The sequence below is a fragment of the Vicugna pacos genome, chromosome 13 (genome assembly GCF_048564905.1).
Source record: "Vicugna pacos chromosome 13, VicPac4, whole genome shotgun sequence".
In the NCBI taxonomy this organism is placed as follows: Eukaryota; Metazoa; Chordata; class Mammalia; order Artiodactyla; family Camelidae; genus Vicugna; species Vicugna pacos.
In genome coordinates this window covers 40,832,971-40,976,739 of record NC_132999.1, presented here as the reverse complement: position 1 = coordinate 40,976,739, position 143,769 = coordinate 40,832,971, and the positions used below count along the sequence as shown (strand labels likewise).

Below are 143,769 nucleotides of genomic sequence, written 5' to 3'. Positions count from 1 at the left end.
GGGAACTCCAGCTCTCTGATAAGTGAGACCTTGAAAGTCACAGTGAGAGGGTTGGATTTCAGGCTAAGCAGAGTGGGAAAATACCAAGAATGAGATTGATAGAATCTCCCGTGGACCCTTTACCTCCACCCACGGCGAGGTGATGGGACGAGCTCTGCTCTTGACGGCCTGGACCAAACACCTCCCAGAAGCACTTTGTGGCAGTGGCTGGGAGGCAGGAGGAAGTGAAGGTTGTGTCCTGGGAACTAAGCCCCCCGGGGCAGGCCTGTGGTAACAAGCAGCTCAAGACCCCAGGGACCTCCAGCCTGCAGGGCACAAACCCCCGTGCTCACCACACTGACCATTCCACATATGATGGAATGGGGCTTCCCTCAAACAGGTAGGCAGCCCTAAGAAGCCAGAAAATGCCCAAAGTTTTCCTTGAGAAGAACTGCCGAGGAGGACCTAAAGGCGGAGGCAGAAGTACCCTCCTCAAGACCCACCTTGCCAGCCTGAGAAACTGGAGGGACGATTTTGAAAGCCTGCCCACAATTTCTTGCTCCAACCATCATGAGGTTTCATCCTGCCTCAGGGATGCGGGAGGAAGAAGGGAGTACCACTTTCATATACTCTGTCTGAGGAGTGATCACATACAGGACAGGGGATGAACTATACACCGGATGACCCCCACAGGTCCTCTGGGAGTTTGGAGTTTACGATCCTAAGATTCTACAACCTTCTGGAAGGATCTGGGAACTAAATTTTCTATAGCCTCTATGTTAGGGTCATGAAAATCCCCAGTCTTGGACTCAGAAACCCAGAGTTCGAGTCATCACCTTCATGTAACAGGTGCACAGAAACCTTGATTTAAAGCAAGAGTCAAAAACTTGATGACTAAGATCATAGCCCATGGGTTCTCATCCTACCCATACATGAGCCACGCACTGGCTCTGCACATGTCCCTTTTGTCCTTTTGCACGTCTTCTCACTCAAGAGTCTGAGCCAGGTATTAACATACTCATTTAACAGAGGAAGAAACTGAGGCTCTGAGAAGCTAAGTCCCTCGCCGCCAGCCCTGCAGCTGGTCAGTAGCACAGCCAGGAGGCAGGCCCAGGACTCTGGTGGGAAAAGCCTGGGGACTCCACCACCAGCCCTCCCATCTACAAGGAGAAGGATGCAGCCCCACAGCCTGGGCTCCCTCCGCGGATGCTGGCGTCTAGAGAGATCTCAGCCCGATGCTCCCGTTCCCAGCCTCGCTAGGCGGAGGCTGGATCCTGCCTGATTCATTCTTTTAATCAGGGACAGAGTGGTGGCATCAGCTTCCTGAAGGACTCTTCAGACTCTTATTAAAATTAAGTCATTGCTTTAATAACCACAGGGCGGAGGCAGCTGCAGCTGGGGGCCTGTGAGCTCGGCAGTCCCCGTGGGTCCTGAGGAGCAGCACGTTGCCAAACGGCATGGGGCACGCCTATCCCTCCGTTCACATTTTATGCCTTTCTCTCTCCTCTCTCCCAAGGCCACAGTGAGGGGAGCTGTCCTGGCAGGTGCCTCTCTGACAATTACCCAGGTAAGCAAACCCTGGGGGCACTTCTAAAAGTTATGCCCCAGATGAGTTCTGGCTCCAGCCCCAGAGATAGGGTCAAGCTAAGACTGAAAAAAATATGACTCAGAGAGGTCGCATCATTTGTCCAAAGTCACACAGCCAGCTACAGGAAGCACAGGGGCTTGAATCTAAAATCCACATTCTCTTTCCACTCCATCACACAGCCTCAGTGTGTCTTGCATGGGCCGTGAAAAAAGCACCTCTTCCTGGGACAGGTGTAACGTCACCTGGACAGACACACCTAGCAGCGTTAACTCACTAGCTCTATGATTTGGGGCCAATTGCCTCACTTGTCTATTCCTCAAATTCTTCATCTGTCATGTGGGGTAGCAGGTCATTGTGGACTTTGAATGAGATAAAAATGCAAAATTGCACTGTACCCTGTAAAGTGTGCGCACCTTGAGGATGTGTGAACCTTGAGCCGGGGGGGAAAGGCAGATCCCAGAAGATGTTAGTGCAGGGCTTGGGGAGCAGCAGGGAAGAGCAGAGGGGAGGGGATGAGGGCTGGGAAAGGATGTCAGAGTCCCAGCAGATTCCAGGGCAGAGGCACACACAGAGACTCCTGTGAGGTAGGAGCCGGAGTCAGGCACAGAGAGGCAGGGGGCATCCTGGTTGGACCACACAGGGCTGGACTGGGGTAGAAGGGATCCTGGAGAGTTAAAAGCAAGGAACCAGGAGACCATGCTTCTCCAGGACAGAGCAGGAAATGACCAGATCAGGCCAGCTGTGGCTGGGCTGTGCATGGCAATGCTGCATCTCCAGCCTCTGAGCCTCAGTTTCCCCTCTGAACAGTAGGGAAACATGTCCCCTTTTCAGGGATGTTGTGAAGATTGGCATGTATGTAAAGTGCCTGACATATAGTAGCTGTTCAATTAACAATTTCCATTCTGATAATGATAGGATTACTTAAAAATTACTTAAGATCTCTGAGTCTGTTTTCTAGGCTGTGGAGTATAAGCAATCAGATCTATGTCATAGTGTCCTTGTCCTCGTCTTTCCAACCCAGTGGGCAGATCCATATATGGACAAGGTTTGGTTCCTTCCAAGAGCTCTCAGCTCCCTGTGAAAGGTAGTGAGCTCCCCATCCCTGGAGACATCCGAGGAGTTAGATGACCTTGTGTCAGTGGGGCAGGGTGATAAACTTCAGGCAAGGGGCTGGACTCAAGGCCAAAAGACCTTCCAGCTTGGAGATGCACGAGTCTATGACTCAGCCAGCTCTCACGCAATCACACTGCCCAGCCTGGCCAGTAGTACACATGACCTTAGACCTGCAGTCAGAAGGCTATGGGCTGAATCCCAGTTCAGCTTCTTCCTTTTTCTCAGAAGCTGCCTGTTACTGAGGAGCAAGCAAGTTGCCTCTGGATGGCTCCACACCTACAGCTCCCCCTGTCCCCTGACCCCTGACCCCTGTCCCCGGCATGCCAAGGCCCAGGCCCAGGCCCAGGCCCAGACCCAGCAGGTGTGTTTGGAGAAGTACATCCCACGCCTTACCCTGTACATGTTCCCCAGCTCAATTACAGGCTCAATTTTCTTTTCTGTTTAATCCCCAAATCAATATGTGTTCATACATATTTAATCGGCAGGCTGTTTTTATTAGAGTGGGGATTAGTTTTACATCTTTCTCCTCACTGCTTAGAAGGCATCTACCACGCACGAGGAAGACGAGTGGATGAGTGAGGGAAAGGCCTAAGCACGGGCTGGGCCTGGTACCCCAGCCAAGTCAGAGAAACAGGCAGCAGACAGCATCACTCCCGGGCCTGCGGTCCCTGCTGCACGGGGCTGGGGTCCTGCTGCTTCTCAGCTTCTTCTCTCCCGGGCCATCTGCAGCTCAGCCCTCAGCCCCAACTCCCACTAGAGGTCCTGCCCAGGGATGCTCCCTGGGCTCCTTCCAGGCCTGCTCTCCACCTTCCCCCAGCTAAGGAACCAGAAGAACAAGGGCCGGCTGCCTGTTGGAGGTCAGAGAGTGGAGGTCACCCTCAGCCTTGCCTTCCAGAAGTAATAGATTTCTCCTTCCAACTCCGAGTCAAAGCTGAACAGAATAAATTATCACCCTTTCACAGCGTAATCACTGTCACACTCAGCCCCAGCTGCCATCTGCTTCTTCCCCAGAATCCCCACCTAGCCAAGCTGGAAGGAAGGAGAGGACACGTGGGCCTGGAGGTCACCGTGCAGGCCAGAGAAGGACAAAAGCAGGAGCACTCTGGGGCCTGGAGCAGGAAATGGATGGCCTGGACAAGTTTTCTCAGCCCCCTGTTAAATCAGGGCTGTCACAGTCTTAAGTGGGTGGCAACATGTCAACCCCCAGCTACATGGCATCCATTTCACGTCATCGCACCTCTAAGAGACAGAGCCTACTCTTACCATGCAAGTTTTACAGGGGAGGAAACTGAGTCCCAGCACTCTCAAGAACAGGAGGTGGCAGGCGCTGGACTGGGGCCAGGACGCGTGGCTGCAGCGTCTGCTCTTAGCGGTTTGGCTGCTCCTCCCTCCACTGCACAATCAGTAGTCCTCGCCCCCTCAACACAGGCTGGGGGCCATTTGAGGTGACATCTAGATATAAGAGCATTTGGGGAGCACCAGTTATTGACAGAAAATTGCCAGCTACAGAAGAACCTGGGGACTTTGGGCAGGGTCAGCCCCTCGGCTCATGGCCACCACCTCCGCCTTCCACCCCTTCATGGATCATGCTTAATATACCTGTGAACGCTTCCACCTGCTCTGTGCCCGGGGCGGCTGCATGGATGAAGAAATCCAGGCACGGTCCTTCCCTCACACAGTGACCATCTTATGGGCAAGACTGACATCAGTCAAACAGTGACACTCAGGGGTGGGGGGTGTAGCTCAGTGGTAGAGTGCGTGCTTAGCATGCACAAAGCCCTGGGTTCAATCCCCCAGTACCTCCATTCAAAAACATTTTAAAAACATTTGTTTTATTAAAATAAATAAATAAACCTGATCACCATCCCTGCACCAAAAAAGAAAAAGAGAAAAAGATACCAACAGAGGTGTGTCTGCAAATGGAGCAGAGAGTCCTGGGACAATGCGTCTCTCTACCTGGCTTTCCTCTTTCCATCCCCGAGCCCCTCTGTCTGTCACCTAGCCTCCTGCAGCTCGTCCTTCAGCCCGGGGACCCCGCCACGCAGTCCGGGGCTGCCCTGCGCCTCCCTTCCCGAGGACTCGCCCCATCCGCCATGACTTGACTGCAGAGACCGGGTCTGTCTTAGTCACATCGGATCTTATTCATCACTGGAGGAGAGAACAAAATAGAGGGAGGAAGGAGGTCAGGGAGGGAGGGAGAATTGACAGGAGACGGAAAGGAAGAGAGAGATGGAGAGAAAGAGAGATTGGAGGAGAAAGAAAGAATAAGGAAAGAAGCAGGGAGAGAGAGAAGAGACTTGGGTCCTTGTCGAAAGACTAGGTGCACCCCCCACCCCCCCACCCTCCGCCGAAGGCCCGCTGCTTTCCTTTCATTCTGGGCTGAAGTTTGACCTGGTTCCTGGCAACTTGCTGAAATGGTAGCAGCAGGAGACGGGGCAGTAGGAAAGGGTTAAGCGCTCCCAAGATTTCCCAAGAAGATGACTGTCAGCCGAAATAACCCCTTCGCAGAGGTCAGGGGGTTTTGCCTCTCTTCCCAAAGCTGCCAGGAGCAGAGGGAAGGGTGCTTCCAGTCATTGATTTTATATCTAATGACCTCGTGAACTTGACAAAAGATCGGGGCGGAACAAACCCGGAGCGTTCTCCTGGCCAAGGAGCCTGTGGCCAGTGCTCAGGGACACGCAGAGTCTCTCCAGAAGCTTGAGTCTCCCAGAGGCCGCCTTTCCCAGGCCGGTCCTCAGGACCGCCAGCCGGAGGGGCCCCACCGACACCGGGCCGCCCGGGGCCGGCACAGCCAGTCTGCTCCCGCTAACTGCTCGGCAGTCTGTGTTTGACGACGAGATTAATTCCTGAACAAAACAGATAACGTAGGCAGTGTGATTCCTCATTTAGCTGTCAGGTCGGGATAAAAAATGTGTGAGAGAGAAAACCCAAGGGAAAAAAAAATTGGATAATGATAAATTGTGACTGAACGCTCCAAAGAAACACAAGCCGTCTCCCTCCTCGTGTTGTGCCGCTGTCACTTAATTTGAAAATATTCTAAGTGTGCAGGGCTTTCTCCTTGGCACTTTCCAGCTTTTCCTGAGAAAAGCCGAGTCCCCTTTGGTCCACAGTCTTGGCTCCTCTGCAAACACAGCAATGCATCAAAGACCCTTACTTCTCCCCATCACACAGCCCGCTCACTCAGAGACAGCCCCCCTCGCTGCCAGTCCCTGGAGGAGAGGCCTTTGCACTGCAGACTTTGCCGGATCCTTACCACACACCCTCGGAAGAGAGAGAGAGAGAGGAAAGAGAAAAATATATATTTTTGCATTAATAAGTGTCAACTCTATACTGTATAGCACAGGGAAATATATACAAGATCTTATGGTAGCTCACAGAGAAAAAAATATGACAATGAATATATGTATGTTCATGTATAACTGAAAAATTGTGCTCTACACTGGAATTTGACACAACATTGTAAAATGATTATAAATCAATAAAAAAATGTTAAAAAAAATAAGTGTCAACTTTGCCTGTGTCTTAAGAGGACTGTTGTTTTGCAAAATGGAACGTTATCCCAATGTACGGAAGCCAAACACTGAAACAAGCAGGTTTCCCAGATCAGAAGTTGTTCGGCTGCCCCCGGGTGTGGGGACGGGGGATGGAGGGGAGAGGGGAAGGAATCAGAGTAAAATCTCTTCTCTGGGTCAGTTGAAAAACTAGCAGCCCTTGGCGCCTCCTCGGGGCCTGGCCAGTGTCCTTTCCCCGAGGAGAGCCTGGAACCTCCTGTCTTGGACAAGGAAGCTCGTCCCCCTGATAATCGCTAAGACTAGGAAGTGGCCGCCTGAGCAGAGATACTTTGGGTCTGAAGTCAGGGGCTGGGGCACGGTGAGCTGCAGGGAGTCAGCCTGCCTGAGGATATGGCTATGGCCTCTTGGACGCCAGCAAGGTTAGATGACAGGTCCTCTCCTTTCTGAGTGCCTGTTTGCCCATTTTAGGACAAGAGGCTGGCCTGGAGGACCTCAGGGGCTAAAAACAGCAGGCTTCCGGGACTGGCACCACAGGGCAGGGATTGCCTGGGGTGTAGGTTAAGGAACACTCACCTGGAGGTGGATCCACCGAAAACCTCCCAGAAAAGAGCAGATGGAGAGATGACTCGTCCAGCTGGGGAGGAAAAATAGACACATCCTTGCCTAAGGGAACCCCAGGAGTGTCCAGAAATTGAGACTGAGTCAAATGACCTCAGCGCAATCCTAGGAAGCAGAAACTGTCATCCTCATTTTAGTTAGGGAGAAACAGAGGATGAGAGAGCTAGAATAACTTGCCCAGAATTCTCACCCCAGTGTCTAGTCCTATCACAAAGCTTTGAGTCTCCAGGCTCAGCCCACATCCCTCCATCTCAACCACCACCCTAATCCAAGCCACCACCATCCTTCCTGGAACTGCTACAACAGCCTCCTGGCTGGCCTTCCTGCCTCCAGTCTAGTCTCCCCATCATCATCCAGAGATTGCCTTATAAAATGCAACATTGTATTACTCCTGCCTAAACCCTTTAGTGGTTCCCCACAGCTGTCGGGGTGAAACCCAGCTCCTTAACAGGGTCCTCCAGGGTTTTTCCCGTCTCTGCCCACATCTGTACATCCTCATCTCTTACCACTTTATTTTTACACTCCAGCCCCAGCCCTCAGAACCAGTCTTCGTTTTCCCCAAGGGATAAATTCTCTTTGTTTCTGGCCCTTTGCACATGCTGTTCCCTCTGCCTGGTACACCCTTCCCTCTCCCTTTCATTTGGTTCTATCACCCTTCGGGGCTCCTCTGAGGTGTCACCTCCTTTAGGAGCCTTCTGTGACCCCCCAGCTCAAGTTACTTTCCCACCCCCTCTGTTCTCCGAGTCCCTGTACTTCCTGCATCAAATCTACTGAAAGTGCCATCTCGAATCCCCACTGGCCCTTAATTCAGGAATTGAGGGCTATATCTCTCTTCTTCATCGTTGTATTCTGAGTACCCAGGACCATTCCTGGCACACAGTAGGCACACGAGAACTATTTGCTGGGCCAGTGATTGAATGAATGAATAAATGAATGAGAGAATGAACGATGAGGCCAGAGTGAGCGCTCCTTCTCCGTATATCCAAATGTATAAAAAGCCCAGGCAAGTCCATCAATAAGCCAAGCACTGGGTCCCCGCAGCCTGTCCTTGGCTGGGAGTTGGGTGATGGATTTCCGGAGGTGAGGCATGGGAGCGTGAGAAGGGCGGAGTGGATGCATGGAAGAATAGAATATAGATTTCTATAGATTAATCATTTATCATTCCTGCCACTCGGCACGCTCGTGCACACACTCCCTCCCTCCCTGGACCTCCTCCCTCCCCTGCAGAAGCACAACTCATCCTGCCCTTGGACCATGCAACAGGGGCACACACACAACACACACACACACACACACACACAGCAACACAAACACATTCAGAGAGACACTTCATGCAAGTTTACACATCAGGAAAACCCTCAGACACACAACTTTAGACACATACTCTGCACTGAATCTTAATTCACAGCTTCTCTACCATCTAGGATACACACACACACACACACACACAGAAGTGCGCACTTACCCTGACATACACACTTACTCACAAATCTCTTCTCGTTGCCTTTCCTGTTTTCCCCTTATTCCCAAACTCCTGTCTGTCTTCCTTACAGAGTCCCTCCAGGACTGAGGCACTGAGCCCTCTCTCCTTCCTCTCTAGGGGAGAACCCAGACCCACAGACGGCACCTCCCGAGCACCCCCATGCCGAGGCCCAGCTCTGCCACTTCTTGAGCTCCCCCTCCCCAGGGGCCCCCTTCCACCCTAGTGAGCCCAGCACTGCCCTGTATCCTTGTGTCACATCCCCCACATCACAGGTGAAGGGCAGAAGGGAAGGCAGGTAGACTCGAGGTGAAGCCTTTGGTTACCTCCACTCTGTGCCAGTTACACGTTCCTCGCGAGGTGCTTCCTGTCTGATGCAGAGTTGCTGAGGAAGCAATTGGAAAGGGACAGACTCTCTTTCATCCCAGAGGAAGGAGGGAAAGCCCCAGCCCCAGGCTCTCCCTGACCAGCCACTCTACTTAGTGCCGGAAGACAAGGGTCAAAGGACACGGCTCCCCTCAGCATCCCATAGTCCCCTCACCTGCCCTCCCAGAGGCCTGAGTACCTCTTCCCCCTCAGGGCCACATCCTCTGCTCTCACCTCTCCCAAAGACCACCCCAAAATGCCTCCTGGGGTCACAGACCCAGAGTCTCTAGGCATCTCTCCAAACTGTAGAGCAGTTATCACACACACACACACTCCTCCAAGCTCCATAACCCACCAGTCATGTGAGTGCTCTGTGTTTTCTGAAGCCTGTGGGGTCATCTTGGGCTCCCTCTGCCTCAACAGCACTGGAAGACTCTCAGCCATGTCCTGTCACTCTCTGAGGCCCTCCTAGTGCTCAGGTTCCCCTACACCCTCTATCCTGGTTGTCTGCATGAACACTGAGGTTTTAGCTTGTGCTGCCAGGAACTTGGTCCTTCACCCTCCTCCAAGCTACCATCCTGACTTCTGGCTATTAGAAACTAGACCCCTTAAATGCTCCACCCTCCGCAAAGCCCAGGGACCCAGGCACCCAGGTCCCTGCCTGCTCCCAGCAGGAGCTACTTCTTCATTGCACTGGTTACAGCCCAATAAGAATGTCAGTTACTGGAGGGTGGGGCATAGCTCCACGGGAGAGTGAGTGCTTAGCACGCACAGGGTTCTTGGTTCAATCCCCAGTACTTCTATTAAAAGTAATAATAGTAAAATACTGACGTTGCTGTTACTAAATATTTTTTAAATAATTTTTAAAAATTAAAAGAGAAAAGAGAGTGTCAGTTACCTTGTCCATTCACTTATTCACTCATTTGTTTACTAAGCAAACACTTACCACTGCTCGTCCTGCACTCTGCCCAAAAGGATGGGCAGTACCTCTACCAAGGGCCTGGCCCAGGGCGCTTGCCATCCAGGAGACCCAGACTCTCACAGAGCAACCAAACCCAAGGGCAGGGAGATAGCTCAAAGCAAGAGCAGGACACTGCTGGCTGCAAGTCAGCAAACCATAAACTCTGCCCAGATGCAGGGTTCCCATCCAGGCTTATGAAGAAGCGCTTCTCACCAGAATACGGCCAGCTGGTCCCTGCCCCTGCTCCCAAGCATGGCGGACAGCAAACCCGCCGGGCAAAGGGGGCAATCTCCAGCTATTAAGGAAGAACAGAGATGCGACAGGAAGAACCAGCCCTTCTTGACCTTGTCTGTTGGTTCCCCACTTGTACTCTGTATACTAACTGACACACCAACTTCTTAACTTTCTGAAGAACTAGATGAGAACCAAGAGCAGACGCAGACCCACACAGAGGGCTCCAATGAGGCTCAGAGAGGTTATTTCCTCCTGGGAGTCCCTGATCATTGCTGGGGGTGGTTTCAGGGGCCTCAGAATGCAGGGACCCTGAGCTCCTCAGACCTTCGTCTCCCAGAGGGCCTGAGCTAGGCTGAGCTGCAAGGAAGGGGATTCTGGTGCCCCTTCTAATGGACTCATTTTCCTGGAAACTGTTTCCTCCCTAGAGAGCCCTTCCATTCCAGCATCTCTGTGGATACTGAGGCTCAGATTGGGGAGAGGGGGGGACATAGCACCACATTCCGTTGCCTTTGATCTCAGTCACACTCAAGTTGCTCCAGCATCCAGCTTGCTCTCTCTCTTCCCATCTCCCTTTGAAGTCGTTAAGTAAAGATGGCTGTAGATTATAGCCATTTCAGCTGCCTGGAGCGGGACCTTCTCAGGCTGCCTTCCCTTTGCTTTTAACTTCTTTTCTCTGTCCGGGGGCCCTGTAGTCCCTGTTCCAGGCTGGCCAAAACCAGTGCTTCTCCCTCCTACAAGTACTGGGCATTCGTGCAGGAATCACCTGGTATTTCTTTATTTTCCATGCTCCCAAGAGACTCTGCAATGACTTTACTGGCCTTGCAAACACTGAACTGAGCATCCCTGGAGATACCATCAAAGCCCCCAACATGGGGTCCCAAGAATGGCTTCAGGAATTCTCCGTGATGCTGAAGTCAGGTTCCACGCCTCTATTATCTGAGAGTTTAAAATCAGCCTCCCAAATTATGGTCTGCTCAGCACTGCACTGAATGGGAAGATGGCCAGCATCTCACCTCCCTTGCTAATACAACTCTGACTTCCTTTGGGCAAACTGCCTCTCCTCTATCCTCCCCAAGTTTCTGTCTTCCATCCTGCACTCTCTATTGGCCCCCCCACCCTTCTCTGCAGCTCAGACCTCCCAGTGCTACCTCTGTCACCGGCAGCAGAGCAAACTTTGCAGAGCACAAGTCGTGTAATCTCACTGCTGTAAAACACTCAGTGGCTTCCCTTTGCTTCTAAAGTAAAGATTAAACTCCTAAATTTCTTGACATATGAGGCCCTGTATGCAGTGGTCCCAGCCCACGGCCCCAACCTCACCCCCCTGATTTTTGCTGCCCTACTACTGCCCTTGTCCCCTCCCTGCGGCAGGCCTCTGTCCACACCCTCCCCTCCCCTTCATTGTCTAACACAGTCGCCCTACAGAGCGTGGCTCACATGTTGCATCTTCCAGGAAGTCAGTTTTCTCTGGCCCCACCATCCAGGCCAGGTCCTCCTAAGATTGCTTTCTTAGAATTGTTCAGCTTTCCTTCTAAGCACTTGCCTTGGTTTTCATGTATCACTCATTTTTGTGACTACTTAACTAATATCTGCCCCCACATTCCCGTCAGATTGTAAGTTCCATGAGAATAACATCGCCAAGACCCTAACACAAGGTCTTGACCATCATGGGCACTCAGTACATATTTATTGATTGAATGAAGAGATGGTTGAGTAGGGGCTACTAGCTGTGGGTCTGAGGGAGCAGACAGACTCCATCCAGGCCAACCCAATCCTCAGATCTTGCCATTGTATTAGACTAAATGCGAGGGTGGCCCCCAGGAAAAGAAATAAGAAATAGGCCCTTGTTCTCAATGCCCACTTGGGTTGCTCAGTGCCATAGAATGCTGACAGCAGGGACTCCAGCCTTTCCTGAGAAATCCACACTTTATGACACGAAATGCAGTGATGGCAAAAGGGCTGGAGCTAGTAACCCTAGATCTTCACTGCCCAGCCCTCCTCCTGGTAGGCTAGCTTCAGGTTCAGAACCAAGGCCAGAGAAATAGGAAGACCAGGAAATTCTGAAAGTCACAGAGGTGTGATGCTACAAGGGGCCAGAACCTGGAAATCCAGACCCATGACTTCAAACTTGATGTTCACTGTCTCAGAACGTGGCCCGGGCTGTCTTCTCACACCCTCGTTCCTGTCCCCGAGCCAGGCCCCCATAGACGGCCTTCCTTCCGCAGAGCACGGCACTGAGGCTTCTGGCTACTACCCCCACAACTTTGAGGGGCAGCAGTGGCCAACAGCTCATTCTTAGGTCCCCACCCACACCCCTAACACACACCCCACCCCATCCAGCCCCAGATTGCTCTGGAGAAACCACAATCTGCGATTCTGCTGGAAATTAAGATGCACTTTCCTTGGTTAGTCACCCCTGCGTCACTAAATCCAGAGAAAGAGCCTGCTCCTTGCCTTCCAACCGTCTCCTCCCAGTGCCTTTGCAAAGAGAAAGGGAAAAACCACACAGCGACACCCCCTTGCCGCTCCAGGCGTTTTAATGAATTCCAGCCTTCAGGGAGAAGGACGGCTGTGTTAACGGTGCCTGTGAAAAATGAGGGGAGGAACAGTGAAGCAAATTTCTTTTTATTGACTTTTAGTGAGCTATTTAATCCAAACAGCTCATTATCTGCAATATAAATATACTATATAATGGATTTTGCAATAAGAACAATTAGTTTTGCAATTAGCATGAGAATAAGCTCTCCCCAACTGCAGAGAAGGCAAGGCCCAGACGCTGAGGGCTGGGGGGAGCTGGGGGAGGTGGGGAGAGGTGGGAGGGAGGGAAGAAAGCAGCCTTCCAGGTAGAGAGGGCGGGGTTGTCCCCAGCCCCAACCCCACGGCCCAGTGTGGCCCCAGATCTGCAGGGACGTTGCTCGTAGACGAGAGAGCAGAGCCACGTAGGTACTTGTGAAAAGCACGAGCTGCCAGCAGATCTGGGCTCAGGGCTCAGCTCCATCACTTACCAGCTGTGCAACCTCAGGCAAGTCCCTTAAGCTCTCTGAGCCTTGGCTTTCTCACTTGAAAACACAGGCATCACTCCCGTACCTCTTCATGGAGTTGTTAGGAGGATGACAAGAGGGGCTGAGTACGTCCTCGACAAGCACTCCCGAGGTCCTGAGCTGGGATTTCTGTGCATCTCCTGGGTTCGCCTCCAAGAAGGGAGTAATCACGTCTGTCTAGCTCACCTCTGCAACCAGCATCTGGCCAGTACCTAGTGGGCACTTAAGAAATATTGTTAAATAAATGTTGCTAAGCGCATGGAACTCTGTGGCTGCTTGGCCGAGTGCCTGATACACAGTAGGCACTTAATAAATATCCCTTGAATAAGTATTGCTAAGTAAGTGAATCTCAGTGGCTGCTTCCCTCCTAACACATGGCAGCAGCCTTATCTCAAGGAGCCTTGCAGACAAGCATTATGGCAGAGACCAGCCTTTCAAAGAGCACATTGACAGCCCCATTTCTTGACTTCCTCAACCAAGTTCTCTCTGCTGTCTCCTCAGCCAGCTTCTCAGAGGCAGGGTCTCCTAGCCACTTCGCCTCCTCTCAGTGGCCTCAGAGGCTTCCTGAACATCACTTGAATTCAGATCTTGTCCCTGTGGCTGCCCGCAGTCCCCTACCCCTGCCCTGAACGGGACTATTGAGCCCACCGGTGCTCAGAGCCAGTGGGGAAGTGTTCACATTGTATTCCAAAGGCAAAGAGGGGTCTTTCCAAATGTCCCAAACACGGTAGAGGGCAGCAGTAAGGCATGGACTCAGCCAGACGGCCTGAGTTTGCATCCAGGAGCTCCGTTTTCTAGCTCTGTGCCACTGACCAGACCTCTAACCTCATTTGCCTCATCTGTAAAACGGGAACAATGATAGATGGCTTATGGCTTAGAGTTTAGGGAGGCTTAAATGGGAAATTAATGAGGACTGCTCACTGAATCCTCCGCACTAGTGCCCGTCACACAGGAAGATCTCAGCAAACGTCAACTACCATCGTCATCACCATCCATTTGTGGATTATCAGGACCACACAGACCACACTCATGGGACCCAGCGCAGCCACCACCTGGCATCCCTCCAGGGGAGCTTTGCTGAAGGTATTTCACTTCCCAGCCAGCCCCAGCCAGGCAGCAGGCTCGCTTTCAGTACTTCACACATGGGAAGTCCGTGAATCCCCACATCTCTATGAGGTAGGCTCAAGCGTTGTACAGGTGAGCAAACTGAGGTGCAGGGAGATGGGGCGCCTTGTCCAGGGTCGTGCTGCTGGCAAGTTATGGGACCAGGACTCAACCCCAAATCTTCCTGAGCTCCAACCTCTTCCTTGGGCGCTAAATGTGATCCTCAAGACATAATAAGTGAAGGCAGGGAAGGAAGGGCCCTTTTATCCTCCGACTAGAGTCCCTAGATGTTTCATCCTGGACTCTGCCAAGTAACCGTCCCAGGGGCGCAGGCACAGCGCTGTGAAGGAGAGTGGGTGATGCCCTGGGATCCCGAGACATCCCCCAGAGTCAGCCCCGGGGACACAGGGTCTGGGCAGAAGCAAAGACAGGCTTCCTGCGCTCACCGGGGAGCTCCTGACCTTGGGTTGTAGCTGAAGTGAGCTTCAGGCCCCCACAACGGCTGGCTGTGGGGGGAAGGTGAACGTCTGACACACACAGCCTTGAGGCAGGAATCAGAGATTTCTCTGGCACGTGGACACATGAACTCAGAAGACTCAGCTTTCTCCCTGCTTAGGAAGGAGGATGGAGCCAGGACCCCCAAAGGCACGAGGCCACCAAAGGCAGATGGAAGGCTCTCTGGACACAATGGGCAAGATACTGGGTTTCAGAGGCTCACAGACCTAAGATCCAGCCCCTTAGCGACCTGTCATTTACTTGCTTTGAGTCTTTGGGATAGTCTGAGCCTCAGTTTCCTCATCTGTAAAGTGGGACAATGATAATATCTTACCTCCCAGGGCTGGAACAAGATAAGGTGTGGAAAGTGCCAAACACAGATCTTGGTGCCTCCCAGATGGAAGCTCCTGCTGTCGTTAACGTTCTGATCTAAAGCCTGCGGCTCTGTGAAAAGGCATGGAGTTAAACAAGGTCAAGACAGGGGCCGTGTGAGGTGTCCTTTCCTGTCTCAGTGTCCCCACCCGTCTGAGCTGGCGGGGGCCAGTGGTCTCGGCGCCCCCCTCCCCTCCCTGCCCTTGCCCTCGCTCCTGGCTCTTCTCTGTCCCGGCCACGCCCAGTGGCCCTTCGGCAGAAGAGCAGAACTGAGAGCAGACCGGAGTGCTGTTAGTCACACGGTGGAGAGGTGCAATTCATCGGGGAGGCCAGCGGGACGCGGAGAGGTCATCTCCATTACAAACTGGCTGTGATTAAGCCATTACTTACCGTAATGGGATCCTTTCAGTCGGAGGTGATGCCTGCCACAGCCGATAAGCCAGCGACGGCCACCGCAGCCCGGCAGGCTGCAATAACACAGGCTCTCCCTTCTGTGACAGGTTCAAGCTCTCACGCTCATCGAAAAGTCCATTTTCCAGCACAACTGGGTACACTTCCCCGTGACAAATGCCTGTTCGCCTTTAATCTGTAACAAGCCGAAGAGGCCCAAAGGAAGCACTCCATCACCAGAAGAATGTTTTTATAAGCATGCTCTTGGAGGGCCCTGGGTGAGGGGCCGCGCGGCCGTGCGTGCCTGGGATGTCTGCACGCTGATGCAGGCTCGGCTGGTCCAGAGCTGAGTTTAGGAAGAGGGGTGTGCTGAGGTGGGTGGGTCTGGGGTGAGTGGGCGGTGATCACACAGACACATAGGGACATATTTTCACACATCTGTGCTTGGGAAGGATGTGGGGGGAGATGCATGGGAGGACTCAGCCCTTGTGGGTGCATGTGTGTGACTGCAAATCCTTGTCCACAAGTGAGGGCAGGAGAGGTGTGGTATCTGCAGTGTGTAAGGGAAGATAAGTGCCTGGGGGGTTGTATTCACAAATGTGCATCGGACCTGGAGCATCCACCAGTGTGCAGCAGTAGCCCTGCTTGTGGGCGTGCCTGGGTGGGGACCATGTGTGCATGCTTGAATTCCTACGGACGTGATGGAGAGCGTATGTGAGTGTAAGCATGTGAATACCCGAAGAGGGATGCAGTGGGATTTAATGGCATAACCAGCTACCCCCAGGCCTCCTGGGAAGATGGAGGACACTGACCACAAACCCTTAGGTCCTCAGAGTTCATGACAAGATTGTCCCAACTCCTGGAAGCTGCCTGGGAGGCTGGGGATTCACCTAGAGCCAGGGCTTGAGGATGAGGTCAGAGGTGTCAGAGGCCAGGGGTGTCCTCCTGGACCCTAGGTTCTGGGTGCAGAGTCAAAGCCTCAGGGGTGCTCAGGATGGGGACTGTCTGAGAAGGGGTGCTCGGTTCCAGGTTGAAGCCAGAGACTACAAGAGTTTGTCCATCTGAGGACGGCCATGGGCTGGGAGGTGCAAGGAGGCTTTGCAGACAGCCCGGAGAGGTCACCAGCAGTTCTGGGGCTGCACGTTAGCCCAGACCCAGGGGTAGGAGGAGCCAGAGAGGAGGGAGCTCAGATGCTGGAGAGGAGGGCAGCTTCATCTCAGGAGTTACTAAAAGGGACCCTGCAGCCGGGGGCTCCCCAGTTTACTGATCTGAGAAACACGCCCCTGATGCTGGAGGGCGATGTCGGAAGGAAACAGGAAGTGAACGTCGTTTGACACATGCCTGATCCCGCGCCAGCCACTGCATCGTCAGTATCAACAACTACTACACACTCAGGCCCTGAGATACTGGCTTATAATCAGAATCCCCCAGGACTTTCTGAAAATCTTTACTGAGGACCAACTTTGTACTGCCCCCCTCAAGCACGTTGTGTGCATTATTCATGGTGACTTTGAGCTGGATTAGTATAAATAGTTACTCTGTGTCAGGCGCACACATGTGCTTCACACCCAAGATTTTATTTGTAAATTACAATTCCTAGTGATACCAATGGCGCCCTGAGTGCCTGATGGGAGCTTCCCGCCGGCCAGGCGCAAGACCTGTATCAACAGTCACATTTAGACCTGGCTGAGGGGTGAGGGGCAGGGCGGGGCAGCCAAGTGCCCCAGGTCCCACAACCAACAAGCAAAGGACGCAGCATGGAGCTCTGGACCACTGCCAGGGGCCTCCTGGAGGGAAGTTTCCAGCAGGAACGTCTCCTGTTCCTACCTTCACTCTGGAGCCTCGTGTGGGCCAAGCAGAAGCTGAAGCAATCGGATTGGTGGAAACGACTCACATCCTCCACTTCAACAGAAAAAATATATATATAGGCAAACATCAAGGCAAAACTCCTAATTTAAAACATTCCACACAATACAAACAGTGGCATTCGTGAAGTGCTTCACTTCCATATGCATTATCCTGTCCGAGGTCACACAGCATGCAGATGTCAGAGACGGGGTGAAGCTGAACATCCTTCCACCACCTCCTCTCCCAGAGACCCCAGGCTGGGGACGAGCGTGGACTTAGCTTTTTCTGTTCTGAAGAAGATATACTGGAAAATGTACAGTTGTGGCTTCTGTTGAACGTGCATTTTGTTTTCTAAAGATTTGTGTGCAAAAAGAGCAGTCAGGACCGGATCCCCGTGAGGCACAGGGTGGAGAGGATATGTTGGCATCTTGGTGTCCCTTTGACCTTGAGGACATCCCTTTGACCTTGGGGGCGTCCCTTTGACCTTGAGGACTTGCAGGTAGAGGGACAAACTCTGGATTGGTGAATGTGAGGACAGCAGAAGTCAGGAATTTCTGGCCAGCAGTCGTACCACTGAGAAGGGGAGGAGAGCAGAACTCAAACGTACAGACCAGTAGCTGTGGGCCAGGCCCTGGGCGAGGCCTTTATACTGATCCCGTGTCATCACCACGCTCCGTAACCCAGAACATAAAATATCCATCCTACAAATGAGGATGCTGAGGTTCAGAGAATTTAAGCTATTTGCCCAAGATGGCACAGCTTACTGGTGGGAATGCTGCCAGACCTGGTGACTTCTTTCCCCACACAGCAAATTCGGGGGAACTGTGTACCCTACTTCTGAGCCTTCCTCCTGTGACTATGGTGCTGCACATCCTTTCCCTTCGTGTCTTCAGCTTTCCACTCCACCATGAGAACCACTCTTTGTTCTGGGGCCCCAAAGACAGGACCTGGAATCTCCATGCCCAGGGAGCCAGGGACCTGTTCCTCCATCTCTGCCCTGTCCTCCTTCCCAAAATGCTGGCCAAACCTCCAGATGGACAAGGCCCCCCCCACTCCCTGTCCTTCTTACCCAAGCCTGCTTCACTCATCTCCACTACCTGCCTGGACACTGTGGGCATTTGGGTTTGTGATCTCCTGCTCTGTTTCCATAACCCTGCCCTCCCCTTCTCTTTGAAGGAGCTGTTTGCTCCTCCTGACTCCCTCCCAGGTCTCTCCTCTCACAGCATGTGCCCCAGGTCAGAGCAGGAGAAACCTCCTTCCTCCTTCTGTCCAGCACATTCCATGGGAGGAAAAGGATCCAACATTGACCATCTGGGAATCCTGCCTAAGAAATCGTTCTTTCTCTAGGTCATGACCCTGGCTGAGCTAGACCCTCACTAATGGGTGTTTAGTTTACCTCTGGAAGAAGAAGGCCCTGGCCTGGTCAATGGATAAGATAAACCCCTAACAATCCTTCAGATCTCAGACCAAACACCACCTCCTCAGGGAAGCCCTCTCTGACCCATCCTCGGACTCTGCCTGCATAGCACACCTGCCCCTCAGATAACTCAACACAGTTGACAACCACAGCATAAACAGCGTGAAGCAGTGGTGGATATCCATGCCCCTTCTCAGGTTGTGTGTTCCATGAAGGGGGAGCTGCACTTACCGTGAATCCCCAGCATTCAGCACAGAACTCTTGCACACGCTAGGAAGGTGCTCAGTGTTTGCTGGAGGAATGAATGAATGCATGGTCAGGGCAGAGCTAGCGCTCCTGCCTCTGGATCCCCTCAGTTCTCTGGACACAGCTGCCTCACCGTCATATCACCCTGTGCCCCTACCTCTCTGTCACAGTCTCAAACTCACAGCCCAAGAGCCAAATCTGGCCCAGTAACAGATTTCAAGTGATTTTCTATTTTAAAAATCAATACATTAATTTATCTGGAAGAATGAGACGATCTGGCAACAATCCAGTGGAGCCGAGTGGTAGCTGCCCTCTTTAGATGAGCCCCAGGTCTCTAGATACCCAAGCCCCACCCCCAGCTTTCTATTCTTCTCACCCAGACCTGCTTCACTCACCTCCACTACTGCCTGGACACAGTGGGCATTTGGACTTGTGATGTCCTGCTCTTGTTTCCATAACCGCGCTCTCCCTCCCAAGACCGTGAGCTTCCTGGGGTCAGAGCATCCCTTGTGGGGCCCCGCACAGAGCAGAGGGATGGTAGTGTCGGCTGGATGAGTGCATATAAGGAAGAACAGGGGGAAGCTCCGGGGAGCGGCAAGAGCAGGTGGGGCCAACCTGGGCATTAGGAGAAGAGAAAGCCTTCCCTAGAGGAATGGGAGCACCAGATTATACACTCTTTAAGGATTAGTTAAGAAAAGATAATTGAGTGCACCAAACACTTTGTATTTTTTCTCATTAGCTTGCCATGCTTAAAGTTAGGGGTGGTGAGTAGGTTAATCTCACTGAACTGCTTTAATAAATAGAAATCCACTTTTAAATGTCTCTCAAGGATGGAAATCCTCTTTGCTGTGTGCTGGCTTCCAAAAGCGGTCTGGGACTCTACTTCCACCTGGTGGTCATAAGTACATATTGCAGGAAGAGTTTTCCAAAAAGGAAACCCCAGCCAGAAGCAGCACAGAAATGTTCAAGCACTTGGATCCCCCTCCCAGGCAGAATCAACCTTGACAAAGGGAAGGTGCAAAATAAGGCAGAAATGACTGATTTAAAAGAGAAATTAAGTTCAAACCACAATTGCTATTTGAGGTACTTGAGTTGGACAAAATCCGCTCCAAACCTCTGGGAACTCTTAACTGTAATCAAGACAGATATAAATAACTAATTCCAATGCAATGCAGGCTGCAGCCCAAATCCAGAACTGTCACATCCTCTGAGTGTGGGTGTTGCAGCTCAGCTCAAACTAACCACAGGAGCCAGTAATATAGGGCTGGCATCAAGCAAAGTGCTTTCTCTTTCTTTTCTTCAGCAAAACTTTACAACAATCTTTTGAAGTAAGTCCAATTAGCATCCCATTCTGCAGAGGAGGAAACTGAGGCTCCAAGAGGTGAAGCCTTTTGCCCAAAGAGCTACTGAGTGGCAGAGAAAGGATTCAGATCCAGCTTAGACCTGGCTGACTCCAGACTCCTCACCATTTCTTTACAGTCTCCTACTTGCTCTAGACCCAAAGTGGCGTTTTTGAGATTTCAGGACCCACTCAAAATAAGCATCTCCCCTCCTTATAATCTCAGCAGGTCTCTCAGCCAAGAAAAGTGGTAAAAGTACCCATCTCATACCTTGGTTCTACCCCACCCTTCTCACCCGCCCCCTCCTCAGCCTCTATTCCACAAGACCCTCACCCTCAGAAGGTTCTCCCGGGTCTGCCTGCCCCAGGGGAGACGGGTTTCCTGTCCCAAGCCAGGAGCCCTGGCTCCCTGTCATCTCTATGCCAAGTCCACAGCCCATCTGGGCAGCATGGAGCCTTGTCTGCTGATTGGCAAGTTCACGGTATGGGCCTGCGCTCCCCAGAGAGAAATACAAAACCATAATTGTCTCCAGATTGGCTTGTGCTCTTCGTAGAAAGAAACAATACCCAGCCTTTGTGTTTCAAAAAAAAAAAATTACTGAAACAAAAAATTTCCAGTTCACACTCTTTTGAATTGAGAGAAATAAGTAAACACTATTTCCCAAATCTATGTTCACTGGGAAGCCTCCTTTTATTATATTTATGCAAAAACATGAGCCAAATCTCATCCTACGCCACTATAAAACACATTCGATAATAAAATGCAAACGCTGTTTGCAAAGAATTACAGAGGATCAAGTTCTGGCCGATTGTGAGTAGTTTAAAATTAAGAGTTTTAAGCTTCATGTATCCCAATTTTATTTTGCAATAATCTATGCCTTTAACTTACCCTGTTTATATTTGCTCCGAATAATGTAGCCAAAAATCCACTGAACATTGATTGTGAAAAGGGTAACTCATTATCTGCTTTTGCCCAAAAATAACAGAGGAAGAAAGGAAGGTGTTTGCTTGTGCTCCCACAATTCTTTGGAAATATTTGCTTTCAGACATTTTGTAATATTGTGCCATGTGCACATTTCTGCATGGGAGCTTTGCAATTTTGCAAAGATACCAAAAGGAGCAGAAAAACAGACAAAAGAAGCTTTGCATCTTGTTTAGCCCAGGGTGCAGTGGAGCCTAATCTGCATACCCACTTGAGGAATTCTGGGATAGGGCCATGGCTCTCCTGGGAACATTCACGTGAAGGGACTGCAAGGACGATTTTGGATGGTTGCTGGAGGGATTTCACCCACTTGTCATGAAAGGACTATGGAGCACCAACCCCTAGTGCTGAAGAAGACATTCTGGGGAGGACGGCAGTTGCAGGAAAGCCACCCTAAGCCAAAGGAGGGGATGAATATATGGCTCACTGTGATACTGAAGAGCCAGCAACCTCCCGAGAAGCATCAAGACTGCTGAGCCCCCAACTGTAGAGGAAACAGGAGAATGCAATGGTGCCAGGGTGGAGTCCAGCCCCTGTGCCTACTGATTGGCCCCTAGGAGCTGGGCTCCCACCCACCCCAGTCTTCACACAAGCTCTCTGGGGCTGACATAGACCACAGAGGCTTAGAGATCTTCTCTCAGGTCCTCTAAATTGAGGTCGGGAGAAAAGAGGTGCCCCCCAGGAGGACAGGTAAGGTCTAGGATCCAGATGGAGCCCCGCCATCTGGGGTCTGCATTCACAGCCTGACTGCCACCCTGCCCCATCCATCTCTGCATACCCTTCTTTTTCTTCCTTCATCCATCTTGCTCTCTCTTCCTCTTCCCATGACTGCCAACAATCACATTAAAACTCTAACCTTTATGTAGCCATTTTTTTTTTTTTGCTCTCTCCAGACCACTCTTCTCACACAAATGCTTCTTAAACTGGGGTGCACACACTCCTGGGGGCACCAATCCAGGGGCCAGGGAGTTTGCAGAGCCACATGACACATGGCCCATCTTGCTGGCATTAAAATTACCCAATGGTAAATAACTTCAAGCACTGTCTTTGTGTTAAGAGAAACAACATGGGTATATGATGGAGCAGAATGCAAAACGTACACCAATTTTTAAGCTACAGTGAGACTTCAAATAAATTGCGAGCTTGTAACAGGCTGCATGAAGCTGCACGCTCAACACCCCAGAGTACCTTTTTCCTCTTTTGCCATTACGTTTCACCTTGGTGGAAAAGTTTGAAAATCCTCACAACAGCCCTTTAAAAGGAAGGCAGTTTTAGAGATGGTAGAATGGATGCTCAGAGAGGCTGATTAACTAACCTCCAAGTCGCCCAGCGAGCAGGTATCAGAGTGCCTAAACATGGTCCAGGTATTCTAACTCCAGGCCTGGTACTGCTTCCACTTCAAGGTACTGCCAGGCACATTGAACCACTGGGGGCAAAAGGCCCTAGAGGTAGGTGGTGGTGGGCGCATGGCTAGGGAGGATGATTTGCAAATCTGTAAAGACCTGCCCCACCATCCACGGCTTCAAAATTCATAGGCAAGCAGATGCTTCCAGCCTGGGGAGCTTAGACTCAAGTGGCTGCAATTCTGACGTCACCAGATAAGCCACCGTCAACTCTGCAGGGCCAGTGTCAGAAGCTGAGGGCAGGGAGATTGGGAGGTGACCCCAGTTCTTTCTGGTAAGACTCAGAAGGCATGGGGAAGACACATGGGGACCTAGGTGGCCCTGTCCTCTCCCTCAATGCCCAGTGCTGTCAGGGCAGGTGCTCAGCTCCCAGGCCACTGGGCCCAGCAGGACACTGGGCTGGAGGCAGGATTTCAACCCAGGCCAGGCTGACTCCTGATCCCATGCCCTTCCCACATGGCCACGCCACCTGAAGGTATGAAAGGAGCCCCGTCTGGAGGGGAGCCTGAGTTCTAGGCCAGTGTCTCCCAAAGGGGCTGCACAACTTGGGCCAGCAACCTCCCCCCTCCAGTCCTGGTGCTGCAGGGACCACACTGGCATCCGGGGGGCCTGGAGCCAGAGCCACCTGAGTGCAAATCTCAGTTTTTCCACTTACTAGCTGTGTGATCTCAAGCAAGCTATTGTCCATGCCCGGGCCTCAGTTTCCTCATCTGGAAGTGGGGACGTGATTTGTGCCCAGCTCACAGGATTGCTGTGAAGATTCAATGAGTTCATTCACGCAAGGCACTCGGAAAAGAACCTGGTACAGAGCCATGCTCAATAAAGTGAGATGTTATTATATAAAAATGAGAGTGAAGATAGATGATAAATGCCGGAGAGCATGTGGAGAAAAGGGAACCCTTCTATACTGATGGTGTAGATATAAATTGGTGCAGTCATTATGGAAAACAGTATGGAGATTCCTTAAAAAACTAAAAATAGACTTATCCTATGATCCAGCCATCCCACTCCTGGGCAAATATCCAAATGAAACTTTAACTCAAAAAGATACATGCACCCCAGTGTTCTTAGCAGAACTATTTACAATGGCCAAGACATGGAAGCAACCTAAATGTCCATTGACAGATGGCTGGAATAAAGAAGTTGTGGTATATATATATATTTTATACACATACACACACGCACGCGCACGCGCACACACACACACACAATGGAATACTACTCAGCCATAAAGGAATGAAATAATGCCATTTGCAGCAACATGGATAGACCTACAGATTATCATACTAAGTGAAGTAAGTCAGAATGAGAAAGACAAATACCATATGATACCACTTATATGTGGAATCAAGAAAAAGACACAGATGAACTTATTTACAAAACAAGAACAGACTCAGACATAGAAAATAAATGTATGTTTACTAAAAGGGAAAGAGTTTAGGGAGGGATAAATTAGGAATTTTGGATTAGCAGATACAAACTACTGTACATAAAACAGATAAACAACAAGGTCTTACTGTATAGTACAAGGAAGTATATTCAATATCTTGTCATAACCTATAATGAAAAAGAATATATACGTGTATGTGTGTGTGTGTATATAAATATATGTATAACTGAATCACTATGCTATACACCGGAAACTAACAACACTGTAAATCAAGTGTACTTCAATTAAAAAAAAGAGGATGAAGAGTGGGGACCCTGAGGACCCCCACCCCTGCAGCAGTGCATCTGACTGGTGGGAGGGATGGGAGCCACACAGTCCACTCTTGGCCACTATGTAGGAAAATAAACCGGGAGGAGGGGATCGCATTGCGGGGCGGGGCAGAGGGGGTGGGTTTAGATAAGCGGTTTGGGGAACGCCTCTCTGAAAAAGAAACAAAGAATTATTTATCATTTATAAATAATATCTAGCCACTCTCAGCTTCAGAGTTCAGTGGTTTTCCCAGAAGACTGTGAGGGAGATGACAAGGGCTTAAGCATTTCAGAAGGGGATGCCCTGATAGTGGTGGATCAGCACATTTTGGGAAAGGTGCTAGGGGTTTTGTCCACAAGTACACCAGGTTGAGGACAAAAACCTGCGACTGGGAGATTGGGTCCAGAATACTGAATGGGACACAGTGCAAAGCCAAATACAAGGTCCCATCTCCAAGGTGCACCATCTGCAGGAATGCTTGAGACCAGAGGAAGTCCCAGATCACACACTGACAGAGCAAACTTCAACAGTAAGAAGGTCATCTTAAAGTTGGACTGCGCAGCTTGCCACATTGTGAAACAATGGCCTGAATTTCAATTTTCCAAGATAAATCTCAGTGGTTTTGTTTTTTACTGTTAACAGAGATAGAACTATTCTGTGTTCAATATTAGAATTTATCAGTTAGTTATTTTAGTATCAGGTATGTGAATATTACTGTATATCACATGTATGGATGGAAGGATTACACCAACAGACAATTCTAATTGCTAAAAATACCCTAGAACCTTAAAAATAATACTTACAATATTGAAATATTATAAACAATATTTATGAAGAAATAAAAACGCAAGAAGAAGTAAGACTATAGAGTGAAGAACATTCCTGGTAGAGGAAACAGCATGTGCAAAGGCCCTGAGGAAGGAACAAGCCAAGAACTTTGGCTTCTATTCTCAATATAAGAAGGTAGAGCAGACAAAATGGTAGATGTCAATCACACCTATTGAATTCAAACATGCTAATCCCCAATTCCAGAGAGCTGATCCCCCTTATCCAAGCTTACCCATCCAAAAATCCCTTCCTATTGAGACAGAAAAAAAAAAAAAGTAGACTATGTAGCAGCCCAAAGCATATTTAAAGCCTTGTTTTCATGAACAGAAAGAGGGGGAAAAAATGAATGAACACAGCCTCCTCCTCACGCTGAGTCGTATTTAATGTACAGATCACAGAGGCAGGTAACTCGTACACACTAAGCAGCAAATGGAAAAATCAAAGCAAAGCAAGTTAAAAAGACACAGCAAAGAGAACATGCCTCCTAAATCCATCTTTTGGAACTGCTGCGGAGCACCCTGGAGGGTCCTGTGAAGCCAGGCTCAAACTTGCCAGTATTTCTGCTGCAGGTGTGGCCCCTCCCAGGGCATCCACAGGATGTCAGCTGCCTCCTGGGAATTCAGATGATAGCTATCTAGAAACCACTGAGATGATGTGAAGCACATGTCACGGGCTGGGCATCCTGCTAGATACTTCACCTGCCTTGTCTCCTTTAATCCCCCAAGACCTCCTGGGAGGTAGGGAGGGTTTTCCCCATTTTACAGATAAGAACACTGAGTCCCAGAGAAGTTAAGAACATCCTGAACATATGGGATTTATGTTCATTTGAATGTTGGACAATACAGGAAATGTGTTAAGATCTTGTTTCTGAGTGAAAAGATTGGCCTGGAGATGGGAGATTAGAAATGATGGGGCCAAGCTCTGGAGAGAGAACGGGGTCGGGAAGCAATGTTTGCTGAAGCACAAGACAAGGCATCTTTCTCCTGAGTCTCATTCAGTCTGTGTGACGACTCTGTGTGACAAGGACTGCTGGTCCTACATTCAAGATGAGGAAACTGAAGCTCAGAGGAACTGATGGACCTGCCCAAGGATGCTGGCCCAGATTCCAAGCCAGGTGTGCCTGGCTCCACTGCCCATAGCTGCTTCTGCACCCAGTGATGGCACCTGATCTGTTGGCACTAGCCTGTCCTGGGATGCACTGCAACTGGGATGTGGCCTCAGCTTTTCCAGGGACTTATTTTGTGACCTTGGGCCCATTGCTCCCCTCTCTGGGTCTCAAGTTTCCTCTTCCATAAAATGTGGAGGTCAGTGGGGTGATCTCCAAGGCCCCATTGATGGTAAGCTTCTGAGTCTGAGAATCAAAAAGCAAAACACAGACCAAGACTGATAATTTGCTGACTCCTCCTGCCCTGGGCAGCACACAAGAGAGAGGACAGCAAAACCCCCGTGGCTGTGTCTGCATCCCAGTCTCACCCAGACCCTCCCGCCACCCCAGCGCTCTCTGTCTGAGCTCCTGGAGCCTCTCACCCTGGACAGTCAGAGATCTGCTCTCATCCTGCTTCCTCCCTCTCCCTCTCCCCACTTCTTACATCTTCTCCAAACCAAATCCAGCCCCTCTATCTCATTAGCTCCTCCTACAGATGGTCTCCACCCCCAAGACATGTGGGGGTCTTGATCCATCCCCATCTCTCCCGCAGGCCATGCAGAGCCCTCTGCTGGCCCCCTGGCCCCAGTTTCTTCCGGGGAGTGGCCAGAGGGAGCTTGGTCGAATCACATCTTGTACATGCTTCAAATCCTTCAACGGCACCCAAAAGACTACAGGATAAATCCCTTACCGTACACTTGACATTCAGAACCCTTCAAGACCTGGTCCTAATCAGTCTTAATCATTTCACTTCCTTCCACCACTCTCCTCCTCCTCTTTCCCACCTACATGTCCGTCTTGTGTTCTGCTTCTCACCTAACTGCCAGGATACGCCACTCTTCCAGTTAGAATTTCCAGCCATCCCCTCCTCTCCACTCCCCACCCTGACCTGGTTCAAATACCTTCCTCCCAAATGCCCCAGAGAGGTCACAGTCCTTCCCTTCTCTCCATCCATGAATCTTCTCACAGCCATGATTTATTTGGTTCCGTATCTCCAGTGCCTGGCACCAAGCCTGACATATGGAATGGATGTGGATGAATATTTGATGGATGAATGGAAGCTTGACATCTCAGTCTCTCAAGAGCCAGGAATTTGTCTTCGTCTAGAATGTCAGGTTACCCAAGAAAGCTCTGTCCATCACCCAGACCACTGCTGCCCGCATAAGTAATTTCTCCCAATGTCCCCTTCACCCACGCCCAGGAGTCCTGCCAGCTCGGTACCCAAATGCTCCCGCTCTCTCTCTCTCTCTCTCTTTCTCTCTCCCATCGTCCCCCTCCCCTGGTCTGTGAGGACACTGAGCCTCTCCCTCCTCTCCTTTGTCCACCTTGAACCCTAGGGTCCTTAGTCCAGGGGCAGGTCAGAGAGGGACACGGTGAAATACGGGTAGTAGACAAATGTGAGAAGTTGTCGTAACTAGTTCCTTGGGACACACACATCCGTATTTTAGGAAAGACATACAACCCAATAAGATCCAAACAAGTGATGATCTACCCCAAAATGAAAGCCCATCCAGCACACAGAACGACAGGGCAGGTCTGTAGAAATTGCTGACAGGTGGCTGTAGTCTCCTGCTGTACAGTGAGATGTTCAGATGAACCCAGTTTGTATAATCTGATTCCATTCCAGCAAAAATGGAAAAGCGTGGGGTCCATTTCTGGGTGGGGGGACATGAGTTGTTTTTACATTTGTCTTCACACTTTTATACTGTCTGACTGTTTTACAAAGAACGTGAATTTTTATGTTCAGAAAAACAGTAAGGCTATTTTCATATTGAAGGAAGAGGATGAGGAAGAGGACAGAGCGAAGGAGGAAAAGCTAAATTAGAAACAGATGAAGACAAAGACAACTGCCCTCTAAAGACCCTCTGAGCTTCTCCTTCCAACCCACCTGGGGCACCCACTGCCAGGAAAGGCCACCTGATCGTGACTGCAGCCTTCCCCCTAGACACTAGCCTCCTGCCTCCAGCCCACTGCTCCAGAGACCGGGCTCCTTACAGCATCTGACACTCAGCTCCAGATTACAACCCTGTGCTGCCTTCTGGCTGAGGGTTAAAGAGCTCATCAAGACTGTTGGCTCAGACCATCCTCTTTTGTTCATCTTCCTCTGGATGAAACTCCAGGACAGGAAGCCATCCCCTTTCCTCTGTGCCCATGAGGAGAGACTCATGCAGAAACTCTGTACCAATGGCCAGCTTGGCAACATCTGAAGTTGCATTCCTTTAAGGCACGTAATGGGAACCCACAATGGAAGGTTTGAGTTGGTTAAAGCCTGGATGTGAATCTGCAGGGTGCTGGGCGTGCATACAGAGGCTGCAGCTCCTAGCGCCTCTCCCTAGTGTCAGGATTGCGTTGACCTGTTTGTTTCAATTCCCAGAGCCTGTTTCCTCACCCGTAAAGTGTAGATAATGATAATGCAAGCAGACCTCAGAGATACTGCAGGTTCAGCTCCAGACCTCCACAATAAGCCAATATCTCAATAAAGCATGTCATACAAATTTTTTGGCTACCTGGTGCATATATTTACACCATATTATAGTCTATTAAGTGTGCAATATAGCGTTATGTCCAAAAAATGTACATACCTTACTTTTGAAATACTTCATTGCTAGAAAATGTTTAACCATCATCTGAGCCTTCAGGAAGTTGTCATCTTTTTGCAATAGTATCTTCCAAGATCACTGATCACAGATCATCATAACAAATAATATAATAATGAAGAGTTTAAGAGACTTTTTTTTAAACAAGGACACTGGGGATTGAATCCAGGACCTCATGCTTGCTAAGCATCCACTCTACCACTGAGCTATACCCTCCGCACAAGAGATTTTACTTTTTAAAGCAGTTTTGAGTTCACAGCAAAGTTGGGCAGAAGGTACAGAGATTTCCCATATACCCCTGCCTCCCCCACTATCCACATCCCCCACCAGAGTGGCACATCTGTTACAACTGATGATCCTACATTGACACATCCTTGTTATCCAGAGTCCCTAGTTTACATCAGGGTTCACCCTTGGTGTTATACGTTCTATAGGTTTGGACAATTTTTAAAAATTTTTTATTGAAGTTGATTTACAATGTTAGTTTCAGGTGTACAGCAAAATGATTCAGTTATACATATACATACATGTATTTTTTCTTTTCAGATTCTTTTCCATTAGATGCTATTACAAGAAATTGAATAGAGCTCTCTGTGCTATACAGTAGGTCCTTGTTGTTTATCTATTTTGTGTATAGTAATATGTGAGGTTTGGACAAATTGATAATGGCATGTATCCGCTATTTTAGTATTACCCAGAGTGGTTTCACTGCCCTGTCATTTTTTGTTTTAGGAGTCAGTTAGCTAACATTTTATTTGAGATGCTTACATTTCTTTAAGTTGAAGTATAGTTGGTGGGATATTGCGAGAATTACCAAAATGTGACACAGAGACACGAAGTGAGCAAGTGCTGTTGGAAAAATGGCACCACAGACTCGTTCATCACAGAGTTGCCATAAACCTTCCACCTGTAAAAACCACAACATCTGTGAAGCACTATTAAACAAGGTCTGCCCGTACAGATGTCACAGGACTAGAGAGGGCTGAACCCAATGACATACATAAAGCACTTAACACAGTGCCTGGCACATAGGAGACTCTTAATGGATGACAGCTTTTATTATTGTTGGCAGAATTGTTCTAAGCCTGCCGTGGGCGGGTTATGGACACGACGGGGCCATTAGCAGTCCCTCTAACAACAGGAGGCCAGCGCATCCCCATCGGCTACCGTTAGGAGGCTGGCAATGCCTGAGGGATTCTGATGGAGGGAAAATCAATTGGGGTTCACGCACGAGGGAAAGAACTACATTTATCAGGGGAGGGTGGTTGCACAAGAGAAATATGAAGAGCTCTTTTCAGCTCATTCTCTTTCCTCCTTAAGAACATCTAGTCTTATTAAAGATATAATAGGAGCATGGTTCCTCTCCAACATGGCTAGTTGGAAAGCAGAAGAAGGAAGGAAGCCATCTGTCTGTTGGGGCTGACGCCTCAGGGCGTCTCTAAGGAGCAGGATGGAGGGAAGCCGTGCACGTGAGTGGCGAGAGCAAGAGCGCTCCAGCCGGGAGTCAGTTGCAGGGAACCCATGTGGGTCCTGGACACGTGGGAGGCTTTCGTGGTCCTGACTCATCTTTTAATATCAGCATCTCCCCTTGCTTCCTGAATCCCACCTGTCCCAGCCAAGGTTCTCAGCTCAAAGCGACACTGATATTTTCAGTCCACATTGATCAGTCTTATCTGTGGTTCTGGACCCATTTTTTTTTCATTCAGTCCACAAATCTGTGTGGATGCCTGCTGTGAGCTGGGAGAGACACAGAGATGCAACTAATACAGACCCTCAGAAGGCATGTCCTCTAGTCAGTGAGACGTAGCAGGTAAATAAACCAACTGGGTCAATCCATCACATCACTCTTCTGCTGAAAAAGCTTTGGGGGCTCCTGAGTGCCTGCATGATGGTGTCCAAATGTATGAGGTCAGCCTCTGAATTGTCACAATCAGCCACAGCTGACCTGCTCCTGCTCCTTCCTAGCTCCAGCCCCACTCTTCCTCCCCTTCTATGACTCTGCCTCCTCTATTCCAGCCTGCTGAACCCCAGCTTGTTCATGCCGCTGGGTCTTTGTCTATGCTGTACTCTCCTCCATTGGACAAACTCCTACACCTCCTTCAATACCCTGTTCAAATGCCCACTTCTCCACCTATCTTCTCAAGCAACCCTAGGAAATTCTGATGTCTTTTACTTCCAGAATATTGGGTGTAAATATTTATTTCAGCACTTATTGTGCTATTATACATATGTATATATGTTCATCTTCCCCACTGACCTGTGAGCCCTTTGAAGGCAAAGCGCAAGTTCTATTAATGTCTTAATAATATAACAGTACCTGGCACACAGTAGGGGTTCAACAAATATCTGCCCAATAAAATACAGATGGGCAATAAATGTAAGAAAAAAATGCTCAACCTCCCTAGTAGTAAAGGAAACACAAATGATAACAAAAAGAAGGTGTCATTTTCACCCGTAAGAATAGCAAAAGTTGTAAACGATTGATAATATTCGGTTCTGATTAATACACGAGGCAGGGGCTGGAGGGGATGGAATTGCTACAATCTTTTGGAAAAAATATAGCTCCATCTGCTAACAGTTAGAATGTATAGACCTGCTGCCTCTTCACTATCACTATTATGAATTTATCTTATAGAAATAAAAGCACGGGCACATAAGGGAAGTTAGTTTTATCTACTGCCGCATAACAAATTGCCCCAACACTTAGCAGCTTTGAACAACACATACGCACTATCTCACAGTTTCCTTGGATCAGGAATCCAGGCACTTCTGAGCTGGGTCCTCTGGCTCAGAGTATCTCATGAGGCTACAATCAAAGTGTCCACCAGGGCTGCAGTCATCTGAAGGTTTGACTGTGGAAGGATCTGTTTAAGCTCATTAATGAGGCTTATGGCAGGATTCAGCTTCTCCAGAGCTTTTGGGCGGAGGTCATCAGTTCTTCACTGGTGGTTGGCCAGAAGTCACACTCCCTTTTATTCCAGGTCGTCTTCTCTATCAGGACCAGCTCATAAGAAGAGCCAGAGAGAGAATACTGGGATAGCAGGAGTTGCAGTCTTTTGTAACTAATCCCAGAAATGACATCCTATCAGTTATGCCATATTCTATTCACTGGAAACAGGTCACTAGGTTGAGCTCACACTCAAGGAGAGGAGAGCACACAAGGGCATGAATACAGGAGGTGAGGGTCATTGGGAGTCACTTCAGAAGCTGTCTACACAGTGTGTGTGTGTGTGTGTGTGTGTGTGTGTGTGTGTGTGTCTAAGCATGAATCACAAAGAAACTGTCCAAACTTAATGAGGATTACTGGGGAGAGGAGGAGGACTGGAGAGAGAAGAAAAGTACAAGGAGCAAATTCTTGATTTTTTAAAAATAAATCCTCCTTTTCTCTTACTTTCAAAATAAGTAGGCATTACTTTTATAGCTTAAAAAATTAAATAAATTATAATACAGGGTACTTCATGCCTCGAGTGTTCTGGGAATTGAAGAAGGGAAAATCCATGCTAGCTTGGAGAGAGGGGGGATAATCAGGGAAGGCTTCACGGAGAAGATAGTGTTTGAAGTGGGTCTGAAATATGAGCTGGGTTGGGATGTGCAGAAATGGCAGGAACGGCACAGGAAGGAAAGAAGGTCCCAGAGCCAAAGAGTGGTCAGGGTGACACAGGGAGACAGAGCACAGGCTCTCAGCTGAAACACCCAGGCCAATGAGGCATGCATCTACCTGGCTTTCTCCATCTCCAAGTCAGAGGGGCTACAGAAAGCTCTGCAGAAGATTCGGCTGCCACTCAACTGCCCAGGTCTCTGGCAGAAGGTTCTAAACCTTTGTACCTGCTCTTACTGCTTCCAAACTGCAGTCACAAGCACCAGTCCCATTCTAAGAGGTCTGTGGGCAAAGGCCCTTAGGAGCCTGAAACTTGTCCAACTGAGCCTCCCTAGTGGGACACAGTAGGGAGGAGAAATGCCAACATTGTCTTCCTCTCTCCGTGGTTCCACTTAAGGGAGCCTCCATTTGTCTCCAAGATGGAGTCCATGCTCCGGATATTCCATGGAGCAAACCCCTCCCTGGCCATTAACTTCATTAAATTTACTCACCTTATCTCCAGGGAGAATCAGACCCATAGGGCTGGGCTGGCTCTCACTCAGTGGTCCCTGGGACCAAAGGGAAATTAGAACCATAAGGCTAGATCCAGGAAAGGGTTTTGGTTAACATGTAAACGTAAACCCCAAGAAAATTAGTCTTTCAAAGACACCCCAATCACATACTCTGGGACAGCCCCCACGCTGGGCCCTGGGGGAGGAGAGAGGGTGAGACCCAGCTCCTTGGCCTGATGCAGCCCTTGGCCATGAGAGGGTCAAGAGACCTGTATCAGACCATTCCAGAGCAGGATGGTGTGGTGGATAAAGGAGGTGGGGAATTAAGGATGGTTTCGTAAAGAGGAAGAGACACACGGACTGGGTTTTGAAGAGTGAGTAGGAGTTTGATGAGAACGAAGGGAGGACAGGCATTTCATGCAGAGGAAACAGCGTAGACAAAGACATGGCATCTGGACTAGCAGTTAAGTGAGTGTGGAACAGGAAAGAGGAGAGGGGGAGGGGAGGGGCAGGACTGGTGGGAGGTAAAAGAGGAAATATAGGCCAGGGCCAGCCAGCGAGAGAGTTTATAAAGCAAAGTGTGACAAGGTTTATTGACTGTAACCTAGGGGCTGTGGCTCATTATAGAGGAGTTTAAGACATATAACCTCTGGGGAGAGAGATGGAGGGGAGTGGGAAAGGAAAGACAAGACAGGGAAGGGAATTTTACTTACATCCTTCAGGTGTTTTAATAGCAAGTCTATTACTATTACATTTTTTAGAATTTTAAACTTTCTCTTTTGGCTAGGATCACAAATAATGGACAATAGGTGTCATTTACTGAGAACTTTCTCCAAGAGCTTTCCACACATTATCTTGCTTAATCCTCACACTAGCCCTCTGAAAAAGGTACTATTAGTCCCATTTTCCAGATGGGAAACTGAAGGCCTGGGAGATCAGATAACACTGAAGGTCACATATCCAGAAGGTCTCACATACACACAAAGAGGTGAATGAACCAGAATTTGAAGATGTGAAGTCCTGGACTTGGGAAAAAACCCTGCTCAAGGATACGTGGGAAAGGTGTGTCCTGCCCAGGACTTGGGCACCCTGCTGATCCCAGAGGCTGCTCCTACCTGCCCAGCTGCCTGGCCCTAGGAAGCCCTCATCCCATTGGAGGCAGGGGCAGCTGGTTGACAGGGGATGAGCTCTGGGGTGACTTTAGCCCATAGCCTCTGGGGACTGCTGGTCCCCCTGTCTCTTCTGTCACTATCATCATCCCCACTAGTGTCCCCTCTGGTCGCCCTGATGAGCTGAAGTCCAGCCCCTAAACCACCCTAACCGAGAGACAAGGTTGAGACAAGGCTGGGGCTCTTGGGGAGGTGGAAGTCCCACTGCGTGACTTCAGGGAATTGCCCTAGGTCAGGGGTTTTTAAGGGGTTTTTTAAGCTGCAGATGCTTCTTTTCAGTTAAATCTTACCTAGAGCCCAGTAAGTGAACTGAGTGAGGTAGGAGTGTCTCTTGTTGAAACCAGGTGGGGGCTAGACTCCCGGATGATCTGCCAGGGGTCCCTGAGAGGTCTAGAAGGGGTCAGTTGAACACAGTGTGTTCGGATTCAATAAAAACTCATGTATGAAAAAAATGAATACCTCTTTGCCGTGCTCCATACACTTTGATCAACACTCATTTAGTCTTCCTGATAGTCTATGACATAGGTACTACTGTTGTCCCATTTTTCAGATGAGGAAATTGAGGCACAGAGAGGCCAAGCCAGGATGAAGTTCCCGTTTTTTGACTTCTCAACAGCCCCCTCTCCCCAAACGTACTGCCTCTACCTTCCATGGACACTTGTCCTCACCGAGGCGGGTACTATCTCCCCAGCCCAAGCCCGTCACCTGGGAGCCTGGTTGATGAAGGCTCACAACAGCCCTGTGAGGGAGGCTCCAAGGTCACCCAGACTCCCTGTGCAGTGCTCCTTCCTCTGCAGAGCACTCGCTAAGAATACATCAGTCCCAGTGCCCCTGCACCGCCCCCCCACGCACACACACAACCCTCAGACAGGCCGTGGATTTCAAGGGGACACAAGCCGCTTCAGCATTCACGCGAGCTTGCTTTGCTCACCAAGAACTGAGGGTCATTTGGGGACATTTTTTTTCCTGGAGATTGTCAAGATCTCCTTCAAAATGCAGAACCACACCTGCCCATTAGCACAAGGCATCACTTTGACCGCTCTCCATCACCCCTGGAGGGGGACTGAAGGAATGTATCAAATTCTTAATTTAAGGGAAAAATCCCTGGTGCCTGAATGTGGCGAAAGAGCTATTTTGTATGTTGGAGACATTAGAGAGAAAGTGCTGCCTGAAAAATGCTGATGGGATCGCAGTGCCTGGGATGCTGGGCCTCCCTGTGAAAGAAATAGGACCCAACCCAGCTTTGGTGTTTAAAGGACATAAACACAGTCTAGGGGCAGCATGATGTCTAACTGTCAGGGCTGTGGACCATCCATTACCTTAGGACAGGGGGAGATGATTCGAAACCTACCAAGTTTGATTAAATGTGTTAACTCCATTCCACAGTAAGTGGTGGGAACAGCCCGGCAGCCCAGCGAGCAGCCTCAAAAGCTGTCAAAGCCTCAGGAACAAGAGGCCCTGTCTGAAAGGGCCTATCAAGGCTCTGGGATTAGAGAGACTCCACCTGGCTGTGTGATCCTGGGCACATTACCTAACATCTCTGAGCCGTCATTTCCTCCTCTGAAAAAGACTGACAAAGAAGTGTAGGATTCAATGAGCTAATGCAGGTAAAGTACAGAGCACGTGGAAACATTCAATAATCATTCATGATTTTGTGATGATGGTGATGATTCCTTGAGAGCCAGCTGGATTCTTACCAATGATCTCACCCAATTCCCTCCTCATCCAGATGCAAAATGAAGGCCCAGAGAGGAAAAGGAGCTTGCTCAAGATCACACAGCAAGTTGGAAGATCTGGGACTAGAACTCACGTCTCTGTTTCTCAGACCAAGGCGCTCTCCACTGCACATCCTGGACTAGGATGCTCTATTCCACCAGCCAGTGTGGAGTTCCCGTTCAGCTGCCCTCAGGGCTGGCTCCGCCTTGGCCCCTCTGCAGAAGGAAAGCGTTGATAGAAATTGAGGGGTGTGGTAGGGAATCGTTTCTGTTTTGTGTCATTCCCCCCATTCCTGGAGAAGCCAGCAAGAGGAGGGCCGGGCGTGTCATCAGCTCTTCAACCCAACCCCATTCAGCAAATCAGACAGTCACCATTTTCTTAAACTCTGCCCCAAAAGAGCCCTTTCCTACTCAGGTCCCCCAGGAGGCACCTCTAGTTTTCAGGACTAAAGCAAGCATTGCAGGTGTTCTGCATAGACACTGGGAGGCCACGGCCGCAAGCCTGCCAGGGGCCTTGCCTGCAGGGGTGACATCACTCCTTCATCACTACATCATGTCCCCTTCCATGCCCTGGAAGGGGGCCTGCCTGACCCTACTGCGCACCTATCTTGAGAGCCCCAGCATGCCAAGCTGGGAGCAGGAAAGGGCTGAGATCCAGGCCTGCGTCCTGGGTGGGTCTGGTGGGGATTGGAGAGCATGATTGGCCTTTGTTCGTTTACTGACTATATCCGTCACTATCAGCCCCCCAGTGCTCCCACTGAGTGGGACGAGCTACGTTCTGACTCACGGGACCCCATCACCACCTGGTACAGCTAATTGTTGAGAAGGAAACACCTGACCCAAAGGCAGCCCATTTATTGGCTGGGCAGCCGTCCTATGAGCTGGCCACAGTCATGTATGGGGGAATTTGAACTAAGAGATTTAAAAGGGTATCTAGAGGGGGGCAATGGAACCAAAGGCTACGTGGCTGGAGGACGAGTGATGGGGAGGCAGGGCAGTCATGTGCTGTCAGACAGCTGAAAGACAGAGTATTTGCAGCAGTGATGGAGCGGGGGTGCTGATGCGGGTGAAGATGGAAGGATCCCAGGAAGACCTCTGGAGAGCGTGAGGCAGGGACGCAGGCCAGGTGCTCAGATTAATGGGAGGCAGAACTCGTTTGTGTTCCTGTCCCCTGGGATGGTGAGAAGACTATCGAAAAAGTCCAGAAAGAGACTCCAGAAAAGGAAGCAACGAGGCCCCAGTGGTATCCAAGAGCAATGAAAGTGAAGGATATTCACGAAGGAGGGCGGGCAATACTCCCTAGGAAAGGAAGTTCCCTCCGGGCACCAGGTATAAGAGGAGCAGGTCCCTGAGACTGACAATCAGTGGAAACAAGAGACATTCTCTCGAACCCTGGACCAGAGCTCACCCACGGGCTCGATATCCCTTCCTCATTACCTGTGGCAGCTGCTTTCAAGCACCTGAGTGGGTATTGTTTTCCTGAAGTAAACAGCAGAGACTTGAAAGTCACTTAGGAAAACGCATCAAAAGTCAGGAGAAACACTTCCACATCCTTCCTGTGTTTAAAACGAAGGCTGGCAGAATTGTTTAGGCTAGAGCGAGGGAGAGCAGAGGCTTTATACAATGAAAAGCTGCTGCGGCTGGTCAGGCGGCACCGAAGGCGAGAGGGACCCCCTGAATTCTTGCTGCTAATGAGGTTATTGGGGAGGAGGGTGGGAAGGAAGTGGCGCGACAGCTTGGAGAAAAGATACCCAGCTGCAGAGTCAGTGCTGAAGGTCTGGTCTGCAGCACCCATGGCTCCTGGGATTGAAAATAGCCCAGCCCATTCCCAAAAGTTAACTCACAGGGTCTAAACAAAGTAGGATTAAATACCTGCAGACCATCCCCCGTCCCTCAAATTCCACAGTCAATATAGAGAAAGTGAGGAAGTATCCCATGAGCCACTGATGCAAAATCTGCTCCTATGGGCAGCCTGGGTACTCTTACCCCAGGCTTGGTGGAGCCCTGAGAATATTGGGAACTCAGCACAGAAGGGAGGCTGTGCTCTACGTGGCCAGTAAGGCAGGACATGTGAACATAATGATGTGATCCAAACACCTGCTCCTCCTCCCTCTGTAAGGGGGTCTGGAGCAGGAGATGGGAGCTGGGGAAAAGGTGGACCTTGCTGCTGACAGCTGATAGGGTCCATTGAGCGCAGGGAGGGACAGGATCAGCCCCTGCAGAGTTCACGAGCTTCCAGGACAGGCTGGACTTGGGTATTCCCCTCATTTCCAAACAGTAGGTGTCACACTCTATAGAAGGTCACCCTGGGGGTGGGCAGAGGGGAGGACAACCCTCTGCTCTATTCCTTCTTCCTGTGACTCATCTAGAAAATTCCATAGCCTGAATCTAATCATCTCCAATGCCAGGTCTCCCCAAGCAGAGCAGCTGTGAGCTCGACCAGGTGGCCAGGGCTGGAACCACATGTTTTCTTTACATGAGTGGGTCTCACGGTACAGCTGAGCAAAGCACCTACTTGGAGAGGGCCTGGGGAATTCCATCAGTAGAGATCAGGGACCAGCAGGAGCAGATTAAGAAGCGCTGAGGAGTATGATTATCCCTAACTCTCCTTGTCCATTCACCGCCACTCCTGCTGTGATCGTGGAAAAGCGACCTGGAGATGCATAGAAAGGCCCAAACGGTGAGGGCTGCTGCACACGTGGTCTGCGGAGCAGGGCGACAGGGCAGGTGCCTGGGTCCACTCCCTGCAGTCACCATAGGTCACCCCAACACCTTGAGGACATCCCCAATGTGTGGTCAGATTCCCATTCTCAGCCACCGCCCAGTGGTTCAGTCTGCATTCCCTCCTCATGCTTCAGGCTTTGGGTTCACAGGCGACTTGGCTCTGAACTTTCTGACAAGCATCCTCTTAAGCCCAAGAAGTGTCATGTGACATCACTTCCACCAGAGTTCAGCCAGGGAAGCAGAATCTCCAGTGCCTTGAGATAAGGCATTTATTATAGGAATCAGACCTTACACCATTACGAGAGGAGCTGAGAAAGCGAAGGTCTGGAGGAAGAGTTGGAGGACCATAGAAAGAACCACTGACATGTCCCTTGGAGAAGTTAAGTGGGACCACGAAGCAGGTAGATGGTGGAGAGTTCTATGCAGAGCTGGTGTCTCTGAGTGGCTTCTAACACCATGGGTCTGCAGCCAAGTGCCTGGTCGTGGGCCTGAGCTACGGTTGGTCAACAGAGCAGGCAGTCAGAGAGAAGAGCTGGACACAGAAAGGGGAGAGCCAGGACAAGCTGAAACCTGCTAGGTACCTCTGCATCTGTCGCACCTTCTAACTATGATGATCTTCCAAGAGTAATGGCTGCTGTGTTCCCTCCACCTTCCAATCTCATGCAGCTGCCTCTTTGCTCAGCTCTAACCATGGTCCACACAGGGAAGAGGATTCCCAGTTTCACCAAGTAGACTTGGTGCAAATCACCACAACCAGTGAACTTATGGAGATCACTGGGCAAAAGATTTCCAATCAGGGCTATCCTGACAACTCTGGGAGGCGTGCTCTCCAGACATGGCGGGGGACCTCTATCCTGCAGGCAGTCTTGTTTAAAGTAGCTGCAAGAAAGAAGACCTTAGGAAGACAGTGTGGGGCCTTTGATCCCAGCTCCTCAACTTAACTGCTGTGTGAGTTTGGATAAGTTGCTTGAGTTCTCTGAACTTCAATTTCTCCATCTTTAAAATACGGGACACCAACCCCAGCTTCATGGAGCTACACCTGGTGTGGTGTCTGACACCAAAGTTGGTACTCGTTACATTCAATTTCCCTTTCCCCCAATTCCATTGAGTGGATGTTTCTAACATAGAGACAGGCCAGGTGCATAATGGAGGAGCATGATAAATACCTGTGCAAGTTCTAGGGAGGCAGATTTTGGATGAGGGCTAGCACCATAACCATCCAGTCCTGGCAAGGGCTCCCTTTAGGGTAGGGAGTTTCCCACCACAAGAAATGTGAGCTCATTGGGAAATCAGGTGGTCTAGGTGAATTCTAAGGGCTCCTGTTGCTCCAATAAATTATGGTTTCACAAAAAGCTCAATGAGTTTATGGAGAAGCGTTTATCTCATCAATTTCAGATATATAACATGTTGCTCATGAAGTGCCCACCCCTGTCCACTGTTGATGGGATTTATAAACTGATGCAAACGTTCTGACGGGCTATTTGGCACAATGTATCAGGATCTTTTAAAATATCCACATCATTTGACCCCGTGGGAATTTGTCCTGAGGAAGTCATATGGAATGCGCCCAGAGACACAAATACAAGAATGTGGCTTGTTATTTATAATATCAAAAAAGTAATTGAATTGTCCAACAATAGAGGAAAGATTAAATAAAGTAGGGCACAGCCAAAAGATGGAAAACCATGTTTCCATTAATCTTGTTTAAAAAAAAAATCACATAAAAAAATCACATGTCCAAATACAACATGAGGAATTTTCCCACAATTACCCTTTAGAAAACAGAAAACCTCTTGAAATTCAAGTTCTTACAAAAGAGTCTCCTATTAAATGCACTCTTTCTTAGTTACTTTATTTTAAACAACAAAGCACTGTTTGGAGAAATCACATTAGCCCTCCATGACCTCAATCAATGCTAGTTTGGGATGTTTAAAGAGGTCATCTACCGGAACTGGGGGAAAAGGAGACAAAGAAATTTAACAGGGACTTAGTAATTATTCTTGGGGTTACGACCTCACAATTACAAGTGTTGGCTGTCATTGTAAACAAGCCTTTAAAGATCACTTTTAAAAGCAATACAGTAAGTGGTTATGTTGTAGAGATCACTAATGCACACTTCTGGGACAAATAAAAAGATTCTCTTAATGTTATGGAAATAGGTACTTGTGGCTTCAAATACAATTTCCAGAGACAATACCGTACGCAGATTTTAAAAGTCTTGTACCTCAATCTCAAACAACTTAGACAACTATAAGCTACTATACACCAATAAAATGGACAACCTAGAAGAAAAGGACAATTCCTTTTTCTTTTAACATTTTTTATTGAGTTATAGTCATTTTACAATGTTGTGTCAAATTCCAGTGTAGAGCACAATTTTTCAGTTATACATGAACATACATATATTCATTGTCATATTTTTTTTGCTGGGAGCTACCACAAGATCTTATATATATTTCCCTGTGTTATATAGTATAATCTTTTTTATTTATTCTATATATGCCTGTCTGTATCTACAAATTTTAAACTCCCAGTGTATCCCTTCCCACCCCCCCACCCTTGGCAACCACCAGTTTGTATTCTATGTCTATGAGTCTGTTTCTGTTTTGTATTTATGATCTTTTTTTTTTAGATTCCACATATGAGTGATCTCATATGGTATATTTCTTTCTCTTTCTGGCTTAGTTCACTTAAAATGACATTCTCCAAGAACATCCATGTTGCTGCAAATGGCGTTCTGTTGTCATTTTATGGCTGAATAGTATTCCATTGTATAAATATACCACATCTTCTTTATCCAGTTATCTGTCGATGGACATTTAGTCTGAGAAATGGACAATTATTAGAAAGGTACAATCTCCCAAGACTGAACTAGGAAGAAATAGAGAAAAGGAACAGAACAATTACTAACACTGAAATTGAATCAGTAATTTTAAAATTCCTAAAAAACAAAAGTCCAGGATCAGATGGCTTCACAAGTGAATTCTACCAATCATTTAGAGATGAGTTAACGCCTGTCCTTCTGAAACTATTCCCAAAAATTGCAGAGGAAGGAACACTTCTGAACTCATTCTATGAGGCCACCGTCACCCTGATACTAAAACCAGAGAGGTATCACACACACACACAAAAAAAGGCTAACATCACTGATGAACATAGATGCAAAAATACTCAATAAAAAGCTAGAAAATTGATTCCAACAATACATTAAAAGGATCATAGACTATGATCAAGTGGGATTTATTCCAGGGATGCAAGGATCTTTCAACATCCACAAATCAATGTGATACACCACATTAACAAATTTGAAGAATAAAACCATATGATCATCTCAATAGATGCAGAAAAAGCTTTTGATAAAAATTCAACATCCACTTATGATAAAAACTCTCCAGAAAGTGGGCATAGAGGGACCTTACCTCAACATAATAAAGGCCATGTATGACAAACACACAGCTAACTCATACTCAATGGTGAAAAGCTGAAAGTATTTCCTCTAAGATTAGGAACAAGACAAGGATGCCCATGGCCACCATTGCCACTCTTATTCAACACAGTTTTGGAAGTCTTAGCCACAGCAATCAGAGAAGGAAAAGAAGAGGAATCCAAATTCGAAACATAAAAGTAAAACTGTCACTGTTTGCAAATGGCATGATACTATACATAGAAAATCCTAAGGACACCCCTAGAAAACTGCTAGAGCTCATCAATGAATCTGGTAGAGTTGCAGGATATAAAATTAATATACAGAAATCTGTTGCATTTAAATACATTAACAACAAAATATCAGAAAAAGAAATTAAGGAAACAATCCCATTTACCATTGCATCAGAAAGAATAAAATACCTAGGAATAAGCCTACCTAAGGAAGCAAAAATCCTGTACTCCGAAAACTTGAAAACTCTGATGAAGGAAAGCGAAGGCAACACAAATAGATGGAAACATAAACCATGTTCTTGGATTGGAAGAATCAGCATTGTTAAAAATGACCATCCTACCCAAGGCAATACACAGATTCAATGCAATCCCTATCAAATTACCAATGGCATTTTTTCACAGAGCTGAAACAAAAAAATTTTTAATTTATATGGAAACACAAAAGACCCTAAATAGCCAAAACAATCTTGAGAAAGAAGAACAGAGCTGGAGGAACAGAGCTGAAATCACACTCCCTGACTTCAGACTATAGTACAAAGCTACAGTAATCAAAACAGTATGGTACTGGCACCAAAAACAGATACATAGATCAATGCAAAAGGATAGAAAGCCCAGAAACAAACCCACGCACTTATGGTCAATTAATCTATGACAAAGGAGGCAAGAACACACAATGGAGAAAAGATAGTCCCTTCAATAAGTGGTGCTGGGAAAACTGGACAGCTGCATGTCAAAGAATGAAATTAGAACATTCTCTAACACCACATACAAAAATAAACTCAAAATGGATTAAAGATCTAAATGTAAGACCAGATACTCGAAAATTCCTAGAGGAAAACAGGCAGAACACTCTTTGACATAAAATGCAACAATATTTTCCTGGATCTGTCTCCTAGAGCAATGGAAATAAAAGCAAAAATAAACAAATGGGACCTAGTTAAACTTAAAGGCTTTTGCACAGCAAAGGAAACCATAAACAAAATGAAAAGACAACCTACTGAATGGGAGAAAATATTTGCAAATGATGCAACCGACAAGGGATTAATTTCCAAAATATAGAAACAGCTCATACAGCTGAATATCAAAAAAGACAAACAACCCAATCAAAAATGAGCAGAAGATCTAAATAGATATTTCTCCAAAGAAGACATACAGATGGCCAACAGGCACATGAAAAGGTGCTCCACATTGCTAATTATTAGAGAAATGCAAATTAAAACTACAATGAGGTATCACCTCACAACAGTCAGAATGGCCGTCATTAAAAAGCCTGCAAGTAATTAATGCTGGAGACGGTGTGAAGAAAAAGGAACTCTCCTACACTGTTGGTGGGAATAAAATTTGTTGCTGCCCGTATGGAGAAACCCTAGAAAACTAAAAATACAGTTACCATATGATCCAGCAATCCCACTCTTGAGCATATAGTGGGAGAAAACATTCCCTCAGAAAGATACATGTTCATAGCAGCACTATTTATAATAGCCAAGACATGGAAGCAGCCTATGGACATCAACAGATGAATAGATAAAGAAGACGTGGGGTGTGTGTGTGTGTGTGTGTATACTCAGCCTTAAAAAACAATGAAATAATGCCATTTGCAGCAACACAGATGGACCTAGAGATTATCATGTTAAGTAAAGTAAGTTAGACAGAGAAAAACAAATATCATATGATATCATTTATATATGGACTCTAAAAAAAAATGATACAAATGAACTTATTTACAAACCAGAAATAAACTCACAGACGTCAAACACAAACTATGTTTACCAAAGGGGAAAGTGTTGGGGCAGGGATAAATTAGGACTTTGGGATTAATACATATACACTACTGCATATAAAACAGACAAACAAAAAGGTCCTATGTATAGCTATACAGGGAACTATAGTCAATATCTTGCAATAGCCTATCATGGAAAAGAATCTGAAAAAGAATACATATGTATATGTATAACTGAATCACTTTGCTGTACACCTGAAACTAACACAACATTGTAAATCAGCTATACTTCAATTTTTTAAAAAAGACAAAAATGGAAGTGATGTGCTATGGACATCTATGGTGGGTAATTCACAAAGCAGCTCCAGGATGACGAAAGCACATATATCAAAGAAACCAGAAGAGTCAGTATAAAATGTTGAAAGTGGGAAAACATAATCTTTCTAAATGTAACATATCTCCTGTTATTTGTGGTTTTAAATATCTAAGTGTAACTAAATTTATAAATTAAACATTATGAGTAAGCATTTGATGATTTCCCTAACTGTCTATATATTCCAGTTGGCCCCAAAACTTTTCATGGACTCTTGCATTGGGAAAATGGGGCCTTATGTTCTTGGCTACCATCTTCTTAGGCCCATATGACAGATAGTGATGAGAGAAAATATCTGTGACATAATATTAAATAAAAAACATAAATTAAATATGTTATAGCGTGATTCCAATTGTGTTTAAACACACACACATAAAGGTGGACACAGAAAAAAAGATTAGAAAGAACTATACCAAAATGTTAAAAAAGTATTGTATCTGAGCGGTGAGATTATGGAGTATATATGAGTTTTTAAAGTTTCTTCCCTAATGATATATTAATGTTTAACCAGGGGAAATAATTTTTTAAAGGCTTTTATAAAAGTGCCTTCTTCCTTAGCTTCTCCCTTGGGGCTGTTAGAATACCTTTTGACCCTTTTTGTTCCTTAAATCTGTGAGGAACTACAATATATGGAGGGGGTGGGGGAACTTTGGTAGAAATATATGCAGTGACCCAGAAAGTTGTGCCTGACACAGTAGTAAAGGGAGAAAGGCAGATTATGAAGCAGTACTAGTAATAGGCGTGTGGCAGGACTCCCCCTCCGCAAGGAGAGAGATGGGGAGATAGAGAGAGGGATGGAGGGGAGGAGGGAGGGCGAGAACTGTAAAGGGTGTGTGTATACATATGGAAGATGTGTTTGCACAGGCATAGCCGCAGGCCTAGAAGGAAACCCACGAAACCGCTCCCCAGGGTGGAGCAATCCTCTCCTCTTCTGCATTGTTCATTTTTCCGTTTCTGCAGCACATGTTTATAATAGGCTGTAATTGGCTTTTTGATGATTCTACTGAAATGGGGGACTGCTGAGAGCGACTCTCGTCCATCTGCATGGCTTCACTGCTCTGCAAAAAAAAAAATGTTTTAGCCGAATTTCCCTGCCTGCCTTCCCCTAAGCCTGAAGGGCACCAAGGAGTTTATAATCATGGCAACTGGCAGCATTTCTCGGGCTCAAACCCCATGGGCTCCTGCAGGACTTCTAGTCTCCAAGAGGACATGGAGACACGACTGAGCGTGAAGAGCTGTTTGCTGCGGGTTTCCTACTGCCAGGCACTACACCCAGCGCCTTACAAGCATTAGCTTAACTCGTCCCTTCCACAACCTTCTACCCATTTGACAGGTGGAGAAATGGAGGCATTGAGAGGGTGATGTTACACAGCTGGTCAGTGACGTTGCTGAGATCTGACCCCAGGCATCCAGGGCACCCCGTGGGTGACTCACATGTGCCCACAGGCACAGCCTCTTGGCTGCCACATTAACACTGTCATTTCCCCCACTATGTGATCTGGTTCCCTCAGTGATTTCTGTTGCCAAAGCCCACCGAGCCGAAGGAAGAAGCCACACACCTGCGGAGGCAGCCAATACCCACCACGGAGGGCATTAATATGGGGAGTGGGGTGCCAAGGACCCTGCTTCCCAAGGCCTGGAGCCTTCCAGCACCCTCCACCACCACTGGGTGTGGCTGTGTGACTACAGTACTACTTTGCTGAGAGAGCATCTGGGCCAGTCCCAGAACTTCCAAGTCCTGCCTTGACCCAGCCACCTCCCTCCTCACAAGAGGTCCCTAAAGAAAAGAACCCCATCAAGGAATCACAGAAGGCCAGCGTCTTATTAGCTGGTCTCCAGTCCCAATCCCAGGGCGAGCATATTGGGCTGAGCCCAGGAGAACTCCTTTTCCTAAACTAGGCTGAGCCACCCCCGTCCCTAACTAGTGCTCCATCCAATCTCCTGCAAGGGGTGGAAGAGAGAAGAAAGCACACCGATGAACCCTAGATGTGGCCTCCTGGGCCCCTTAACTTAGGCAGTAAGCATCCGTCTTCCTTCAGGGGTGGGGAGAGGGGCACAGTTTCTTGGGCACTTCAGTGGTGACCCATCCTTCGGGAGGAGCAAAGTGGTGGTCAGGGGAGAGGGGAATCCCACCTCAGCTGCCCCAGTGCTCCATCACTGCTGCAGGTGGTGGCCTGCCACTGCGGAGCCATCAGTGAGCTCACCTGGACCTTCAACACACCAGAGCCACTTTGCGTCCTCTGAAGCCCCCATGCTAAGCTGAACAAAATCACCCCCTTACCCTTTGGTGCCACACAACCTGACACAGATGACATAGGCTGGACCCTAAAAACACCTCTGTGTTTCTCCTTGCAGACCTCCACCCCCATCACTTTCCCGGGACTCAGACAGGAACGCAGATGAGGACAGAATTGCCCCTTCCCTGTGACAAAGCTGGTAGACTCACTCTCACCTCCCTAAGGATGCTTTCCCACCCTGATTGTGTCCACAGACACCATCCAGCCAGCCCTCTAGATGGCTCCACACCCCCCAGCCCTTGCCACATTAGCTCAAGGTAGAATTAGCCCTTCCCCCATCTGCATCTTCACTTCCCTGCATTCATACATTCTCAAAAGGTAACAGCTTTCCCCAAAACCCCACCATCAGACAGAGGTCCCATCCTTGGTTGATTTGTCCTTGAATCAGCAGAGAGCTCTAACTGACTTCTCAATGACATCAAAAGAGGTCAGAGGAAAAGTGATACAAGTGAATTTATTTACAAAACAGAAATAGACTCACAGATGTAGAAAACAAAGTTATGGTTAACAAAGAGGGAAAGAGGGAGGGAGAGATAAATTAGGAGTTTGGGATTAATAGATACACATCAATATATATAAAATAGATAAACAACAAGGGCCTACTGAATAGCAAAGGGAACTACATTCAGTATCTTGAAATAACCTATAATGGAAAAGAACCTGAAAAAGAATATATATATATATATATATATATATATATATATATATATGTATAATTTCATCACTTTGCTGTACAACTGAAACTAACACAACATTGTAAGCCAACTACATTTCAATAAAAAATAAATTTAAAAAAATACAGAGTTTGGGGAAAAAAACAGGGTCGGAAAAATAAGCAGTTCTGTGGTCTGCAGGGGCTGAGGCTTCCTGTCTGCAACCCTTTTGCAAGTAGGAGAAGGGCCTGAGAGCTTCTGGAAACCAACATCCATTTCTCTTCTCAGATTTTATCTCCTCCTTGGTCTTCCTTTTGATCTTGTTTTCAAGCCAGAGATGAGCATTTCCACGTTGACTCCGGCTTGATTATAACTGACTCTGAACCTTTCTGGTGATTAAAGTAGCCGCGAGGCGATGTTCCCTAGAGATTTGTACTGCAGGTTGAATAATTCAAGGCGTCCCTTCCAGAAGGCTGAGAGATCTGGGAGGGAAAAAGAAAATCAGAGAGCAGAAAACTTCTTTTTTATAGAAGAGAGTCATTTCCCCCATGCTGGCTACACAATAAATACTCAATAAAAGTTGGTTAATTTTGACTGACATAAACAAATAAAAGCCAAGTGGGGAAATCTGCCAGTGACCTGGTTGGGGTGGGGCTGGATATTGGATGCTTCCAGCAAGTAGGGGAAGTTCAGGTGACTTCCTCCCTCCCTCCCCACTGTGGGATAAGATGCTTGGGAGCTTCTGATGTTTCCCTGAATTGAAGGAAGTTGAAAAGAGGACAACAGAGGGGTGGCATGAGGTGGCCTCCGTTGTCCTGCTCAGCCTGACAGGCTGAGGCTGAACGCCATGGACAGGGGTTAGGCCCAGAAGAGGAAGGACGTATTTTCACAAAGGACTGACTGTGAGACTGTGGTCCAGGATGGGCTGCTTTGGCGCCCATGTGGCCAGGTTTGACATGAAAAAGGAGAGTGTGTCTTCTCTCTACCTTAGCTCTGGCTTCCTGTAACAGAGTTCAGGGGGACATGAAGCAACGGTAGAGCAGAGCCAGGCCCCCTGCGCCAGGCAGACTGCCCAGCAAGTGGCCCTCTCACCAAGGGCATCCGCAGCCCAGGCAGCGTTACCGAGTCCAAACTCGTTCTGCTCGCTGCACGACAGGCCAACAATAAATTGGGAGACGAGGAGTTGGCGCAAGGAATAATGACTTTGTTCAGAAAGCCAGCAGATCGAGAAGATGGCAGACTACAGTCCTGGAGAACCGTCTTCCTCAAGTTAGAATTCAGGCTTCTGGTTGCTGCAGATGTCTTGGTGCCAGAGACTTGCAGTCGTTCACATAGGTCTGTAGGTTGTAGGTTGGGGCACAATGTTCCTATAAACCTCCAACAAGACAAATGATATAACCTGTTTCACAACTTTTTATTGATGAATGGAAAAGTGTTACACCTTTACAGGGTAGAGCCTTGAGAACAGGCTGTCCTGTATACTTCAGGCTATAAGCAACATTCTTTTACAAAACGTACAGAACTAGCATGACTAAGCACAGGAAACAGAGCAGGGGGTTAGAGCCACAGGAACAGATGTAATACGGAGTCAGATTTGTTCTTCCTTATTACAGCAGTGGCCAGTGCCACCTTCAGATGGTGGACAGACGGCTTCCCCAGGAAGGAGAGCTGAGGAAGAGGTGTGGATCTGAGGGCCTGCACAATCCAGGACCAATAATACTGTGGGCTGCCTTTGCATCCACAGCCTGGTACAGTCTGGGTGGTCTGGGTTTTAAAACTTCCTATGCAGGATTGGTCCAGTATTCAGCATCTCTATCTAGTGGGAAACTGTAACCTAAGAAGGCTCTGGAGTCTTCCTTCCCAAGCTATGTTCCAGAAATTGAAGCCCAGAGAGTCTGGATTCCCCACGGTCACAGAGCTAGTTAGGAGCAGGAAGGAACCAAGAACCAGGCTCCTTCATGCCCATTTCCCAGGACTTTGTGTGAGAGAGAGACAGAGACAGAGAGATTGAGATCTGGGCCCACCGAGTCCACGCCAGTGCCTCATGCCAACAACTCCATCCAGCGCACTGTCAGCACCTGGCGGAGCTGGAATCCCAGCGGCTGCCGTCCCTCCCTGAGTCTGCACAGTCAGCATCCACAGAGCCAATTCATCTACCTGTAGTTTAATGAGCATCAGATGCTGTGACCAGGGACCTAGAAGCCCAGAAAATTCCAATTCCAGGCCCACTCTTTATAGTCAATTAACATCACAGCCCCATACCCCGGAGTCCATAGGCTCAGGAAACATTGAGCCAGCAGCTCGGGCCTCTCCCCAAGCAGGAAGCCCCAATCCTAGAAGGACAGCAGTCTTAGCATTCATACATCGGAAATGGTGCCCCTTCTGGGAAGTAGCCAGACATTTGGAAAATGGGCCCTAATATGGATCTGGAAATGTTGCAGAAAAGCGTGTGACAGCTCAGTGTTACAGCTCAGTTGTGATAGCAACCTGGATCTGGGCAAGAGACCAAGCAGCACTCCAAGAGTTGGAGAACTCACGTTTATTAACGCCAGCGGACCCGGAGGAGTTAACACTCCAAGCTCTGGACCCCATTCTGTAGGTTTACACTGGCTTTTATAGGCTGCCAGTTTACACTTTGCAACATCATATGCAAATAAGGTATAACAAAAGTTGACTAATTAGGAACAAGCGTTGTAGAAATAGACCAATCAGGAGGGAGAGAAATAACCAATCAGGAGTGAGCTCCACACAAATAAATTACTACAAAAGGCCCAATAAGGAGTTAGATCAGGGAACCAATAGAATTTTAGGGTAAGTTCTACTTTCCTAGAAGTAAGCCATTTCAGAGGCAAAAAGTGAGATATAGCCGCTGGGCCAGGGAACCAGATGGTGCTGGCAAGAGAGTAGTGGCCCTGCCTGGGGGTCCTGCCGATCTTTTTTATGGGGCTTCCCACCTCAGAATGAGGGAGGAATCCCAACATCTCTGAGCAGGACAAATCTTCAAGGAATGAACACCCTCTGTACTGCCAGACCCTCTCCTCCAGCATCACTGCAGGTTAGTGAATAAGACTTTATTAAGTTGGAAAGGGCCTGGACAGAGAGGTTTAAATAGCTTAGCTGTGCCACACCTATTGGCTTCTCTGCCCAGCCCCCCTTTTCCAGAAATCTCCCTCTTCTTCCTCCACATGGTTATAGCTGTGGGCCTCCATCGCCATTTGTAGCATTCCAAGGGACCGCTGTGGTTCTGCCCCAGGACCACTGTTGATCAGACAGGGAATGGCATCTGGTCTAAGCTGGACCAATCAGAGACAGTGGGAAACAGATGTTGGGGATGGAGAGAAAGAAAGGAAGAGACTAAGTCTCACTGGATCCTGGAGCTTAGACACTGTGGGAGGTGCCCCTTTCCACCCATCCTGTGGACCAGAGAAGCAAAGGGATTCTGGCTTCAGAGAAAGAAGCATGAAGCAGAAAGGAACAGAGGTAAGCAACTGAGAGTTCAGGGAGATCCAAAATCGACTCCCTGTAATGTCCTCTCACCGGTCCTCCGGGGCTAACCAGCACACTGGCTCTGTCCTGCTGAGCTGTTTCTCTTCTAGTTTAAACATCCTCAGGTCCTTCAGCTGTCCCTCACTGGATGTGATCTGGAATGCCGTCCCCATGCTAAACAGAGCTGGGCTGTCTCTGTTCCCTGTGGAGCGGAACATCTGGACCTCAAGTGCTCTGAGCAGCAGTGAGAAAAGGGTGGGGACCAGCACCTCCCTGCTCCTCTATTAGTGTAGCCCAAGTCCATCTGCCGGTGGCAGCCATGACACTTGGTTGATCCAAATGAAGCTCAAAGTCCACTGACACCCTGGTGTTTTCTCACGACTGCTTTTGTAAAGCTGCATTTTTCTCACTTTCCTTCATTTCACTGGAGTAGGTCTTTCAAGATGCTACCCTCTTATCATCTGTCCCTCTCCTGCTCTCATCCCTTCTTCCCCAGCTCCCTGCCTCCACTCGGCCTCTCATCATGCCCCACACTGAAGCCAGGGAGGCTGCCTAAGATACAGATCTGCCCACCTTGCACCTCTGGGTAAACCTTTCCATGGTTCCTGACCTGTAGAAGGGAGTCTAGACCCCTGGGCGTAGCAGCAGAGTCTCCCTGCTCTGTCTGGTCCTTCTCTCCAACCCGTCTCCTCCTCCACACCGCTGACGACATCTGACCACAGCCCCACCCTTGTTCTCATGGTGCCACTTTGGCACGTGCTGCTCCTTCAACCTGCAGTGCCTTTGTCACTACATCATGTCAGGCAGCCTTGGACTCAGACTCCAAATGGGTTTGAATGCAAACTCTCTTTACCAGTAGTCTGTAACCTTAAGGAACCTCATTCCCTCTCTGTTCCCTGTTTTCCTCAACTGTAAATTGGTAATAAAAGCACCCACCTCGCAGGGCCGTGGAGAGGACTTGAAATACTTTCCGTAAAGCATCAAGGACAACGCCCATGCTTACTAGGACAATACACCCACATCCCATATTTCCAGAAAATTCCTCTGTATATATCAAAACCCAATTCAAGGTCAGCACATCCATGAAGACTTTTCTGATTCCCCGCCCAGTCTAGACTCCAACAAAGCTCCTGCCTCTGACTTCCAAGCCACTTGAACCTGCTCCTATTTGACTACATGCCCCCCTACCTGATCACCATCTGCATCCCGGTCTGTCTCCCCGTCCTCACGTCTGAGTCCCGCCAGGGCAAGGACCAGGTCTGATTTCTCTCTCCAACCCCCAGTGCAAAACCTGGCCCACAGAAGAGATCCGTAGATGTTTATTTAATGAAATCCCATTGAATTATTCAAATCTTATTGAATTCTGTCCACCAGCATATTCTCCATCCCTCCCAGCTTTTAGAAGTTGGACCTCCTCCTTCATCACTAATAATAGTAATGCCTGAATCATATTGATCGTGTCTTGTGAGCAGGGCACTTTCTAGGAGTGTATCTCATGATTAACTCATTTAATCCTGTCAACCACCCTGTGAGTAGGCAGATATAAGCCTCATTTTCCAAATGGAGAAACTGAGGCTCAGAGAGTTGTGCATGTATCCAAAGTCAAACAAATAGAAAGTGAAAGAGCCAGATTTGAGCCCATGTGTTCTGTTTCCAGCATATTTGCCTTTTTTTTTAAGTTTTTCATTTTTAAATAATTTCCGATTTATAGGAGAGTTGCAAAGATGGTGCACAGAGTTCCCACTTACTCTCCTCTGTTATGAATGTCTCACATAACTATGGTATGTTTATCAAAATTCACCATTACCAGTCGTACAATACTATAGACATTATTCAAGTTTCCCCACCCAGCATTTAGTCTCCTCTAATCGGTGACTGTTTCTCTGTTTTTCCTTGTCTTTCATGACCCTGGCACTTTGGGAGAGGAACAGCCAGGTATTTTATAGAATGTTCCTTGGTTTGGGTCTGTCTATGTTCTCTCATGAACAGTCTGAGGTTATGGATTTGGGGAAGTAGACGGCAGGGGTGCGATGCCCGTCTCCTCACACGAGATTCGGGGAACACGATGTCCACAGGACTTGCTTCTAATAAAGTTAACCTGTATCACTTGGTTTCTCCTCGGCAGAGTTACTTTTTTCTGTATTGGCTTTTAACCACACCCTCATGCCTCTCCATCAACGTCATTGATGGTGGAAGAGAATTGTACCTGGCCCAGCAAGATGTTCAGAGAGATGAGAGCCCAGAACAAATGGATTCTGGAGTTGCCCACAGGCAGGCCAAAGTGTCAGCATCCAGAGCATCAGGAAAGGGCATTCTCCCCATGGTTGGAATCATCAAGAAAGGCTTCCCAGAATAGTACTCAGCCATATGAAAGAGTGAAATAATGCCATTTGCAGGAGATTGTCATTCTAAGTGAAGTAAGTCAGAGAAAGATAAATATCGTATGATATCACTTATATGTGAAATCTAAAAAAAAGTGATACAAATTCTATTTACAAACCAAAAACAGACTCACAGACATAGAAAATAAACTATGGTTACCAAAGGGGAAAGGGTGGGGAGGAATAAATTAGGGGTTGGGGGTTAACAGACACACATTACTATATATAAAATAGATAAACAACAAGGACCTACTGTATAGCACCAGGGAACTATATTCAATTTCTTGTAATAACATAAAATGGGAAAGAATCCAAAAAGAAAATGTATCTATGTGTGGGTAGGTATAACTGAACCATTTTCCTGCACACCTGAAATTAACATTGTAAATCAACTACACTTTAATAAAAAAATTTTAAAAAAGAAAAGAAAAGAAAGGCTTCCCAGGATGGAGCATTTAGGAGGCATCTGTACAGGCAGCAGGGAGAGATGCCATTCTAAGCAGGGAACAGGTACCAGCGTGACATCCTCACAAGGAGATGCCCGCAGGGACGGGGTCTAAATAAGAAGGCAGTGACTGGACTAAAATTACAAAAAAGTCATCATATCATAGCCACCCCTCTGTCTCCAGGGAGAATGACTCTGAAACCCTCCCAATCCTTTGAAAACATCTCTGTGTTTATAGCCTAGAAACTCAGAGCAGTGGTCTCCAGAGAAGGAAAAACCCAGCCAGTGGAGCGTCTCACATTTCTCCCCACCCTCTCCTGCCTCTGTGCTCCCACAGCACTTTGACAGTCCCCGTGGCATTTATCACAGCCGCCTTTGCTTCTAGATGCAAGCAAGCGTGCGAATCTGAGCCCCCCACCCCCACCCCGCCCCATACCCTCCACTGGCCTGCAGCCAGGGCAGGGGCCCTGCTCTCTGGTTTAGCCTCCCAGCCCCTCCAGGCACTGAGCCCCGGAACTGACCCACAGGAGGGGCTTAGCCACTACTTGCTCCCAGGAAGGTGGGAAGAAAGCAAATTTGCTTCTGCAAGAAGCTTTGAGAAGAGAATTCTGTAGACATTTTCTGACTCCCACCATCTTCCAAAGTTCAGAAAATCATTTTAAAAACTGATGACTGTGAAATTTCAATTACATTCACCAGGTGAATGAGCTAGAGTGAACCGCAAGAAGAAGAGAACAGCGGCTTTGCACCTGACAGGTTGGGGACCAGCCTTGAAGCCAGACCCATCTGTTTCCAGAGGCCAGCTGCACATGCGCGGCCTCAGATGTATAGCCCTTGAAGGAGGGGACAGTTCCAGGGACAGTAGAAGGCTATATAAGGGTGGGTAAGTCAATGCCACCAATCAGCTACCAAAAACAATTTAGTGCTCAGAAGCTGCATTCATAGAGGTATAACATCCTCTGTTAGAGAACTGGCTTCAGACAGACAAATTGGATTTGGGGCAGAGGTTGGTCTCAAGAATGGAGAAAGGCCTAGACTTAGTCAGTGAAAGGATAGGAAGAGTGACCCAAATAATAGGAAAATAGAAGGGAGGATATAGCTCAGCAGTAGAGCACATGCTTAGCATGCATGAGGTCCTGGGTTCAATTCCCATCACCTCCATTTAAAAAAAAAAGTAAATAAATAAATAAACCTAATTTACAATAGCCAAGACATGAAAACAATCCAAATGTCCATCAACAGATGACTGCATACAGAAGATTTGGTATATATATACAATGGAATACCACTCAGTCATAAAAAAGAATAAAAATAATGCCATTTGCAGCAACATGGATGTACCTGGAGATTGTCATTCTCAGTGAAGAAAGCCAGAAAGAGAAAGAAAAATACCATATGATATCACTTATATGTGGAATCTATAAAACAGGACACGAACTTATCTACAAAACAGAAACAGACACACAACATAGAGAACTAACTTATGGTTCCCAGAGGGTAAAAGGGGTGGAAAGGGATAAATTGGGAATTCGAAATTCACTCCTGGGGAGTGATGGAAATGTTAGCTATCTTGATTGTGGTAGTGGTTTCATTGGTGTATACATCTATCAAATTTTATCAAATTGTACACCTGAAATATGTGTAGTTTACTGTACAGGAATCATACCACAATAAAGGTGTTATAAATAAATAAATACATACATACATACACACACACATACATACATACATAAATTTCTAAGGAAAACCAGTTAAAGGGAAAAAGTAAATAAATAAACCTAATTACCCCCCCAAAAAAAGAGAGAAAAAAAGACAGATAACAGGAAAATATGTATGAAGAATCTAAGACAAATGGTGTCTCTGAGGCCCTGTAAGAAAAGCAGTATGACTTAAAGAGAGAAAGCAAGTTATAGCCAGATGAGGCTGGAGACATGGGTGGTGGCCAAACCTATAGGGTCTCATGGGTCATACAGAGTTTGGATTTTGTCCCAAAAATATGAATGAGAAGCTCTAATCTGCTCTTGCATTATTGGCCGGGAACCCACACTGGCCTGAGTCCCAGACACCACACACACACACACACACACCCCCCATGAAAGGACAGCTCAGGTATGTCCAGTGGGGACATTGCTTTGGAAGAGCTTCAGAGGAGCAGGAGAAAGGGGGAGGGGTATCCTGAGCCTTGACCATGAGAACGTAGCCCAGTGGAGAACTTGGCCAAGCTGCCATTTGGTGATCAGCAATCACTTTTGGACCTGGCCTTCGGGGATCTCAGAGAACCAGCAGCTGGCAGAAAAGGCTTTCTGCAGCAGAATTACATGATTTGTACTTTTTTTTTTTTTTTGCCTTGCCCTGCAGAAAACTGGGACCAGACCAGATCTCTTTCCTGCTGTACTTCCTTTAAAGTCAAAAGACATAGCCACCCACTCTGTTCTTCCTATAGGGTAAACAGCCAGGTCTCAAGGTCACCAGCATGGTGGGCACACATCTGAATCCCTAGGGATACCTTCATTGACATTTTTCTGCAACAAACCACAGACAATTACCACTTCATCTCTGGACACAGAGGAGAGTCCCACAGTCCTCTGCTCCACTCTGCACCACCAAGGACCCCTTTTTTTGTATTTCCCAGATGCCATTGTTGGAACCTCCACCACCTATATGTCCAGAAATTAGATACAGCTGTCACTGTTGCTGCCACCCTCACTGGAACGGAATCTGCGGGTCCCAGCCCAAGTCCAGGATGGGTGTGTCTGATGGGTCCTCAGTCTAATCCCTGACAGCAGGGAAAGCTGGGAAGGTGCGTTTTCAGCTCCTCCTGAAGCTGTCTGGGTCCCACCAAGACTGGATGGGAAGCTGGAAGAATTCTCAAACAGAAGAAGGTGATTCCAATGCTAGGAGACCAAGAAGGATGGAATACACCCACTGCAGGTAGTTTCACACAACCCAGATCCTAGGACCATTTCTGTCCTTACGAAGGCTCTCTTAGTTTTAAGCAGCAGCAAGCTCAGGACTAGAAGTGATAGGGGTTGGATTATAGGGCATCTGTGAGGCTCAGAGAAACAGAAGGGCAGGGGCCACTATGTGGGCAAATCCCTTAGACTCTATGACCCAAAATTCCTGCTAGCAACATAGGGCACAGATTTGTGGGTCTCACCTGGGCAGACCCTCTGTGTTTAAACCAGTGTTCACTCCCCATGGAGGCAGAAGGTCAAAGCCAGAGGCAGAATCTATGTGATGTGCTGAGCTGCCTCCCTTCCCCCAAGGTGGTCATTCTTGGAGGAGGTGGAGACAAAAGTTGCACAGACTTTGTCTAAAGACATAAACTAAGGCTAAGAGGGACTCCCCGTCTCCTGCCTGCCCCAGCATATGCCCTGGACGCGCCTGCTCCTTTCATCTCAATCCCATCCCAAGGCAACGGAAGCCACCATGTCTGCCCCGCATGACGCCAACATCACCCTCTTCCTGGAGTCCTAGGTTATTCTGGACTGCCTGCACTCCAGTGCCCTTCAAGGATGGAAAAACCATCCAGTGAGTCCAAGCCATCTGTCTTCTGGAGAAGTCTTGCCCCTTATAAAGTCCTTTTCTGAAATTCCAAGCCCAGTGGACCCACTTGACAGCGGTGGGACACAGAGGCCAGTGTTCTGTCTCCATGCTGGTCCAGGGGGGAGCAGCTTCTGTTAGCCAACCCTCCCTCTCTCTTCCCAGGTCCTTATTTAAGACTAGGTAGAGGTCGGGAAGAAGGGCTACCCCAGGGAAACATGCTAAAATTAAACTGCAACGACAGCAGGATGACTAAAGATTCGCTCCTCCCCTAACACACACACACACACACACACACACATACACACACACACACCGTGATTAATTTAGGACACCCCACGCCAGCCATCTCTTCCCAGAAATTAGATGAAACCTTTAAGGAGGAGGAGCAATCCATGTTACATAATCACACACTGGAGACACAAACAGCCCCCTTCCCCCGCCCCCGCCTCTTTAGCCTAGAGAAAAAGAATAATAATAATTATAATTAAGCTAGTCTATTTATGGTTCTGAAAACCAGCAGTTCCAGGCCACACCTGCTAGGGTCGAGCTAAGCTGTGGACAGACTCTGTGAGACGTCCCCAAGTCCACCTAACTGTAGCGGACAAGACGCGGGAGCTGCCAGCATCACCTCTTCGGGGAGAACACGAGGGCTATTTAGAACAGCTCGCTGATGGGGTCAAGGAGAGGAAGCCGGAGACTCTGAAGGGCATTTCATGTCGTGAAATCCAGCCGGAGGCCCAGGCTCATCACTCAGCATAAGCCATACAGATTTATTTATATTTTGCACGAAAGAGGGAAATTACTTAGCCGTAGGGATCAATTCTTCAATCCAATGTTTCTAACATGGCAATAAATTTATTTCACTGTCTCCCTCTTTCTTTTTCCTCTTCTCACAGCTGAAAGGGAGGTGCAGGAAGGGGGGGGCATGAAGAAAAACAAAAGAAGGAACTAGGCTCCAAGCCAGGAGGACACTCACTGGGCAGCCCGGCATTGCGGAGTGAGCACTGGAGTCGGAGTGAAGAAACGCGAAGTCCAGACCCTGATGCTGTCACTTTTCTGCGGTGTCAGTAACTTTAAGCAAATCAGTGCTCCCTTTCTTAATCCCTAAAGTGAGCAGAGCTATTCCAAGCCCACCCAGTGAAAGTAAGAAGGACATGAGACCAGATACGCTCAGGCTTCTCGTTTAGTTCCTGATCTATCAACATGATTGATTGAAGATGAATTTTTTTCAGATCTGATGGTGTGACCCGTAGCCTCTCCCTGCCCAAGCGGCATCGTCTGTGATGTTACAGAGACATCCTAGATCCAGGGAACATCCAGGCCATTTCCCAAGGCCAGAGACTACTTGGATGTCCCTCCCCTCACAGGGACAGGGTGAACCTGGGATGTTTGTGACAGTTCTGGCCTGATGCATCGGGAACCCAGGGAAGCCTCCAGCAGCTGGGCAGGTGTGATGAATGGTCCCCGCTCCGGCACACACACCTCTTCACCAGGGATAGGCACGGGCTGATGGATGGGCCATGTAAATGCAGCTGCTGGTTAATGAGAGGCTGTGATGGGGAAACATTCACGTGGGGATTGACTGGGAGGAAACGATGCACAGGGATGAGGGCTGGAGAAGTGACAGGAAACCTTCCTGCTGGGAGATGCTCAAAGCCCAGTGGTAAGAATAGTCCAGATAGAGGGAACAGCCCGGGGTGCAGGGTGTGTGGGGGGGAGGAGAAAAAGTCACCCTTCAAGGCTTCTGCCAAGCATCTTCTCTTCCAGAAAAATCTTTCTGACCTCTGGTGCTTCTGCCCCAAAAGTAGCCACTGACAATATCTCTGTAAGTGTCCCTCACAGTGGCTTTCGAGACCCTCCAAATCCAGCCCCAGACCACCTGCATCCCCCTAGACTTTCATTCCCCATTCTCAGCCCCTCCCACCCACCTCCAGGCCCTCGCTCCAGGCATTTATTTCCTCCACTTGGAATGGCTCCCCGTCTCCTTTTTCACCCATCAAAACTCTAGGTGTCCTACCGAGTCCAACTCATATGCCCCCTTTCCCTGGACAGTATCCCAAGGCCATGCTCCTGAACTGTTGTCACCCCACTGCCCGAAATCCTCAGAACATTTTGTCCCTAGGTGTGGGGGAGGGGGGGTCTCTTTATGTTCCTTGCCATGTTGCACCAACATTCATTCAAAACCAAACAATAAAAAGGAACAAATGACTTGTATCTACAACAACATGGATCTCAAAAATAGTATGACAAGTAAAAGGAACCAAATGCAAGAATTTGCATCCCTCTATAAAGGCCTAGAACAGGCAAAACTAATCCATCGCGATAGAAATCAGAGCAGCGGTTGCCTTTGGGGACAAGGGCTCTGATGGAAGGGGGCAGGCAGAACACGGGAATTTTCGGGGGTGATGGAAAAGTCCTGGTTCTGTGCCTGCCAGCGCAGTAGCCACTAGCCATGTGTGGCTACTGAGCATTTGAAACATGGCTAGTCTGAATGAAATGCGCTGTAAGTGTGAAATAGAGCCCGGTTTCCAAAGACTTAGGATGAGCAAAAGAATATAAAATATCTCATTCGTGAATTTTTATATTGATTACATACTGAAATGATAATATTTGGGCTCTGTTGGGTTAAATCGATGCAGTATTAAAGTTAATTTCATCTGTTTCTTTTTACTTTTTTCATAAGGCTACTAGAAAATTGTAAATCGCCGATGTGGCTCACCTTCTATTTCCAGGACAGCTCAGCTACAGATCTTGATTAAGCTGTTGCTTACATAGGGGTACGCATTTGTCACAGCTCAGCAGGATGTACTCATAAGACCTGTGCATTTCATTATATGCAGCGTATACCTCAATTATAAACCAAATTTTAGTGAGTGCCTACTGTGTGCTGCCCGACAGGATTAAATGCTGGGAACACCACACTGGAGACGAAACAGACCCAGTCCCTGCTCAGTCTGGTCAAAGAAACTGCCTTTAATCAAATAATTGCTCTGAAAAATGATCTTATCTCCTTCCCAAGCGTCATACTGTTGAGGTAGGAACTGTATTGGGGGCATCTTTACCTCCACAGCTACCCAGGCCAGAGAGGGGCACACATTAGGTGCTCAGTAAATTCTGATACGTTCAGTTGAACTATGGAATTGGCTAAAATTCATTTTCTGAAATGGGAAAGTAAACAGAGCATACCTGGGGAATATTTCTGCCTTTGAGCCAGCCCAGCTAACATCTTAGAGCTTTTGTCGCTTTGTAAAATTTCCCAGGACTGAAGGACCCATTCTTGGCCTGCTCCTTTGGCATATAATCCTCACATAAGTCATGAAACCTTTTAGTTAAATACTCTGAGCCTCTTGGGTAAATACTGTGAGAAGCAGGGTGATCAAGATTAATCAAAGAAAATGGATTTTCTTATTTGAATTGGAATGTGTAACTAGGGACTGCTTTTCTTTCCTCTAGAGATTTTGAAGGTAAAGTGTGTTGGGAAACATCCACCCAGACCAGGTCTTCCCCACTACGGGGGTCGGGGTGGGGGGCAGTCGTGTACATTTTTTAGGAAGAGTTTGTAAATAGGTCCCTGCTGGTTTTCCTACCAAGATCCTCAGGCTTTAGTGCTCAAGTGACTCCCTGCCCATGGGCTCAGAGCACTCTCTCCACAATGCCTACTTCTACACATCTTGGAACTAAAGGGGAGCCACTCAAGCAATCCCCATTTGCTGATGAGCTTTTAAGGAAGGCCACACCATGACCTGGTAGAAGACATTTAGATGTCCTATTCTGTTAGAGGCCACTGAAGGGAAAACCCAACTTGTAGCAGCTGTAGAAAGAGCTTCTATATGAATTCATTTTAGGGCAGTCATTGACTTCTGCTCTGAGTTGACCCTGCGCAGGGCCCAGGGGTCCAGGAGACTATAGGAGGGTCAGGCCAGGTCCCTGCCCTCAAGAATCCCACAGTCTAGTGATGGGAGTGTAATGAATATAGTGACTGCTACATGATGGGTAAGAAGGACCCAAAGAGAACATTTGGAAAGTGTAGGGAAAGGTAAAATTCATTCCCGCCTGGGGAAAACTAACCACGGTTCCTGCCAAGCACTCTGCTGGGCTCAGGCTCCTTACACACAGCTTAGAACAGTCTCCTGCTTCCTGCACATGCCTCACCTTCCTCACAGCAGCCAGAGAGATGGCTCAAAATACTGAATCAGATCTTGTCGCTCTTTTAATTAAAAACTTCCAGTGGCATCCAATAATACTTAGAATAAACCTCAAATATCATTCCATTGTTGTATTAGTCAGCTACTACTGCATAACAAACTACCCACAATTAAAACCACAATAATGTACCCATTGGTCACTTGGCTTAGGTGATTTAGACTGATTCTGTTGGACCAGCAGGTCAGCCTGCATGTGTATCTCTCACCATGTGGGCAGAGTACAAGAGAACAGGGGAAATATACAAATCTTCTCAAGGCGTAGACTTGGAACTTCTGGACAAATATCATTGGCCAAAGCAAGTCACATGGCCAAGACCAAAGGCCAGGGGCAGGAAGGATAAGCTACCCCCAATGACACCACAGCAAAGGTCTGTGGGTGCAGCAAGAGGTTAAGTATTAGGGTCAATAATGCAATTTATGATCTGTGCTCCACCTCCATCTCCAATTTACTTTGTACCATATCATTTCCCTTCCATTGCTCCAACCACAATGGCCTTTTTTCACTCTTTCACATGCAACAAGCTCTTTCCCATTCCAGGGCCTTTGCACAAGCCTTTCTCTCTCTCTAAAAGACTCTTTTCCTCACTGTTTGCAGGACAGCTTTCTCTCATCCTTCAGAGCTCTCCTGACATGTCACTTCCTTAGAGATCTGTCGTAACTCTGGCTACTAGAGTCCACTGTTATCAGTGGTTTCCTTCATCACACCCATCACAATTTGTAGTTATATTTGGTTTTGTTAAATGTTCATTATCCAGGTCTCCACTAGACTGTAAGCTGCGCAAGGAAAGACAATGTGTCCGTTTTGTTCACCAAATCGTATCCCCAGTGTCTCGCACAGTCACTAGCCCATAGTAGGTGCTTGACTCACATTTGAATGAATAAATGAGAACGCCATTGAGGTTGCATTTGAGCTGAACTTTGGAGGAGGATGAAGTGTGAGAAGCAGATGGGAGAAGCAGCATTCCGGGCACCAGAAACAGTGTAAGCCACTGGTTCTCAAAGTGGGGTCCACAGCTCAGCGGCACCGGCACCACCTGGGAACTTGTTAGAAATGCACATTCTTAGGCCTTGACACAGACCTATTAAACCCGGGTCTCCAGGGGCCAGGCCTAGCAATCTGCATTTTAACAAGCTCTTCAGATGATCCTGCCGCAGGCTGAATTTTTTTTTTTTTTTTCTGTAAAGGACAAGATAGTAAATATTTTAGACTTTGAGAGCCTTACAGTCCCCGTGGTAACTACCACCCAACGCTGCTGTTGTGGCGTGAAGGCAACCACACACAACGTGTAAATGAACAGGCATGGCTGCATTCTGATAAAACCTGACAAAAACCGGCAGATCTGGCTTTGGGGCTGGAGTTTGCTGGCCTCTGGCCTAAGCAAGGGAATGTGTGCCACAATGTGTATTATTTCCACTCACAATTCATACCTCCGACCAAAGAGATTAAAATTTCAGAGCTAAACCAATTTCTTTTATATCAAAATTTCATTTGCTCAACAAGTTAACAAGTGCCTTCTCGGCACCCAGGCGTTCAATACACAAAGAGGAAGACACCGTATCGGCAACTCTCCTAAAAAGGAAGCTCAAATCAGCTGAGCACCTGTTGTGAGCCAGCGACTTCACATGTGTTGTCCCATTTCTTTTCCACAACTGCCTTCTCAGGGGGCAGGAGTCTCCCAACTTGAAAATTAAGGAAGCTGAGGATGCGGGAGGCAAATCCAATTATCTTGGGCCACGCAGCCAGGAATCAGCAAAGCCAGGATTCAGACCCTCCTCTGGCCAACTCCAAAGCCAGGGCTGTGTCTCCCAAGGGGAGGATCCCACGGTCAGTGCAGCATGTTTGAACTCTTTTATTAAAGCCACCTCAGTGCCTGACCAGCATTCTCCCCGGTCCTGCCACCAGCAACTGTTCCTTCTGCCTTAGAAAAAGTCAGATGCCACTTGTCCCATCTGCCGAGAGAGCCACAAAAGGGATCCAAACAAAGTCGTCAAGAAAAATCACAACTATCCAATGCATTGTGCACCTTTTCTCAAAATGCAATCTGGGGCTCTCTGGGAGTTGGGGGGTGTTCCTCTTTTTTAATAACATACAAAGTAATTTTTTTTAGGAAGAATGCCCAGTTTTTGGATGCACATTGATTGAATCCCATCTTCCTGTCCAGAGAGTTAAATAAAGCCTTTCAGACAGGTGATTGAAACGATACTAGAAGTCGATTTGGTTTCACTCAAACCTGCTCTTGTGACAAGGGAGCTAAGAGCTTCCCTGCTATCTCAAGAATCATCAAATTAAGGAGAAGCTGGAGCTGACAGAGAACCAGAGAGGCTGCTTCAGCCCCAGTCTCTCCAGCTGCAGCCGGTTCAGGATAGACTGGGGTCTCCAGGGTCCAGGAACCGGCAACTCCCACCTCTCCTGCCCAGGAGGTTTCTCCTTCCAGCCAATATAATGCCTTTTGTTGCAGGTTAGCTTCGCAGAAATAAATTCATGCATTTTCTGCAGTAACTGGGGCATGAAAGTGGCTGTGGCTTTGGGGAGAAGACGGGGCTGCTAAAGCACCGTGCCCTGAGAGGGCCCAGCCCCCGAGGAGGCTGCTTTCCCAGGAGAACCCAGAGCATCATTTCTGCACAACAGCCCTTAGTGTGTTCACTCCTCCTGTCCCCTCCTGGTCCACCTGAGATCTGGTCCCAGAGAATCATCCCCTGAGAAGGCTTGCTTTCCCCAAGAAAGGGAAGAACAAGGAACTTTCCAAAACACTGGGGGCATTGCAAATTATCCTTTGAGAGCAGTGAGTTCCTGGGGACAGCCAGCATTTTCCCATAGGTCTCTTTCCCAGAGCTGTCATCTGTTTTATCTCCCTAAGACTGCCTGACTCACTCTCTCTCTCTTCCCTCTCTCGTTGCCCAGCTCCTCCCCAGGGTCACTTCTTTCTCGTCTCCAAAAACAATGTCAAAACACTTCAGAGATTAAATAAACAGTTGTATCCAGAGTGTGATCCGCTTAGCTCAGCCAGAAGCCTCCCGTTCCTCCTTTCACCATCACAGCTCCCATGCTGAAGAACCTTCCCAACCGCGTAGAGGGGCACGAGAGCAAAGCCCCAGGGTGGTGGCCTGGCAGGCCCAGGGACAGCCTCCTCCGAAGGGAGCAGCCATCACCCTGAGAACCTCCACTACCGTCACTTTGGAGTAGCTGGGCTGGGCGAGGGGCACCCAGGGGCAGGGCAGGAACGCAGCCTGCCTGGAGACAGAGGCCTCCCTGCGCTCCCCCTACTGCCTTGTCCTGACTGTGATGCAGGTGTGGCCCCAAGCCTGTGCCCACGGCTGTAGCAATCAGCAAAAGCAGTGCCATTGCTCTGCCCCCAAAACTGTCTTTTTTTTCATTGAAATATAGTTGATTTACAATGTTGCATTAGTTTCTGGTGTGCAGCACAGAAATTCAGTTATACATATATGTATATTCTTTTTCATTACAGGTCATTACAAAATATAGAATATAGTTCCCTGGGCCATACAGTAGAACCTTGTTGTTTATCTCTTTCATATATAGTAGTTTGTATCTGCAAATCTCAAACTCCTAATTTATCCCTCTCTCCCCTTTCCTCCCTGGTAACCATAGGTTTGTTTTCTACGTCTGTGAGTCTTTCTGTTTTGTAAATAAGTTAATTTGTGTCATTGTTTTGTAAATAAGTTCATTTGGTATTTGTCTTTCTCTGTCTGACTTACTTCACTTAATATGATCATCTCTAGGTCCATCCCTGTGGTCGAAAACGGCATTATTTTATTCTTTTTTATGCTCTGCCCCAAAACTGGATTAACCAAAGGGGAGCCAGATGTGAGGTCTGGAGGTCCCAGGGGATGCAGAGACTCAGATTAGACTGGACACACCTACCCAGAAGAGGGTGAGGCCTTAATCATCTTTCTAACCCCGGAACCTTCCTCTGTGCAAGTGAGAGGAAGTGAGGTGGAAAGAGAGACGCCACCTGGAAGAAGCTGAGCTTCTTGGAAAGCGCCTTGAGCCAGAGCTCAGGGACAATGCAGATTCCCAGGGCACTGGACGAAGGAGCTGGCCTGGACCCTGACAGCCCTCGCAGACTGAGCGCAGGCCAGACACTGACTGACTCCTGGGTGGGAGCAAGAGGCTAGGGCACCAGTCAGAAAGCTGGGTTTCCAGTCCTGCAGTTAGCCACCTCGCAGTGTCACCTCGTTGGTAAAGTGGGTTGAGTGAGACCATCTCCAAGACACCTTCCCATGTGTCCTCTGTGATCGCCTCACCTGTAGAGAGCTGGCATCTTGACAGAACTCCCTGCCTGGACAAAATGTTCTGAGGATGTTCAGAGGGCAAGCTGGAGAGTGTGCTGGGGACCTAGGAAGTCCCTGGGAGGGAGATGGAGGGGACGGTAAAGACAGCAGAGGCTGCATTGGGAGAAGATGGGGAACCAAGCAGCCACGTCCCCTTCCCCTGCTCCCATCTGAACACCGAGTCTAAAACCAGTCCTCCCGTGCTGTCGTCTTGTTACATCCTGTCCTGCTTTCTTTCTATTTACTTACATAGCAAACACTTTTTACAGCGCACATTTATGTGTATGCCAGGCACTATGCTTTATGACTATTCACTCATTTAATCTCTGTAGCAACCTGATGAGATAAATGCTACTGTTAATCCCATTTTATGGATGAGAAAACTGAGGCACAGAAGGTCAAGGAACTTGCCTAAGATTCTCACAAGTGGTAAACAGCAGAACCAGGATTCAAACCTAGCTGTTCCCTAAGAGTAGGGCTTAGGTCTATTTTATTCCCAATCTAGCACACAGAAGGCATTCAATACATTTATTGAACCTACAAGTGAATGGTTGGACCCTGGATGGCTGATGTGGGCTCAAACTGCCACCAAAGAGACTCACTGGGTCCTGGCAGATGCACATGCCCACAGCTGTGGGGTGTCCACTCTCTGCCAGGGAGGCTGGGGTCTCCCTGGGCTTTGAAGGGACCTCAGGAAGATCCAAGAACCAGGCTTAAACCCTCACTGGAATCTGTGGGAACAGGAGACTGTGCCTTCCCATGGCGTCCCCTGCCCCCTCCGCCTCTGTAGTTAGGGATGGCAATCAATTATGCCATGTAATTAGGTAAAGAATATTCATTTTTCATTAATGACGGTAAACTCTTGCTCTGCGGCTGAGTTCCGTATGTTTTAATTAAGCAGGGCTCCTGAAAACCGCGTGGCTCCTTTGCGAGTGCTCCCTCTTATAATGAACAGTCACTTAGAATTTTAAGAAGTGAAGGATTCCTTCCCCAAGTTAATTACCTCAAAATTAGCTTAATCACAGCTCATTTAAACTTATCTAAACAACAGCGCAAGGAGTTCCAGGAAACAGAGGTACTGACTTTGTGAGTTAGAGTCAAAAAAAAGTCTTAATAACGTAAAAATCCCCTCTGGTGGGTGGCAGTGACCCCTTGCTCCAACAGCTAAGATACACTCAAAGCCAGAACGTTCCCAGCATCAGAGGATTGAACCAGGAGCTGGGACATTTGGCCTCTTCTGCGGCTGCCTGAGTTCCTGGTGGGTGTGGGGTGCTGGGGACCCCTCTCCTGGCTGCCCCGGAGGGAGGACGAAACCCCAGGCCTAGGGCCATGACTGCCCCTCCCACCCCAAATAGCCCATGCCTCCCCATTTGCTCTCAATGTAGGGGGTGTGGCCAAGGCTGGCCCCTCCCTGCTGGGCATGTGCAGACCAGTGTGTCTGTGCAGAGGGGGTGAACAGGCCCTGGAGAAGCACAGCTTTCTGCCTACACATCTCATGTTCAGCACAGTGCCTGGCACCCCGTGGGCACTCATGAATGAAGGAAGGAATGACCAACCACTTGGTCCTAGGATGCAGGGCTAGCAGCAACAGAGAAACTGCCAGAATCTAGCTTCCTACAAGAATAGGACCGTCTTCCAGGAAAGTCAGCGTAGGCTGTCCCCAGACAACATTTACGGAAGCCTCACTGTGTGCCGGCACTGGATTAAGTGCTTTACATCAAGTATCTCATTTAATTCTGCGGCATAAGGATTCTCATATCACAGTTGGAAAAACTGGCAGAAAGGTGACAGAATTTGCCCAAGGTCACACTGGTAAGAAATAGCAGGATTTAAACCAAGCAGTCGGCCTCCAGAGCCTCTCTAAGAAGGAGTAAGTTCCCCAGCAAGCAGAGGGTATGCAAGCAGAGGCTGGAGGACCATAGCCTGAGGATGCTGGAGAGGAGAGCCCCGTGTTGGCATGGAAAAGAGGGGAGACAGAGTCACTCATGGACTACTGTTCTGTTGTAAATTGGAAGGGTTTGAGGCATCAGACACTTCCACCTGCCCTGTGGACACTGTTTCACCCCCTTGGGTAGTTCAGACAGGGACTGGAGCTAGCCCTGCAGATAAGCACCAGCCCGCAGGGACCTCGCCGGCCAGCAGTAGGCTGCGGATCTCCCTCCTTGTAGAACAGCGAGGGACCTCTTGAGTGGAGGAGGAGGCTGGGAAATTATTTATCTGCATCCTCTGTTCCACACAATTGCCTTTCCTCTGCCAACTCCCTGTTGGGGTAGGAATGCGTGAAAAGCCTGGAAGGGGCGTCAAGCCATCATAAAACACTTCCAAAAATAAGCGGCCCCTTCTCTGCTGTAGAGATAAATAGCTCTGGCAGCCCCTTGCTCCCTGTCCCTTCTGCTCAATCCCAGGTCACCCTGGCTCACCAACAGACCCAGTGGCTCCTGGCAAGGGTCCAGAATTTCCCAGACATCACCTGTCCCTTCCTTCATCCCTCCTCCCAACAGAAGAGGTGGCACTGCCACGGAGACTCCGTGTAATTCTGGCTGTCACTGCCCTAATTACACCCCGCGTTCCTCCCGCCAGCACAGGGCGCCCTGCGCCTCCCGCATAATGGGCCTTTTTTTTTAAAGATACTCTCTCCTTTTCACAGCTGCCTTTTGAAGGCGAACAATCTCATACAATGTGGCTTAATGACAGCGCCACTAGGCAATTCCCAACCCCCAGCCCTCTTCCTTTCTCCCCACCCCTTCTCTCTTTCTCTTTCTCTCTCTCTCTTTTTTTACTCAATAATCATCACAATTGTCATAATCACCTTGGAGTTAAGAGAAAGCACCTGGGACATTTCGGTCAATTATGAAGTCACCTGATAAAAGGTCAGGATGGTCCGTGTGAGAAGGAGGCCACAGGGAGGGAGGCAGACACACAATCGCACAGGAGCCAGTGCAGGCACGCATGTGCACACACACCACGTGGTAGGCACGCCAGGCCCCGAAGGCTGACAATAAGGGAGTCAGAAATGGGCACAATTTCCCCTTGACGCCTCAAGAACAAAGAGCAAGTTCATATCCTCTGGGAGACACCCAAAGACCCTACCCACCCTGAGCCCTGTGATTAGCAAAAAGCCCTCCTTCCAGGCCAAGACGCAGTGCAGGGAGCCTCAGCGCAGAGATCAAGAGTGCGGGTGTTAGAGGCCAGTTCCTTGAAACAGGGTCCCTTTTCAGCCCCTTTCCAGCTCCCTGTTAAATCTCTGCAAGCTTCACCATACTCATCTGGAAAATGGGAAGCAAACTAACTCACCAGAATCTTTAGTCTAGATCTTCTGACCACATTATCTAAAGCAATCTCTCTCCAGGTTAATCTCTATCCTAGTATGTTAATTTATTTCCTTTACAGAATTACAACAACCTGAAAATACATTGTGTGTGTGCATATATGTGTGTGTGTGTGTATATATATATAGTTTAATGTACACCTACACTTTAATCTCCTACACTGGTTGTCAGATCCTTGAGGAAGCTTTATTCATCTTCACTGCGAGGTTTAAGAGCACAAACTTCAGAGCTAAACTTGCCGAGTTCACAACCTGGCTCTACCACCTATCAGCTGTGTGACCTCACATAAATTACTCAACCTCTCTGTGGCTCACATTTTGACATCTGTAAAATGGGGATAATAGTACTTACCTTCAGGGTTGTTGTGCGAATTGAATAATATAGTATCCACAGAATGCTGGCCTATGTTAAACACGATGTTGTTTGGTTGTAACATTAGCCCAAACACCTCAAACGGTGCCTGACTTTGTACAGACACTCAATAAATATTTATTGACTGGATAAAATGTGTATAGTACTTAGTACTAAGAGGTTAGTACATGGTTAGCACTCAATATGTTTCAGCTATCGTCTTCATCATTGTTACTATTATTACTGGGTACAGCTCTCACCCTCCCCACTTCCTCAGGGACTGCAGTCCCCATGGCTCAGAGGAGGAGTTGGGGCCAGGGATGGCTTTCCAGGAAAACCCTGCCAGATTGGGATCGTCAGGACTCACTCCTGGCCTCCTGGCCTCCGAGCTTCCCCGACTCAGGAGCCAGGCAGAGCAGCTGGCTCTGGAGGTGTTTAATAAACGAAGGTGCTATGGCTGGGCTCGCGCCCCTCCCACAGACACCCACCCCACGGCCGCCAGAGTCTGGAGTCAAATCTGCTTTTGATGTGTTGGGGCCTCCTGGGCTCAGAGCTGGAGAGGCTGAGCCATCTGCCACCAGCCCCGGGCTGTCGGGAGGGAGCCGAGCCAGAGATGTGGGTGGGAGGAGGGCGTGGGGGCCTGTGCTTCTTTGTGTGCCAGGGCAGGCTGTTTCTCCAGCAGGGGAGGGGTGGAGGAAGGGCTCAGACCCCCAGGCATCCACCACCACCCGCCCACCTGTTGGACCCAGCAGGCCCAGTGCCTGCCCATCTCAGTGAAGTATGAGTTGTCAGCCCCACTCAGGAATCAACAGACACCAAAAACAGCCTCAGGCAGACAGGGGTGGGGCCTTGGCCGGAGCCTGGTACCAGGATCTATCAGGAAACGGATGGAGCAAGATGTGGTGCCCATAGACACTTCTAAGCAAAACTAACAGATCAGCCCAAAGCAATAAGGTCAAGGTGGGACTAAATCTTTAGATGTCCTAAAAAAGTGAAAAGGTCTTGGTACCATTCCCCTCTCCCTCTATAAAATTCAAAATAAAATTTGATTTTTGGAAATGACACAAAACTTACAGGAATTACAAAAGCAGTGTGCATAGTGGTTAGGGTCATGGACGCTGGAGTCAGGCTGCTTGGGTTTAAAGCCTGATTCTGGGCAAGTTACTTGAATTCTCTGTGCCTCAGTTTCCTCATCTTGGAAATGGAGGTGATGACAGCAGGACGCTTCTTAAAATGGTTGTGAGGATTAAGGGGATAATACAAACTAAGTACTTAGAACGAAACCTATTTGTGAAATAATAGCGAAAGCCGATTAAAGGTTGTTATTTTTACGGTTTTTGAAATTAAACTGTCTGCTTTCTAGGTTTTTAGATTGCAGAATTCTGGATCGGTTCATTTTTGTGGCGTTCCAGTCCCCCGACTTGTGGCTTCCCTAAGCGCATGCTCAGATTTGCCCACAAGGAAATCACCGCCTGCCAGCACGACCATGACCCTCCAGGGGTGGGAGTAGGGGTGCCAGCTGCTGGCACGGTGCTATAACAGGGCTGCAAAGGCCTGGGGGACCAGGACGTCAGCAGGGCCCCTGGGGCCTGGGGCCAGTATCCAGTCACTAAGAAGGGACAGGGAATTCAGGAACAAAGGCCTTCCTAGAGAAGCTTCAATTCCCATGATGTGGATCCCGTAGGGGTTTCTTTCGCCAGAACAAAGCACGAGAGCACCATTGAAGAGAAGAGGGCTGAGAGCCACCCAAGGGTGCTAGGCTTCCACCCTTCCTGGCTGGGAGGGAGCAGGGCTGACCCAGGCCAGCAGGGTGGGGCTGAGCCACAGACTCAACTGAGCAGGAGAAGCTGCCATCTGGAGCAGGAAAAAGAGGCTCCGTGCCCCCTCTTCCTCCTGGGTCCCCTTTAAAGCAGCCGATGAAACACAGGGGATTTAGCTCTGTCTTGAAGTACAGGGAAAATCAGATTTTTAGAGTCACTCTTGGATTGGTATGTAATTAATCACTCAAAAGGAAAGATATCTGCTGAGAACAGCTTCTGGGTTATCTACACAGCCCGCTCTATCTCTGGGAATTGCTCTTCACCGCCCACCAGAGGGCTGCTGGCGGCTCCTGGCAGCCAGGTGGGCTCCCAGCCACCATCATTCTTTGCCTCTCCCATACCAGCCACAAGTCGGTGTTGGGGTGCGCAGAAGGGGACCCTCAATTTGCCAGGGCCAATTGGAGTCATTCTCCAAGAACTTGGAGTTGGAACAGAGGGACATTTAGCTCCTTCTGAGGTGTTTGGCTTTATTCCACATAACCTCCAGAGCTGCAGGGACCAAGGTCTCTGCCATGTGGACCAGAGAAGCAAAAGAAGCTAGTCTGCAGAGAAGGAAAAAAGCGAGACAGAGATGGGGGTTCGCAGCAAGGAGCAGAGGCAGAGAGGGAAGCTGGTGGAGCTCTTGCTGAGAGTTCTGGTCCTGTCCTGAGGACCAGCTGCATGCCTCCAGGAGACACCCAGCACCCTTAGAGCAGAGTTCTCATTATGATAGAGCTACTTTGAGTGGGTTTCTATTCCTTCAGCCAAGATGCTAACTATTAGGCTTCCTATGGCCTCTGACATCATTCATCCTAAATTCCATCACTAATTTACTAACAATGTATCTGTGAGTTTCACATGCATCCCAGTTTGAGAAACAAAATGTGAAGAAGGGGAGGGGGAAGTATTTCTTACACAATCCAAATGAATTCCTCTGCCCCAAGTGGCCCGGTCCTGCCTTGGTTTTACATTCAGAGCGACACAGTCTGGCAGCCAAAAGCAATTAAAAAGGAACCCCAATCTTTACTTGAATCTCTCGAAGCATTGTAAAAGGAATCCAGTTCAAACCCTGCAGACTCATAAAAACGCCTTTCCTCTTTTCTCTTCCTTTCCCCAGAGCCTCACATCCTCCAAACCTGAAACTTCCTCCCCTGCACTCCTGACTCCCTCAGGTCTTCTGTCTCTTCCCGCCTCTCCATGTAACTGTCCCAGCAATGTATTACGTAAATGTTTGAAGTCTGGGGCTTTTTTTCTTCTCTCCTTTCTCCCTTACCTTCATTTTCCACAGCTAAAGAGAATCTTGAAACGGACCTGGCAGCTAGAACCAGGGGCTCTTCTGCCGTTCCTACAGTCCCAGCTCTCAGCGTGGGCCAGTTCTGATGCTGAGGGCAGGCTGATGCTCCTCGGAGGGCAGAGGAGGGAGTAGGGAAGGTGGGGCGGGAGGGAGGGAGTGGGCAGACCGAAGCATCACAAGTCAGCCAGGCTTGGCCCTGCCCCTTTGAGCATCCTAGAGACATGATCTGATGTCAGGGGCAGTTAACAAATCCTGCCTTCACTTCTACCTGGGCATACAAACCCAGAGCCCCTACTCCCCTCCACCCCACATCCCCAAGACCCTACCACATCCAGACCTACAGTTTCTAGTCCCCTACCCTTGCTCTCATTTACACAAGGGCAAGTCCTTACATCCCTTTGGTCTTCTCTGCCATCAACTGGCCACTGGTCCAGAAGTTTTCTCCAGGTCGTCTCTCAGATCACTCTCATCATCTGCCCGCGCCATCCATCACATCCATTCATATCCATCACATTCCTGGGACCACGGTCTCCCACCTGTTAGTGTCACTCCTCCAGGGCAGGAATGCACTCGAGCACACAGCACACATGGACACACATGCACGATGGAGACTGATCTTCCTTCTTCCAAAAACATCACTTCCATTTCTCTCTCCTGGGAGCCCCCCACTGCCTGGTGGATAACTTGCTGTTTCCTCTCCTTGGCATTCAAGGCCCTCCACAGCTTGGCCCCTTTTCTCAGCCTGTCCCCCCACCTCCCTGACACAGGCCCTTCCAGCCAGCTCTGCTCACTTGTCACCTCTGGGAAGCCTGTGTTCAGCTGGCTCCTCCCCACCGACCAGAATACCATCTGCACCTGTAAATCCAGCCCTGGCCCTCGGAGTCCCTAAGCCCATGTTCCCTTCTTTGTTTTTTTTCTTTTTTTTTTTTTTTTTTGCAGGGGGTAGGTAATTAGGTTTACTTACTTATCTGATTTTTCAGTGGAGGTACTGGGGATTGAACTCAGGACCTCAGGCATGCTAGGCATGTGCTCTACCACTTGAGCTATACCCTCCCCCTCCATGTTCCCTTCTTTGGGCACAGAAATGTGACTGTGGGACTTTATTTTTCAATGGTTCATCTCTCCAATTTTAAGCTCCCCGGGGCAAGTGCTTGGCCCTTCCAGACTTCAAGAGCTACCAAAGAAAGAAAAAGCAAATCACAGAACAATGTCTAGCATAATCCTCTTTGTGCAAAAACAAACAAGCAAAAAACTCGTATAGGTGTGTATACATATACAGGTGAGCAGACATGTATGTGTAGATGTGTGCGTTTATAGGTGTGTGCTCCCGTGCACAGAGGAGGTGGACAAAAATAGTCTGGAAGGCCACGATCAAACTTTTGACCTTGATTGTTTCTGGAGGGTGAGGCAGGAAACAGAGATGGAGAAACTTTCATTTTTAATTTATAGTTTTTTAGTGTTCGAGTTCATTGCAAGTACTTATCCTTTGTAAATTTTTTATTAAAAAAAGAGATAGCCCTTGATAGGGAGCCAGAAAGATCTGGGTTCCAGTCCTGGTTCTGCCACTAACTCACTGTGTGACTTTAGCCAAGTCCTTGCCCTCTCTGGGCTTCAGTTTCTCCTTCCATAGAAGACAGGGGCTGGCCCTAGACCAGTGCTTCTCAGAGGTTCCGAGGTAGCTGTGCAGAGTCAGAGGATGCAGGCAGCTGTGGCCACTTGTCCCTGCATCACCCAAACTGATCCTTTACTCTTTAGTCAGTTTTACATATTAAATTCCCAGTTCTTCAGCCAGGCATTGGGAAGCCACCACAGTAAGTAACGAGGAACTCCAGATGGGTTTTGGGTGGGAAGGACAGTCAGATCCATATGAAAAGAAGGCACACAGATATTGCTGGGAGGAATATAAAATGAAAAACCACTTGGCAGTTTCTCGAAAAGTTAAACATAGACTTATCATGTGACTCAGCAATTCCACTCCTAGGTGTATACCCCGAAGGGCTGAAAGCAGATACTCATGCAAACACTTGTACACGTATAGCAGCACTGTTCACAACAGCCAAAAGATGGGAACACCTCTGTCCGTCAGCAGAGGAGTGGATAAACAAATTGCGGGGTATACATTCACTAGAATATATTCATCCACGGAAAGAAATGGAGCCCTGACACGCGCTACAAGGTGGATGAACCTCGAAAACATTATGCTCAGTGAAGGAAGCCAGACACAAAAGGTCACATGGCTCCAATTAGATGAAATTACCCAGAAAGGGTAAATCCATACAGACAGTCGTCCAAACTCCTCAAACCCAGACTGGTGGTTGCCAGGGGCTGGGAGAAGGAGCGAGTGGGAACCAACTGCTAAATGGGTTTGATGTTTCCTCTGGGATGATGGGAAACCTTTGGGAACCAGATAGAGGTAGTGGTGGCACAACATTGTGAATGAATGAAATGCCCCTGAACTGTTTGCTTTCAAATGGTTTGTTCTCTGTTATGTGAATTCCATGTCAATGAACGTAAAAGGCAGGCAGGGTGGGTGGGTATAGCTCAGGGGTAGGGTACCTGCTGAGCATGCATGAGGTCCTGGGTTCAATCTCCCAATACCTCCATTAAAAAAAAAAAAAAGGAATAAAGTAATGCCATTTGGTGCAACATGGAGAGACCTGGAGATTGTCATTCTAAGTGAAATAAGCCAAAAAGAGAAAGAAAAATACCATATGATACTAGTTATATGTGGAATCTAAAAAAAAAAAAAGACACAGATGAACTTATTTACAAAACAGAACAGACTCACAGACGTAGAGAACAAACTTATGGTTACCAGGGAGGAAAGTGGGGAGAGGGATAAATTGGGCGTTTGGGATTTGCAGATACTAACTACTATATATAAAATAGATAAAGAAAAAGTTTCTTCTGTGTAGCACAGGGAACTATATTCAATGTCTTGTAGTAGCCTATAATAAAAAAAGAATATGAAAATGAATATACATATGTATATGGATGACTGAAACATTATGCTGCACACCAGAAATTGACACAACACTGTAAACTGACTATGCTTCAATAAATAAATAAAACCAGGCAGGCAGCCTCGTGGTGACAGGGAGTGTGGATCTGGGGGCTGAAAGAGACCATGAGGCCAGAAGGCTGGGGGGACAGGCGGGTGAAGGATCTAGGGGACAGCTGGCAAGGTGCTCTCACCTTGTGGGGAGCTGAGGGAGGGTTATGGACACCGGGGGCGGTGTGGGGTGGGGGAGAGGGGGGCACCATCAGCTTTGCCCAGCTTCAGAGAGGGTCAGGAGAATGAGGGCAGAGAGAAGCCGGAGACTCAGAGGTGGTGATGGTCACTTGAGCATCCTGGGAGTTTTCCAGACCATCCCCTCATCCAGGTAGGCTTTGTCCTGAACATAGCAGCCTAAGGCAGAACTTGGAGTCTAGCAGGAAGAACCCAAGGCCAGGAGCCCCAGGGCAGGAGCCCCGATCACGGCCACCCCTTCCTTCCCTGAGGAACCCCTACTCCAGCACCAGGATGCACGAGGCAAATCTACCCACGTGGCTCAGGGAAGAGAGGTGGGTCCTCTCTCCTGGGTCCCCAGGTCATATGGTAGGGCCTCATTATAGCCCACAGCACAGTCTAGGTGAATGTGGGTCTTTAGAAAGCAAGAGATTTCTATGGGGAAGTAAGGGGAAAGGATCCTGGAAGGACTCTCACAGGTGACCTGGACCACCACCCTTGAAAAGAGTGAGAGGCCCATTGGACACGGAGGGCAGGGACAGGCTGGAGTCACACGGATTCACAGTGGGAGGCAGATGGGAGGGGCAGCTTGAGGGGCTGCTGCCCAGCGCTGGGGGCAGGAGGTCTGCGGCTGGGGAGGGACTTGCTCATTTTATAATCTGTACTGAAAGCCTCTGGATGCCTGAGGCCCTGGGGACAGAGGCCCTCACCTTCAAGGAGCCCACAGCCCTAAAGCTGGACTGAATGGAGGCCAAGGGCGTGAGGAAGGCAGAGCTGAGTGTCAGGCCGACCTTTCCGTGGGAAGCAGTCTGGACCTACCAAGTGCCACCAGGTAAGTTCCTCTTCCTTCACTCCGGGTGTGCGCACGTGTGTTTGCTGAATCTTTCCCCATCAGGGCATACCCTCTGCATCAGCAGCAGTTCAGCGTCTTCTGAATTCCTCTGTCCTACAGCCCCACACATCCCATAAGCCCATAGTAGGTGCTCAGGGCAGATGTGAGCACGCAGCACAGCGTTATGGCTAGCTGTCTAACCTCTAGACCTGCAGCAAATCCTGCCCCTGCCACTCAGCTCTAGACGTGTGATCTGAAACAGCCAGGTTTGTTACAGTTTTATCATGGTTTAGTGGTCTATTCGCCTAGCCCCTACCTCCAGGTCTATATGCCACCCCAGGGTGACCCTCTCCTGAGACTGAAAAACGTCCTATACCCTTCCTTCTCCTGTTGCAGGGAAGAGCCCTATGAGGACCTTTGACGTCCCCACTCTGTGCCATCCTCCCTCCCTCCTGCCCTCCCAGGGTCACCACAGAGGGGCTGAGTAGGGGACCGAAATCCTGCCCACACTCCATGACCAAGCCTGCGCCCTGCCCTAGTGCAGGGCTGCAATTCGCTGGAGAAAAGTTCTTTTTCTAATTTGCCCAAAGCCATCACAATGAGTTATAGAGGCCCCAGCCCAGGCCTGGGCCAGGGCAGAGGGCCTCACCCTGGGTCCTTACCCAACACACATGCAGCGCACGTCCAAAAGAGCTCTGGCCTCTTAAGTCAACTGGAAGCTCGTTATCTGGACATAACTCGACCCAACCTAGAGAAACCCTGTCCAACCGCACCCTCCCAGGGCCAGGCAGAGCTACCAGACCCCCGAGAGTCACAAGCAAAAGCCATCACAAGCACGTGGAGCTGGGTCTCCAGGAACCCAAGCTCCCCAGCATCAAGCAACACAGCTCGCTGTGGCTGCCCGGTGCATGGCTGCCTCCCCACCGGACCGTGCGCCTCTCAAGGGCAGGCAGTGTGTGTCCTTCCGCTCCTGCCTCCCAGTGCCCAGCACGAGTCCGACTCAGCACACGGTCAACGCAGCCAGAAGTGCAGACCCGGGAGCCTGCCTGTCTGCGTTCAAATACAAACTCCACCACTACTCGCTGTGACCCTGGGCTTGTAACCCCACTGAGCCGTAGTCTTCTCACCCCTGAAACACAGTTAGTAATTGTTCTCATCTCTTAGGGTGGTTACAAGGATTAAAAGAAATGAGGTATCTCAAATGCCTGACACAAGGTGTAGCACATAGTAAGTGCTCAATACACGTTGCCAATTGTAATTATTACTCCAACTGTGACTATGTATTATCACTTCACCCACATTGACTTCTGAACTTCTGATTTTACAAGATCACAGGCTCTTGTATCTGGAAGGGCTTGATTTTCAAATACGGAAACCAATGCTCAGAGAGGTTAAGAGGCTTGAGAAAGATCACACAGCTTGTAAGAAACTAAAGGTAAATTTCCTACATCAGCATTATGTCCACTGCAACATCCCCAAATTCTTTCTCATCTGCCTATTCATTCTGTCTTCAGATCATCCATAGATTTGTTTCATTGCTTAAACTTCCTCATCTGTGGGTGTGTAGGAGCATGTATGTGTGTTTGGGTGTGCACGTGTGCAATTATCCACAGGTCTGAGAGCTGGGGAGAGGGGAGCTTGGTCGTGTGTGCGCTTGCATCTGTGTGGGTGGTTGTATTTCCATGTGTGTCTGTACTAGTGTGCAGGTGAGTGTGAGCGTGTGCCTGCATACACAGGTGTAAGTGTGGGTGCCAGCGGGAAGGTTTCGCTGCATGCATGTACGTGCGTATAGCCGTTTGGGTGTGAGTTTCTTCCCCAACATGATGGTAAGATCATTGAAGGTAGGGCTGTGTCCATTGCTTCCTAGCAGCCTCACTGTGCGTGGCCCAGTGCCTGCCATGCAGCAAATCTCAGTAAATACGAGTGGACTAGAAGGGGATGTGTGTTCCCATCACGAGAGTGGAGAGGTTTTCCACTTCTTCAGCTGTCTCTTCCACTGAGCTCAGCAATTATGGGAAGGGCGCTCCCCACCCCCCACCCCCCGGGACCCATCCAGCTGGGCTATCCCGTGCCTTCCCTGAATCAGGCAGTAAGTGCAAAACAGCTGGCTGCAGCCCTCCCCAGGAGGCGAGATGAAGTGGGTGCCCAGGGACATACCCCCAGCCTGAGGGTGGTTGCTTAAGCGGCAGTAAAGGAAACAAAAGATGAAATACATCAGCCATTGGCAGCCGTAAAAAGAGCAAAATCGCTCAGCAGAAAGCCGTGCACTATCCATCATCCGGCCCTTCTCCACTTCAGCTGCCGAAGCAGGAGGGTTTTTTAATGCCCTTCAATTCATTTGCATTCGCACTGCCACTCTTTTATGGTATCAGGGGTTGCCAAGAAGATCTGAGCAGTTTTTTAAAGACGTTGATAAACCATTTCCGCCAGGGAATAAAAGTTTTGGGGGGAACAGGGAAAAGAAAGTTTCCCGAAATAATGCATTCCGTCTGCAGAGTGATGGGTAAGTTGATTCTGCAGATGTATTGGCCCCATAAAACTGAGCGAGGAGTTTGGCCCAAATGTGCTCTGTGCTGGTGAGATGAGCAGTTCATTCATTTTGCAGCTGAGTTGAGACCTAAAACTTTGCAGAGAGTCACTGAGAAGAGCTTTTCAAAGGCAGCCTGCATCATCTGTTTGACCGGGGCTTGTGACCCCCTGCGACATGTACAGGCTGTCAAGATCTCTGAGCCTTGCAGTCTCCTCCAGGAATCCCCCACTGGCTTTGAAAGTGCTGCAGTAAATGATGCAGCAGAGGGGAATTCTTCCTTTCCATGCCTCTGAGAACCTAAGTAAATAATCAGGTCTGACCAACACATTCCTTTATCAATCCAACACCATCCCTTACTTCTCTTGCAACACTTATCTAAGCACTACTATGTGACCCGGTTTTGCAGCCAAACTCTGGCTTTGTGACGTTGGGCAAGTCCTTTCTGCAGTCGGGGCTTCCATTTCTGCATCAACCAAGTGAAAATATTGGTCTAAATGTTTGGTCTGCTAAAGGAGTCAAGTATTACCATCCCCATGTTATAGGCAACTGAGGCTCTGAGAAAAGCAGTTGCTTGTCTAGTGAGGTAAAAGCAAGCACTAGAACACACCTGGTAAATGTAAGGACTAGAATGAGGGCTTCCTGATACTCGGGTAATGGCTTTCTCCTTCCTCCCTTCCATGTTTATTGCATAAATGTCAAATGTCAGGCAGTTGTCCGCTACCTCCCTGCCTTCCTGGAACCGGGGGCAGGAGAGGAGAGATGGAATGATGCCAGAGCATCCTGGTCCTATTGAGAGGAACACAGACCTCACTAAAAGACCTCTCAACCAAGTAGCATATAGTCCCTCACTCCCACTTAATCCCAAGTGAGAAGTTCCAGATCCTCTCAGTCCGAGCTCTAGACTCATTACAGATGCCCACACATGAAGGCATAGTAGACAGCTTCTGAATGTCTTGGTCTGACCAGCACCAGAGAGATCCCTCTGCCTCCCAGATAGCTGCCCTGACCCTATCACCTTGTCTAACGTTCCCATTGTTAGTCATACCTATGGGTCAAGGCATTGAAAGTACAGTAGAAAGTCAGTGACACTTCATTAAAGGAACACAGTAACTCACAACTCTGCCAGTTTCCCCAAAGGGCTGGAGGGGACGCTTAAGGGACAAGGGTGTCTGAAATACGGAGAGGCTTAGGGCACCTGTGATGGACAGCTGGGTATCCAGTGCCAGTGGGATGGGAGAGACTGAAACAGGGAGGAGGATGCCAAGACAAGGGGAGCAAGCATTCCGGCAGAAGCAGCAGCTAACATTAATGATGGTTATTTATTGAGCTTTTGCTATGTTCCATCACTGACCTGCTTTATCTCATTTGACCTTCACAACGACATGCTAAGAGGTTATTTCTTATCAACCCTCTTTTACAGAAAATGAAACAGACTCAGAGAGGTGAAGTAATGTGCCCAAGTCACACAGCTAGCAAGTTACAGTAGAGCCAGGATCCAAGTCCTCCCATCCAACTCCAGTGCTGTGCTTTGGCCAGCTCAGCACACGACCACATCATAGGATCACAGGTTGTGGCGGATGTCACGAGTGCCGGCTGGAGATCTTTGGGTGCCCATCCTATGAACTCCTTCCCCTGAGCATCTCCAGAGTCTAATTCATGATCTTCCCCTCTCTTATCCACAAACTCTTGTATCCCTCCTGTACCCCAAGGCTACCTGGGAGTCAAACTCCACCCCTCCCTCCTGCTCACGCTCACAGCGGATCACTCACCAAGCCCTGTCTCGCCCGCCTCCTGGAGGCCCCACCCCCACCCCGGCCAGATGGCTCAGGCCCAGGAGGGCTCACCGGCTCTCTCGTGAGAGACCCAGGGACCTGCGGCTTCCCACCCTGCCAGGCACAGGCAGTGGGATGGGATCTTCCACCACCCACCTCACTGATCGCGGATCAGAAATTAGCTGCGCAGCGCCTGGGAGAGAGACCTGGGCCCTTCCATGCACTAGCTTGTCCACGTGAGCAAACCGCTTCCTTTCACAGCCTCAGTTCCCTCATAGGAAACCTCCCACCCGCCAGAGAGCCCAGGGGTGGACAAGAGCTGCCTTACCTCCGGAGGGCTTAGAGTCTAGCAGCAGGACAGATACACGATAAGATGATTAAAACAGTCTGATAAGGCTCTGGAAGGGAAGACCACAAAACAGAATGAACACAAAGGAGGGAGCAATTAGGTAATTAATACTGACGGCTACTGCTTATTGATTGTCTATAATGTGCCAGACGTGTTACTTGGGAGCTCATCCAGTCCTTATGTTGATCGTTCCAAGAAAACGTAATTATCCTGCTGCTTAGATAAGAAAGGATAATCTTGGAGATATGAAATCGCTTTCTCAAGGCTACAGTCAGAATGCCCTTGGGACTCCTAACACGCCTCTTCTTCTTATATTCATAATACAGTCATATCCATGACCTCCCTCCAGTGGTGTCTGGGTCAGCCTCAGTTTCCCCATTTACCCACAGAATAGTTAGCACTCAGTAATCTTTCTGTGGCCTCCATTAGCTCATCTGTAAAATGGGGATGGTAATAATAAAACCAACCACAAAGGGTTATGCTAAGGACCTAAAGGAATTAATGTGTGAAAAGCATTTAGAGCAGTGCCTAGCACACGGTCAGCGCTACATCGCAGTATGTTATTCTTTGTAATATTATTTTTATTGTTATCTCCAAGGACACCATCTTGTCATGAGCCCGTGGACCACCTGAGCTCACTGAGGACCCCATCATCTATGTTCATCAAAGGATACAGGTGGAAGTTGCTTGTACTGACCAAGCTCTGTCTAAGTTGAAGCCTCAGCCCCCTCCCACTCAACCACTCAGAGCAGGCCTCTCTCACACACCCATTTCCACCATCAGTAGGAGGTTCCCATCTGCCTCACATCCCCAGCATCACACACCAAGAAAAGGGAAGCCAGAGGGGCCTGGGAGAGGCCAATAAAGAAAGGGGAAGGGGTCTTTTCCCCAGGGATCTAAGGGAGTAAGAAAAGGCGGGCTTTTAGTTCAGGAACAAAAACCCTTCTGCTTCCAGGAGTGCTGGGTGTTGGCAGCTTTATCTCCGGCTAGCCAGGAGACTCATGTCAGAAACTGCCCATTCCTGGTGAATTTCAATGAGGTGCCCTTTCTGCAAGGAGGAGAAAAGCCATCATTTAAAAGGCAAAGGCTGCTTTTTCTTGGCAAGATATGATAGAGCAAGTGCTGCCTTGGGGGACAGGAAGAGAAGGCTGGGGGTTCTTTGCCCACTGTGAGTTACATGCAATGCGTGTCCACAGGTTCCCTGCTCCGTGCTTCTTCTTGGGTTGGGTGCTCTGATACAGGGAGGCATTGGACACTGTTCCACAAGTAAACAGGCAATTACCAGACAGAGAAATTCACCAGGATAGAGACATGCACAGTGAGCTCAGTGGGGTGGAGGCAATGGACTCACAGTCCTGGCATGGGACAGAGAGGGTTTCCCAGAGCAGAGAGCATTTGTTAAGGGTCTTGAAAGAAGAATAAGAGTTCACCAGGCAAAGAAAAGGGCTGGGAGTGGGAGCAGAGGAGGCACTGCAAACAGAAGAAACAGAATAAGCTAGGACGAGGCTGTGCATCGAAGCCTAGAATACCAGGAAGTGATGTGTTGTAAGAACTTGTTTAAGCACAGGGGAATGGTGAGAAGTGAAACTGGAAAAGAATTTGGGACCAGCCTGTAAATGGCTGCATATGCCATGGTAAAAAAAATAATAATTATAATGTGAATTTCCTCTTCTAAAGGACTGAAGGATTTCAAAAAGGGGATACAATGCTTTGTATGTTTGAGGAAGCATGGAACAGAATACAGGAGTTGTAAGAATGGGGCCATTTTTGACAGTTCTAGACTAGAGGCAATAAGGGTCTGAATTAAGTTCCCTGAAGTGAGGCTGGTGGGGGTGGGAGCAGGGGAAGGATGCTAAAGACACTTCAGCTGAGGAATGGGTGAATTATTACAGCAGAATACAGAAGAGGACCTAGGGTCACTCTCAGGGTGCTGCTTGACCAGCCAGAGGACAGTCTTGGATTCTCCAAGACCAGAGGCCTGAAGTTCTAGGCCAGCTGGGATATGGGATCAGAGACCCCAGACTGGCAAGAGGTCGGCTGAGCCAAAGTGCCCAGCCCATATTCACCTGCATCCAGGATGGTAAAAATATTTCATCCCACACGCCACCTCTGATGGATTGGTGGTGTCTACCTAAATCACTTTTTGAAAGGATTATAAGACCCGATCTGGGCCCAATGGGAGAGAACGCTCTGATTGATTAGCAACATCTATCACGGGCACTGGGTTGGGAGGGGTAGTACATGTGTCTCATACTTGTTTTTCCTGCCAAGAATTACTGAGATGAGCCTTGGGTGTCTTTCTTGAGCAGCCCAGTTAATAGATGCAGCAGGTGCACAGAGAAGCAGGTAGTGATGGTTGGAAGCCCATGAGGCTGACAACCTGTGTTCTTTGGATCTCTAGCTAGTAGAACCTAGAGGAGCACCACGCAGCATCTCCACCTCTGGGACTGGTCCCTGGCACCCGGAATGGTGTCTTAGAAACTGTCCTGGGAAACCCATGGAATCCCCCAGACACAGACCAACTGCTGGACTGTTAATAACACCCAAGTGTACAGGGGTCATGTCAAGAGGTAGAAGCCACAAAAACTGAGAAAGGGCATATTTCTGGTTAAAATTCTTCTCCTGGGACCCATGGATGAGCTACAGGAAGACTGAAAACCCCTTGAAATCATGTACAAATTATTCTAAGTATGTGCATTTTTCTCAAAGGAGCTCTTTAGCTTTCATCAATCTCGCAGAGAGATCCATGGCCAAAAAAGGCTTCAATCACTGCTCCAGATGAAGAAGAGTAATGAGATACAAGTGAATTCTGCTGGGTAAGGAAGAAGAAGCATCTATATCTCAGTAGGAAGTGAACTTCTGGGGGGAGCACCTATATACTCAGCTAGTATAATCCCCTTCTAGCCTTAAAAGGCTTCCTCCAAATCTAGGGTGCTAACCTGGGGCTACTTTTGAGTATTGAGTAGCTTATGAATCCAGGGAGGCATTTTTCTCTCAAAGCATGTTCTTAGTTTTTGTCAATCTCTCAAGAAGATCCAGGCCCCACAAAAAGGCTTCAACCATTGTTCGAGAGGAAGAAAAAGATTGCTTTCTATAATCAAATAACCAAGAATGTTTCCAGGGCCAGCAAAAGCCAAAACTTGCCTTCATCATGCTGGGAGAATAGCTAGAATTTTCCACACCAAAAAGCACTGTCCACCCTCAGGAAACTGTGGCAGGTTGGGAAGATGCTTTGGACATTATGTTGGGAACTAGAATTGGTGGAAGCCTTTGAAAACTATTAGGTTTAGGAAATTGTACCTGATGGGGGTCCAGGGCTCTGGGTCAGGGCTGGAAAATGGGATGTAGGTACCTGGGTTGGCAGCCCTAACTTATAGGCTGTGATGAATGGAGCTGCATCCCTTTCCTTCAGAACATCTATGTCCACTTGTAAATACACATTAATTGGTGTGTTGATGCATTGTCTATCTTCTCCATAAGTCTGCCAGCTCTGGGAGAGTAACGACTATGTTTGGTGTTGCTCCCATCCCCACCTGGCAGAATGTTGGGCACATAGTAGATGTATTTGATAAATATTTATTGAATGAAAAGGTGGATGGATTGATGGATGGACGGATAGGCGGGCCAAGGTGGTTCATTTGAAAGGCAGAACTTTGAGGGAAAACTAAATCAAATGCCTCTTCTGTTTGGCATTTGAAAGGCAATTAGTATAGGCTATAGGCAATTTGCTCAGAGAACAGAATCTGAAGTTAGAGTGCCAAGTTTGAATTTCAGATCTGATATTTACTTAGTGTATGACCTTGGGCAAAGTATTCAACCTCTCTGTGCCTCAGTTTCCTCATCTGTAAAATAGGGATAATAATAGTTCCTACCTTACAGAGTTACTATGAAGATTAAATGAGTTAATACATCTAAAGTACTTAGAATAGTACCTGACATGTAATAAGCACCAGGAAGTAATTTTTTAAAAGCTAAACAGATACGGAGAATCTAGATACAAAGCAAAGGAATGCAGAGGGTAGCAAGGGATCAAAAGCAAAAAGTAGGGAGTGGTGGCTTCAGTGTCATCTTATAAGATGTTGCTGGCTGCTGGCTCACCCTGGTGTAGAGGACTCTATTCAGGATGCTGGCCAGAGCTGGATAACAGTGATTTTTTTTTTTTTTTGCATACAGGGGTGAGAGCAAGGTTAGGAAAAGATAAACTGGTTTCTAGATATGACTGTGGTCACCTGCATGGGGATGTCCAGTAGGACAGCCTGGAGCTTAGAAGGGAGATTTCAATTGGCTGAATCTTGCTAAGAGAAGTCAACACTGCCCTTAGATGTAGGGAAATGCTGTGAGAAGAAACCAACCTTGGAGTCCTCCCCACCTCATACTCTAGCACCCAGGCCCCTGCTGCTCCCTCCCCGAATCCTACAAGGACCTTGTGTCCTGAGTCTGCCAGAATGACCCCCAAGAGGCAGTCCCTGAGGCTCTTGAGAGAAGTTTACCCTTTGGCCCTATGGACTAATTTTGTAGGAAAATTGGATCTAGATCATCTTCAGACACTCCAAGTGGATTGTTCAGGGACATGTGGATATCCCTAGTCCTCCAGCATTTGATGGTGAGAGAGAAGCAGCTGGATGGATAGGAAAGGAGGTTGGGGGCCTCAGAATGTTAGGCTGTATACAGCTTGTCCCACACTGCTTCTCCTGGCCCACGTCCCACCAAAACCAAATGCCCCTCTACCCACATCATAAATAACAATCATGGTAACAACCACTCAGAGCTCAGGCTGCGGAGCCACCCCCCTGCTTGTCTTGTCCACAGCGGCGATGCCCTTTCTGGAAGGAATAATGACTCTGAGCTACGGGTCACAGTCAGTGCAGCCATATCGACAGTAACTTCTACCCACAGGCCAAATTGTGTTGAAATCCATTACAAATTAAAGGCAGCATGTTTCCTTGAAAACGTTCGTGTCAACTGCCATTTTTGTCTCAGGGTGGAGGAGTGAAGACATCCCAGTGGCAAGCTTGATCTTTTTGCTAGCTTCCAGATGTGCCAAAATAAGTCCATTTCTTCTAAATTTATCAAAGTGCTGACAGACAGAAAAATGCCAAGCTGTCAACTGGAACAGAGACTTCACTTCTATTTTCAAAATAAATGCATTCTAAAGAAGTTTTACAGTAGAAATTGTGCTGGACCGAGCATCAGAAGAAACAGATTCCAGTTCTTGGCTTGGTTGTCACTGGCCACGTGGACTGAGGACGTCACATCACCCCTCTGGGGCCTCGGGTATTTGCAATAGGAAGGGCGTGGACAAAGTGATATTACACTGAGAAAAAGTATACAGTTTAATACTTCTCCATTTGCTCCCACGTACATTCTCCGAGCCATCCTCTTCTGGCCTCCTCCAATTGTTGAACTGGCAATGTTGCAAACTGATTGGTCCTTCTTCCTCCTGAGATTTGTTATAAATAAGTGGCCAGGGCAGGGCAGGGCAAAGGGAGGGACTGGCTGCAGCCCTTGGAGAGCTCGTTAGTGGGAAAAGCTTCTCTGCTTGTGACTTCTGATCTTCATCCCTGACTCACTCAAGCAGTCACAAGCAAAAGGGGGAGAAAAAGAGGAGCTGGGGAGAAGTGTGAGTCCTTCAGGGCATCAGGGACTTGGGGGGGTGGCCAGTGTGACCAGCTAAGAAGAAGCAGACAGGATCTCCAACTCAAGGCAAACGTGGGTGGCCTGCTCGTGTAAAGATTGAGTCCCTGGCTGGGGCTGAAGCTGGACTAAGAATATGGGGGCTCCAGAGGATGACAAGGATCACCTACTGACAAACTAGACCCTTGAAGGATACGAAACCCTTCAGAGAACCGCCCCCTACCCCACAATGCCCAGGCAAGTCAAAGTCACAAGCATCCTTCTGGAAACAGAGTAAGAACAATTGGAGGGGCTTCTCAGAGACTAAGCTAAGAAGGAGTTTTGCAAAGATAACAACCAGAGAGCTGTGAGGGGTTAAGAGTCTGGGGATAAAAGTCTGCAGAGGGGTTCAGATACCAGAATGCTTATAGAGCTGTCCATAGTCCTGGTGGCCTCTGTCTAAGGCGTCAGCCCATGCCTGTCCTGTCTGACCTCAGCCAACTCCAGAGCCAGATACCTGCCCAGCTCTGCTTCTTCCCTGACCATGACAACCCCCAGCCTGGGCGACCCTGGGCTGACACCCCTGGCGGCTGCCTGCCCAGAACCACAGAGCTACTTACTCTAACGGCTGCCTACCCATGTGGTCTGTTTATCCCAGACTTTCTCAACCTGGCAGGCTCATTCTCCACTCAGTTCCTAAAAACACAGCTGTAGGTGCTGAATAAGTCACAAGGAGAGGAACAGGGACTTGGCCCAGCACCCAGAAGTCCAGGCTGCAAAATCAGAGGCAAGAGAAGAGAGTCACCCCTCCCCACACCCCACTCCCAGCAGCACAACCTGAACAGGATGTCAGAGCAAGGTTTCCCTGACAACAGAAACCCATTCCAACATCACCCGGCTAAGCAGGAGATGCCCCAGGAGTCCCCTTCTAGCCCCACCCCACCCTACTTTGCCCCACAAATTCACTGTCTTTAAGTACAGGGGAGCTTTGGCCAACTGTGAAACAGTAGGTCTCAATTAGGACAGATGTCGACCTGTCCCCTATCCTATGTGCCAACAAATGACCCGGAGCAAGTCATTGAGTTTCTCTGAACCTCATTTTTCCCATCAGGGTTGTCACAAGGCCATCAGGAGATAATGGGCATGAAAGTGCTCGGCAAATTATAGAACGTGGTGCAGGGGGCAGTTACTGTCACTATCCAAACACTCCCCAGGCCTCCGTGTTACTCTGAGCCTTGTCAGGGGGGATTCTGGAAGCTAGTGGTGAAGGAAGACATCCGCGTATTTCTACATGCCAGGGGCTTTCACACACGCGGTCTGACCTAATGTGTGAGTAGATGTACTGTCAGCATTCTACAGACGAGAGTAAGTTAATTGCCCGGGATCATGTTGCTAAAGTATCACCAAGCCAGGATTTGAACCCATCTCTTCATGGCTTCAACCCGTGTATTTTAACCACTACTCCAGCCACGTCCCCCTAGCCTAGTTACTATAGCCCCTTCCATCAGGGCCAGAGAAGCAACCCCACGTCAAAGGAAGGCCTCTGATCCCACCTGCCCCTCAGATCAGATCTCCAGGCTGGGCTTCTGTTCTAAGCCAGACCTCACTCCCAGTTAGGCAAACTCTAGAACTTGGCTTTGGACTCGGGGCCCCTGGGAGACACAGCGTTCCCCACCCTCCCTGCACCCAATCTCTCCACTCAACCTTCTCCCCTTACCTGGCACCTGAGCCACTTCTTCAAAAGCAGGAGCACTGGAGATACAGCACGTGCCCTCAGGCCAAAGTTTCTCAAACATGATGGTGCATAAGAATCACTAGGGAAAAGCAAAAAAAATGCAGAGTCTCCATCTGCAGACATCCTGGAGCAGCGGAGCCAGAGAGGGACCCAGAACGCTGAACGTTTAACAGGGCGGTTCCAGGGCCCTCACTGCCCTGGACTCACAGCCCTGTGGTCTTTTCCTGAGCTGGAAGGTGGAACTGAGTGTAAATCCCAAATATTACACTTCTAAGGGGTTTAGGGGTTGTGTAATGTTCCCTTTCTTCCCTCAACTTCACAGATGAGAAAACTTAGGCCAAGAGAGAAAAGGTGATTTCTTCAAGATCAGATCACTGGTTACTAGCAGAGCCAGGTCTGGGGCTGAGGTCTGCTGACCAGTCAAGCCCGCACGGCTTCCATGGGACCCAGGGAGCCAGGGCGGGGATGGTGGGAGATGAAGCCACGGCCGCCCCGCAGCCTCCAGGCCACTTCACTGTGGGGCCACAGGACAGCTCAGCAAGGCCTGGGAGCCTTTCCCGCTGATTTATGAGGTGGCCCCCACTGGAGGACTCCTGAGATATGATGCCATTTGTTACTTCCCCAAGGAAGGCTCTAAAATGATGATCACAGCACATGGCCCCAGCCCTCACACACGTGCACGCACACACATATACACACGCAGTCTCTCATTAATAACTCCCAGGCCATCTGGCACAACAGCACCAGGGCTCCCACATGGGGCATCAGGTGCAGGGGGCGTGCCAAAAGGCACCACAGGGCGGGGCTCTTTCTACCAGCAGGAGGGGAGTTTGTGCAATGCACTGAATTAGAGAAAACACAGGTGCACCCATACCGCAATCTGGAGGAGTGTGGGACCTCCTTGGAGCTCAGCTCACTCATCATCAAAGGTCTACGGTAGCTCTGCCCGACAGAACTTTCTGTGACGATGGGAATGGTACAGAAACGGTACCTGACATCTGCTCTGTCCAGTACTGTAGCCACTAGCCACAGGTGGCTATTGAAGACTTGAATGTGAATCATGAGACACGGGATCTAATTTATTTTACTTTAATAAATAGTAAAATGAGTTAAGATGTTAGCTCATTTAACTCTCACAAGAGACCTAGGAGTAGGGACTTTTCCCATTTAGAGAATGAGGAAGCTGAGGCCCAGAGAGGTCAAGTAACTTGTTCATAGTCCCCCAGTTAGTAACCCAGGCAGGCCGGATTGAGTCTCTTCCAAAGCACTACACTAAGCCCCTTCCCTGCTGGCACGCTGCACTCTCAACTCACCATCTGGGGCACACTGCAATACACACACATGTCTGTGCACGTGTACACCAGGTCCGGGCAAGCACCAGGCTCAGAGAAGAATTACAGCCCAGCTCTGGAGGTGGACCATGATTTGATGGAAGGGAACCCCCCACCATGACCTTGGCAGGGCCTGGGTCTAAGGAATAAAACACCACAGCAGTAGCATTTGAAGCCCTGATTCAGTGAGAGACACAGGTCCCTGAGTGATGGTGTGACCAGCCTGATGGGTGAGGCTCCGCCCTTGCCCTGGAGCACCTCCCAGGCAGGTGGAAGAGGTGGTGAAATTACAGGGCTTCAAGCTGGGGAGTGTCATGAATCTGAAGGGAAGTGTCCTGTTGAACCATCCGCTCCCTGATTCCATGTCAGCCGAGCCTCGGAAAGTCTTTGGGGTTCCTGGGAGCCCCAGGATAAGCCCATCGTGAGCCTCTCTGAAAGGGAAGGTTTGGAGAAAGCATGGCATCTCAGCGATCGCTTCTCCCACACTCCAGGGGAGGCGAGCCCAGCTACAGCTAATTAGGAAAATACATTAAGAACACGACTTACAAATGGCCCCACGGTTCCCCACATCTCATTTGCATTGAGCTGTTGTTACCTTATTGATTATATTAAATTAGGAGACAGTCACACCGTCTGCAATGCAACAATTATCATCATCAAACCAATTAGTATCAAATGGGATGTGGTCCCCATCGCTCCAGCTCTGCGCTCGGCTATTTCCAACATTGTCAACCCGGCCTTACGAAATAATTGTGTTTCTATTCAAACAGCGGCAATCAGCAGAAATCCTCCCAGAGACCCACCTCTCTCTCCACGGCTCCGTGTCAGGGTATCTTGTCACACAAGCATGAGTAAATCGATACAACCGGCATCTCTGGTAGCACAAGCCTCAAGGGGGAGGCGCGGAGGGCAAACTGCAGCTGGCCACAGAAATCCCTGATGAACCGATGGCGAAGTTCACACCCTAACCACCCCCCATCCACGCGTGCACACGCCGATCATCCACACCCTCTCGCAGCTGCAACATACACACAAAACACGTTCCAACCCACTCACATACAAGCGCACACACATCTCCATGAACACACACCACCAGCTCACCCTCAAGCAAAGGCACACAACAAATTCACACACACTCATTCCCATACACTGCCATCCACCGTCATACTTCCACGCAAGCCTGCACCAGCATGCTCATGTACAGTAACACACACAGTTGTTCACCCAACACACATAACGCAACAGCAAGTAAGCAAACACAGGATACAGATGCACACACACTCCAGCGTACTCACAATGACTTATCAGAGTCAGGGACCAGCACACACCTCCCAACGCACTCACGGGGACATGCGACTTTTAGAGACATTCTAGAAGGAATCCGGGGGTCTAGCAGGACTCCTCAGAGCCCTTCTCCTGGCTGCTTTGGCACAGAAACCTCATTCTTTGCCCTCATTGATGCGCCGCCCCCAGGTCTGGCGCATCTCCTCTCAAAGGTGTGGTCTGAGCCTCGTCCAAGATCCTCGACCAGCTTTGTGGTTCTGCCTCTCAGTGATGGGGTGGGGGGTGATGCTAGTGGGGGAGGAAGGCAGACAACCAGGCTCTGAGCCTTTCTATGAAGAGAGGCTTCACCATAAAGTTTCTTCATTGCATTGGCTCCTCTTCGTTGGCTCACACTGTTTTAACCTGGTCACCATTTATGAGACATTTACCCCATGCCTGTCACAGAGTTATTCCTCCATTTATGCAATAAATATTTCCAAGTGCCTCCTATAAGCCAGCGTTGTTCTAAGCACTGGAGATTCCACAGTGAACAAAAACAGCCCCTGTTCTTATGACACTTAGAGTGGAGAGGGAGAGACAGACAATACAGTCGCGAACCACTACATATATAAAATGTCAAGAGCTGAGGACAAAAATAAAGCCGACAAGGAGGCTAGAGTGTAGGGGGTGCTGTTTTAGATAAGGGGGTCAGAAAAGGCCTCCCTGAAGAGGTGACATCTGAGCAGAGACGTGCTGGCAGGAGGGACCCGCGGGTAAACGACTGGGAGGAGAGCGCACCAGGCCAAGGGAAGAGTCAGAGCAAGGGGCGGGCAGCAGGGGCCTGGGTGGCATTCCTTAGAGCAGAAAAGCGGCTTCTAAAGGAAGGGAGGTGTTGCGACTTCAGATGCATCACCTCCTTTCATCCCCACGGCTCTGTAGTTAGATTATTATCCTCCCCAACGTACAGATGAGAAAACTGAGGCTCAGAGAGGTAACATGACCAGGCCAAGTCACACAGCTCTGAAGGTCCTGAGAAGAGATACACCCCTCCATCTGCTCATCTCAGGGCTGCCACTCCTCCCAGGCCCTCTCCTGCCCCCACACACCTCTCTCTGCACCAGGCTGTGCCCCATCTGTGAGCATGGACTCGTGCTCCAGCTCACTCATCACAGCCATCAAAGCCACGATGATCTATTAATTCACTGCTAGAGCTTTCATTACACACATTATTACAATGCACATGATTATAGTCGTTAGCAGAGCTTACAACTACAGACACCATTAATAACTCATAGCTCTTTCCAACGCCACCAACGGGCCCTTTCCAGGATCCCTCACACACGTGCACACAGGATCCTGCACACACGGAGCCAGGGAGGGACTCCGATGGGTGCTGGGGAGCCTCCCAATTCTCTGCTATCTGCCCCCAGCTACCTGCAGCTGTCCCCTCTAACCATCTCAGGGAGCCAGCCACACCTTTCCTGTAGGCTGCACTGCCTGGAGTTGTTTTGATTCCCTTCCTTCTTGGAGAGGTAGACATAGCCAACAGAACCCTGCAACGTGCAGAGAACTGAATACAGACTGTGGATAATCCACAATACAAGTTCCAGTATGAGGCAAGAAGGAAGCCCCTTAAACAAGAGACAGCAGAGGTTCACAGACTTTGCCAAAACTAGGCTGAAAGAAAATTCAGAAATTAGAAAATATTTTTGTGTCTAGATCTAGATCATCAGTGCTAGATGTCAGCATTTTCTCATTTAACCTTCTGTCAGAGAAGAATCATTACACACATTTTACAGAGGAAGAAGCTGCGGCTCAGAGACGCTAAACCACTTACCTGAGGTCACACAGCGAGTAAGTGGAAGAGCTGGAATTTGAACCCAAGTTGATCTGGCATCACAGGCCAGGGTCTTGCCTGAGTTGCCCAGATCAGGAAGGTACAAGAGAAATAGAGGGAGGTCATGTCCACCCAACCGTCCTGCAGGAAGACACATGCTTGGCTGTGCCCCATTCCTGCAGGCACCGGTGGGAGGGGACAAAGGGAGTTGGGAGGAGGGAGCAGAAAGAGAGGATTGGGGGAGAACTCAAGGAAGGCGTTAAAGCAGAGGAGGGAGGAATAAAGGAGGAGACAAAGAATGAGGAGGCCCCTGCCCACATGCCCCACCACCCTCATCCTCACTCCTACTCCACCCTTTGTATCTAATATACATTCACCACTCATGATCCTTAATCCATACTCTGATACATGGCAAGAACTAGACAGTCCACTCACTTCACAGGAGCTGGGGTCCACTGAGCTCCAGGCCCTGCACGTACATTATCTCATTTTAATCTTCAGGGCAGCTCCCTCCAGGAAGGCTCAGGGCACACAGTAGGACTTAAGCAGCCACATAAGACTGCTGCCCCTTCCCCTTCTTCTCTGTGCATTTGCCTAAAATGTTGCCCCTCCCAACTTCATTGTCTGGCAAACCCCCATTCTTCCTTCAAGACTCAACTCAAACGTCACCACCTCTCTGAAGCCACCCATGACTGTCACAGGCAAGATTTGTTGAGTAACACAGAAGTACATGAAAAATTCATTTTCTCCCCCTCCCTGCCTTCAAAATCGTTTCCCCAAGGTCACAACAGATGGTGCACATCCTTTCAGATAATTTTCTAGGCTCATACAAACACACAAAAAAAGTATGTGGGCTTTTTTATTATTATTATTATTTCTAATTTTTAAATTAAAGAAATAGGATTCACGTTACTCCAAACTTGTTTTGTTCACTTAATATATCATGGACAACTGTGCAGGTCAGTGCGTGTGGGCATAACTCCCTTCCCTCCCTGCCTGTGTAACCATCCGCAGCATAGCTCAGCCAGGAGTTACTTAACCACTTCCCTCTTGATGGATGTTCAATTGTTTCTTTTCTCATCACTACAAACACTGCTGTAATGAATGTCTTATCCTTGTGTTCTGATGCTCTCACTCCCATAGGATGGATTCCCAAAAGAGGGATTTATGAATTAGAGAGTGTTTGTCTTTTAAATTTTAATTGCTACTGCTGATTTTGTTCCCTAACATTTATTAACAACCCGCACTCCCAGTGATGTATGCAAGCGCCCTCTTCCCACACCACGGCCAGAACTGGATGTTATCTGTCTTTTTTATTCTTGCCAATAGATGGATGCGAGCGCTTACCCCATAGAATTGTTGGGAGGTTTAAATGAGGTTTAAATGTAAAATACAGTATCCAGTACAGAAGTCCTTAATGAATATTAGCCATTCATGTAACTCTGAAATCATCCTATTACCCTCTGTCTCAGGAAAGCCTAGAATACACAATGGCCTCTAGGTTGAGGAGATTGTATTTTTTTAAGGATTGCTACTTTTTGTTTTTTAGCACTTTTATTATGGTATGGTTCCTGTAAACTGCACATATTTCAGATGCACAATATGATGAATTTTGATAAATTTCAACACCTATGAGACCACCACCACAATCATAGCTAACATTTCCATCACTCCCCAAGAGGTGTAAATTTCAAATTCCCAATTTATCCCTTCTCGCCCCTTTTACCCACTGGTACCTGTAAGTTTGTTCTCTATGTTTGTGAGTCTGTTTCTGTTATGTAGATAAGTTCATTTGTGTCCCTTTTTTTATATCTAACATATACACGATATCATAACAGTATTTTTCTTTCTCTGACTTACCTCACTTAGAATGACCATCTCCAGGTCCATCCATGTTGCTGCAAATGGCATTATTTTATTATTTTTATGGCTGAGAAGTATTCCATTTTGTGTGTGTGTGTATACATATGTATATATATGTATACATATATACACCACATCTTCTTTATCCAGTCATCTGTCGATGGATATTTGGGTTGTTTCCATGTCTTGGCTATTGTAAATAGTGCTGCTGTGAACATTGGGGTGCATGTGTCTTTTGAATTGTACTTTTCTCCAGATACATGGCCAGGAGTGGGATTGCTGGATCATATGGTAAGTCTATTTTTAGTTTTTTAAGGAGCCTCTATACTGTCCTCCATAGTGGCTACACCAATTTACATTCCCACCAACAGTATAGAAGGGTTCCTTTTCCTCCACACCTTCTCCAGCATTTATCATTTGTAGACTTTTTAATGATGGCCCAGGAGACTGTAGACCTGGATTTCAATTCAGCCTTCCCTGACCAACTGTGTGGCTCTCAGCTAGTGGTTGAAACTCTCAGAGCCTCAATGCTTCATCTGTAAAATGGGGATAATGAGCCCTAGGCATTCTCCTTCACAAGGAAACAACAGAGCTCAAATGAATTCATCAGTGTGAAGTCACCTTTAAGACTCCATGCAGGTGTGGAGGGTTATGTTCTCAGCTCCAGTGATGACCAGGCATGATCTTGGCAAAGGACATTTCTTAGGAGAACAGGGACCTTCACAGTCAGAGAAGAGGGAGGTCCCCTGACCCTTGGTCCTCAACCCTTCAACTAGGCATTCATGCTCCAGGCACCCTCTAGTACAAGGCAGACACAGAAATGCCAGCATGGGGTCATCTAACAGGCCCCCAAAGAATCTCCTCCTATCCACAAATGTCCCTTGCCCAGAGGATATTGTTAGATGACTGAAATTTCACCATTAGAGACCCATGCCTCCCTGCACCATTCCCTGGGGATGCAGGTCCACTCCCAGGACTTCAAGCCTTGTTAACCAATCGCTTCCTGAGTATGTGCTCTGTGCCTAGCACACACGGTACCTCATGATCCACTGTTCACTTGACACCATCAAAGGCCACCTCTCCATCTCTGACTCCTTTCCATGCCCACATTCTCAACATTCCCATTTGTCCACTAGAAATCTCACCCTTACTATCCCACAGACACCTGAATCTCAGCATAACATAAAGTGAACTTATCAGCCTCCCCCCTAGACCTGCCTCTCCCTCCTCCTCCTACTTCCCCAGCTCCTGGCCTCTCCAAACACCAGAAGCCTCAGCATTCACTGTTGCAAGGCGGGTCCCGCTCCCTCACTACCTGCAATCCACCAGCAACAGAGGCTTATAAATTCAGCTGCTTTCTCCATCCTTCACCCAGGGTGAAGTGAGTGAGGCAAATTTAAGGAGGCACTCTCATTTGCCCGCAAATGACAACCCTGAGAGTGAATGCCTCCTTAAATCTGGCACCCGAGAAGCCTTACCCACCCACCCTGCTCCAGGCCAGCCCCACCCTCTAGATTAGATCAGCTCACCATCTCTCACTGAGCTAAGGCAGCAGCCAACTACCTGGCCTCCCTGCCTCCCCTCTCCACCTCCAATGATCCTTCTCCCTCTGACCAGATTAATCTTCCCAAGTCCCAGCTTTGATCAAATCACGTCCTCAAGAACCTTCCAGGACCTGTCATCCCCTACTGAATTAAATACCAAGCCTTGCATTCACATGGGACAATTCTGCCACCACCAGCCAACTTTGGTTTGAATCTACCCTGCCAAAGGCTTCCAGCTCAGAGATGACACCTGACTGGATCACCAGTGAGCACCTGACACAAGAGTCGCTCAGCCATAGGCTCCCTAATAGCCTATCACAAAGCCTGACGCAGAAAGCTCTACAAAGAGCGGATGGTCATCAGCTGAGCCAATCAGATTTCTTCTCTTAGGAGTTTGCGATAAAAGAAAAAAAATAGAACAGCCTAAGTGATAGCAGAAAAAGCAGACACAAGGAATTGAACTCGTCCTATTAATAATGTTAATAAATTCCTTGCAGCTGTGGAGGTCCTGGCGCCATCTTAAACCCAGTCCGCCTCAGTTTCCCAGCCCTCTGGCCGCAACTCTTGTTGGGTTTCCATGAGAGGGTCCTCTTTATGCCGCTAGGGCCTTGTGTGAGTGAGCTTGAGTGAATCCCTGAGCCACAAAACCGAACATTCAAGGCTCTTTGCAGTACAGCCCTGCTTAGAATCTTCGCTGCAAGTAACAGAAGCCCCTTCGAGCTGGCGTGGTTGGGGCTTTTACTACAAAGATCCAGGGAATTTCATGGAAGAATGCAGAAAGCCACCAGGAAACAGGCAGTCCTTTCTGTCTCCCCAACCCTCTGCTGTCCATTTGGTCACTGGGTGGAACTTGCCCACTCCCAGCTTCCCAGTTAGAGATCTTAACCCTCTCTTCCCCCAGTCCCAGTTCCAAATTTCCAGAGAGGAGAATCTGACTGACCCCATTTGGATCAGGTATCAAATTAGTCATGAACCAGGAAACCAGCTCATGAGAGAGATGCTTGCCCCCCAGCCCTCAGCCTTTGAATTATTCCCCTAGCTTAATCATTGCCTTCTTCCAGGTCATCCCCACCCATGGCTGTGTTCTTGGTGAGGTTCTAAGATGGGAACCAGAAAGGGTGGGGGGATGGCTTCCTTATCTTGCTGTCTGGTCCAGCCAGGCCTGGCACTAGGTGGGGAAGGCTGAACCCCACCACGACCCGGGGCAGGAGACAGCTGCCTAGCGAGGGATGTAAACCCCAGCTCCCGCCACTCAGCCCCGAGCCTGGCTGTGGCACTCCCACTCCCGCGGGAGAAGGGGCCTCTGATACTTCTGTGCAGCTCCAAAACGCTGGAGACATCTCACACCCGCACATAATCATGATTTTCTGTAATTATTATTTGTGTATTTTGCATAATTGTCATAATTATTATCATCAGCTCATCAGCCTCTCATCCCAGCGTGCTCTCCTCCCGTCCTCAGCCCTGAAATCTGATCACATGGGGCGCCCTGGCCTGCCTCTGACTTCCTCACGAGAGCTGGTTCATAGGGACCCCTCCAGGAAATGGGGTGGGACACTCCTGAGGGTTCTTCCGCCTGGCTTCTCCTTCCAGAATACTTCTGGGCCTCGGTGCTAACTCTGCAGGGCCCAAACTCAGTGACGGGAGAGAAGACAAAGGGAAATGAGAGGGCCCTGCTCACTCATTCACTCTAGTAAGAGAAATGAGACCTCCCTGCTCCCCTGCTCCCAGCTCAGGAGTTCAGGCTACGAGCATCCCACCCCAGCTCCGCATTTCAGTGTGTGACATCGCACGAGAGGCTTGAAATCAGCCATGCTGGGAGTACTTAACACCACAGAAATGAGCAAACGGGCTTTTTTTTTTCCAGAGAGCTGGTTGTTTAACATTTATCAGCCCACCCTCAAACCCACCCTCCGCACCACAGACAGGATGTTGTCTTTAGGCTAAAATATAATGGTCACTCTCGTCCAGCGGCTCTTCGTTACCCAAGGTCCAAAGCCTTCAACGTAAAGCCTCCAAAGCCCTGTGTGACCCAGCCCCGCCCACTGCCCTGGCTTCCATCCTCTCCAGTTCTCATAGCCGTCCAGGTGTCTCTGTACCCCGGAGAAGCCAGCTCCAGGCCCCGCACTCTCCGGCCTCCAGTCTCCACCACACACCATCCCCTCCTGAACCATCTCCTCCACCTGCAGCCTTCTCCCCGTCCTCCCTCAGTCTTGGTTCCTTGGAAGGCTTCACTGACCCTTGCTTGATGCTCCCACGCCCACTCCTATGGTAACACGTACTTCCATCATGTGTCTCCCTGCTTGTGACTGAGCTAAGCTACTGGCAGGAGTCAAGTTGAATTTGCTCGTTCTTTTACCTTCAATGTCTGGCTCAGAGTCCAGCCCTGTTGAATTCAATAGACTCAGACCTAATTGAATCAAACAGAATCAACACCACAGCCCGAGACAGGCTGCGGTCAACGCCCTCACAGGGGACAAATCGAGTGTTCTGGTTGGTCTGGAGAGAGCAGGATGCTGCTGACGGATAAGTCAGGACAGGTGTCCTGGACACGCCCCCGAGGAGGAACACTACCAGGCCACGTGTTAGCAGCAGGGCCGCACCCACAACTTCTCAGACATTCTCCCAGCACAAGTGCTCCAGTCCCTGTTACTCTGCCATCACAGGGGGGCACCTCATTATCGCAGAGGGGCACCTCATTAATGCCCCCTTAGTTCCCTATCCGCTCCCGCTTGGCCTTCAGCTTCACAGTGCTTTGGGTCCAGGAACACACACACACACACACACACACACATCTCCAACGTGGCCCCAAAGCTGGCTGTGGCTGAGTTTCCCAGATCCCCAGAGGAAAAAAAAATGGGGACTCAAGGTGAGTTAATAAAATCAGCTTGCAAAGGGGTAAATGAGCTCTTTCTTGCACACTTAAGTACGCAGACTGAGATCTGATATCAAAGCTCACATTTACCAAGAACTGCCATGGAACAGAGCTCCATGAAATAATGAAAAATAAACAAAACCAAACCTGAGGCTTTTAACGTACCAGACAAGAGTCCAGACACCAGTGAAGACTGTCACCAAGCAGTCTGCTGAAGGGCAAAATTCAGGGGTTTTCTGTGCCAGGAGAAGGGGCCGGAGGGGCAGCCGCTGGTGGTTCTGCTATTTAAGGGTGAAAACTCACACTCCCCCGAGGACTTGCTCATGGAACAGTAAATCTCCCGTCTGGTCCAGTAAGGAGCTGGCACGAGTCACGTGGTGACAACAACTCTGGGTTTTGATACCTCCTAGGCAAGAGCTACTGAAAGTGGACATTTTCCAGGGGCGATGCTACCACTCACTGCACACGCAGGATGTTCTAATTTAGCTGGCATCTTTCTTCAGGAAGGGCAGAGGTGAGAGCTCAGGCTCGGGGGCCAGACCACCTGTATCCAGTCCCCAGTTTAAGACCCTGGATAAGTCAATCCTCAGTTTTCTCTTCCATAAAATGGAAATTATAGTATCTCACACACAGCATTGTTATGAGGATTCAATGCATTATTGTGTGTAGAGCTCTTGGAATAATAGTACTTGGTAGATCAAATCTTTAAGATTTGACCTATTAGTATTATCTCATTTAATCTTGTCATCAAGAGGGAGAAATTATTCTTATCTCCATTTTACAGAAGAGGCACGATGACTTGCTCCATATCCCGCCATCACCGCAGCACTGCAGGGTCTAAGTATTGGCGGTGTGGCGCCAAGGCTCTGGGGAAATATAAGACCGTTGTAGTTCAGCCTTAAGAGGACATCCTCTGTCATCATGGCCGTCACTCAGCAATGACTGCTATGGAGACACCACTGTCCTGGCTCCCAGGACTCCTTCAGCTGCCCCCCGCCCCCAGCACACTTAGCCAGGATGGTAACCACACAGGGCCCTGGAGATCCTACCTTCTCCAAGGCCCTTCCAGGGAACAGACCTGAGTCTCCTCCCCGTGGGGACCCCAGACTTGACTCACCCCCAGTCTCTGTCCATAGAGACTCTCCCTTTAGTCAAGAGAATCCCAAGTCTCTTTCAATATTTTCTCCCCTGTCCCACCGGGACACCCAGCTTAGTCCCCTAGAGAGGCTCCAGCTTTAGAGAAACAAAACCCCAACAGAGAAGTGTCTTCCAGTTATCTCGTCCCTCTGTTCACAAACCGCAGACCTCTCCAGAGGCAAGGCAGCTCAGGAGGAAAGAGAGAGAAACATCGCTACCTCCAGTCATCACCCACCACTGGAGTGTGGATGGGCGCTGGCCCCCTCCTCCACCCGGGGTGCATCTCCCAGAAGCCGGAGTCTAGCCCCGAGGTACCAGGCTGGCCCAGGAGCATCCCTGAGGCAGCCCCACAAGAGGCCACAGTTTAGTGGGAACACACACCCCAGCTGACCCCTGCAGTCCCAGGTGGGGATGTGTGTTAATGGAGGTCGGAGGCTAGCAGCGAGTGAGGAACCAGCCATTCCGCATGGAAAGGGTGAAGAAGTCTTCCAGGGAGAGGAACTGCAAGCTTGGCCGGGCTGGGTAAGGAGGAGACATCGGCCTGGAGGGGTAAGGGGCCTAGCAGAGGGAACAGCTGGAGGCTTGACCTCACACTGGTGTCATAGTTAGGGCGCGGGGGGTGATGCGGGTAGAGAGGCCGATGAGGGTCAGTTGCTTGTCCTTCATCTTACAGGCACTGAGGGGTCACTGAAGGGTTTGAAGGAAGGAGGGATATGCCCAGATTTGAGTTTTGGAAAAACATTCTGGCTGCGGTTTGGGGAATGGATGGAGGCCGGGGGCAGGCAGGGAGGCCAGATAAGAAGCTACTGCAATTGTTCAGATGTTGATGGCCCAAACAGGGGCCTGGGGGTGGGGGGTGTGGGGAGAGGACTCCACATGGGCACACTTGGGCCAGGGCAAAGTTTCAATGCAAGCTGTCGGCGACTGCCCCTCCCACCCAAACAACTGTTTCCCTCAGACCCACAGACAGGACTCTGTTTGCCCCCAAGAGCAGTATGGTTGGGGCAGCAACAGGACAGAACCTGAGGCTGGGGAGGGGCCCTGGGGAAGCCTGCCCGAGGCTGGGCCAGCTCCAAGGCTAGGCTGGAGGGCTGAGACCTTGAACCTGTCTCCAAGAACCCTATTCACAGCCTTGCACACAGGGAGGGAGGGAAATAGCTCAATGGTAGAGCGCATGCTTGGCACGCACAGCCTGCACGAGGTCCTGGGTTCACATCCAATTCACCCCATCCAGTGGAGGGTGCACGCTACAAACACACACATAATGACCCACACTATCCACCCCGCTACAAATGACAGCCACCCACACGAACGCCATTCTTCACTACACCCAGACACTGTCCGTTCAGTTCACAACACACCCTACTCACACACCAACCACACAAAACACAACAGATGCTTCATGCATCCCAACATCAGTTGGACCACTGATGCACACAAACCCAGTCTGCACCACCTACCCAGGGCTGAGTGAAGCCAAGGGGAGAGTGGGGCTGACATCCCACCCACCCTCCCCCCTCCAAAGCTGTGTGTCCACGGGACTGAGGCAGCCTGAATGAGGTACCTTTTTCTCACTCACGGCAAGGCAGTATATATTCAGGTTAAACGTGGCCTGGCAGAGCTGGCTGAAATTCTCAAACCAAATAATGCCCAATATGGGAAGTAGGTTCCCTACTTTGTAACCACATCTATGTAAGTAATCTCCATTCTCGGAATGAGAGACAATACACCTCCTATTATAAATGACGGAAAAACTCTGATATCAAAAGCAACTCCAATATATTAAGATGTATGTTATACTTGGTACAGGCAATAAATCTCATTTTTCACCATAAGCAGATCACTGTTTTTACTAACAGAATATCACTTTTACCCCCTCCACTAAATAAATGTTGAACAAATACATAAAGAATATTGATATAAAGTGTGTCAATTTAATCAGCAGCCTGGGAGTCCTCAGGTCCCCATCTGGCCCGGGTAGCTCCTTCTTGCCTACAGCCTCTGCATGATGCCGGCAATGAGGGCCAGGGGACCTGCCACCAGCCGTGGGAGCATCTTCTCCCAGCAAGTCGGCCCACCTGGAAGCCGACTAAAGACACTGCCTGGAGAGGCTGCGGTGGATTTTTCTAAACCCACACTTGACTCTGTCCATACAGAACTCACCTGTGTGTGGTCTTTGGGGAGGCTGCACGGAAACAGAATATCGATCAGATGGGAAGGAGAGAAAGAGGAAAAATACTTCAAAAGCAGAGCTTCCAATCCATCATCGGTTCCCCAGGACTGAAGACCGTGAGCACACAGGGGCCAGCCCTAAGACAGCCTCACACGTGAGACACGGGGACACAGAGACAAACATGCATGTGCAAAGGCACATATATATGCAGAGACATGCAGACAAAGACAGCTCAGAGTGGTGGGCACGGAATGACATTCGTGTACACTGACACATACACATAGCACAGAGGCCAGAGCACACATCTGTGCAGGCAGAACAGGCCCAGGGTACCTGCAGCCACCCAGAGAGCGGCATCTCCATGCACCTTTGCACAGGAACGTGCCTGCGTGCACCCAGGGATGCTTTGTGTTCACGGACATGCACCCTACAGCCCTCTCTGAACTCCTCACCCTGGGGCAGGTGGGAGCAGGTACCTCTTGGAGTCTGCCCTGCTCAGCACGGTCTCTTAGCCTTGAGGTGTCAGGAGCTGACACCCGTGATGTCGTGGTCACGCGATGTAAATGATGCAGTCCTACTCCCAGGAGGGCAAAGAGGGCCCTGACATTTATCCATTCACTCTCAAACCCCTGCAACCAGGTAGTTCAGTGTGCGTTAGGACCACTAGAGGGACATTTCTTAATTACTGATGCCAGGATCCCATCCCAAGAGACTCTGAATCAATTCATCCGGGGAGGGCACCCGGCAATGGGTATGGTTTTAACACTCCCCAGATGATTCCTATGTGCTTCTAGTGTTGAAGTTACCGGAGCAACGGATCGGGACTTATGAGCCTCTTCGTCTTCCGGAAAGACTGCCCTGAGGGCGTGAAGGTGTCCCTCCGCGTGACCTTCAGCTTATGCGGGAAGCCCCTGACACCCTGGGTCTGACCCCCACCCTGCCAAAGACCCTTTTCAAAGTGCAGGTGGTGCAGAGCGGAGTCGCTGTGGCCGGGCGCACCCGTCCACGCACTGCGGCTGCCCCCTGCTGGACAGAGCCGGCAGAGCCCAGCAGTCTCTGACCTGCTTCCTCCCACCAGGGCTGACCCAGGCTGAGATGTGGAGGCAGCCAGGAGCACACAGTCCTGAAGAGAAGTCCCCAAACCCTCTCCAAGAGGCCTCAAACCATCCGCTCTGCGCCCTCTTGCTAAGACCCAGTCCCCTCTGTGATCCTGGCCGTCTGGGGCCTGGGTGATCACAGAGGTCCTTTCCTTGGACCTCCACCCACTCAGTGGGAGCCAGAAATGCCCGTGACCAGGGCAGGCCATGGCATCTGGGGCTACAAAGATGAATGGGAAAGGGAACCAACCAAGGAGGCACCCCCAGTCCTCTCCCACATCCATCCATCCTCCAACCGCTACCCAAGCCTCCTCCCTCAAGCCAGTGGTGTCTTTGTCTACCTCGCAGCCCCCCAACCCATTCTCCCACTGCCCTTAGGGTAAAGCCCAGGCTCCTGAACATGGCTGACCAAGCCCCTCACAGCCTGGCTCCTGCCGCAGTCTCCTTGGAAGGCCTTCCACCCTGGGGCCACCTGGCAAACTCTCCCTCACTCTCCCATATAATGCTCATGCCACCTCCTCTAGGAAGCCTTCCCTGATCTCCTCACTCCACCACTCCTCACTCCCCTTAGTTGCTCCCTCTTCTTTTTCCTGACTGTTATATACCCACCTCTTACAGTAATTATTTTTACATGCCTGCCTCCCCCTACCAGATTGGGTGTCCCCAAGGGCAAGGACCAGGGGCATGGGGTCAACAAAGGTTTGTAGAATGAATGAAGCCATCTCCACACTGCCTGGTACATAGGGAGTGTTCCGCAGTCTGGCTCCGCCACAGAGATGGGCTGAGCCCCACCCCAAGAGGTGCTGTCTCTAGGACAAGGAAGAGAAGCAAAATAACACGAACATTAACAAAACACTTACCAAGTGCCAGGATGAGGCTCAGTTCCAAGTGCTTCACATGCATTCATTCATTCAACCCTCACACCATTATTCCCATTTAATAGATGGGAAAACTAAGGCACAGAGAGGTTAAGTAACTTGCCCAAACACACAGCAGGGCCACCCGGAGCTGGGATTTCCAGAGGCCACACTGTTCACCACACTGCCTTCTCAAGGGAGGAGAATGTTGGTGGAGAACTTGTGTCTACTCTGGCCCGGGCCTGCCCCCAGGCCTCCTGTGGGTTTCTGGAAGGGTCTTCCCAGGAGAAGCCAGGCCGAGAGTCCCTCCCCAGCCAACAGTTTTAGAGCTGTGGCTTCTTTCACTCCCTTCTTAATTCTTCTGACAAGAACAGATGCCACTGCAGCTGACAGCCAGCCTGTCGGTGTGACCGGGAAGGCAGATCCAGCCCCTCATTTGTCTGGTAAGAAAATAGAATTGGACAAGGAGGCAAGTGAGCTCTGGGGAGACCTGGAGGCTCCAGGGGTAGTGGCGGGAACTGGAGGGCTCCCAACAGGCAGGGAAAGGATGCAGGGATGGGACGGCAGTTCTGAGATGCCTGCAGACCCTCGGGACCAGCCCTGCCCCTCATTCTGTCTTCCTCCCTCCCTTCCTCCCGTCCTCCCATCCAGACTTGGTGAACAGCTACCACTCTGCCGGCTACTGGGAGCACAAGGACAAAGTGGTCGCTATCGCCTTCAAGGAGGACAGTCTGGGGAGTGGGCAAGGGCAGACCATCAAGTCCTGGCACGGGGAGCACTCTGATGAGGCAGGACTCCGAGGCCCAGTTGTTGGAGTTCCCATCAGTCTTCGCCACGTCTAAGGGATCTGAATTACTCGAGGTCCTGCAGTTCCACAACTGTCAAATGGGATGCTAACGACATGTGCTTCATTGTGTGCTAGAAGGATGATGCAAGTTCACACATGCAACTCATTTCCAACAGTGCCCAGCCCACAGCAAGCCCCTCTCCCACCTCCGGCACCCCTCACCAAACCCCAGGAGCCTCTTTGCTCTTCTGTTGTTCCCATACCCCTTCACAATCCAAAAGTGTCCCCAGAGCCCTAACCACCATCCGTCCTGTTACAAGTCTCTTCTGATCACCCAGGGCAGATATTTGCAAGCACCACGCATAGTGCTCCTCTCTGAGCTCATCTCCTCTGCCTACGCCCACCAGAGGAGGGTCCCAGTGATTCTGAGACCCTCGTCTTGGAAGAGGGTAAGAATTCTGCTTGGGAGTGAAATAGCTCTCCGCCCCAAACCAGGTATGCCTGCCTCACCAAGGGTTGAGGACTGGGGTGGCAAATAGCACCCCTGACTAGAGAAAGCTGGCTTCTCCTGTGGACAGTTCTTCCTGACAGCTGACCTCAGGCTCTCCAGCTGCAGGGCTAAGGGTCATGCTCTGGCAGGTGACCTGCGGAGGACATTCTCCCTGACTCAGCCCCAGCCCTACAGCCCACAGCCCCAGGGAGCAGAGTAGCAAGGCGGAGGAGTTGGGGCACACCTCTGGCCTGAGCAGGCCCTCCAAGGTGAGGCACTTCTGTGGATCTGGTGTGGTGGGTGTGTCCAGAGGTGCTCTCTGCCAGCCCTTTTCTGAGTGTACATGACTGTGTGTTTCTGTACATGGCTGAGGGAGGGGAGCAGTAACTGCATATGCTTCATGTGACTGTAGCTCACGCGTCTGTGTATACCTGTGTCTCCAAGAACCTGCATGAGTGTGTCTGTGTGTCCCTGGGACACTGTTCCTGGCTGAGCACTTTTTTTTCACCACCAATACCGGCATTGCCATCATCCACTGAATCTTTAACTCCCCATGAAAAATACTTCTTGACTCCAACCCTTTCCCAAGCCACATGCACAGGGGTCTCAGAGGCTAGGTCAAGCCCAGATTCCACGGTGTGATTTTTGAGCCCCTCACAACTTAGCCCAAAGCGATTTCTCTAGCTGTATCTTCCATCCTCCCTTCTCAGCCTAGACTCCTCCCTCCCCTCACATCCAGGAAACTACTACTCACCTTGCAAGACCCAGAAAACATCGCTTCCTCTTGGAAGTCCTCCCTGATCACCCTGCCACCTCCTCTAGGAAGCCTTCCCAGACTTTCCAAGAGTTGGCACCTTTGGCCTGAGTGCTGCTCCTCTGATGCCCTCCTGGGGATGGTCATTACTTCTTACACAACCAGGTCTCAGTCTGACCAGGAGCCTGATTCCCCAGTGAATCTCCAGCTGGGCACACAGTAGGTGCTCAGGAAATGTTGGCAGAGGGTGTGATGCTTGGCGGGCTAGGGGGAAGGGAAGCAGGCAGGTGGCCCGGTTTCCATTCCTTGAGGCTCCTGCCAGCTTCACTCAAGGATGCAGCTCCGCTCTCTCCCCTGGCTCAGCTGTAAGGGTCAGGGTGTTTGGTCCAAAGCAGACGGCAGCGTGAAGCTGCCCACCTGGGAGCTCCACAGGACTGAGCCCAGAGCAGCCCAGTCCTCTGCTTGGGATCGAACTCTCCTCTGCTTTCCCCAGCTACTCCCCCTGGCCCCGAAGCCAAACTGAAGCCATGCCTGAGACCAGCCAGGCCACTGCCCACCCCATCCCAATCCCTGCAGTCACTGCATCTGCATCAGAGGGGTTGGTTCAGAGGGAAGAGGAGGGAAGTGGGATGGGGGAAGGGGGGCGGTAGGTAAAAGGCCAAAGGGACCTTGCAATAGCCTATAATGAAAAAGAATATGAAAAGGAATATATGGGAGGAGGGTATAGCTCAGTGACAGAGTGCATGCTTAGCATGCACAAAGTCCTGGGTTCAATCCCCAGTACTTCCTCTAAAAATACAGGCATAAATAAACCTAATAACCTACTCCCCCCAAAAAACTAAAATATTTTAAGTACATCATTCTTAAAAAAATTTTCAACAATCTGTTAAAAAAAATAATAAAAGGAATATATATATATGTATAACTGAACCACTGTGCCGTGTACCAGAGACTAACAAAACATTGTAAACTGACTATATTTCAATTAAAAAAATTTTTTTTTCAGTCCAGAAGAGTAGAAGGGAAGGGAGGGAAAGAGGGGAGAGAGGAGGAAGGGGGACTGACCATTTGTTTCTCTCTGTCTTTGCAGCCTGCTGCTTCCCACTAGTTAACAATTGCTGTCCAAGCACGGGCCCCAGCCCCTCCTAATTACCATGATTAGCACTGAGCAAACTGCCACATTTTATGACTCTCCGAAACAAAAAAAATAATTAAAGCAATTACTGTCATTAGCACGCTGCCCTCTGCACCACCTTCTCTGGGAATGAGCAACGAGCATGCCTCAGGGAGTCAGGACTGGGTGCCTTCCTCTCCCGGCTCCATTCTGCACCCTCAGCACCACCACCGCCGCCTGCCACCTCCAGGGGCACAAGCCTGGACAGCTCAAGCCACCAGCAAGGCTGGGAGGCCTCAAGGAAGGGCTTCAGTGGGACCCCCGGCAGACCCCCAGTATGCCTGGAAAAGCCCGAACCAGGTTTCCAGGAAACTGCAGACAGGGGGCCACCCCTGGGCCAGGAGCCCGCCAGGCTGTCACCCTCAGACCTGGCCTTGTCCCTCTGCAACTCCTCTGTGCCGGGCCCCCAAACCCACCAGCAGAACTCCCCCAAACCCTGCCCTCTCTGGCTCCCTGACTTCCCATCACAGCCCAGACCTATGTTCTGCCACTCCCTAGCTAAAGGACCTGGTCACCTAAACCTCAGGCTTCAGTTTCCTTGTCTGTAAAATGGGCCGTCTTAGCTCGGGCTGCTGTAACAAAATACCACCGAGTTGGTGGCTTAAACAGCAGACATTTCTCACATTTCCAGTGGCTGGAAGTCCAAGATCAGATGCTATTCCTGGGGAGAGCCCTCTTCCTGGCTTGCAGTGTGTGCTCACATGTCTTTCCTTGGTTCATCCTGGGGGGTGAGGGGGGTGAGGGAGTGGAGAAGAGAGGGAAAGAGAAAGGAAAGCAATTTCCCTGGTGTGTTTTCTTCTAAGGGCACCAGTCCCATCCTGGGAGCCCCACCCTCACATCCTCACCTAATCCTAATTATCTCCCAAAGTCTCCATCTACAGATACCACCACATTGAGGGTTAGAACTTCAACATATGTATTTGGGGTTGGGAAGACACATTTCAGTCCAGAGCATGAGATTTGAAGTATCTGTGGAGCAATCCCTTCCTCATGAGTGCCTTTGAAGATTGAGTGAGACAATCACCAGGAAGCACCTTAAGCCAAGCCGGACACATAGTAGGCCCTCAATCACCAGTGGGTCTCTCTTTTTTTTTAATTGAAGTATAGTCAGTTTACAATGTTTTGTCAATTTCTGGTGTACATAGAGCATAATGTTTCAGTCATACATGTACATACATATATTCCTTTTCATATTTTTTCATTATAGGTTACTACAAGATATTGAAGAGTTCCCTGTGCTATACAGAAGAAACTTGTTTATCTATTTTATATATAGTCGCTAGTATCTGCAAATCGCGAACTCCCAATTTATCTCTTCCCACCCCCTTCTCCCCCTGATAACCATAAGTTTGTTTTCTATGTCTGAGTCTTTCTGATTTGTGAGTAAGTTCCTTTGTGTCTTTTTTTGTTTGTTTTTTTTTAGATTCCACATATTAGTGATATCATGGTATTTTTCTTTCTCTTTCCAGCTTACTTCACCAGTGTTTCTCTTCAATGCTGCCTTGAAGCAGAAAGAGGACTGGGGTTGAGCAAGAGGATTCGCTGAGGAGGCTGGGGAGAGGGCCAGGCTCTGGGCTGTGATGATTTTGTAAACCACAATGCCTGTGACCCAGGATTATTGCCATGGCCTCCTAACTGGTCTCCCTACTTCTGTCCCTGCCCCTTACCCTTCAATTTATTCTCAACACATAAACCAAAGAGAATCTTTTAAAACATAAGTCACAGAGCACAGAGGATTTTCAGGGCAGTGAAAATGCTCTGTGTGATCCTATAATGATGGATATATATCATTATACATCTGTTCAGACCCATCGAACGTGCAACACCAAGAGTGAACCATAACGTGAACCATGGACTCTGGGTGATAATGACATGTCACTGTAGGTTCATCAGTTGTAATGAATGTACCACTGTAGGGGGGATGTTGATAGTGGGGGAGGCTGTGCATGCGTGGGGACAGAGGTATATGAGAAATCTCTGTACCTTCCTTTCAAATTTGCTGTGAACCTAAAACTGCTCTAAAAAATAGTCTTTAAATTGTCCCCTAAAAGATAATAAATACTTATTTAAAAAAAAATGCATGAGTCAGATCACGTCACATCTCTGCTCAGAAGCCTGCAGTGGATCCTCATCTTACTCAAGAGTGAAAACCAAAGTCCTTACGATGGTCTCCAAGGCCATGTGCCTCTCCTGCTCCCGTCCCCCTCACTTGCTCTGACCTCAAACCTATCCTGCATACTCCGGCCTTAGGCTGGCCGTCTACCTGGAACTCTTCCTCCAGGAACAACTCACCTCCTTCAAGTCTTCACAGTGATGGAGCTCTCACTCAGCATCCCAGCACATATCCCAACCCCCGCACCCTCTTTTAGTCTTTCATCCTCCCATTGCGCTTAACACCTTTTAACATGCTTTGTAATTTACTGATGTACTGTGGTCGCTGTTCACTGTCTAGCCCCCAAAGGGCCAGGGATCGTTGTCTACTTTGTTCTGATGTTTTCCCAGGACCTAGATCAACGCCTGGCACATAGTAGGGACTCAGTCAATATCTGTCTAATTTAACTGAGGTACTGTAATTGTAGCCAAGGTCTCTTGTTTCCTCTGGAAGATCCAGTACCACCTTCAGAAGAACTGGAACCAACGGAGACATCAGTATAGCCACAGATGAGCGATGTCCATCAGACTGTGCAGGGTAAGTCTTTCAACAGCGACACCATGTGGCAGGAAGAAGCAACAGCAGCAGCGGGCTTTCTTACTTCTTGGAGGAGAGGTCCTGGAAGCGAGCGGGATTGACCTCACAGTGACTGCATTACCACGGAGATTCCCGGTCAGTTGGAGAGGTAGAGAATCTCAATCAGACTTTCTTCTAATAACCACTGACACCGAGCAATTATTTAAAAACTAAAAGTTTTCACTTCACATCCATTAGGATGGCTATTATTTAAAACAACAACAAAGTAAGTGTTGGCAAGGATGTGGAGAAATTAGAACCCTTGTGCATTGCTGGTGGAAGTGTAAAATGATGCAACTGTGGAAATCAGTATGGTGGAAATCAGTATGGTGGTTTCTCAAAAATTTAAACACAGAATTCCCATATGATCCAGTAATTCCACCTCTAGGTATGTGCCCCAAAGAACTGAAAGCAGGGATTTAAACAGATATTTATGTTCATAGCAGCATTACTCACAATTGTCCAAAGATGGAAGTAACCCAAGTGTCCATCAATGGATGAAACAATAAGCAAAATAGGGTATATACGTACAATAGAATATTACTCAGCCTTACAAAGGAGTGAAGTCCTGATACATTGCCACAATAGGGTTGAACCTTGACACTACACCAAGTGAAATAAATCACTCACAAAAAGACAAATACTCTATGATTCCATTTAAATCAGGTGTATAGAATCGTCAAATTCAGAGAGACAAAAAGTAGAAGAGTCTTCGCCAGGAAGTTGGAGGAGGAGATAATGGGGAGCAGGTGTTTAACAGGTACAGAGTTTGGGGGTGATGAAAAAGTCCTGGAGATGGAGGGTGGCGATGGTTGTACCACAGCATGAATGTACTTAATGCCACTGACCTGTACAGTTTTTTATTTTTTTTAATTTTATTACTTTTTTGTTTAGGGGTTTTTTTTTTTTTTTTGGTTGCAGGGAGGTAATTAGGTTTGTTTATTTATTTGTTTATTTTTAACAGAGGTGCTGGAGATTGAACCCAGGACCTTGTACATGCTAAGTACATGCTCTACCACTGAGCTATATACCCTCCCCACCTTAAATGACTGAAATGGGAATTTTATGTTATGTATATGTATGTTTTACCACAATTTTAAAAATTTTAATTAAAAAAAAAAACAGGAAAAAACTTCCAGAAAATAAAAGGGTTGGTGTAACTCTGAGTTCAAGGAGAGTTGCTTTAAAGCACAGCACAGGAGTGGGTACAGGCCATCTTCCCACCCCCACATGGAGCCCACCACGCCACTGGCCCTAACTGACCCTCCTCTTACATGCCTCACTTCACCATATTGGAATCCAAGTTGGGCTCATATTTCTTTTCAGGGTCCAGCTATAATAACTCTGAGTCCTCAAAACTCAAACTCAAACTGTACAAAGCACGTTCCTCTGTGAGGCTCCCTTCCGCCAGTCCTATTCACAGCCTGGAAATAGGCAAAAAGATGGCTGAGTCCTCTCCCAGTCCTGAGACCTGGCCAACAAGCCCATGTAGACTCAGCTGACACTCAAGGGCCTACAGTTTGTTTGACATCCTAATGACTATTGATCAGGGCCCCCGCTCTGGGAAGTCAGATGTTCACTTGTAGAAAACTGATAAGGTGCGAATGATTTCCATCCAGAAGAGAAAATAATTGCAAAGGTTATGGTTCTATTGCCTTACAGGATATTAACTAATTTTGTATCTAATTGAGTCATCATATTCCATCATGGTTTTTCATGGGTTCCTCACATCCTCCTTTGAATCAGCTTTGCTCAACTCTCATTGAGTTAAATAATATTTTGATGGTGCTCACGATATATTGCCCGAGAATTACATTTATAACATTTTAAGAATTGTACCTCGGCACCTGGGGAAGCTAGATAGGAGCTCACATGCTCCACACACAGACCCAGGGGGCTGTTTGTCACTTCACTGTCTGACTGCTCCTTCTCCTGGCTCCCCTCCCATCTTTCCTCTTCCTCTTCCTCCTTTTCTTTTTTTCCTGTCTTCTTCTCCTCCTCCTTTTTTTCCCTCTCCCTCCCTCCCTCCTCTCTCTCTGCCCACCCCCTTCTCTCTCTCTATCTGTCTCCATCTGAAAATCCTTAGTGTTCTCTGCTCCCACCCCAGGCAATAAACCCAGGTCACATCTATAGCAAACTGCTTAAATGCAGTCATCACAAAACAGAATATTTACCATCTCAATTTGCCTTCTTGCACCTAGATTCCTTCTTCCAGGCCTCCTCCTAGAAAAACAAGTAGTGTTTGCTTGTTTGTCTACAGGACACATCTTGGGTGGGGAGGGATCTAATTCAAGGTCATATGTATCTCTATCTCTGGAAACCAACACGGTTTCCAGAAACCAACAATCCCCAAATGAGCATCTTCATTAAGTTAAAAAAAAAAAAAAGCAAAAACTCTCTTCTCCAGATAACCTACCACAATAGTTTAAAACTGAATTATTGTTGTTACAGAAAAGAACTTTTTTCATTTTATTATTTTGTTTCTGACACCTCACTAAACTCCTTTATTTGCCATAATTAATTGTTTTGAGTTAATTTTATTGCGTTTTCTGGTGATAAAATTGGGTCTCTGGAAAACGATGATAATTTTCCCATAGCTAAATTTTGCAATCATGCTTTCTGTCTTATCACAATGGCTGTAATATGTGTTCTTTGCTATGATTAAAAGTGTCGAGCTTTTGAGCAGCTACCAAGAAAAATTCACTGGCAAGCAAAGAGGCTAGGGACTGAGTAAGCATCTGGAAAAAAAAAAAAAAACCCTGCAATGTGGGGTGATGAGACAAGGCCTGGACCAGCATCTTGCCTGCAAAGGAAGAGGTGCAGGGAAGAGAGAGTTTAGATGCTGAAATCAGCAATGAGGCAAGAAACCGACCACGACTCCAGGTCTGCATGCCTGGAGCCCAGTGGTCCACAGGAGTGACCAGGGATGATGGATGCCCATGCTTGTACCACAATGATTGTTTTAGGGATGGACACTTGATCCAGACCTAAGCCAAACAAGCCCTGGCATTCCCCATCCACATGACCTAAGTTACTCCAATCAGAAGTGAAGCTCAGGAATTCTGTTGGATGGTTGGCCAAAGGGAACCCCAAGATCTGGAGGAGCTTTTGGCATCCGACATAGAGAAGCAGGCCTGAGCGTCAGAGTAATGAACTCTAGATCCAGCCTACCTTGAGGTTTATGCTACCTTTGGACTTTCAAATCACATAAAAACTACACGTTCCTTTTACTGGGCAAGCCAGTTGGCGCTCGGTCTTCTGCTACTTGTTATATAAAGAGTCCCAACTGATCTACCAGGAAATTCACAATATTTTTAATAGCTACTATAACTCTCTTACAGTGTACTCATCTGAAAAGAGGTGCGAGGGAGAAAAGTAATTAGAATTCTCAGTTTATAAACATTTCCTAAAATGTGAATTCAAGAGAGAAATTAGCAGATATTTTAATTGTCTACTCCATCTCCACATCCTCACACTTAATCTACCTACTCTCTAAATACATTAATTAACATTTTCCTAAATACTTTCCAGTTTACAATGCAACTTCACACGCTTCGACTCATCTGGTTCCCATGACAAAAGACGAGAGATGGGTGGTAACAGCAATGCCTCATTTTGTGTAGCACTCTACAGTTTGCAAAGCCCTCTCTCTTACTTTATTTTGTGTGATACTGGTCGGCCTATCTCTTGCAAGGAAAACTGACATACTTGTAGCTCTCTTGGCCTACAGAGAACTGTTCCACATTTCTGTGTCTTCACCAATGTCACTCAGCCGGTATGGTCCTTACCACTTGGTTCACCAGGTGAACTCCTATTCATACTCAAAAACCCATTTTAGATAGGACACATGCTGTCTTTCTCCCCAGTAAGATAGACAGGTGGTGTGATGCTCAAGCACTGTGTTGCTTTTGCCAGATTGGTCAAAGTCAGCCTGCTGGTTGTTGGGATAGAGTGGGGGCTCTGGCCAAGTGTTTTGTGGTTTGGGGTAAACTTCATCTATCACTAAAGAAAAGACACCAGCCTCTCCACCAGCCCCCTGGCCATAAGAACCTACTTCAAGCTTGGCCAGGTTTACTCTGTTATCCAGAGGGAGAAGGTCAATGTCAGACTTAGCCTTGGGCCATTTTTTTGGTTTTATGCTATTGGCCCTCGGGCCAACCCAGTCTTTAGGCCTTCAAACAGGCCTCAAAGAGACTTACAAATAAACCACAGACTTCTCAAATTGGTCTCAAAGAGACCTTCACCAGGATCCTCAGACTGGACCCAGGGGAACCCTTCGATGGGCACAGGTCAGAGCACTGACTCACACCAGGAAACCCCTTCCTCCGACCTCAGATGTTCTCTCAAAGATACCTTCCCAAGAGAGCCAGGACTCGGTACCCACTGTCCACACCCCTCCTGGAGGACTGTCTGGGGCCTGCAGGACTCTGTCCAGGAGTTCATTTGTGGGTCTGAAGCCCTGACTGGGGAAGACTAAGGATGCTGGCGGTGGCCATGGAAACTAGCTGGATTTCTTTACTCCAAGCAGGTGGGACACTCAGCTTTCCCCATAGCTCTGGGGATTCCAGTAACAGAGTGACCCTCGCCACAGACTCAGGGGTCAGAGGGCAGAAAGGGTGGGGAGAAAGCTGCCCCAGGGGAGGAGGGAGATGAAGGGAGCCAAAGAGTTGGCCCAGGCCCTTTCTCTGAAGCTGTAAATCCTGTTTTCCTGGGGGTTTCCTGGATGCTGTGGCATCAGGGCCCAGTACTAACAGGACTGGGCTGTAACTGTCAGTGTGAATCTACTTCCTGGGTCCTCAGCACAATCAGGTCCACATTCGGAGTGGGCGTTTGTGGCCACACTGAATACCTCCACTTTTTTAACCTGCTCCTCTGCCAGGACTTCCCAGCTTAGAGTAGGGCCCCATCATTCCCTGGGCCCCCAGCCTGAGGTCCTCAGCTCAGCCTGGACCAAGTCTACCCCACCAGGCTGGATTCTTCCCTCCCCCCCAACAGGCCACCAGAAGCAGTCTCCCGGAAACCACCTCTGAGCACATACCAATCTGCTTTGGAACCTGCAAGGGAGCCCCACTGCCCACAAGATAAAGTAAAGTGAACTTCCTCATCCCACACATCACAACCTCGCTGCCTCCGACCTCCCCGGATTCCACGGCTTGTACACACCCTACTTTCTAGCCAGATTCAGCCACATCCACGTCTCACCTCTAGTCCTTTGCTCCTGCCAGACCACTGGCCTGGCTGTCTTCTTCTCTGGTGCAATTCACTCTGCCTTTGCTGGTTTCACAAAATCCTTCCCACACGGTGGTCCCACCATGACTGACCCCTCCCTCCCCAGAACCTGTGACATTTTCATCTTTTCTACCCACCCCCCACCAAAAAAGAAAGATCTGTGCTGGGCGATAAGAACTCTGAGTGATTCACTGCTGAGTTCCGTTAATACTGTTTGCCCAAATGAAGTCATTCGTTCAGTCATCGTGTGTGTTTGGAGCACCTACCACTCCTGGTTCTGTCTGGGCCCTGGGGCACAGCCATGATCAAGACAGGATAGGACTCATATTGTCCCCGGGGGGCGGTTAATTCCCGAGTGATTCCTGGCCTTTGCAGAAGTCTTAGGTACTTTCACGGATGCCTCTCCAAACTCCAGTGTCCAGGACCCCAGGAATCCAAAGCAGCCATCCCTCTGTTTGTTCCTCACCGTGATCTCCTGCCATCTGAATGTACAGAGCAGGTGTCCAGGCAAGGAGTGGAGGGGGCGAGGTCTTCACGTACGTGTGCAGATCCATCCCCAGTGCACAGAGGTGCTGGGAGGCCACCACTCTCCAGGCCACCTGTGTGCGCACCTCCCCCAGCCCCGCACAAACGGCTCCCAGCACACTGCGCTCCTGCTGCTTAATTTTGCTGAACACCAAGTCCCAACCCCGTGTTAATTGGTTTTACTCCAGCCTTTTGTGCCTCCCATTAAATGAGGAAATGCCACCCATAAAATTTTAATTTTAAAAGCCAACTTGTTTGTTTTATATTGAAATTCCCCAGGCAGCTCCAGCAGAGGGAAACAGACACATTTTCGTTTCATTAAAGCAACTTGAGTGAAGATAAAAAAGCAGCTGAAAAATTAAATTTAAAAACAGAGCAAGAAGCATTTAAAGAAAATGAATGAAAATGAGCTGCCGCAGAGGGCGGCGGCGATCAGGCTCCTTCTCTGCCCGCCTGCGCCCCCTGCAGGGAGACGGCGGAGCAGCAGAGGGAATCGGTGGACCCTGATGGCTAGTAACCCCAGAAGGCTGGACCTTGGACTCTCTCTTCCCTGAAAGTTGTAAAGTGTTACTCACTGTCTGAAGAGTCCCCTTAGGAGGTCAGTGACATCTGCTTCAGCCACCAAAGCAGAATTTGCTGGTTCTGTTTTAGAGGAAGTAGGCTGGAGGGACTCCACCACTGGTCTAGCAGCTTCCTCTTCCTCAAGGACAAACTGCATGATGGTGAAGCCACCTGGGTGGTCCTGGCTCTCCCACTGACCAGCTGTGAAATGGAGAGCAAGGAGCCTCAGTTTTTTCATCTATAAAGTGGGAATCATAATGTTACTTAGTTTAGAGAGTCGTTGTGAGGAGTAAGTAGATTAATACCTTGACATCGTTTAAAAGAGTGTGGTATACAGTAAGTGCCTAATTAATGTTAGCTTTTACTACTCTCATCCTGCCACTACTCTTCTACTCCCTGCTCCTAACACATTGCCTTCTGCTGAGTGCACCTGCCTCCCTCCATCTATACATCCCCTCACCACTCAGAAGGCCTTTTAATGATGTCCCTGAGCTAAGACAGCTAAGAGAGACTGAAGGGGAGGTCTGATGAAAGATTGGGGAACCCTCATTCCATGGTACAATTCTTGTGGGCCAAACCAATTCATTAAAATTTTATTATAATCCTCCCCAAGAAAGCCAGACCCCCTGGGTTCAAATCCCAGCTCCACGACTTACCAGCTGCCTGTTCTTGGGCAAGAGTCTTCCGGGCCTCAGTCTCCCCACTAATAAAATGGGAACAGTAAGTGGATCTGCCACCCATTGCCATGGAGATCTAATACAACAAGCCCGGCTCCACTCAGTGCCCAGTGAATGGCCACTGATCAGCACCAGGTCTAGAGGTCTGAGGCTGTCGAGGCGGAGAAGGGGCTGGGCAGGTGGGACCATAACAGAGTGACCTCACCTCCCTGTTCATGGCTGTTGCCATGGAGTAATTATTAATAGCGCTTTCATTCTCAAAAGTGTCCTAATCTGGATGACTAATTATGCGCTCATCCTACTTCAAATCCCCCTTTCCAATGAGAGGGCCTCAGAGCTTGCCCCCTGGTTTTGAGGAAAATGTCCTGACCCCTTGACCTGTTTTCTGCCTGACTACAGAGTCCTAACCCTAAGCCCTAACCTCAAGCTTGGCTTGGGCTAAAGAAGCTCATTACCTCAAACAGCGTGATGAAGAGACGGGGTGGGGAGAGACTGGGAAAGGCCAAGGGTGCCCAGAAGGTGGTGGGAAAAGAGTCTGGGATTCCGGGCCTCCTCTTTGCCTCTGAGGGCAATTTACGTAACTCCTGATCCTTAACTTCCTCTTCTCTCTGGTGGGCGGAGGGATTAGCAACAATACTATCTAACAGTTGCAAAGATCAAATCAAACCAGAGAATGGATGTGAAACTGCTCTGTAAACTGTAAAGTGTTGCTCACATTCTGGTGAGTACCCTCAGGAGGTCAAGTGACATCTGCTTCAGCCACCAAAGTAGAATTTCCAGAATCTATTCCTGGAGGTGACCAGGGTTGGGGACACAGAGAGTCACCAAGGGGCCCGGATGGGGAAAGGATGGTCTGCCCTGTGCCTTGGAACACAAAAGTCCTATAACTCACAGCCTGTGTCCTGCAGACCCTGAACCTCTTCCCACAGGCCCCCAACACCTGCCCAGCAGCTGTGGCTGCCCCCAGGCTCCATCCCTCCGTCTGTGGGAGCCACCTTCTCAGAAAAGCTCAGAGAGGGCATCTTAGTGGCTGCAAAGTGGCACCTTTTTTATTCGAGGCAGAATTCTTTACCAGGTTCCCAAATTGTACACCAAGGAACCTCCCTGTCCCCAAGATTTAGCGACAGTTCTGAGAAAGTGGGACCAAGTGGGTGGGGCACTCTCACCCCTCCCCCTCCACACCCTCTCCCTTCTCTCTTCAGCCAGAGCAGTTCTATTTTTTTTTTTAATTTTGGAGAGGAGGTAATTAGGTTTATTCATTTATTTATTTTTAGAGGAGGTGCTCAAAATTGAACCCAGGACTTCGTGCATGCTAAGAATGCACTCTACCACTTGAGCTATACCCTTCCCCACCCAGAGCAGCTCTATTTTATGTATTCTTTTCAATTTACTTGCACAAGAACTTCTACCGTCAAAATATTTTTCCTGCTCCTCCTCTCTTCTTTTCTTCCTGAACCACTCAGTTCTAAAACCATCAGGGCAGCAGAGCAAGGGAGACATCTGCGTTGGGGAGGGGGAACCATGGAGGACAAGAGGGGGCATCACAGCATGTGAGAAGGGGTCTGTGGAGGGGAGGTCGGGGTGTGAGAGCCCCCGCAGAGTGAGGAGTGCGTCAATTACAGGGGGACAGCCTGGCCTGGGGTGTTGGAGCACAAATGGTGTGAAGTGGCATCCGCACATGAGGGCAGCCCGGTGCAGGTGTCAGAGGCGGATCAGGGTGAGTAGGGCAGCCACGGCGGGGAATGGGCTCAGCATGGGAAATCAGAGGCCAAGCTGGATGAAGATGGGCCAGGCAGGGAGATGGGTGTGGGAGACTAAGGTGGAGTCAAGAGGGGGTCTAAATGGAGAGAGGGGGTACCCTGCCTGAGGAATCAGAGCTTGAGAGGAGGCGGAGCAGAGAAAGGAAGGGTGACCCAGATTGCCTGCCACTCAAACCGGTGGAGGTGGCAGGGGGCAGGGAGGGGAGCGGGTGCTCGGCCTCCTTCGCCTGCCAGATCCTTTCTAAAGCCAAGGAGGACCTGGAGCCCTTCCCAAATCAGTTGAAGTCATCAGATATTCACTAAGTACCAGTGATGTGCTGGGCAGCATGCTGGGCGCTAAGAAGAGAACCAGGATGGAGCACAACAGCCCAGCGGGGAGCACCACCCGGAGCCAAGGGAGCACCTTGGGGACAGCATGACCTCTTAGAGCGTATCAGGAACAGTCCAGAGAAGAGGCAAGCTGAGAGGTGAAGGAAGATGAGTTTGCCAAGGGTGGCAGGATGGGGGCAGCAATGACTCTGGAACTCGATTTCTCCCCCTGCCCAGCCTCACCTGCCCAGGGGCACCCCATCCCTGAAGGCCAGAGCCACCAAGAGCCTCCTCAGAGGCCTTTCCATCCTGGGACCCCAGGGACTACCTCCTAGACCGGGCCACTCAGGACAGACAGGGAGCTTCAGGGGCCGCCTCACTTTTGTCCAGACCCCACTCCACCTGGAGGCTTGTCTAGATAGGAAGGCCTCCTCCATTTCCCTTCCTGAGGTTCAGCATCTCTCATCATCAAGATATTCTGTTTGGCATTTAACTCGAATCCCTCTTGCGTTTTTTCTTTTTTTATTTCTTGGTGGGGGGGTGGGTTTGTTTGTTTATTTCATGGAGGTACTGGGGATTGAACCATGCTAAGCATGCACTCTGCCACTGAGCTATACCCTCCCCACCCCTTGCTTTTCCTATTAAAAGACATGGCTAGTTAGGCCCTTCCCCAGTAACCCTGAGCCAATTAAAATCTATCCCAGGAGGAGGTGGGGGGAAGCTGACAAGGCCAGTGAGTTGGGGGCTGTACCAAAACCCTGCTTCAGGCAGAAGCTCCCCTCCCAGTCATTTTTTTTCCTCACAAGCCCTAACCTACAATCCTTCCTTTGGTGGCCCCTCTGCCCTTCCCACACCCAGGTGAGAACCCTACTCATGCACATACACACACACACACACACACACACACCCCACACCCCAGCATGACAGTCCTCAGCCTTACTCCCCAAAGAGCCCTTTCAGCAGAGAAATGCTGGCCGGGTCCCACTCCAGGTGGTCCCTTCTATTCAGGCTTCAAGATGGCCCAGCCCAGCCTCGAAAAGGAACTGTTGGACTCCATACGACCTGACTTTCATGCTTCAAAGAGCCCCAGGAGAGGTCGAGGCTAGACCCCAGAAAGGACTTCCTTTGGTTGAGATGTGGCAATGGTGTCCCCGTGCCCCGCCTCTCTGCGGTCACCAGGAGGGGGCGCCACAGCCCAGTCCAAGGGCAGTGTTATCAGAGGCCGGGCCGTGTCGCCGAGGGGCGAGGGGAGGTCTGCGGGCCCCGGTAGCGATGGGGTGCGGGACAGTAGGGAAGCTGCCGGAGCAGCCAGGGTCACCTGGTAGGGGGCGACACGCCCGCGCGGCCGGGACACGGGAAAGGGAGTGGCATCGCGTTCTGCCTAGTCATCGCCTGCGAAGGCTCGCGTCACCTCTGATGTCAGGGCTTCCAGGGGCTTCGTTCCAGTTCCGGGCTCAAGGAAAAGGCGTCGCGGGGCTCAGAGGTTACACAATTTCCCTTTAGGTCGCGTCGGAAGGGACCAATAGGGCCGGGATTCGAATCCGTATCCATGGGCGCCTGCCCGCCAGCCTGGTCCGCAGGTGGCCAGGCTCCACGTAGCATCCTTCCCAAAACCACAGCATAGCCGGACCGGCCTTGGCCTGGCTTCCTTCTTTCTTGTCTCTAAAATGGTCTTTCATGGGAATATCTTCTTGGCAGCTTTATTTAAAAAAAAAAAAAAGGCTCCTGAAACCACAAATGTTTTTAAATGAATTCAGGTCCCAAATTCCCGGAGTAGGGTGGGGAGGCGGAAGATGATGTAAAGCCTTTCAGTGTCAAAGTTAGACGCCAAGGGCGCGGGGAGCCCTCCCCCGACCTCCAGAACCCGCGCCGGCGGGGACCCGAGGGCCCTCGCGCTTCTCTGAAAGTGTCTCCTTTTGAAAAAGCACGAGTCCTTGTGCTCTGAGTGTTTTGAGTCCGGTCCATTATGAGAAATCTCCTTTTGAGGATGGACATATTCAAATCCAGATGTTGTCTTCGCAGAACAAAAAGCACCCTCCAAACTCTCTTTATGAAGGTTCTCATCCTTTGAAGGAAAACCATCTCTTGATAAGTGGAATCCCCCCGACCCCCGCAGCCAAGAACCTGCTGCTCTGAATTTGTTAAAACCGGTTTAATAGCCTGTCTCTGTTCCATTTCTGAGCCAGGATGGCAGTGACAAGGTGGAATGTCACTGGCTGCTGAATTTAATAGCTTGAATATGGCTTGACTAAGAAGAGAATGTTGGATTTTTTAAAATACACGTCATTTATTTAGATAGAGTTAATTCAAGACATACATTCTAATGGGGCAGATGTAAGATGAAATACCAATTATCAGAAAAAATTTCCCAAATTGTACACTTCATTTTGCTGATTCAAAAATGCTTGAATAAAAAAATTAAAATAAACCAAAAAAACAAAAACACACACAGAAATGCTTGAATAACAAGTTTTCAGAAAGAAGGATGCATTAAGGGTACACATTGATTGTAAGACAGTTCCAGTTTCACTAATATTCATTTCTTAAAGTACACCTTAAAATAGGGCAAATATGGATTGCATACTTGTTGACTATAATATGACTATATATAGCCAAGGATTTTTATTATTAGGGTCTAGTATTTTTGCTGATACTGAGAGCTCAAAGCAGGAATCTTTTTCTCACTCTACTTACATACCACTGGTGACAGGGTGCTCACTATCTATGGATGCAATCCTTTTCATTGTGGGATGATTCTGACTGTCACAGAGTTGGTTCTCAGCCCCTTGTTATCTCCATGTTCTGCCCTTGGAGCCAGGCAGGGTTACTACTGCTCCTGCCTCTGCCCCTCTGAGTCTCTCTTCTCCAAAGTCAGTATCCCAATTCCTCATTATTCTTTGCCCTCCACAAACTGGATTCTGGTCTCTCCCTGTCCCTGTAAAAGTATGGTAACCAGAATTGAACACAACCCTCCAGCTATCACCTCCTTCATCCTCAATCCTATACCTCAATAGATGTGGCCTGAAATCACATTAACTGGGGGCAGCTATCTTGACATGGGGTTATACTGAGTCTTCAGCCAAAACCTTTTTCATGCAAAATCTTTTCATTTTACATCCATCCCTATTCCCTTTCACTGTAGGGGCTTTGGTCTATCATTTCATCTGCTTTAGGTGCTTTCCAGCCCCGGTTTGGTTATTTAAAATACCAACCGCCACACCTAGTTTTAGGTCATCTGCAAATCAAGTCAGCATGCCTTCTGTACCTTTACCCCAGCTGTTTGTAGACATGTTGCGTGACCTTACCCAGCCAGCCAGTGTCTCTGGGACTTAGTTTCCCCATGTAATAATAAACAGTGAAGAGAAGAACTCTACCACTAGAGCTCATGTACTGTGCAGCAGACGCTATGCCAAGCCCTTTACAACCTCACGACATTCATTACTCACGCCAGTTCTCTGAGGGAGGCACTGTTGTCATCCTCCCCATTCTACAGATGCAGACAACGAGGCTTTGCACATTTGAACCCAATTCTGTCTGGCACGCAGTCCGAGGTTTTTAGCCACAGTGGTTCATTGTCCCCTCAGAGAACAGGATCTTCGATATGACCTAGAATACGGCCACTGGGTCCCCAACAGCAATCATCTTACAAGCTGCTCAACAGCACTCCTGGGGCACCCCTCAAAGATGCCCAAGTTCCACACATGGAATCAGAAGCAGCAGAGCTGAAGGTTTAAGAGGACTTCAGAAAGCGATACCAGATGCTTCAACCACAACATATATATCTGTCTGTCTGTGTCTGTGTAGGTGTCTCTGCGTGTACAAATGAACAAAGGCAAATAAATGATGATCACAGAAAAAAGGACCCCTCCCCCCACTGATTCGACTTCAGAGCAAGGTGGACTAGAAACTTCAAGAATGACTGAATGTCAGCCAGCTCTATGGAATTGGGGGCTAGGCATCAGAACTCCAGGTAAGTTTTCATACATAAAGAAAGTGATGCTTCTTACACAACTGAGTTAGTAGACTGGGAGTCAGGACCACCACACCCCAGAGCCAGATGATTTCAACACATCACTTCATTCCATACTTTCAACAGCCCTTGAAGAAGATCCTATTTTCAGAGGTTCATCTGTGGTGAAGCTAATGAGGTTTAATCTACAGGTGAGAGGCCCTCCCAGGATCCTACAGGAACAGCGCTTAACTTTATTTACATCTGCAATGTTTAAGAGGCGCCCCCCCAAAACTGCAGGAACTTCAGGCCCTACAGAACCTCCCCTTATTATTTTCCCCACTTTATAGATGAAGAAAAATGTGGTACAGAGAAATCAAGCAAGTCACCCAAGGTGGCAGGGCTGGGAGGTCGTGAAGTCTGGATTCAAACTCTTCACCCCCTCAGGTGAACCAACAAAGGTTTGAGGAGTTTTCCCAGGAAATTCATGTCTTTAAATGCATACTAGCTTCTGTTTCAATTTCTATATTTTTGTTTTGGGGGGGGTGATTAGGTTTGTTTATTTATTTATTTGTTTTTTAATGGAGGTACTGGGGATTGAACCCAGGACTTCATGTATGCTAAGCACGCTGAGCTACACCCTTCCCTCTTCAATTTCTCTTTTAATCAATTAATAAATACTTTCTAGTAATTTTTTAAAGGGAATTGTTCAAGAGAATCTGGGTGCTTGTCACACTGTGACTCACAGTTACTCAGTCCTCTTATCACTTGGATAGACACTGCCAGCCTCTGGGGTAGCTTTGCCTATGAAACAATTATACATTATTTTTACAAATTTAAAAACAAATTTACATTCTATACCCGTAAGAGATCACTAGGTAAAGATAAAAATTCTAAAAACAAAATTTGATGCTGAAATACAAGTTAATAGGGAAGAAAAAAATAGTTGATGAAAATGTTTCTGGAAATCTCTCCTATCTGTACACTACTTACATCTGATCACAATTTTCACACATTATTTGATGAATATTGTTGGGACCACCAAGTACCCACCAGGATAACTAGATAACTAAATTGGGTCCCTACCTTACACCTGTGCCAAAATTAATGCCAACAGATTTACAAAAAACTATATATAAAAAAATGAAATCATAAATGTGTTAGGAAAAAATGGGCGAATTTGTGTCATAATATTAGAGTGGAAAAAGCCTTCTTACACATCACAGAAAACCCCATAAGAGAAAATGATCTGTTTCTCTACATAACTGAAAACATTTTCCTGGGTAAAGGAAAAAGAAAAGAAAAGAAAAAAAGAAACCCATATACAAAGGCAAATAACAACTGACTAGCACGAAGAGAAAATATTTGAAATGTATCACAAAGAACTAAATTCCCTTATCTTTAAAGAGCTCCTATGAATCAGTAAGGATAAAAGACTAATAATTCAACAGAAAAATAGGCAAAGGATGTAAACAATTGTTCACCCCAAAAATGCAAATCGGCCTTAAATGTAAGGAAAAAGGACCTCCGTCTTCACTTGTAATAAGTGAAATACAGTGAGATATCATTTTTCACCTACTAGCCTGGCAAAGAATAAGATGTGTAGTGACGACTGTGCTGGCAAAGATACAGGGACATGGGCCGTTTTCATCATTGCTGATGGGAAGGTGATGGTATGATTTCTATGAAGAGAAATGCAGCAATATTCTTCTAAAGGTCAGTGCTCTTATACTCTTTGTTATGGGCTGATTTCTGTCCCTCCTACCAAATTTACACGTTGAAGTCCTCACCCCCAGTACCTGAATGTGACCCTGTTTGGAAATCGGGGCATTACAGATGGAACTAGCTAAGATGAGCTCATACCGGAGGGGGAGGGGCTCATCCAACATGTCCTTTATCCTTATAAAAAGGGGAAGTTTGGACCCACCCACAGGGAGAATGCCACATGAACGTCACGGCAGAGATGAGGTGATGCGTCTACAAGCCAAAGAAATACTAAAAAGTGCCAGCAAACCACCAAGAGCCACGGGAGAGACCTGGAAGGTTCTCAGATTCTCCCTCAAGGCTCTCAGAAGGAGCCAACCCCACCCTGACCTGATCTCAGACCCTCAGCCCCCAGAACTCTGAAGTAATACATTTCCATTACTTAATCATCCAGTCTGTAGCACTTTGTTACAACAGTTCTAGCAAACTAATGCACTCTTTGACCCAGCTGAGGAATTCATCCCACTACGGATTTGCACAGCTGCAAAGTGATGAACAGACGAGAGGGGGTGCTCTACACGGAAGTGCTGACTGTACTAGCTAAAGAGTAGAAACAACCTAAATGTCTGTCTGTCACAAACTGCCTAAATAAATCACGGTACATCCTTACAATGGGATCTTTTTCAGCTAAATATTTTTCAATAATGAGACAGCATAACACATAGTGATTGGAATTATCTCAAAGGTCTATTATAAAGTGAGAAATGCAAGGTGCAGTTGGTTGTACAAAGGTCCCATTTGTATAAAAATAAAGAGAAATAAAGTAGAAAATAAATGTGCAAATATTTGCTTGTAGATGCATAGATTCTATATGGAAAGATACGTAAGAAACTGCTGCCTTCAGTTGTTCCTAGAGAGCAGAATCACTTTGAGGACCACGGAAAGGCGATTTTGGTTCTGCTATAAACACACCTGTACCTTTTGAACTTTTTACATTGTTTATGTATCACCTGTTCAAAAAAAAATCTACATAGAACATCAAGATGTCTCTAATACTTCAAAAACAAACAGTGAAAAAAAGAAAATACAGCCATTTTAGCTTTTCATCTTTTGGAAATAACAGCTATTCAGACCTGAAATGGGTTATTTGAGAAGATGGTATCTTCTCTCTTATCTCTTCGTTTAGAAACAAAGCACGGAAATGTGTTTTTAAATAACTAAATAAATCACAAAAATGAAGCACAAGCTGCAAAAGTTCTAAACTCCCATGTATTGAAAGTAAATGTATCTATTTTTAATTCATAGCATGTAGTTACATTTCAATCTGTAATGATAATTTCAGCATTCATCCCCCAAACCAAGCCTAACAAAATATTTTCAATTCATTTGTCTATAAATCTTGCTTTTCCTCATAAAATTAATTTAAATTCTATTAAATGGTAGGCACCATTTATTAAATAGGGGAGAGTCAAAAAGTAGCTTTTAAAAGAACAAATCACGTTACATATAAACTTTCTAGTACAATCTTTGAAATCAGACTGATCTAAAATAAAATAAATTTTCTCAAAATAGCTTCATCTTGCAAAAAAACGAAATCATCGTTTTTATTCAAAAAAGGGTTTGCAAGGTCATTGATCCCTGTGAAAATATGAGTGTTCAAACATGCTGAGAAATGCAACCTGGGCTCACCATGTACTGTTGTGCAAGTTGTGAACTGTACAACTCCAGGAGGAGCCATTCAGATCATAATCCAAATTGTGCAGTGCACTGCCTGGGCAGCCAGTCATATCAATCCTGTAACTACTGAAAATGTTGGGGACTGTGGAAGGCTTTTTGGCAGGGGAGGGTAGGTGTCAGAAATGAGGTTACATAGATTGGGAGGCCAGAATTTCATGCATCCAGTCTCCCATCTCTCCAGGTTGGCCTGCCTTTTGGAGGCTCTGGCAACAGAAATATCTTAAGTGTTTCTCTGATCCTCATAACCATGGTTTTCCTAAGGTTGAGCGGGAAGAACCATCTGCTGGAGCCTACAGTCACCTCCTTGGCCTGCGCAACTCAAAGTCCTCTTTAATCACGTGGCAGCCAAAAAAGGTAGCCTGCCACGCCCCTCATCTTTACTCCCACCCTAATGGAGGCAGAGGTGGCTACTAGCACAAGGGGAAAGGTGGAGGCAGCTGAACCTTAAGAGACATTTGGCTTCCAGGACTAGCTGTACCACTATCTCTCTGTGGGACCCTGGCAAATCTTTAAGCCTCTCTGGGCTCCTGCCTCCCTATTTGCAAAAAGAAGAGGCTTATTGCCAGTCTATCTCTGCCTCTTGGAAAAGCAGACAGAAGAAGAGAGAAAAACACAAAGTGATGATCTCGCAGGGAATGCATAAGAATTCAAGCATTCCAATGATTATCATTAAACTTCAAGAATTAGTGGACTCAGATTCAGGAGTCTCTGCTGATCAGCTACAAAGCCTCAAGCAAATCTCATCACTTCTCTGGGCCTTCATTTTACCATGTGCCAAATGGCAACGCTTGAATTAGATCAGCCATTGACTGACCTGTTCACCATTAAGAATCTATTTTATTATTTCTAAACCACCCCCACAGACTTCATATTTTGTAAGACTTTATCCCCTAAGCTATATTTACATAATATACTTAATAATTACTAAGTAATTATTGTTACCATTATAAAGGATATTTTTAGTTATGAGTGACAAGTTTATGGGCTTATATAGGCAAAAAGTCTAGAACTAGGAATAGCTTCAGGCAAGGCTTGATCCAGCAGCTGTTACCAAGGACAAATATTCTTTCAGTCTCTTGGCTCTGCCTTCTCTGATGTGTCACAGGGTGGCTTCCAGGAGCTCTTGGGACTACTCGCTTTTTTCATTTCTGACTGGCAAGAAACAGAGAGCTTGCTGCCTAGTAAGCACAAAGACACAGAATTGAGACTTATTAACCTGGTTGGCTTGATGGGGATCATGTGCCTTTTCCTGACCAATTACCATAGCCTGCAGGATGAGATACATTGATTTGCTTAAGCCAGTTAGGCCCCACTGCTAGAACGGGGTCATTTCTGACCAGGTCACATGAGTGGGAAATTCCCAGTGCTATTAGGAAGAGGGAATCGGACGAAGAATGCCGGAGAGACACCAGCAAGTTTCCTGTGCCATGTTTATCAGCCAGAGATATCTCAAACAGCCCATCAGAACCTCTGACACGTATGTGAGTTGCACAGTAGTGACCTCCAGAATCCTGTGAGCTGATCCCGATGACAACCCCAGCCGTGGGCGGCCACATGGATCATGTGAGCTGACATCAGCCCAGGTGCAGTCAGACGTGGCCAAGGTGCAAGTCCATCCATACTAGTTCTCCACTCCCATCCAGCCCTCCAGAGATGGCTCTGCTGGAGACCCAGGTGAACCTGGAACTCCCCAGCTCCCAGGCCTATGCCTGCCCTTTTCAGATCCATGAGCTGAACAAGGCAAAGAGGAAGCAACAGAGCTGTCTGCAGCAAAACATACCCCGTTCACTGACTCACCACAGATTTACCCACATTAGTGCCAGGTTCTGTCCCGGGAACCCATCTTCAAAGAGCCACAGTGAGGTGCGGAGGCAGTGGGCCCCAGTTCAGTGTGGAAACACAGAAAGCTGGGCAGCAGTGGGCCAGAAGCAGGCCTCTCCCCATCCCAGGCCAGAGGGCATGAATGTCCAGCCCAGCATGCTCAGCAGCGGGGCCACTTCATCCTAGCCGGTACTCTCCTGGCCCTAGGGAAGGCCAGGGGCCTCTCTGGTAGCTTCAAGGATATCATCAAAGTTGTGCCCCCCAGTACAAACTGGGGAGTGTCCCAAACCTCTGCATAGCATCAGGGCCATGCAGAATTCTCTCTGGCCCATTCACTATAGTGGCTTTGGGGCAGCAGAGGAACTGGGGGTGAGAGGCAATCCAACTCACATTTTTGCCTGCCTTCAGACTCCACTTCTTCCTGAATCTTCAAAGCCAGGTGGGATTCCACTGGTTAAGCAAGCATACAGTGAAGCCAAGGGTAAAATTCCATGGCAACCACTCTGAGATTCTACCACTTCTTTGAATAAGGCATTGCCTTTTTCAGGTCCTCAAGTAGGTAAGTCACCAGTACCTCTGAGCACCTGTGTGGGTCTGATTCCCATGTCTCCAGCAACTGGGGCCAGGGATGCCTGGGATGGAAAAAGCCTCGCTAGTCCCATTCTCCGCTTTGCCTAAATTAACTTGTCTTGTGGCCAGAGGCAAGTCCCTTTCCTGATTTCTGTCTCCCCATCTACAAAACAAAGATTCTGGGCTAATCAGTCTCTGTGGGGCTTTCCAGCTCTAACAGACGAGAAAGTGAGCATTCAAGGTTCAGAAAAGAGGGAGCAGGGGTGGCTGAACTGGGGGGAGAGGGGAGGCAGCAGGACCGTCTGGCCAGAGCCTCATAGACCCAAAGGCCCTAAGTTTAGACTTCGGACACTCTCTCCAAATAGTTAACCGCAGTCACCAGAGATATATATATATACCAATAGACATGCACAAAGACATTGGGCCTTCTTACCAAAACATACCACCTACAAGGCCCATGAAATTATATATATTTAAATAAACTTATAAATCTTGGAACTGATTTTCAATTTACAAAAGAGTTGCAAAGATAGTACAGAGAGTTTCCACATACTCCTCACCCAGCTTCAGTTTCCCCTAATGTTATCATCTCACACCATTTGTCAAAACTAAAAACAAACAAAAAACCCCACCAAAAAAAATAGAAAGCAACGTTGGTACATCTTTGTTAAAGTCCAGACCCTACTTAGATTTCACCAGTTTTTCAATTAATGCTCTCGCTGTTCCAGGATCCAGCCAGGAACCATACTGCATCCACTGGGTATGTCTCCTAGTGTCCTCTGGTCTGTGTCTGTTTCTGTCTTTCTATGCCTTTCATGACCCTTTTCAGTTTTGAGCAGTCCTGCTCAAGTATTTTGTAGAATGTCCTTCAACTGGGGTTTGCCCAGAGTTTTCCTTCCAGGCTCATGGGTTTGGAGAAGAATGCCACAGAAGTGAGATGCCTTCCTTACCCCCTACTACTGGGCAGCACACAATATCCACCTGACTTACCACAGGAGGTGTTGACCTTGACCACTTTGGTCAGGGTGGTGTCTGCCACGTTTCTCCACTGTCAAGTTACTACTGTTCCCTTTCCCTACTCTACCATTTAGAAGCCAGTCTCTAAGTCTCGTGCACAAAGGAAAAGGAGGGGATAATTAACATGGAGGAGGGAGAACCTACATACGTTGTTTGGAAGATTTGTCTCTTCTTTCCCAGCTAGTAAGTCAATCATTTATGTCTACCAGTACGGACTCAGGGAGATGGATTTTATACTTTGGGTTATAATCTAATAGTACATTATTTATTTTATTTTTCTAATTGTTGCAGCTTTGGCCATTGGGAGCTTTTTGCTCCTGAGTCCCTTTGAAACCCCCCCATCCTTTTCAGTTTGAGGCATTTCCCAACTCTGGAATCATAAGGTGCTCTAGGCTCACCTTTCTGTGCCTCAGCCCTAGAATCATCTATTTCGCCAAGGAAATAATACATTTTTTAAACCCAGTCCTCCAATTATCTTCTCAATAGTCCAGATATTTTGCACTGCATTTGAATACATGATGAAAAGAGTTAATTTGTTCAATACTTCAATTTTTGTAGCTCTATTGTGACAAGGCTTTCTAAAATATACCAGAAACCTCAAGACATGGAAGGGACCTGGCCCTTTCTCCATTTCCAGGACATCTCGTGGAATTGAACCTCTGCAGGCACTCTGCTAAGGCTTGGGGGGCAGCCTGCTCACCCTTTCTACAGAGGTGACCTAGGTCTTGTGTCCTCTCCAGTCTGAGCTGCCTGGTGGAGCTACCAGAGGCCAAGGTAATTCCTAGGACCATTCCCTCTTCAGCCTCTCCTGCACCCTCCACCCTGCCACCCAGGTGGTGACCAGTCCTGGAACTGTGCAGACCCCACCCAGCCTGGCCAGGTGCAGGCAGGTGACAGGAGAGCAGGAAGGCTCCAGCAAGGAAGTTGGCAAGCCCAGCGACTAAGACAGTCGTGCAAGAAGGGGTGGAGGCAAGGGGGCGGGGGGGGGCGGGGGCTGGGCATATTAGATCCAGAGGGCTCTTGGGGACTGGGGACAAGGTTTGCAAAATCCAGCTATATGTGGAGCAGGGTTTCCCCATAGCAGCCCTGGCGTCTGCAGAAGAGAGAGAGTCAGCTTCTCGGGAAAGAGCCGCCTTCAAGAGCCGGAAGAGAGAGAGACTGCGGCTCACTCTGGGAGGACACAGAGCTGCGTGACTCATCGCCCAGTTCTGCCGGCTCCCGCTGCAACAGTGCTGGGCAGCACCGGGTCTGGGAGTACGGGTGGAGTCTCAACCCCATCCTGGCCCCGGAGGAGGTCCCAAGCAGGCAATCACAATCCAGCACGTAGGGACCCGGGCAGGATGCTGTGGGAGCATTGAGAAGGAAGCAACTCAGCATCGAGGGAGTCTGGGCAGGCCTCACAGAGGAGGTGACATCATCAAAAAGAGGAATGGAATTGGCCATGCAGCAGTAGGGAGGGAAGAAGGGGAGGGCACTCCCTGAGCAGAGGAAGGAGATGCAAAGGCACATAAGTGTCTGCAAGAAGCTGGCACAGTGCCTGCCGCCCAGTGAGTACTCCATCGATGTGAGGCATTACCGCTGTGATTGGCTTATCATCATGGTTATTAGCCCGGACACATTACTTAATATGTTTACTACCTTAAAGGTAGTTACTACAATGAATAAATGCCTAAATAGATCACACTTTTCACTGAACTATTCACAACTCTGGAAAGAGCTGTTGTGAAGATTAGGGCTACAGCACACACAGCGCTGGGCAGCGTGTGGTGAGCACGGGAGGAGCATAGCATTGGGTGTGAGCTGACACACCGGAGTGGGGCTCATTTTCTCTCTCTCCTGGAGGCCAGTCCCTGGGGTTGCTGTGCCCAGGGCGCACAGATGAAGAGATACTTTAGTGTCCTCAAAGATGACCAGGCAATAAAGCAGGGACTTGGCTAGGTGGGGGTCACTGGTGGTTTCAAAACTGACAAAGGTGGCACCTCGTGCCCTGGAATGGGACCTCCTGGTCCTGGTCGCAAGTCTTTCCAGCTGGGACAAGGCAAGATGTACCTGCCTTTCTATCCTGGCAATGTCCTATTTCAGGGAAAAAAAAAAAGTTCCTGGCCCTGGGTGGGGCCCCACTTCTGTGTACCTACTGCAGTCATGATGTACCTGTTGAGTGTTCCTGCCTCAATCCGAAAAGTGCCTGCCTGGGTGTACCTAGCTTTATAACTATGGCTCTGCCTCCAATGGTGTGTGGACCAGCCCTCGTGTGCCCGATTCCCGTGATGCGTCCCGGACCGTACCTTCAGCATTCTTAGTTCTGAACGTACGTGGCTATACCTGTGCTTGTATCTCCATACGCTGCCTGACTAGGTGCGCGTACCTGGTTCAGCCTGGGCTTACCTGACGCCTGCGGACCGTGCACTCCTGCCCTGCGGAACTCCTCGCCGCTGAGCCTCCAGGCTCACGGAAGGGGCTGCGACCCCGTATCCCCCCCATTCTGGGCCCGGCCCGGCGCGCTAGAGCTGCGGGGGCGGGGCCGGAGGCCGGGTGGGGCGGGGCGGCGCGGGGGCGGAGCAGGAAGGGGCGGTGGCCGCTCCGCCCCCTGCCGCCCGGACCGGCTCTCGCCTGCCCTGCCCGGCTTCCGCGTCACGGGCCCAAGCGCCACCTGCCCGCCCACCCGCCCTGTATAAAGGCGTCGCCGGCCTGGCCCCCCAACGACTCGGCCCCATGGAGAAGCCGCCGGCTGTGGCTGGCCCACGGCGGGGTGAGGCGCGCCCGGCAGGTCGGGGTCGCGAGGCTCCCGGGCGGGCGGAGGAGGGGGTGGGGAGGGCTCTGGTTGGGACCGACCGCAAAGGGAGAGACGTGAGGGCCGGTCCCCTTCGGCCTCGCCGGTCCCCGGGACCCCCTCCAACTTAGCGCAAGTTAGGCGATCCTGGAGGTAGGAAGACCTAGGTTCGGAGGGGAAGCCGAGCGAGAGCGGGGCTCTGGGCCGGGACAGCCGCCGCGTCACCGAGCCCGGAGGCCAACCAGAGTTTCCCAGCAACTTTTCTCGCTGGTGGGTCAGCCGGAAACTTCCCCTCCCCTAGTCCGGGAGTCCGGGCCACGGACCCTGCGCCTCCTGGGCCTGGGCTCCGGGCACGGGGCAGGCGGGCGAGAAGAGGCAATGGCTTCAACGGGGAAGCCCCCGCCCCACCACCTCACTTCCAGCCCCGTGGGTTTCCATCGAGAGCTCCGCCCAGCAGTGGTGGGGGCGCGGCAAGGTCCTCTGAGGCCTCCCACGACTTCTGGGTCCTCTGAGTTGGCGGGGCCGCTGGGGGTGGAGTGGGAGGAGGAGTCATACTGCCTGAGTTCAAATCCGTGCGCTACCAGCTAACAGCTGGATGACCTTGAGCAAGTTCTGAATTGTCTGTGGCTCAGGCTCCTCCCTTACATAATGGGAATGACGATCCCTAGCTTGGGAGGGCTGTTGAGAGGGTAACAAGGTAACAATCAAAAATGGCTTTGCCTACTGCCACCACTCAGTGTGGCCTTCTCCCGTTCGAGGGGCGGGGCAGGAGAGGGGTGAGAGAGCCATTCCCCATCCCTAACCCTCTCTGTTGGCCTACAGGAGCTGTGACAGGTACCTTCCAGTGGTCTGAGCTGTGAGTGGCCAGTGGAAAGAGGCCCACTCAGGAAGCCAGCCCCGCCATGAGTCTGTGGGAACTTGAAGATTGCCACAGCTGCCAAGGGACCCCCAGGCCGGCCCAGGAGCCCACCGCGGAGGAGGCGACAACTGCGGAGCTGCAGATGAAAGTTGACTTCTTCCGGAAGCTGGGCTACTCCTCTGCTGAGATCCACAGCGTTCTACAGAAGCTGGGGGTCCAGGCGGACACCAACACAGTGCTGGGCGAGCTGGTGAAACATGGGTCAGCGGCGGAGCGGGAGCGCCAGGTGTCACCAGACCCCAGCCCTCAGCTTCCTCTGGTGCCCCGGGGTGGAGGCACCCCCAAGGCTCCCATCCTGGAGCCCTCACCCCCCGAGGAGGACAAGGAGGGCAGTGACCTGAGGCCCGTGGTCATTGATGGGAGCAACGTGGCCATGAGGTACATGTCACTTCTGTGGCCAAGACTGTGGCCAGGAATCGTGGCCGTGTGTCTCTGCACCTCTGGTAGAGAGGACTTCAGGAAGGAGTTTGACCTCTTCTCAGAGACTGGTCTAGAGGAAGGGAAAGCCCTTTCTGGAGGCCCTACTGTATGCCAGGAGGCTCTTGAATCCTCATGGCTTCTTGGAAGTGGGTTTTTAGGGATATTTGGGGAGCTCAAAAGAGTTGATCAGGTCACACTCCTGGTAAGTGCTGGAGCAAGGATTTGAACTCAGGTCCTGTCTCCAGAGCTCCTTTATGGTCTTCATGAGAGCCAGCGTTCGCAGTCTCAGTTCCTCCTCTGTGATGTGAGGCCATGTGGTGTGAGGGATCAGACCGTGGGCTCCAGCTTACTCATACTGGAGGCTTCATTCCTCATCCATGAGATGGGGCCAGCCCACCCCTCAGGTGGTGGTTGTGAGGGGTGAATGCCCAGAACCTGGAAAGAAGTAAGGGCTCAGGAATCAGCAGTCCTGATTGTTATTACTGTTAACAGTTATTATTACTGTTATCCAGGATCTGGGACTTCTGAGGCCTTATTGTTCCCAGACCTGGGCTCCCATGGAAGCAGGCCTAGCCCCTGAGGCCTGTGTAGCTGTGACCAAAAGTAACCTCAAGGGTCTGACTCTACATCAGGGGTGCAGGCAGGTGGCCTGATGCTTTGGCTTCAGATGAGCTGTGACTTGGGTCCCCTCTGCTTCAGCTGGAGCCACCTGGGCTGGACTGGGCTCTGGGGGCTCCCAGGACTCAGCCCAGGTAGCCGTCCCCCCTTCTCCTCTAGGTTCTCATGATTCTCATGGTATGGGGGTGGGCAGGGCTGCCACTGATCCCAGGTTGCCCAGACCTCCCTTCCATCCAAGCTCTGCCCTCTGGCCCCACTTTCTCCCAGTCCTTTCAAGGCAGGCTGGTGAGTCAGGGTTGGGCGGATGGTTCACAAGGAAAAGTTCCTATGGGTGTGGGCAGGGAGACCCCAGGCACAGGTGTGGAGTGGGAAGGGATTCCTGGCTTCCCTGAAGGATCTCCTGAATGGTTGCCTGTGTGCCTCTGTGCCTGTGGCACCTCTGCCTCTCCCACACCTGGCCCACCTGGGCCAAGCCAGCTGTCAGACTGGTCCTGCCTAGCCTAGGTCAGCGGAGGTCCAGATAGCCTCTTTCTGGCCATCTTTGGGTCAGTCTTCCCACCTCTGAAATGAGCTGAGCCTGGATGGAAATTGAGGAAAGCTGACTCCTACAGGCCAGTGGCAGCTGGTCACATGTGTTTTGAGAGTTAGGGGATCTCTCTCAGGTTCCAGCAGCTTTTGGCTGGGTAAGGAGCTGGGACGGGTGGGTGACTCTGTCCTCCAGGGACGTGGGCTGGGCCGGAATGCCGTGGAGCCCCAGGGGCAGCCATGTGCCCTGTGTGTTTGTATCCCAGCCGAAGGAGGAGGGGCCAGGACAGGAGGAGGGGCAGGTGGCGCTGGGGGTGACCGAGCCGCAGGGGTTTTCTGAGCCGGGGCTGCAGCAAGAGGGGAATTCCAGCCTCAGACTTCCTGTCTCAGCTGCTACTGGGTTCCTGCCCTTCTGCCCCCTCCCCGCCAGGGGCAGGCGGGCCAGCCCCTACTATATGCAAATCGTGGGGAAATTCACCTCTGTTTCCTTCTAAGGGAATTTTTCTCCACTAGCTGGGCCCAGCTGGGGCAGATCTTTTCACCTGGGTATCCTGGCTCAGCCCTGCCCTCTGCCCTGGGGCGGGAGCCACTGAGCTGGAGTTGCCTGTGGGATCACACCAGTGAGTCTCACCAGTGTCTCCTTAGCCAGGCTAGGGGGCCCTGACTTTCTGGGGAACAGGACTGCAGTGAGGGTGGGAGGATGTCTGGTTTTCCTATGCCAGCAGAGCTTCCTCCATTGCAGCGAGAGGGACTAAAGTTAGTCGTAGGGAGGCACTCCTGGCTTGGGAGGGCAGTATCTGGGCTTGGCAGGAGAGACTAGAACATGTGTTCTACTACTGCCAAGAGTAGGGCTCTGACTACCTGCTTGGGGAGTGCTCTGTGGGCCAGGACAGCTGACAGCAGACTAGTCCACAGCCAAGGTTTCTGATGCCCAGAAGCAGTACACTGTCCTGGAAGACCTGGTGTCCCACTGTCCCAGGGCTTGAAGATGCTGGCCTGGGATGGGGCATAGCCATTCACACGTGTGTACAAGGAGGTAGATACATGCATGTACAGACTGTACCTAAGACAGGGACAAGCCAGAGATGGTCATACCCCCACTCTTGGGGAAACAGCAGAAGGCTGAGGGCAGGGGGAAGCCCTGGGCGTTGTGAAGACAGACCAGGGACCTAACCCATCCTGTCAAGTCAGGGAAGGCTTCTCAGAGGCAGTGACACCACCTGGGTCCTGACGGAGCAGGAGTTTGCCAGATGCATGATTTAACCTGTTCCCAGCCTGCCCCACCCTCTTAACACTTTGTTCGGACTCAAGCTTGGGAGCTTTTTCTCCCTCCTAAATAAACTCAACTCTTCTGTTGGGGCAGGAAGGCAGTCCAGTGCCCCCAGACATGAGTTCAAGTTCTGTCCCTTACCAGTAGCCAGAGAACCTTAGATGAGCCTCGTAAGGATGAAGCAAGGGGGTGGGTGATGTGCGTGGTCTCCAGTACGAACTGGGCACCTGCTAATCCCCGCTCCAGTCCGCCGTCAGGGTTGGCACTTGTCTGAGCATCAGCACTCATGGTCGTGAGCACAGTCTCTATTTGCATCTGTTCCACAAATGCTGCTGTGATGCTGGCAACCAGTTGCCCTCTGTGGACCAACTTCCTAGTCTGAATAAAGGGGCAAGGGGCCTTTCATGATAGTACCACCCTCAGAGGCTTGCTTGATCAGGGCCTGGCTCACAGTTCTCAGTAGTAAATGTTAACTTTCATTTCAAGCATGCTGGTGGATGGCAGGGGGGCTCCACCTGGCAGGGATGAGCACTGTCTTTGGGCTGGACTTTGCCTCCCCTACAATTTACAGAGACCTTCAGTCCTGGGAACCCCAACCTCACTCCCATAGAGCCTCCATGCCCCCCAGCTGCCCCACCTCCCTTGCTATGTTCCCTCGGGGCTCCCGCTATCACCCCCCTCAAAGCCACCCACAGGATGTGGTCGGCCATGGAGTTGCCTCTTTTGCGTAACGTTTATTGTTTTATTTGCCAAATACATGAGTCTGAGTTGCTCACTGAGAGGTTAGCGAGGGGCAGAGGCTGTGGGGAAGGGGGCCCCCTCAGCTGGTCCTGGAGTGCACCCATGACACCTAGTGTTACCTGGGAGCCCCTGCACCCTCCCACCCTCCCAGGAAGCTAGCTGGAGCTTCCACGGTGTTGGACTGTCTTTGGCCTCAAGCAAACAGGAACATCGTCCCACTGACATGGACCCTTCCTAGGGAAGCAGCAGACTCCCCGGCCCATTTTTCAGATAGAGAAACTGAGCCAGAGCAATGTCAGCACTTGCTTCTGGGTCCAGCCACCTTTGGATGGGGCGAGGTCTGGTCATTAGACTGCAGCAGGGCAATGTCCCATCTCCAGGCCCTCCTGCTGGCAGAGGCCCCACTGTCTTTCAGAACATCTTCTGGCCTTGGGTCATGCTCTCCCTGGAAGGGTGAGGAGAGGAAGGCAGGCTGGGGTTTTGGGGAATTGGCAGTCTTGGGAGGAAAAGCAGCATCCTTTCACTTTCAGGCTTAAAAGGCCCCACCACAGCCTTCTGCCCCAAGTTGAAGGTTGAATCGAGGCTCCTTCTCCTCGGCCCCAGCCCTGAGGTCTGGGTCTATTCAGGACTGAACTTTAATCCAACTTTAATCCGGAACAATCTGGTTTCTCTTCCCCTGTCCCCACCCGCAGCCCTGCTGAGCAGGCGAGGGAGGGGTGGTGACTCAGTCGGCCTGTGTACATCTGTGTCCCCGTGGTCCCAGCGCCTTTCCCCCACCCCCAGGTGTGTTGTAAGTGGCCTGACCCTCCCCCACGTCGGGAGCGGGTGCTGCCAGATTCCTGGGCGTCTCCTCACTGTCAGGAGACACTTCAGGGAAAGTCCCGGGGCTGGCCATCCCCGGCGCTGTGGGAACCAGCAGGGAATACAGGCCCTGGGTCCCCAGCCAGGGCAGGGGCTGGAGTGCAGCCCGCCTCCTTCTGTGCAGGCCTGGGGCAAGGCCCACAGGCTGATCCGGCCCTCCTCTCCTCCCCAGCCACGGAAACAAGGAGGTCTTCTCCTGCCGGGGTATCCTGCTGGCGGTGAACTGGTTTCTGGAGCGGGGCCACACAGACATCACAGTGTTTGTACCATCCTGGAGGAAGGAGCAGCCTCGGCCTGACATGCCCATCACAGGTGAGTGGCACCTCTGGAAGAGGGGTGGTCTCACTGCCCCAGGAGCCCTGGTTCCCTTCAAGAGAGACCCTTGGGGTATGCAGCAGCTTTGAGGCCCCAAGGAGGGACTAGCGTTCAGTCCCCGCTTTTCCCAGCTTTGGCTGTCCTCAGCATTCCTGCTCTGAACAGTGATCCTTGGAGCAGCCTCTGCCTCCGAGTACCAGGCATCTCCCTCACCCGGTGGTTGCATGCTGTCTCCACAGCCTTGTGGTACAGGGGCAGTGTGGCGTAGTGGCTGAGCCACCTGCTCCTCATCTTGAGACGTGGGATGAGGTGAGGGTTTGATAACCTTGCAGGGTTGATCGCATGACTTAATACATGGAAGTGCTCAGAAGAACACCTGGCACACAGCAAATGCTCAGCCAGTGCCACCTGTTAACATTGCTCTTACACAAGTACCCACCTTTGGGACAAAAACCCAAGTTTATTTCCCTAGAAGTCTTGAGATCTGGAGGCAAGCTGGCTGGGGCCACTCACTCCAGGAAAAGCGGTCCCTTCTGTCCTAGCTCTGTAGGAGACAGAGCTGAGACACTGCTCTTGTCCCAGCTTAAGCGGGGGCTCCTTTCTAATCTCTCAGGGACAGGCTGGGTGAGTACCAAAGCCAAGCTCACCTTGGGCCCACCCGAGCCTGGTGTCCAGGACGGGGAGGGAGGTGGCCCAGCTCTACTTTGGAGCTTTTGCGGAGCAGGACCTGCTGGCCTGTTTTCAGGGGTTCTTGGTCTTTGGCCATAAACTCTGCACCAGGCCCAGTGAGGGACTGGGATGTGGCGGTGGCCTTCGCAGAGTTGACCCTGGAGTTCAGAACCCAGTGCCTGGCCACCACGGGGTCAGGGAGCCCTGAGGGCTGGCTCTAGGTCCGGGCTGGACCCTGACCTCCGCCCCTGACACCTCCCAGACCAGCACATCCTGCGGGAACTGGAGAAGAAAAAGATCCTGGTGTTCACCCCGTCGCGGCGCGTGGGTGGCAAGCGAGTGGTGTGCTATGACGACCGCTTCATCGTGAAGCTGGCCTTCGAGTCCGATGGCATCGTGGTGTCCAATGACACTTACCGGGACCTCCAGAGCGAGCGGCAGGAGTGGAAGCGCTTCATCGAGGAGCGGCTTCTCATGTACTCCTTCGTCAATGACAAGTACGTCCCCGCCAGGAAGGGACTCGATGGCCAGAGACGCTCCCAGGAGGGCCAGGGCTGGGGGAGCTCTGCTGGGGGACCACGGCCTTGGGTTCTGGCAGCTCTGAGAGCAAGATGGACGTGGCTCCACATAGGAAAGGTCAGGCTTTATAATTTGTAGGATGGAGCAGTAGCATTTGGGACAGGATGTGGTCAGTGGTTCCAAGAGGACCTCTCCAGTTCCCAGCACTGAAGCTCTGACCAGAGGCCAGTGGATGCAGCCTTTGAGTCAGAGAGCTCCCAGCAGGAGAGTTGCCCTAAAGGCGCCCATGGCTGTGGCCCTCTGGACTGGGACGTCCCTTCCTTGAAGCCATCCCGCCCAGGATGTCCTGCTGGGCAGACGCCAGTTTTAGGAGCTGCCTTCCTACTCTTCCTAGCGAGGCTCCCTGTGCAGCCCCCTCCCTGGCACTGGGAAGTCCCCCTTCATGCCTCCTACCTCCTCTGCAGGTTCATGCCCCCTGATGACCCCTTGGGCCGGCACGGGCCGAGCCTGGACAACTTCCTGCGTAAGAAGCCGCTCACGGCGGAGCACAGGAAGCAGCCGTGTCCCTATGGTAAGAACTCCACGCTCCAGGGCCCTCCTCACTCTGTCATTCCCTTCCTCTCTCACCTAAGTCAGCCTGCACCCCGAGTTCTTCCTCTTGAGGACCCCCAACCCCAGCTGTGGACGCCCCTGCTGAGGGCCTTCTTCATTCTCTCGCAGGGAGGAAGTGCACCTACGGAATCAAGTGCCGGTTCTTCCACCCGGAGCGACCGAGCCGCCCCCAGCGCTCTGTAGCTGATGAGCTCCGGGCCAACGCCCTCCTCTCACCGCCCAGGCCCCCGAGCAAGGACAGAAGTGGCCGGCGGCCTTCACCTTCATCTCAGCCTGGCTCTCTGCTGACAGAACGTGAGCAGCGCAGCCTGGACGGGAAGAAGCTGGGGGCCCAGGCATCCCTGGGAACCCACCGGGAGGGTCCGCCACAGACCTTCGCCCCAACGGGCAGGAGCCTCCCACCTAGTGGGGGCAGTGGCGGCAGCTTTGGGCCCTCTGACTGGTTCTCGCAGACCCTGGACTCCCTCCCATACACCTCCCAGGAGTGCCTGGACTCGGGCATCGGCTCCCTGGAGAGCCAGATGTCAGAACTGTGGGGAGTTCGAGGAGGCAGCCCTGGTGAGCCAGGCCCACCTCGGGGCCCGTACGCTGGCTACCGCCCCTACGGGGCCGAGCTCCCAGCCACTCCGGCCTTCTCTGCCTTTGGCCGGGCCATGGGTGCCGGCCACTTTAGCGTCCCTGCTGACTATGCACCCCCGCCAGCCGCCTATCCACCTCGAGAGTACTGGTCTGAGCCATACCAGTTGCCCCAACCCACCCCAGTCCTGCAGGAGCCTCGGGTGCCGGGCCCAGGGACTGACAGGGGCCCCTGGGGTGGGGCGGGCAGCCTGGCCAAGGAGCGAGCCAGCGTGTATACCAAGCTGTGTGGCGTCTTCCCCCCACACCTGGTGGAGGCCGTGATGGGGCGCTTCCCGCAGCTCCTGGACCCCCAGCAGCTGGCCGCCGAGATCCTCTCCTACAAGTCCCAGCACCTCAGCGAGTAAGCCAGCCCACCTGCAAGGGCAGCGCCTCCGGCCTCCAAGGGCTGCCAGGCCGGGCTTCAGGCCTTCGAGCAGCCCAGCCCCAGCCCCGAGGCCCACCCCAGAGGCTGGACAGAGGGAGGATTAAAGTAGGAAAGGGAACCTACAAACCAAAGATACTGTAGGATTGGTTCTGGCCCCTCGGCACCTCTTGCCGTCTGCCCGAGGGGTCAGAAGTGATCACCCTGTTGATGCACATTGTATCTCTGTAGTTTAAAAAGAGACGCTGCCAGTAACGGCCATCGGTCCATGGCTGAGGCCCAAACCCTCCTTTCTCTCAGAGGGCGGGGAGGGAGGCAGGGGGAAGCAGAGGCCTGGGCTGGGGGCCCTGTGCACAGCCCCCCACCTCTGCCCTGTCCCTGGGATGCTGGCCTTGGCTGGCTAGTTGGGCACCGTGTGCCCGCCCTCATGGGCCCTCCTCTAAGCCAATGAGGCCTCATTTGTGCTCTCAAAGGCACGAGGCTTCATGTTAGTAAGCAAGATGCTTCTTAATAACCCACCTTCTGTCCCACTCTGTTACCTGTCCCATTGTCCCCTCAGGGGTCAAGGGCATTCTGGCCCCCATTTTCTCATCCTCCCCCTTCCTCTGTACTTGGAGCAATCTCACCTGTCCCCCAGGAGATGTGTGTATTTGTTGTTCGGATGTAAACATTTTAAATGTTTCAAGTGGAAAGTCCTTGCTTCCCTTAACACATCAATAAAGTACAACCCCTCTAAGAGGTGATGGTCTTTGTTGCGCTCGGGGATGGAGCTGGCCTCTGGGTGATGGAAGGTCAGCAGGTGGGCACTGCCCTATCTCCCTCCTCAACAATTCCCTGACTCTTCACTGGAAGGAAGGTTTCTGAGTTCCACTGAGAGTGCTCCATCCCCCAGGAGCAAAGGCATCCTTCCTGAGGCCTTGGGTCAGGCCTTGAAAAGAGATGGCTGGGGACACATGGATAGATGGGGTGTCAGGAAGCATCCTGTTGTCCTGAGGCTGCGGTGTGGGGACGGGTTGCTTTTGGAGGGGGAGTGTCCCCTTTCTTTACCCTGGGGTCAGGAACGAGCATGGGAACCACCTGGCTGGCTTCTGGGAGAGCTTGTGGAGTAGGGGTGTGGTGGGGAGGCCCCTGTGGGCTCAGCTCTCCCCTGTCCACCCAAGTCTTACCCTGCACCAGGCCCAGAGCAGAGTAGGGGCCGCGGGCGGAATCAGCCTAGAGAGGCCCTGCCAGGGTAACCCCCAAGCAGGAGGTTAGGGTTCCTGGCCCCAGACTCAAGAACTGGCCCTGTCACCAATTGTGTCACCCGGGGCAAGTGACTACCCCTCTCTGGGTCTCTATCAAGCGGGGATGATGATGGTACCTACCCTACAGGGTGGTACCTTCTGAGAGAACACAAGATTGTCCATGCTGGGTGCTCGTTAAAGGGCCTCCGTCATCTCAACCTTCCCATCTGCCCCTGGAGGGGAAGAAGACAGGCAGGAATACATAGCTTTGTTTTATTTTTTAAGATAAAAAATGAGGTATAAATGTTACTTATGTTAAATGAAACCTGGGCTGTCAGATGATCGCCAAACACCATCAGCAGGAAAATGGAAAAAATACAGTTTTAATCATTGTATCTTTGAACATCTCACCTAATCTGTACTTACTGTTTGTGAAGCTTTTATAGTATCTGCTGTTTTCTAGACACTGCTTTACCCTAGAACAGCTATGCAGCATGTTGAAGGAAATGCCACCCCAGCCATCTCTCTGCACATTAGGCCCCCGCTTGCTCTTTGCCCCAAATGCTCTGTAGAAGCCTGCCCTTCAGTCAGGGGTCCTCCCACAATATGGGAGTGATTTCAGCAAACGTTACTTCCAAGCCCCCACATCAGGGTCTTCTAGGGTCCCTGGGCCTGCTGCATCCAGCCGCCCCTGGAGGTTCTATCTGCACAAAGAAATGTCGTTGCCAGGGGGAGGGTGTAGAGCTCAGTGGTAGAGCACGTGCTTAGCATGAACGAGGCTCAGTTCCATCCCCAGGACCGCCATAAAAAAGGAAAAAAATTAACCTTGACACAACATTGTAAACTGACTATACCTAAATGTTTTTAAAGCAGATAATAGAACTGACAATAAGTAAATAAATAAACCTATTACCTCCCCCCCCAAAAAATGAAAAAATTAAAATTAAATTAAAAAAAAGAATGTCATTGAATTTTTTTTCCAGTCAAGAACTGTATTCCAGGTTAAAGGCTATTTATGGGCCTTTGTTTTCATGGACAGAAAGCTAAAATACCAGACTGTCCAGTTCATTATCAGCCACTGACACAGCTGAGTGACTTGCCCAAGGTCCCACGGAGGAAGAGAGACTAGAGGAGGGCCTCGAATTGGGGTCCCCTAGCCAAATAGACCTGAGAAAGGGAGGGCCACAGACACTAATCTG

General features: G+C 49.4%; 1 protein-coding gene, 1 long non-coding RNA gene and 1 pseudogene across 4 annotated transcripts; 2 read left to right on the top strand and 1 right to left on the bottom strand.

The window, feature by feature from the left end:
• The first annotated feature begins 22,941 nt into the window (after positions 1–22,941).
• On the top strand, positions 22,942–24,823 carry LOC116282876 (acylphosphatase-1 pseudogene; annotated as a pseudogene).
• A 22,148-nt stretch (positions 24,824–46,971) lies between these two features.
• LOC116282973 (uncharacterized) lies at positions 46,972–132,633 on the bottom strand. 2 transcript variants are annotated; one of them, XR_012079275.1, is made up of 3 exons: positions 132,494–132,633; positions 116,579–116,765; positions 46,972–47,632 (listed from the first exon to the last, which is right to left on the bottom strand). It is a non-coding gene; the product is annotated as an uncharacterized lncRNA (long non-coding RNA). The 2 variants fall into 2 exon arrangements; XR_012079274.1 differs by lacking the exon at positions 46,972–47,632 and adding an exon at positions 108,597–110,322.
• Positions 132,634–132,767: 134 nt separating this feature from the next.
• On the top strand, positions 132,768–142,077 carry ZC3H12A (zinc finger CCCH-type containing 12A). Of its 2 annotated transcripts, none has more exons than XM_072974745.1 (6): positions 132,768–132,857; positions 133,701–134,175; positions 138,405–138,544; positions 139,479–139,713; positions 140,200–140,306; positions 140,456–142,077. In XM_072974745.1, the coding sequence occupies exons 2-6, from the start codon at positions 133,781–133,783 to the stop codon at positions 141,328–141,330; spliced, it is 1,752 nt and encodes a 583-aa protein (XP_072830846.1). In that variant the 5' UTR covers positions 132,768–132,857; positions 133,701–133,780; the 3' UTR covers positions 141,331–142,077. The 2 variants fall into 2 exon arrangements, with proteins under 2 accessions (XP_072830846.1, XP_072830845.1); XM_072974744.1 differs by having other exon boundaries at positions 132,770–132,875.
• The last annotated feature ends 1,692 nt before the right edge of the window (positions 142,078–143,769 follow it).

Excerpts from the sequence above, each read along its gene's own strand:
- ZC3H12A (XM_072974745.1), top strand. The coding sequence starts at position 133,781 with ATGAGTCTGTGGGAACTTGAAGATTGCCACAGCTGCCAAGGGACCCCC. Across the intron at positions 138,545-139,478 it reads GCCTGACATGCCCATCACAG|ACCAGCACATCCTGCGGGAA; the intron begins GTGAGTGGCACC and ends GACACCTCCCAG. Across the intron at positions 140,307-140,455 it reads GAAGCAGCCGTGTCCCTATG|GGAGGAAGTGCACCTACGGA; the intron begins GTAAGAACTCCA and ends ATTCTCTCGCAG.